Source organism: Hyla sarda, chromosome 4, assembly GCF_029499605.1.
Source record: "Hyla sarda isolate aHylSar1 chromosome 4, aHylSar1.hap1, whole genome shotgun sequence".
Classification (NCBI taxonomy): domain Eukaryota; kingdom Metazoa; phylum Chordata; class Amphibia; order Anura; family Hylidae; genus Hyla; species Hyla sarda.
In genome coordinates, this window is record NC_079192.1 from 238,037,873 (window position 1) to 238,151,248 (window position 113,376).

Here is a 113,376-nt window from a genome sequence, read left to right on the forward strand (position 1 = left end):
AAAAACTATGGTAATTTGTAAATTTCCCATTGTCATTTTTCATAGTGGAGCTTTTCAAACCTAATGAATGTTTTTCTTAGGCAATGCTCCAGCCCCTTCAGAGATGCCACATACAGTATTATTGCACATTATTGTTCAGAGAAATGACATTCAAACAGAAATATATCATAGTTTTTATTGCATATTCATAAAAAATACAAGCCAAAGAAAGGAAATGTTTTAGTGCAAAACACAAGGCTTGTGACCATTTCCAACATAAATAGAGGTTTATTCTACATTACACAAAAGAAAATATAAAAAAAAATATTATTTACATGAATTTTTTTTCAGTCAGTTAAAAGGTTAAAATGCTAGAGATGCACAATGCATTTTGAAAGTCTCTAGGACCCTTTCACTTTTTTGTTAAGTTGAAATTTTGTGCTAAAATTCAAATGCACTTCATACCCCATAAGGAGAATGTGAAAATAGAATTTTGAAATTTTTTGTAAAGAGGACATAATATTCACTTTGCTATGACACTTGACATTTAGCTTTGAGATGTTTTCTACACCTTGATTGGTCAACTGTCATAAATAAAGGTGATTGGACATAATTTGGTAAGACACACTTCTTGTCTATATATTGTCTTGGAGCTGACAATGCATATCAGAGCAAAAACCAAGCCATGAGGTGGAAAGAACTGCCTGTATAGCTCACATGCAGGGTTGTGTGGAGGCACACATCTAAAGAAGGGTACAAAACATTTCTGCTGCACTAAAACTTCCCAAGAGCACAGTGGCCTCCACTTAGAGTTTACAAACAAGCACCTAAAGGACTCTTAATTAGACTGTGAGAAACAAGATTCTCTGATTTGATGAAACCAAGATTGTCTAGATGAAACCAGGCACTGATCATCACCTGTCCAATACCATCCCCAAACTGAAGCATGGCAGTGCAAGCATCATGCTTTCAGGTTGTTGTTTTTTTCAGTTACTGGGACAGGAAGAAAGTATAGGACTGAGGAAAAGCCGAATGGAGCAAGGTACATGAAAATCTGATCAAGTGGTCTGGATGGAAGGGACGGAAGTTCACCTTCAAATGACATTGGGGGACATTTATCAAAACGTCCAGAGAAAAGTTGCTTAGTTGACCATAGTAAGCAATCAGATCCCTTATTTCATTTTTCACAGGCCTTTTCAAAAATGAAAGAAGCAATCTAATTGGTTGCTATGGGCAACTCAACAACTTTTTCTCTGGAAAGGCTTTGATAAATCTCTCCCCCCCCCCCATTGATTGTAAGCAAAAATTGAAGAAAACACAGAAGTGTCGCAGGGACAACTCTGCGAATGTCTTTTAGCGGCCCTGACTAGAACCTAATCAAACATCTCTAGAGGGGCCTGAAAATGACTTTCCATGCCCGATCTAAACTGACAAAGCTTGAGAGGATCTGCATAGAAAAATGGCAGAAAATCCTTACATCCAGTTGTGCAAACCTTGTGACATCATACCCAAGACCACTGGAGGCTGGAATCTCTGCCAAAGGCGCTTGAACTAAGTACTGAGTAAAGGGTCTAAAACATTATGGCTGGCATTTATCATTGTAGGTGTAAGTGAAGCATTTATCATTGTAGGTGTAAGTGAAGCATTTTTCTACACCTTTTCTTTTTGTGTGCTGGTAATGTGTAGGAGAACCACATTTATGAAATGATCACAGACCATTTGATATATTTTGTGCAGGTCACATTTTCTGAAATTTCTCTCTTCACATACACCAAAAAGCTAAGCTAAGTCTGGGGTGGTGTAGTTTTCAAGACTTTTCAGTGACTTTGTACCTTTTTTGCGCCTTTTCACAAAAAACGCACAGTTCATAAAACCCTTCTATATCCTGTGCATTGCCAAAATCAGTGGATTGCAATTCAAAATCAGCAGAAATGTGTTAACCAAAAGGCGCAAAAAACTGTCTAAAGACAATGATAAATGTCGGCCTATATCACTGCAATATTTTAGTTTATCCTTTTCAATAAAATTAGCAAAGATTTCTAACATTTTGTTCTCACTTTATAATTATGGGGTATTGAGGGCAGAATGATAGGGGAATTCTTTTAGGTCAAGGTTGCAACATAATAATTTGAAAAAGGGAAAGGGTCTGAAAAGTTCCTAAATGTATTGGATGTTTTAGCAGTAAGAGTGCACTTTGCTAAATCAGGGATACATTTGAAAGCCGCAGATAACTCAGCAAAGCTTTTTTTTGTTGTTTGTCAACTCTTCTACAGTCAATATTATCGAAGTGACTTTGGGACTTCCACCTGCAAAAAAACAAAGCTGTTGTTACAATGTATTAAGGAAATGTTATGTCAGCAAACTAGTATCCTATTGAAGCTAGGGCTGTATATGTTCACTATGTTGTTATACAAACTAGTATCCTATGGAAGCTAGAGCTGTATATGTTCACCATGTTGTTATACAAACTACAGGGTGGGCCATTTACATGGATACACCTTAATAAAATGCGAATGGGTGGTGACCATTTCGGCCATTTTGAATCCAACTTTTGTTTTTTCAATAGGAAGATGGTCATGTGACACATCAAACTTACTGAGAATTTCACAAGAAAAACAATGATGTGCTTGGTTTTTAACGTAACTTTATTCTTTCATGAGTTATTTATAAGTTTCTCTTTGTTTACAGCCATGGACATGTCGTCGAGGTTAACACATGAGGAGCAGATAGAAATTGTGTTGATGTCTGGTGAACGCAGTAACCGGGTCATTGCAGCAGATTTCAATGCAAAACACCCTACGAGACCACCCATCTCCCATGCTACATTTAGCAAACTGCTTGCTTAGTTTCGTGAAACTGGTTCAGTGTTGGATTTGCCAAAATGTGGACGCATGAAATCTGTCACTAATGAAGAAACATCAGTGGCTGTCCTAGCTTCATTCAGCAAGAGCCCACAGCGTAGCACTCGCCGCATGTCACTGGAGAGTGGCATTAGTCGAACATCCCTTCAGCGGATATTAGCTACTCACAAATGGTACCCTTACAAACTCCAGATACTGCAGCATCTCAACGAGGATGACCCTGATCGGTGCACTGAATTTGCAGAGTGGGCAAAGCAAAACTTGGAACAGGACCCTCAGTTTACGCAGAAGATTTTGTTCAGTCATGAGGCAAACTTTTGTGTGAATGGTGAAGTTAACAAACAAAACCACCGCTATTGGTCTGACACTAACCCACATTGGATAGATCCCTCCAAGACTGTTGGAATACAAACATTTATGGTATGGTGTGGTATATGGGGTACAAAGATAGTGGGGCCATTCTTCATCAATGGAAACCTCAAGGCCACTGGATATGCGAAATTGCTACATGATGATGTGTTTCCCTCTTCTTGCACTGAAGCTGGCACGTTCCCTGAGTTTTTCCAGCAAGATGGTGCACCACCACATCAGGTCCGAGCATTCCTAGATGAACAGTTTCCTGGAAAGTGGATTGGTCATCAAGGGCCAGTTGAATGGCCCCCTAGGTCTCCCGATCTGACCCCCTTAGACTTTTATCTTTGGAGTCATCTGAAGGCAATTGTCTATGCTGTGAAGATACGAGATGTGCAGCACCTGAAACTACGGATACTGGAAGCCTGTGCTAGCATTTCTCCTGCGGTGTTGCTATCAGTGTGTGAAGAGTGGGAGAAGAGGGTTGCATTGACAATCCAACACAATGGGCAGCACATTGAACACATTTTATAAGTGGTCAACAACTTGTAAATAACTCATGAAAGAATAAAGTTATGTTAAAACCAAGCACATTATTGTTTTCTTGTGAAATTCCCAATAAGTTTGATGTGTCACATGACCCTCTTCCTATTGAAAAAAACAACCCAAAAGTTGGATTCAAAATGTCCGACTTCAAAATGGCTGCCATGGTCACCACCCATCTTGAAAAGTTTCCCCCCTCACATATACTAATGTGCCACAAACAGAAAGTTAATATCACCAACCATTCCCATTTTATTAAGGTGTATCCATATAAATGGCCCACCCTGTAGTATCCTATTGAAGCTAGGGCTGTATATGTTCACCATGTTGTTATACAAACTAGCATACTATTGCTCAGCGTATTGCTCAGCGTATACTCATACTATTTACAGCGTATATGGGATTATTTTGCCACTGGAGCCTAAACCATTCTTGTTGGGTCTTATAGGATGTGGGACAGAGCCCTCTAGTATCAAATTGGGTGTTTTGCGTATATTATATCAGGCCAGAAAACTCATAGCTTAGTACTGGATAAGAGCCAGTCCTTCTACTGTGAACAATCTCACTGCTTGGGTTTCACTCATCATGGGCTTGGAGAAGGGTATATATGAGAAGCGTAACATAACTATAACTCTTGATTTACCAACTACCACCAGAACAAGCTACCAGCAGATGTGGTTGGTAAATCTACATTAAGTGAATTTAGGCATTCCTGTAATAAACATATATCTATGTTTACATTGTATGAACATAGCCTTAATGTGTATGCTATATGATAAAACGGGGAAATATTATTTGCATGTAAAAGAGTGAAGTCTAATGACAGCTGGAGTGTGGCTTACAGTACCTTATTTTAGTGGCTGTAGGCTTGGAAGGTTTCAATGCCTAACATTCTTTCCAAAACCACAGAATGGTTATCATAGTGTGGGGTTCAAGCTATTGTACAAATGTATAATGCTTGATCATAATAACCTTCTACTTTACCTCATGACACACTGCACATGCGCATTGTGGAATAGATCCCTTATATACCAACCACTGTCTGCTATCAGCCTATACTGGACCACCATGTGTTTTTTTTCCCTCACAGATTCCATATGAATACATTCCTTATTGGGCTATGTTCATATGGCAGAATTAGCAAATATGCTAAACTTCACACAGGTATCTCATTATCCCAATATTGCCCTGAACATGTATTTACACAAAGAAAAGCAAAAATGTTACTCTCCTATCTCTGTTTACCCTGTCCCATCACAGTGATCAGGAGAAGCGGATAAAGGATGTTTATATTTGACGAGGTCCAAATATTCCAACCATATCGTATATAAATCATCAGTAAATAGCAGGTTTAAAAATAAACTTATTCTATACAGGTATTTTTGGCTCAAAAATAAATGGAAACATTTATTTTTTATTTTTTTTTTGCTATTTTTGGTTTTCATAATAAACACCAGCGTCCAGATGTAGTATAGCAAAGTGTTATATATTATTGGGTGCAAGGCAGATACAGCAATGCCGAGCACCGCCAGTGTAACGTAGCAGATTTCCTCCAGTGCTGCACTCAATTCAGACCACAAACACGGTAAATGTTATATATTATTTACCACTGTTTATACAGGCAGCTATTTCTCTAACCTATTAATGGGATCGGCCATCTGCACCCTTTATTAGTCTATATTTGTCTTGTAATTAAAATTGCATATTTGCGGATGTAAAACAACTCATATGAAGAATAATTAATGCACAATAAATTATAATTACATTAAAATATATATTTAGGGGTAATCAAAATGATATACACATATCAATGTCATGAATAGTAGTCGTCCAATACAATATAGTTTAGTAATAATTTGGTAATGCTCTGCGGGGCTGGAAGGAATTAAAGATCCCATCATGAGTGCCATGCCAGTCCAACTCTACACAGACTATTTTAGAGCAGTTCTGTTGATCTACCCTCCCCATCCAGCTATTATCTGTCTTTGTAGTTCTATTGCTGTATGCACTGACTGTGACCTACACTGGGAAGTGAACAAAATTAGACAAAATACAGCATAGAATTAATTTGAAAAAATATTCTTATTAGTTGTATGCTTATATAACTTCCTAATATATTATGTAATGCTGCTTCAAAGGGGCCAGTTGTGCATCTTCCAGATACAGATTTTCAGCTTGAGGGACTAAAGCTAAGATTATTTTTTATAGGTTGAATATGTGAAATGGGATTCATCTCTTTACAGCTAATTTATCATAATTACTTACCAATGAGGGCACATAAACACAAAGCTATAACTATCTCATAAGTAATGCTTAAAGGGGAACTACTGGTAGATAAAACGTATTCCCCAAGGGGTCTGAATGCTGGGGCCCTCCATGATCTTTGGTAACAGGACCCAGCTTCTCACCTCTCCTCTGAGCAGAGCGGCCCTCACCCTTGGAGATGTGCGGTAGTGACATCGTGTTTAGCCATTTAGTCACAAACGGGGATTGGCTATGCTGACTATCACTCCTGCTCTGCTCTGAGCCTGTTCCAGAGATTTTGGGAGGCTCCAGTGGTCAGTCCTCGCACGATCAGACACTTATCCCTATGCTATGGATAGGGGATAAGTTTTAGTTACACAGAGTACCCCTTTAGTAAAGCATATGATAACCAAATGGCACCATATTGCATTAATAGTTTCCCCTACAAGTAATGCTCCTAGTGTTTCTTTCTGATTCATTTTGAACCGAATTTTGAAATTGCTAGTTATATGGTGGTGCAGTACAGACCTATATAAAGCCCTATGTATGGCATATAATTTCAACTAGTAATAGCCTCACATGCGCTGGATTTATTAAGAGGCCTGCACCTTTTGATAAATCCAGTGAACTCCTGCAATGGTGGGGGATGGATTTAGACAGATTCCGGTCTTAATAACCCCCCCTTCCCCTTTTCTTCTGAAATTTGTAAAAATATTCATGTAGACATCATACCCACCTTCCGAAGCTGCCTTATACTGCTGCCTCTTATAGATTCCATGAGATCATCACGTGCAGATCTTTGTGGTGTTGATGGTCTTGAACCTTCTTCACTTTTCTTGTCTGAAATTGACCTTAATGAATCCTTAATTTCTTTAAAAAAATTATTTTGTACTCTTTTGCCTTTTTTCCCCTTTGTTTTACTCTGTCCATTTTGAATTTTTTTGGCTGATCTTTCATGTTGCTTTATAACTGCAGCTATATTTCTAGTTGGAATATTTTTTTCTTGAATTATTGGAAGTAGTGGTGGAGCAGGAGGTGGTGGTGGTGGTGGAGGTGGTGGTGGAGGTATAGTAACAGAAGACTGAACCTTTCTAGTGACATTCGGAGATGATCTTGGAGAGCTTTTAGATGGAGGTATAGTAACAGTAGAATAAACCTTTCTAGTGACTTTTGGAGATGACCATGGTGAGCTTTTAGGTGAAGGGTATGGTGAGGACCCTGGAGTCCCTCTCTGCAAATGCTTAGGTGTAGGATCGTAACCGGATTCCTTTTGTTCTTGCATTCTTTTTTGTCTCTGTTTGTCCATATTTCGTGTTAGGATTCCTGTCATAGACATGCGAGGACCTGGAAGCTCAAAATGATAACCCAGCTTCACAATACTTGTATTGTCTCTTAACAATTTTACGATTTCCATTTCTACCTGACTTCCCATGATGTGTCTCTGATTGTGAAACCGCAGTTCTGTCAGCACATTGTTTGCATATTGAAGAGCTCGCATGATGGCTAATATTCCCTTTCCTGTTACAAAATTTGATTCAATGTTTAGGCAAGTAATACTTTTATTAACCCTCAGCATATTAGCAATACCTATTGCAACATTGTCATCAGCATGAGTGTTTGCTAAGCTTAATGTTTTAACATTCGTGTTGTCTTTCAGAGCTTCTGCAAATGCCACCAATGTATCAGCTTTTGCGTTCTCCATATTATTTAGGTTGATTTCTAAAGTCTCAGGATCATTGTTTTTAATGCTTTCCAAAACGTCCTCAATAACAGTTGGGTTTGACAGCACAAGACTTGTAGATGTCTTATTATTCATTGTTTCATCAGATTGTCTGTTATATTTGCCATGATTTGCATTGAATCCATTGCAGGTAGGTTTTTCAACAGCAACTCCATTGCACTTTATTACTGGGATCTGTATAGGAATTTTTATGGCTTGGTCAGCTTTTTCTACACAATCATCCTTTTCTGCGGTATCTTCCTTTTCACTATCCTCTATCTCGCTCTCTTCTTCTTCCTGCTCCTCTTCTTCAGTGACTTCTTCCTCCTCTCCCACTTCTTCTTCTTCTCCTTCTTTTTCTTCTTCTACTTCTTCATCTTCCTCTCCTTCTTTTTCTTCTTCTTTTTCTTCTTCTACTTCTTCTTCTTCTTCATCTTCCTCTGTATAAACCTCTTCAGAAATCTCACTGTTGCTCCCTATAAAGTCATCTTCTTCACTTCCATCTTCTTCTTCCTCCTCCTCCTTGTAATTCTGAAAGGCAAAAATAATTTGTGTTAAAGTATTACATTTTAGTTTTGTGTTGTTGCTTTATAATGCTACCAAAGTCTTAATATATCTCACTTTACATGTACAATGCAAGCCTAGCTTAAATTTGTAATGAGATCTGGAACTCCTGCAATAGCTTATGAGAATTTCTGCTACCCATTACTAAGAATAAGCAAACTTTCTATGGATTTCCATGTTTCCCATCAAAACTCCAGTGTTAGCTGCAGAATTGGAGCATTCTCATTGGGGGACATGTATCAAAGATTTTACCCCTGTTTTGTGTTAAAAATTTTGCGTAAGCTGTTTTTTGCGTAAATTCTGGTGGAGCATTTCCTCCAGATGTGTAGGTTTTGGTGCACCTTGGTGTGACATATTTAGTGCACACGAATTTATTAACTGCGTACATTTCATTTACCTGCAGAAATCTTGCGCAATGACCATATTTTTAACGCAAATATAAGCCATCTTGACTGCTGGTAGCAAGATGCTCTAAATCATCGGTTCCATTTTTCAAAGAGTGGAGGTATGAGGAGATTACTATATTTGCCCGCAATTTATGAAACTAATTGCACTTGATTGATAAATTTAGCGCATCTGCGCTTAATTTAGAATTGGGCAAAAAAGTTTGGTTCCTCTACAGCAGTCACGAAAGGAATATGCATTAAAAATATTTTAAACCTACCTAGGATGTATTTACACCAGTAATTTAAAAAACTATTGTGGGAGAAACATTGGGGGAGATTTATCAAAACCTGTCCAGAGGAAAAGTTGCTGAGTTGCCCATAGCAACCAATCAGATCGCTTCTTTCATTTTTAAAGAGGCCTGTGTAAAAGGAAAGAAGCGATCTGATTGGTTGCTATGGGCAACTCAGCAACTTTTCCTATGCACAGGTTTTGGTAAATCTCCCCCTCTGTAACTAACCCACTAGGGGCATTTTATGAAACTATAAGTTACACTACACAGAAGTATATATTTACATGATCATCGATATCATCCTGAGCCATCTCATCACAATTGAATTACATTTTTCTTGTATATGTCGGCATCCTGTCAAAAAGAACAGGTACAGGCCTTTTTGGCTTTAATAGACAGAACTGACAGTCTGAGAGAGACTATGGTCCAGGTTTATCAAAGAATGTCTACGGTAGAGCTATTTTCCCACATCTTTGAGTGGTGGGTTTGACTAGCATCTTATTTATCAAGAAGGTGCAGCAGGATGATGAATTTTGCGCAGCTCTGCTGTGGAGGGAAAAGCTCTACCACATAGACTTTTTCTAGACACTTGTGAGGAAGGGAAGTAGACACTTTCCTGGGTCCTGAATTTGGCAGGTTAGGTGTTTTACTTACTTTCACAGAGCTGCCGTGACATTTTTACTTGCATTTTAGACGCTACAATCAAATTTGATTGCGGTGTCTAAGGGGTTAAAGCCAGGCATCACCGTGATCGGTGATGTCTGGCATTAGAGATGGGTCTAGTAGCAGATAGCCGCCAGGACCACCCAGCTATGACCTGAGCTCAGCTCCTGAGCATGTGTCATAGAAGGGGAGTGGGACACTGTCGTCCACAAGAGGTTAAAGGTTGAATTGCAGGTAGAAGTGATTCTCATGCCTACTGATAGGTGGTGTAGCTTTGTGCCTAAAAAAGTACTTTTGCGCACAAAATAGCGACTTTTGACAAATGTCGCAAATTATAAATATGTGACCACTGCATGGTCAAAAAGAAAAAGTTCTACGGGTAGGCAAAAAGAGTGAAACTGTCTATATCAAAAGGCGCATAAAGTCTCAAAATATGCTGCTTGCGCCTGAACTGCGCCAAAGCATAGACAAAAAAAAATGCTCTAAAAGCAATGATAAATCTCCCCCTAAGTTTTCACTCTAACCCTAAAGTGTGGCAGACAATGAGATGCCGCCATTTAGCAGGAATGTGTTTTGTGAACGGTCTTACACTGCTGCCTATTATAACTTTATTTCCTAACTTCTTTTTCTGTCAGTATTAGGATAAGTTTACACTTGGTTTTTTTTCTGACAGTTTTTGGATATCTGCCACAGCAGTTTTTGAGCCAAAGTAAGAAGTGGATCCATAAGAGAGGAGAAGTCCTTCCTTTATATGTCCTATTCCTTTTGAATACACTTCTGGCTTTAGCTCAAGAACTGCAGTGGCATTATTCCAAAAACTGCCAGAAAAAAAACCAAGTGGAAACTTAGCCTTATAGATTCTTTTAAACATGCAGATAATTGGGCATTACAGGGGTGATTGCCGATGTCACAGCTTGCAATATGTTTACATGGGGAGATGTCGTGTCGACCAACAAGTATTTTCACCCCCACAATACAATCTGATCAGCCAGCAAACAGGTTTGCTTGCTTGTTGGCTGATCAGGGGCATATTTAAAGCAATGGTCAACTGTGAATGGATTTCCAATGTTCCCCTTAAATCAGCTGCTTTGTCTTTCAGCTGCAGAATAAAAAACATACCAATGTATATTCAATTTTCTCCTGCTGCATCAGTCACAAAATTCTCAGTCAAAGTAACTCTACAGCTGACAATAAGAACTATACAGTGAAATACTTTTATAGTAATTATGGATGCTTTTTAGCCATAATTTTAACATATTAATGGTCTATTACACGTACAGTACTCTGCGCAGATTTGATGCGCAGGATTTTCTGCTGCAGATTTCAATGTAAACTGAACACAGCTTGAACAGACATGTGAACAGACCCTAAATATATATTTTAAAGAGTCATTGTGCAAAAGAATTATAGTAAAAACGGACCCTAGGGACTTTTAAAGAAACAGCAATTTCTACTACAAAGAATACTGACAAAATAGCTTTTCAGGGAACACACGACACCACGTAAGTTAAATACCTCTAGTGGGTAATCTTTATTATGTACGCTATGTAGCTTTAGAAGTCTTGTTTGCACAATATTAATAAGTTAATGGCCCTGATTTACTATGAGTGGAGTTTTCTTTGTGGGTTTTAATTCCCTACAATTTTTTTCCACAGTATTTACTAAGGTTTCCCTACATTTTGCACTTTTCCCTACATTTCGCTTTTTTTTTTTACACATGTTCTGATCTGTCGGGTTTTTCTCAGCTCAAATCCACCACATTTTCTGTGGAAACCTTAGTAAATATTTTGGGTTTTTGGGAAAATATCAGGACACGACCCCTTTTCCCCAGTGACCATGCCCATTTTTCAGGTTTTCTCAGTAAAATGGAGAGTTATTCGGATTTTTTCAATTCTGGCGCAGACCGAATTTCTGGCGCACAACCCGACAAAGCATGTTAGGTTTACAATAGTAAATCAGGGCCAATATGTATAATCATATGCACATTTTGGTATAGCAACTACCAAACTACTTGTTATAGAAAAAATGTGCAGTGCAATAGAAACTAAAGTGAGAAGGTTCCCAGGATTTGTATTAAAGGGGTACTCCGCTGCTCAGCGTTTGGAGCAAAACGCTTGTGATGTCATAACCCCACCCTCTCATGACATCACGCCCCACCCCCTCCATGCAAGTCTATGGGAGGGGGCGTGATGGCCCCCTCCCATAGACTTGCATTGAGGGGGCAGGGCGTGACGTCATGACGGGGAAGGGCTATTACGTCACGAGCTCCCGGCGCCAGCTCTAAGTGTTCGGAACATTTTGTTCCAAACGCTGAGCAGCGGAGTACCCCTTTAAGGTGCATCACAACATACAACCAGCAGTAAGAGATTTCCAATCTGTTGAGTTGTTAAAATTCTATTCAGCCAATGCTTACTTTTCAGATTTTTCCCTTGTTTTTTTTTTTTTGTTTTTTTTTTTTAAATGGCTTCCATTGCATCTCCTAAGAAAGCCAAGGTTTTAAAAACTGCTGCATGAAACATCTACCTAGCAATACCATTAGATTGTGTGATCCCCAATGAGGACAGAGACCAATGTGAGTAACAACAAGCTCTGTACAGCGCTGTAGAATATGTTGGTGCTATATAAATAAAGGAAAGTTTGAAAAAGTTCAGTGATTCTTTGGGGGCTATAAAAGTGGTTACTTTTTCCCCCCTAAAATGTGGAGGAAAATAGTTGCTTATATAGTAGTATTTACTTTTTTCATTTAATCTTTTTTTGGATTAGAAATAAATATTTGTAATAATATTTCTAATATTTCTAGAACACCCTATATCTGATGACTAGTAATGTAAGGCTTATCCAACACACTGTCATTCTCCTGAGGGAGAAACAGAAGCAAGATTATATGGTGGTTATATTTAGAAGCAATATAATAGCCCCTGATAACTACCATGTTTGGAAAACAATCAGATACCCAAGACAAGTGAAGAGCTTTGACTAAGCACAGGGGAATCCAACAGAGACAACTGGAAGCCTTTTACAAATCATGTTCGTTCTCACACAATATACATTAAGTAATTATATTTTGTCATTCTATAGCATTATTTTTACATTATTGTTCACATAAAAGTAAAAGAATAGCGTGTCTTTCTATCAATGCTGTTTATATTGATAAATACAACTATATTAACAATACTAGTGTACATAATTGAATGTAAATAAGTAATAAGTAATATTTACAGTATATCTGAATTTATCAATTAACTCTATATATATTTCTTAGCAGATATAAGGCTAATCTATCTAAGCAATATATTAACTCACCTCAGAACTTGAACCAATTTCTTTCTCCATTAACTTTTGGGTTTCTTTCTCCCAATATGCCATCAGCGCTTCTCTGCTAAAGTTAACTGTTGGAGATTTCTCGGTTAAACTTTTTTGCCTCATTCCAACCGGAAGATTGTGGTCTGGTTCAATGTCCTCCAATTCTCTTTCCAGCTCTTTGAGCTCCTCTGGTGACAGTGAAGCAAGTAGCTCATCTTCATCAATGTCTTCATACTTGCTTATTTCTCTCCTGTATCCAAAGGCAGACATGGTCCCCTCGGGTTTTGCAGAGAATGCTATAGAACTAGTCAATGCAGGCAACTAAAAAAGTACCAAGGGGGAAGATGAAAATAGTTGAGCTGTCTGCTCTGTCCTTTGTGAGCATCAACTGACAAGTTACGTGAGATGAGCCAGCCTTATAAGAAAAGCTCAATGGGTGTTCCCTTATAACAAAAAGGGATGAAGGCATATTCTATTTAAGCCTCAAACGTCAGCTGGATAGAGGGACAGTGACATAGTGACATCACATGTGAATTACAGCCCCTCAGACTGTAGGACTACTGACACTCTAAATGTTACCTTATAAAGGGTACACTGACCATTTAAAATTCTTCTGTTGTCAAATATAAAATACTTAATTGTAAAGCATATTGATATTTTCTTAATAAGATGCAATTTTAGGGGCCTTTAAAGCATTGTGATAATGTATCAGCATCATCACCCTACTGTAATATGCCATATATTGGAGAGCTGCCTTCCGTTAAAAGAAGATATCACTTTGATGCTAATGCATCCTGAAATAAGGTTTTTTTCAAAACGAATTTTGTCAAAAGTTTTTTGTTTTTTTTTAACAATCCTACTTTACAATATGTGCATGTATATTAGGTAAATCTGTATTCTTTTTACATACTCTACATGGACAATAGTATTGGGACATACCTGTCATTTGGGAGAACATTTGAAGTGTCAGACAAGTTTTGATTGCTTGGGGTCTGATTGCTTGGGGTCAGATCTCAACTGATCTCTAGGCCTCTTTTTTTCCTAAAAGTATACCTATTGTGTGGGGTATAGCAAAATAAACCTTTACTTACCTCCAGCGCTCCTGTGGTGCCTGCGGTGTCCCAGTCCGGTCCCCATAGCTGTGTCATACTGGCCGCAGCAATTCGCTGAGTAGCAGTATGACAAAATGGGCAGAGCACCTACTGGGCCAGAGAGTCACATTATAGCTCAAGAAGAAAATTGCAGGACACAGAAGGCACTGTGGGAACACTGGTAAGTAAAGGTTTATTTTGTTACACCCCACGCAATGGGTATACTTTTAAATCTCTCTCCCCCCCCCCCCCCCCCCCCCCTCAGCCGCTGGATTGCCACTTTCACCCTTAAGGTCACAGCCAATTTTGGCCTTGAGAACACAGCCAGATAAAATTTTTGTGTTTCTGTTAGTTTCTCCTCCTTGCTTATCGACTTTTATTATTCCATCTGCGGAGCCATGGAGGGCTGTTTTTTTATTTATTTTTTTATGTACGTCGCAATGACATTCATTTGACTTATATTTTACCATAAAATGTACAGTGAAGCAAAAATAAATAATAATTCCGGTGGGCTTGACATGTTTTGTTTATTCTGTGGTTCAATGGTTGAATGCAATTAAAACAATACCCATGTTTACATGCTTGTCTAAAACAGTCAAACTTTTTTGACACAATAAATATGTTAAACATTGCCCTATTCTATACAGGGCAGTATGCAGGCTTATTTTTTGAGCCATGATTTGTAGGGGGGTGATTTATATTTTTTAATATTTCATTTTATACATTATACTTTTAAGTCCATATAGGGGACTATTAAAGTACAACTGTAGTGGAACACTTTTATATATGCCCGTGCCTAAAAAATAAACAAAATAAACTCATACATACCTTCCTATGAGCCTCGTTGGTCCGGCACAGGCCTAACGGTTCGGCAGTGCTGACCTCATTCCACTTCCTGGGGACGTGGACGCCGCAGAGTCGTCGGCGTATCACCGGCCGCAGAGATGTCCCGCCCCGGCTGGTGATAGGCTGAGCCCACTGTCATGTACGGAGCTCTGGCCGGTTTCATACATGACAGTGGGCTCAGCCTATCACCAGCCGGGGCGGGACATCGCTGCGGCTGGTGATACGCTGACTGCTCTGCGGCGTCCACGTCCCCAGGAAGTGGAATGAGGTCAGCACTGCCGGACCAACGGGGTTTTGTAGGAATGTATGTATGAGTTTATTTTGCTTATTTTTGAGGCCCGGGCACAGGCATATATAAAAGTGTTCCACTACAGTTGTCCTTTAATGGCAATCATTAGATTGCAGTTTACTGTTTAGTACTATGTTATAACATAGCACTAATCAGTACTGTTAGCGATCTTGTACGGCCTGGCTCTGCAGACTTCACAAGGAGATCAGTCATCCTGCATGTCGAAGGCTGGTAAGAGACCTCCAGCAGCCATTTGCACTCATTGGACCCCTCTGATTGTGGGGGTCAGATAAGCCCGCCCATCCATTTTTCATATAGATGCTGAGATCAGCATTGATAACAGCATCTATGGGTTAATGGCAGATGTCGGCATGATCACTGATCTACACCATTATTTGTGATCCCTGGCAGCCAAAACTCAGCTACTATGAAGTGAGTGCAGGCCCTGCAGGTGGTAAATGTACAGCACTGTGCGCAAAGTTACTCACTGAAGTTCCAAACATTTATGGCATGTGTCCCAAGGGGTTAAAGTCCTACGCATGCTTAGCACACGCAGACAGAAAATCAAGTTTTATCTTCCATGTTACTGTACATTTCAAGGACACAATGATCTCAAATAGCTTAAAGTGGTTTAATAATGCATTAAGGCAACTGGCTGTTCTGGAAAAGTTTCTCATTTCTGGAAACGAATTTAACAATTTATAGAGCCTTTCTGATATGATCACAATGGTGTCTTTTACACAGAAGCAGACCAAGGAATACAGAAAAGCTTACAAATACCAGAGCCCTTAATGAATTAGAATTCATTCCACTGTTTTGTACGCAGCAGTCTGGTATGTTTCGTCCATTTACTTACAACAATTGCTGAACCCATCCTATCTCTACATTCCTGAGGTGATCTGGCGGTATCAATTGCTTTACTAGTGAAAGGGTGGTGCAACCAGTCCTTACTAACACCATCTACATACACTGGTTTCTGCATGACTAAAAAATCTATTACATTTTATGAAGGGTAGGACTATTTTAACAATTCTTACATACAGTTATGTTCAAAAGTTTGCATACCCTTGGGGAATTGGTAATACTATATATTTAGAATTTTTAAAGAAAACATGAGTGAGTAGGCAAAACACATTTATTTTGTTTTTTATGGGATTCATATTCAACTATAGGTCATAACAGAATGCCACAATCCTAAAACCAAACAAAAAGCACACATAAAAAAAATTAAATAAGACCTGTTCAAGTCTGCATGCCCTTAGTTTGTAATACTGAGTATTGCCCTTTTTAGCATCTATAGCCAGTGTGCAGACTTTTGTAATAGTTGTCTAAGAAATTAGTCAAATTCTTGCTAATTGTATAGCTGCCTATTAGTCTTGGCCAAATCCTTTAAGGTCATGCAAAGTCTTTGATCGTCTGGCATAAACCGCACATTTGAGATCTCTGAGTGGCTTGATGATATTAAGATCAGGAGACAGTTTCGGCAACTTTAGAACCTTCACCTTATTCTGCTGCAACCACTGGAGGGTCAACTTGACCATGTGCCTGGGGTCACTGTCGTGCTGAAAAGTCCAAAAGCGTCCCATATGCAGCTTTCATGCAGAAGAATGCAAATTGTCTGTAAATATTTTCTGATAAAATGCTGCATTTATCTTGCTATCATTTTTTGCAAGATTCCCTGTGCCTTTTGGAGCTGGTCTCCCATGTCGACCATGCTTTACAGTGGGAATGGTATTCTTTTCACTATGCGCCCTGTTGACCCCTCTCCAAACAAAGCTGTTATGGTAGTGACCATGAAGCTCTGTCCTCGTCACTAAAGCTGAAGCTCAATGAAATTGGATAGAGACTGTCTTTGAACAGCAACTTTTATGTCTTTCCGTAGATTATTAATTAGATTCAGGTCTGGGCTTTGACTGGGCCATTTTAGGACATTAGAATGCTTTGATCTTATCCATTCCATTGTAGCTCTGGTTGTATTTATTAGGCCATTGCCCTGTTAAAATATAAACCTCTCTGTTCCATTCTTAAGTCTTTTGCAGACTGCATCAGATATTCTCTGTATTTGACTCCATCTTTCTATTGGTTCTGACCAGTTTCCCTGTAAATGTTAAAGAGGAAAATGCCCACAGCATGATTCTGCCACCACTACCATGTTTCACTGTGGAGATGGTGTGCTCAGGGTGATGGCCAGTGTTAGATTTCTACCACAAATAGCATTTCGCACTAAGGCCAAAAAGTTACCTGACCAGAGCACCTTCTTCTACATGTTTTCCATGTCTCCAACATGAATTTTGGCAAACTCCAAACTTAATTTCTTTTGGCTCACTTTCAACAATGGTTTTCTTCTCTTCCATAAAGGTCAGAATTGTTGAGTACACAACTAAAAGTTGTCCTATGGGCAGCTTCTCTCACTTCACCTGTTGATCTCTGATTAGTTTTAGTCTTGCCTGGCTTGTCAGTTTGGGTGGATGATGTAGATGATGGTATTAACAGCTCTGTTTCTATCTTTGCAGATGACACCAAGCTTTGTAGCACGGTACAGTCTATAGAGGATGTGCATAAGTTACAAGATGACTTGGATAGACTAAGTGTCTGGGCATCCACTTGGCAAATGAGGTTCAATGTGGATAAATGTAAAGTTATGCATCTGGGTACTAATAACCTGCATGCATCGTATGTCTTAGGGGGGATTAAACTGGCAGAGTCACTGGTAGAGAAGGATCTGGGTGTACTTGTAGATCACAGACTACAGAATAGCATGCAATGTCAGGCTGCTGCTTCCAAAGCCGGCAGGATATTGTCATGTATCAAAAGAGGCATGGACTCAAGGGACAGGGACATAATACTCCCCCTTTATAAAGCATTGGTACGGCCTCACCTGGAATATGCTGTTCAGTTTTGGTCACCTGTCCATAAAAGGGACACTGCGGAGTTGGAAAGGGTGCAGAGACGCGCGACTAAACTAATATGGGGCATGGAACATCTTAGCTATGAGGAGCGATTAAAGGAGTTACAATTGTTTAGTCTTGAGAAGAGACGTTTAAGGGGGGATATGATAAACGTATATAAGTATATTAATGGCCCATACAAAAAATATGGAGAAAAACTGTTCCAGGTTAAACCCCCCCAAAGGACGAGGGGGCACTCCCTCCGTCTGGAGAAAAAAAAGTTTAGTCTCAAGGGGCGACACGCCTTCTTTACCGTGAGGACTGTGAATTTATGGAACGGTCTACCTCAGGAACTGGTCACAGCAGGAACAATTAACAGCTTTAAAACAGGATTAGATACATTCCTGGAACAAAATAAGATTAATGCTTATGAAGAAATATAAAATCTCATCCCTTCCCCAATATCGCGCCACACCCCTACCCCTTAATTCCCTGGTTGAACTTGATGGACATATGTCTTTTTTCGACCGTACTAACTATGTAACTATGTAACTATGTAACTATGTTGTCTTGGTAGGTTTGCATATTCTTTCCATTTTCTGATGATGAATTTGGATGTTCAGAGCTTGAGATATTTTTTTTATAACCTATCCCTACTTTATACTTCACAATTTTAATCCCTGTCCTGTTTTGTGAGCTATTTGGTCTTTATGCTGCTGTTTGTTCAGTAATACTCTCTAACAAACTCTGAGGCCTTCACAGAACAGGTGTATTCATACCAAGATTAAATTGCAGACAGGTGGACCTGATTTACTAATTATGTGATTTGTAACTGTGACTTGTGAAGACAATTAATCACTCCAGATCTTTTGGGGGATTTCACAGAAAATGGGGTGAATACATAAGCACTCAGCACTTTATATACTGAAATATATAGAAAAATGTCCGTCCCCCCCCACACACACACTTCCAAATGATGAACTATTTTGCTTTGGTCCATCATATAAAATTGCAATACAATTTTTATCTGTGGGGGGTGAATACTTATGCAAGACACTGTACAATGAAATACTATTAGAGGCATCCATATGGTTCAGGGTTCACTAGAAAAAATGTAGTCAGCTTTTGAGTACACTTTTATGTCCAGCACATAAAAGGATTAAATAAATCTACTAAGAAACACCCCCACCCCAAATACTTTTGCCCATGGAACAAATGCAAGATATAAAATGCTTTAAGAGACCTCCAAAAAAGGCATAAAGTGTAATATAAAATTCAGTAAAATTTTCAAGGAGCTATCAAGCAATAATTTGTGATATAATTTCTCAACATGAATGTCCATTATGTTTCAAAATGTAAGCCCTTTCCGTATAAATCATATTCTTTGTACATTAAATAGGACTTCAGAAGAGGAGGCAGAGGATCTTTCTTCATAGACGATAGGTTTTGTAATCTCTCCAAACCAAAAAGTTTACGTAGTTTAAGCCGGCACAAATGCTTCAGTGGACGGGGATTTCCTAAAAATAAATGACATCTATAAGCAGGAAAATTTATTAAACAGTCTATATAATTAGCAGATTCTCCAGGCACTTAGGTGTTACTTCAGGAGAGGCCATCAAGTGACCGATGCAGCCAATCAGCAGCCTAGGTGGTCACTCTGTATTACTTGCATCATCACTCAGTGATGGGAGCCATGATGCCAGGAGTATTGCACGCAACCGCAGAGGCCCCTGGTTGGGGTGGTCTTAAGTCTGCTTCTATAGTAACAGCAGAGTGCCCACCGGAAGCTGTATGGGGGATCAGTGGGGGAATGATTGGGGAGGTAAGTAACAGTTTGTTGTTTTACTTCATTTGATATCTTTAAAGGTAGGGTCACACATGCTGTATATCATTTTCCTCAAAAAATAATTGACCAAGTCTGATATGTTTTACTCAAATTTTTCATGTGGTTCTTCTACTTTTTTTTTCAATTTTATGCATAAATATAGAAAATTCTTAAAGGTTTAAAAACTCTCAAGCACCACAATACACACATACAGGGAAGACCAGGACTATGTGCCTGAAATTCATATAAATTACAGCTTTAACATTTATGTTGCATACACTATGGGTGGTACAAGCCCTAGTCTGTGTTGTCTTTAGGCCATGTTCCTGTGACAGACTGGCTCTGTTGAGAAATGGAACTGGTATTGTTAAAAAGCAATGTAATTGGTTCTGTTATGGGGTTAATGTGGCTGATGCTTTTAAGAAGACAATGTACCAAGGCATGCATAATTTGTAATATCAGTGGGCCACTTTTCTAGCCTACGACTATTTAGTAAAATTTTTTTTACTTGGGATACTTAGAAACATTTAGAAACACTAACATACAGTCATGGCCGTAAATGTTGGCACCCCTGAAATTTTTCAAGAAAATGAAGTATTTTACACAGAAAAGGATTGCAGTAACACATGTTTTGCTATACACATGTTTATTTCCTTTGTGTGTATTCGAACTAAACCAAAAAAGGGAGGGAAAAAAAGCAAATTGGACATAATGCTACACCAAACTCCAAAAATGGGCTGGACAAAATTACCGTATTTATCGGCGTATAACACACACTTTTTAGGCTAAAATTTTTAGCCTAAAGTCTATCTGCGTGTTATACGCCGATAAGCCGCTGCAGTTCAATTATTTAAAGTGGGCGCTTTAAATCAATGAACTGCAGCGGCTTTGCTGGTGCAGAGACCTGCTGTCGCTGCCGGCTTCTCTGCCCCTGCCTGTCCTGGGGTCTAGAGCCCTGCTGCCAGCCCTTCTCTCCCCCTGGCTATCGGTGCCGCTGCCCGTTCTCTCCCCCTAATTATCGGTGCCGGCGCCCCATTGCCGGCGCCGATAGCCAGGGGGAGAGAAGCGGCGCCGATAGCCAGGGGGAGAGAAGGGGCAGTGGCACCCATTGCCGACGCCGCTGCCCCGTTGCCTCCCCCATCCCCGGTTGTATAATTACCTGTTGCCGGGGTCGGGTCCGCTCTGCTTCAGGCCTCCGGTGTGCATCCCCTGCGTCGTTGCTATGCACTGCACGGCGCGGCGCACTGACGTCACTCGACCCCGGCAACAGGTAATTATACAACCGGGGATGGGGGAGGCAACAGGGCAGTGGCGCCTGCAATGGGTGCCGCTGCCCCTTCTCTCCCCCTGGCTATCGGCGCCGCTGCCCCATTGCCGGCGCCGCTTCTCTCCCCCTGGCTATCCGCGCCGGCAATGGGGCGCCGGCACCGATAGTCAGGGGGAGAGAACGGGCAGCAGCACCGAAAGCCAGGGGGAGAGAAGCGGCGGCAGCATGGCTCTAGACCCCAGGAAAGGCAGGGGGAGAGAAGCGGGCAGCAACGGCCTCTCTCCCCTTGCCTTTCCTGGGGGTGTATCTGGGTATACACATGCACACACACGCACCCTCATTTTACCAAGGATATTTGGGTAAAAAACTTTTTTTACCCAAATATCCTTGGTAAAATGAGGGTGCGTGTTATAGGCCGGTGCGTGGTATACCCCGATAAATATGGTATTGGCACCCTTAACGTAATATATGGTTGCACACCCGTTGGAAAAAATAACTGAAATCAGTCGCTTCCTATAACCATCAATAAGCTTCTTACACCTCTCAGCCAGAATGTTGGACCATTCTTTCTTTGCAAACTGCTCCAGGTCTCTCTTATTGGAAGGACGCCTTTTCCCAACAGCAATTTTAAGATCTCTCCACATGTGTTCAATGGGATTTATATCTAGACTCATTGCTGGCCACTTCAGAACTCTCCAGCACTTTGTTGCCATCCATTTCTGGGTGCTTTTTGATGTATGTTTGGGGTCATTGTCCTGCTGGAAAACCCAAGATCTCAGACACAAACCCAGCTTTCTGACACTGGGCTGTACAGTGCAACCCAAAATCCTTTGGTACTCCTCAGATTTCATGATGCCTTGCACACATTCAAGGCACCCAGTGCCAGAGGCAGCAAAACAACCCCAAAACATCATTGAACCTCCACCATATTTTACTGTAGGTACTCTGTTCTTTTCATTTTAGGCCTCATTCTGTTTTCAGTAAATAGTAGAATGATGTGCTTTACCAAAAAGCTCTATCGTGGTCTCATCTGTCCACAAGACGTTTTCCCAGAAGGATTTTGGCTTACTCAAGTTAATTTTGGCAAAATGTAGTCTTGCTTTTTTATGTCTCTGTGTCAGCAGTGGGGTCCTCCTGGGTCTCCTGCCATAGCGTTTCATTTCATTTAAATGTTGACAGATAGTTTGCGCTGACACTGATGCTACTAAGTCTGCAGGACAGCTTGAATATCTTTGGTACTTGGGTTTGGGGCTGCCTATCCACCATCCGGACTATACTGCGTTCACTCCTTACATCAAATGTTCTCTTCTTTCCACGCCCAGGGAGATTATCTACAGTGCCATGGGTTGCAAACTTCTTGATAATGTTGTGCACTGTGTAAAAAGCAAATCTACAGGGTGGGCCATTTATATAGATACAACTTAATAAAATTGGAATAGTTGGTGATATTAACTTCCTGTTTGTGGCACATTAGTATATGTGAGGGGGGAAACTTTTTAAGATGGGTGGTGACCATGGCGGCCATTTTGAAGTTGGACATTTTTAATCCAACTTTTGTTTTTTCAATAGGAAGAGGGTCATGTGACATCAAACTTATTGGGAATTTCACAAGAAAAACAATGATGTGCTTGGTTTTAATATAACTTTATTCTTTCAAGAGTTATTTACAAGTTTCTGACCACTTATAAAATGTGTTCAATGTGCTGCCCATTGTGTTGGATTGTCAATGCAACCCTCTTCTCCCACTCTTCACACACTGATAGCAACACCACAGGAGAAATGCTAGCACAGGCTTCCAGTATCCGTAGTTTCAGGTGCTGCAGAATAGGCAAAACAAAAATTGGAACAGGACCCTCAGTTTACGCAGAAGATTTTGTTCAGTGATGAGGCAAACTTTTATGTGAATGGTAAAGTTAACAAACAAAACCACCGCTATTGGTCTGACACTAACCCACATTGGATAGATCCCTCCAAGACTGCTGGAACACAAAAATGTATGGTATGGTGTGGTATATGGGGTACAAAGATAGTGCGGCCATTCTTTATCAATGGAAACCTCAAGGCCACTGGATATGCGAAATTGCTACATAATGATGTGTTTCCCTCTTTATGCACTGAAGCTGGCACGTTCCCTGAGTTTTTCCAGCAAGATGGTGCACCACCACATTATGGGTGTCAGGTCCGAGCATTCCTAGATGAACAGTTTCCTGGAAAGTGGATTGGTCATCGTGGGCCAGTTGAATGGCACCCAAGGTCTCCCGATCTGACCCCCTTAGACTTTAATCTTTGGGGTCATCTGAAGGCAATTGTCTATGCTGTGAAGATACGAGATGTGCAGCAACTGAAACTATGGATACTGGAAGCCTGTGCTGGCATTTCTCCTGCGGTGTTGCTATTAGTGTGTGAAGAGTGGTAGAAGAGGGTTGCATTGACAATCCAACACAATGGGCAGCACATTGAACACATTTTATAAGTGGTCAGAAACTTGTAAATAAATCATGAAAGAATAAAGTTACATTAAAACCAAGCACATCATTGTTTTTCTTGTGAAATTCCCAATAAGTTTGATGTGTCATATGACCCTCTTTCTATTGAAAAAACAAAAGTTGGATTCAAAATGGCCGACTTCAAAATGGCCGCCATGGTCACCACCCATCTTGAAAAATGTCCCCCCTCACATATACTAATGTGCCACAAACAGGAAGTTAATATCACCAACCATTCCCATGTTATTAAGGTGTATCCATATTAATGGCCCACCCTGTAGATCTCTGGAGATGGACTTGTAACCTTGAGATTGTTGATATTTTTCCACAATTTTGGTTTTCAAGTCCTCAAACAGTTCTCTTCTCCTCTTTCTGTTGTCCATGCTTAGTATGACACACACAAACGCACAATGCAAAGAATAAGTGAACTTCTCTCCTTTGTATCTGCTTTCAGGTGTGATTTTTATATTGCCCACACCTATTACTTGCCCCAGGTGAGTTTAAAGGAGCATCACATGCTTGAAACAATCTTATTTTTCCACAATTTTGAAAGGGTGCCAATAATTTTGTCAAGCCCATTTTTGGAGTTTGGTGTGTCATTATGTCCAATTTGCTTTTTTCCTCCCTTTATTGGTTTAGTTCCAATACACACAAAGGGAATAAACATGTGTAGAGCAAAACATGTGTTACTGCAATCCTTTTATGTGAGAAATACTTCATTTTCTTGAAAAATGTCAGGGGTGCCAACATTTACGGCTATGTCTGTAGATAATATATGTAAGTTACCTATAATCTCCAGAATCTCTGTCCATTCATTTTGCACTTCAAGAATTGATTTCAGTTTTGCACAAATTGGAACATAATCCATATAATCTACTAACACTCTAATAACTTTTCCAACCAAATGCCTCATCCACGACACCGTGATGAAATCACAAAACTACAGGAAAGAAAAAACAGAAAATTCCTTTAAGATTTAAACAGTATTACCTATCCACAAACTGTATTATTACACTGAAGGATAATAAAGTATCTCATTATTCTTTTAATTAAAGGGGTATTCCAGGCAAAAACTTTTTTTTTTTTTATATTTTATATTATCAACTGGCTCCGGAAAGTTAAACAGATTTGTAAATTACTTCTATTAAAAAATCTTAATCCTTCCAATAGTTATTAGCTTATGAAGTTGAGTTGCTGTTTTCGGTCTAACTGCTTTCTGATGACTCACGTCCTGGGAGCTGTCCAGCTCCTATGGGGATATTTTCCCATCATGCAAGGGATATTCTCCCATCATGCACAGCTCCCGGGACGTGACATCATCATTGAGCAGTTAGACAGAAAACTTCAGAAGCTAATAACTATTGGAAGGATTAAGATTTTTTAATAGAAGTAATTTACAAATCTGTTTAACTTTCCGGAGCCAGTTGATATATATAAAAAAAAGTTTTTGCCTGGAATACCCTAAGGACCGGAGGTTTTTCCGTTTTTGCATTTTCGTTTTTTGCTCCTTGCCTTTAAAAAATCATAACTCTTTCAAATTTACACCTAAAAATCCATATGATGGCTTATTTTTTGCGCCACCAATTCTACTTTGTAATGACGTCAGTCATTTTGCCCAAAAATCTATGGTGAAGCGGGAAAAAAAATCATTGTGCGACAAAATTGAAAAAAAAAAACGCTGTTTTGTAACTTTTGGGGGCTTCCGTTTCTACGTAGTACATTTTTCGGTAAAAATGACACCTGATATGTATTCTGTAGGTCCATACGATTAAAATGATACCCTACTTATATAGGTTTGATTTTGTCGGACTTCTGGAAAAAATCATAACTACATGCAGGAAAATTAATACGTTTAAAATTGTCATCTTCTGACCCCTATAACTTTTTTATTTTTCCGTGTATGGGGCGGTATGAGGGCTCATTTTTTGCGCCATGATCTGAAGTTTTTAACGGTACCATTTTTGCATTGATAGGACTTATTGATCACTTTTTATTCATTTTTAAATGATATAAAAAGTGACCAAAAATGCACTATTTTGGACTTTGGAATTTTTTTGCGCGCACGCCATTGACCGAGCGGTTTAATTAATGATATATTTTTATAATTCGGACATTTCCGCACGCGGTGATACCACATATGTTTATTTTTATTTTTATTTACACTGTGTTTTTTTTTTTATTGGAAAAGGGGGGTGATTCAAACTTTTAATAGGGGAGGAGTTAAATGATCTTTATTCACTTTTTTTTTTCACTTTTTTTTTGCAGTGTTATAGGTCCCATAGGGACCTATAACACTGCACACACTGATCTTCTATGTTGATCACTGGTTTCTCATAAGAAACCAGTGATCAACGATTCTGCCGGATGACTGCTCATGCCTGGACTGAGCAGTCATTCGGCGATCGGACAGCGAGGAGGCAGGAAGGGGCCCTCCCCCTGTCCTGTCAGCTGTTCGGGATGCCGCGATTTCACCGCGGCTATCCCGAACAGCCCACTGAGCTAGCCGGCATGCTTTCGGTTTCACTTTAGACGCGGCGTTCAACTTTGAACGCCGCGTCTAAAGGGTTAATAGCGCGCGGCACAGCGATCAATGCCGCGCGCTATTAGCCACGGGTCCCGGCCGTTGTTAGAGGCCGGGCCCGAACCGCTATGACGCGGGGCCACGTCGTGGCCCCGCGTTATAGATTGGGAGTGGACACATGACGTTCCAGTACGTCATGTGTCCTTAAGGGGTTAAAACATATCAGCCAATTCTAGCATATAAAATACAACTAATTATAAGCTAATGCTCACCCTATAGACAGTATAGACAGACAGAAGACAGAATGCACTGATGGAGTACAAAACTACAGACAGATATTAGTGCCAAAGGCAAAAATTTACTGTTATAAATACACCAGAATTCTGGCATAATTTGCTGCATAAAGGCCTTGCACTACATTTGTTATGTGTTTTTAGAGCCGTTTATGTTCCTTGTTCAGCAAGAGTCCTGGCTTAGCAATAAAGGATGTGGCTTATGAAAGAGGTGTGGATCTAAATGTGTAACAGTCATATAAAAACTGTGCCACTTTGGATAAGAAAACTGGATAAAATAAACTGTTCTAAATATAGAGAACAAGTGTTTAAAGATGTCTAAGCCAATTAGGTATCTCCTTTTTGCTTCTCTCTTTCAATGTCTCATACAGTTTTACTAAAATACTTTAGCTTTAGCTATATTTCCCTCCTCACTGGATAATTATGATAGGTACAATTTATTTAACCATACATTTTTATCTTATAGATCCATCTAAATAGATTCTAACACCAAGCAAGTAGGGTAGTAAATTAGTACATGCCATTAAGGTAGGTAAATTTATATATATATAAAAAAAAGTTTCACCCAGTAAGGCTACTCACAAAGCTGTCCTTTATGACACATGATGTCCAACCAGGAAGCACTTCTTCAGAAGTTGTCCATACAAACGATCCACCATACATGTCTCCATGCAGGCAGTCAAAGCACTTCTCAACCTGGTATCCATTATTTAACAACATCCGTAGCATATATTCATCATTGAGTGCATACTGTACTGCACTTGGAAAATGAGTATCATTCACAAGCATGAAGTAGCAGTTGACATTGGCATTATGCATTAGGAGGAGTCTAACAATTTCATGGCTTCCAGATCGTACAGCCACTAAGAGACAGTTCAGGGGGTCTAAATTTGGATTAGCACCAGCTTTTAATAGAATCTCTGTGCATAAAACATCTTTATTAGATACTGCAAAAAACAATGCAGTCATTCGTTTATCACCATAATTTTCCGATAAATGTTCAGCTAAGAGGTCGTTGACATCAAAGCCATTCTCGATGAGTAATTCTAGGCACTGCACACTTTGTCCATCCACGGCAGAATGGATAGGACTTAATCCGCTTTTTTGAATTGCATGACGTGATGTCACTGGAATAAAATACTTTAGTGCACTAAAAGGAAACATAAAACATTAAATACTCACTGCCTAATTTTGTGCTTTGCGTACTTTCTCAAAATCCAAGTGGGAATACTATAGTGACATGGAACCCTTGCAGCAATATAGCTGCAGGAATTTCACTTTATTGGGGTCTGTTGTTATAAAGACCCCTTTAAGACAGGGCATCTATTAGATATGTTTTAAAGCATATACCAACAAATGCGCAATGTTATAATCTGCAATCTGATTTGCATTTACAGCCACTGTTGTGAAGTAGGAGGGCAATACATAATCCTAATACATAATTCTTTCATGGAAGAAATTTTTTGCCTGAAATGTGCTTCACTGATTCGCACCCCATTGGGCTCCACTGGTGAAAATATTCACCAGGTATGTGATTCACTTTTAGCTAATTTCTGTAAAAAAAAATTGGTGAATCAATTATCCAATTGATTCTATAGACCAGCAATGCAAAAAAATGCAAAATGGGCAAATCTATTAATACACATTGAATTCAAGCCAGATCTTAGCACAAGACTCTATTTTAGGATTCACATGCCATACAGAATCCCCCTCACAGTTTGTTTTCCCAAGAAAAGAAGAAAAACAGAGATCTCTCTCAGCTAAAGTGTAAGTAAAACCTGTTTTTCTGTAATACCGAGGAAAATCATCAGATTTTTATGTATTTGAAAAATGTCTTACAATTTAATCTCATTTACAGCATTTTTCCAAAACTGATAGATCCTCTAAAGGATCTGCTAACTTCTTGGTGCCAGATGCCAGAGGATATCTTCAGAAGTCATATGGAGTCTATGCTCCAATGGTTTAAAATTGTTTTGGTGGCATGAAGGGCACCTATATAATATTGCGGCTGATCAGTATATATATATTTATATATTTATCAATTTAATGCCCTTATAATAAATACTCACAGATAATGTCCTCCATAGGCTGCTTTGTGAATGGGAAGATAACCTTCTTTATCTGGTATATTTCCACTAGCACCATATTCCAAAAGGAGTGCAATGCAATCTGGATTTCCTCCGGCAGCTGCATCGGAGAGTACAGTGGAACCATCATCTGCTTCTATGTTGATATCTCCACCTAGAAGATTTGTATGAAACTTTGTTGATGACTGAAAACTGGCAGTAGAAGGAAACTGCCAGAAATAAAACTATTTTTTAAAGGGTACCTAATGATATATAAAATTTGCTGACATGTCATAGCAACAGATCAACTTTACCTTCACGCATGTCCTGTTCGTTTAAAAGGTAGCGGGGTTGGGAACAAGGCCAACCTAAACCTGGTGGCTGCTGTCAATAACTGGCATAAAGAAATCTCCAAATCCAGCTATTTAACTGTTGAGATGCCTCTGTCAAAACTGACAATGTTATCGGTTCATAGGGTTGGCCTCCATGGCGCCATCACTGATCTGCTGTTAGCAGATTGATGATTATACAGATCAATCTAAAATATATATATATTGCATTGATCTGTACAAGCAATCAAATGATTGCTCATGTAAGTCCCCTAGAGAGACTACAAAAGTGTGTGTAAGTGTGTGTGTGTGTGTGGGGGGGGGGGGGCTCTTAAAAAATCTGTCTAAAGCTATGTTCACACATGATTGCGGGTGAAAATGCATGCAGTAAAATAAAATATGCCACAAAATACATTTCTGAAATTGCTCTTAAATGCTTTTGATTCTGCATGGTGAAAACTCTTAATAGAAAAAATACCAAATGCCAAAATTGCCAGTTTTCTTTCATTGCACACAAAATAAGCCCTTATATGGCTCTGTCAATTAAAAATAACCTTCTGGCTTTTGAAGGGCATCGGAGGAAAAATGAAAGGCAGAAGTGTCAGTAGTGTCATTTTAGTAAATTGCAAGTCAAACCAAATAAAACGAATATAAATAAATAATGCCATTTACATAACATGTTACAAGGGTTTTTACTTACCATTATGGATAAGTTGTTCCAATACATCACAGTGACCAAATTCAGCTGCAACTCCCAAGGGGGTCACACCAAAACCATCTCTAAGGTTGATATTTCCACCATTTTTCAAGAGTATAGAGATAATATCTCTGAGTCCATGTTTGGCAGCTTCATGCATTGCTGACCATCTTTTTACACAGGGCTGGTTAATGGTACAATTATAACTGATCAAAAGAGAAACCATTTCAGAACTTTCCATCCTAATGGCTGAAAATAAGAAGAATTAGACATTGTCTTATAATATAAACAAGTCAGAAACTGATTCATTGCTCACACAGAGCTGACACATCAGGACATCTCCTCTACCATCACCAACATCAGGACAGCTCTCTCCACTGCCATCATTTTGGTGACTGCATTTTAGGCAGATCAGCTCTAAAGAATCTATATATATTCCGGTAAGGTAAGGTTGGGGGGGTCATAATTCTTCTTGTAAAGTACATAATAGGATGTTGTCAATGGAATGGCATAATATACAAATGAACAAATCAACAACTGGTGAACTATGTAAAAAATGAAAGCAAGTGTAATAAGACATACCAATAAGAAGAGGAGATTCTCCTCTGCTATTCTTGGTGTTTGGCCAGACTCCCTTCTCTAGAAGTACTTTCACATTTTCAACTGACCGAGACTTTGCAGCAAGGGTCAGTGGGGTTTCCCCATCATTTGTCTTCTGTTCACATTGTGTTTTATGTAGAGCTGTATGAATATAATTTAATAGCAAAAATTAGTTGAAAGCTATCAATGACAGTGACAAAGAAAGAGCCTAATGTGGGGGGAACTATACTGCCAACCTAATGTGGGAAGAACTACAACCTAATGTGGGGGAACTATACTGCCAGACTAATGTGGGGGAACTATACTGCCAACCTAATGTGGGGGAACTATGCTGCCAACCTAATGTGGGGGGAACTATACTGCCAACCTAATGTGGGGGAAATACAACCTAATGTGGGGGAGCTAAACTGCCAACCTAATGTCGGGGAACTATACTGCCAACCTAATGTGGGGGAAATACAACCCAATGTGGGGGAGCTAAACTGCCAACCTAATGTGGGGGAACTATGCTGACAACCTAATGTGGGGGGAACTATGCTGATAACCTAATGTGTAGGAACTATGCTGACAAGCTAATGTAGGGGAACTATGCAAACAACCTAGTGTGGGGGAACAATGGTAAGGTACTGTATTGCGATAGAGGGGTAGGCTTATATGGCGAGTATATCCCAAACTTTATATTTTAACTGTAAAAGTTGGGGGTCATCTTATACGCCCAGTCGTCTTATATGCCGGAAAATATGGTATATACAAATCATTCTAACCTATTAAAGTTGTTTTGAATTATTTTAAAACATTTTTACAGCCTATTATTGGAATAATATGAAAAAAACTGTACTCGCTTGTTTTTGCTTTGCCATGTCCAGAGTCACCACTTTAATCCTCCCTGTCTGCCTTGTTTATGTTCCTTCTGCAATGACATTCCTGTATACCATGCAGTCGATCACGTGACTGACTGTAAAAATGATTTGGGTAAATGGATAGGTCATAGCAGAAGCCATTCAGGCAAAGTTGGTAGGGAGGACCTGATAATGTGGCAACATTATTGTTATCACAATAACAAGCCTTTTAACATTGTCTAAATAATTTTGACAATCACTCTAAGGGATAATATAAATTACATTTTACGTCACACTTTGGAGGTATATATTGAAATACCTTCAAAAGAGTTTTTTGCCATAAACTGTGGCAGGTTGACTTTTATGGACAAAATGTAACCTAATAGTGACAGTGTTCAGTTTGTTGAACTTTAGAGTCCTGCACAGAAACAGTATATGTTCTCCAAATGGACTGAACGTAGTTGCTAGTAGACTTTGTTCAGTCCATTATATTCAACCGACCTGCCATGGTATACATCAGAATACCTTTTGGAAGATATTTTGATGTGTACAGTGGGGATCAAAAGTTTGGGCACCCCAGGTAAAAATTTGTATTATTGTGCATAAAGAAGCCATGGAAAGATGGAAAAATCTCCAAAAAGGCATCAAATTACAGATTAGACATTCTTATAATATGTCAACAAAAGTTAGATTTTATTTCCATCATTTACACTTTCAAAATAACAGAAAACAAAAAAAAATGGCATCTGCAAAAGTTTGGGCACCCTGCAGAGTTAATATCTTGTATTGCCCCTTTGGCAAGTATCACAGCTTGTAAACGGAGACTCTTTCAATTCTTGTTTGAGGTATCTTTGCCCATTTTTCCTTACAAAAGTCTTCCAGTTCTTTGAGATTTCTGGGCTGTCTGTCACGCACTGCTCTTTTAAGGTCTATCCATAGATTTTCAATTATGTTGAGGTCAGGAGATTGTGAAGGCCATGGCAAAACATTCAGTTTATGCCTCTTGAAGTAATCCCCCGTGGATTTCAAGGTGTGTTTAGGATCATTATCCATTTTTAGAAGCCATCCTCTCTTTAACTTCAGCTTTTTCACAGATGGCATCAAGTTAGCATCCAAAATTTGCTGAAATTTTATTGAATCCATTTTTCCTTCTACTTGTGAGATGTTCCCTGTGCCACTGGCTGCACTACAACCCTAAAGCATGATTGATCCACCCCCATGCTTAACAGTTGGACAGAGGCTCTTTTAATTAAATTCTGTTCCCCTTCTTCTCCAAACGTACCTTTGCTCATTCCGGCCAAAAAGTTCAATTTTAACCTCATCGGTCCACAGAACATGTTCCCAAAATGCATCAGGCTTGTCTATATGTTCATTTGCAAAGTTCAAATGCTGATTTTTGTGGTGAGGATGTACAAGAGGTTTTCTTCTGATGACTCTTCCATGAAGACCATATTTGTACAAGTATCTCTTTATGGTGGAATAGTGTACCACAACTCCAGTGTCTGCCAGATCTTTCTGGAGGGATTGTGCAGTCAAACGTGGGGTTTGAATTGTTTTTCTCACAATCCTGCGAGCTGTTCTGTCTGATATTTTTCTTGGTCTTCCAGATCTTGCTTTAACTTCCACTGTTCCTGATGACTGCCATTTCTTAATTACATTCCGAACAGAGGATATTGACATCTGAAAATGTTTTGCTATCTTCTTATAGCCTTCTTCAGCTTTGTGAGCGTCAACTATTTTCAGTTTCAGATTTCTAGACAACTGCTTAGAAGAACCCATGGTGCTGATTGTTGAGGCAAGGTCAAATGAGTCTGAGCATTTAAAACCTTTGAGATTGACATCACCTGGTCTTCCCAGATGATGGAGAACAATCCATGACACTGGCAGGTCTCAGCTTTGCAAAGGGGGCAGTGCATGCTATAAATTCTGCAGGGTGCCCAAACTTTTGCAGACGCCATTTTTTTGTTTTCTGTTATTTTGAAAGTGTAAATGATGGAAATAAAATCTTACTTTTGTTGACATATTATAATAATGTCTCATCTGTAATTTGATGCCTTTTGGAGATTTTTCCATCTTTCCTTGACTTCTTTATGCACATTAATACAAATTTTTACCTGGGGTGGCCAAACTTTTGATCCCCACTTTACCTCCATGTGACAGAAAACATGATATAAAAGGACCCTAAGATTGTGCTAGCTTATTAAAGGGAAACAGACAGGCTGTTCACCTGCACTTATTCCAATACACTGTGTTATAGTGCGGGTGAACAGGGGTAGTTTGAGGTATAACTTACAAAGGTTGGTTGAGTAGTTTTGCTTTAATGCAAATCAAGTATGCTGCACAATGGTGGCGGGAGTCAGCTTGCCTAGCTTCACTGTCTTCGGCCCAGTATTCAGCACAATGCCCGCCTATTTTATGACTATTCATTATTATTCGCACTTACATCCTAATGATTTGAGAGCCTACGGTCCCATGAGCGCTCTGCTATTGTAGCAGAAGGGCAGAATTCTCACATGACCGCTGGCTCTTACGTCACTAGGACGTAAGAGTGAATAATAATAATAATCAAATGATGGGCTGGCATTACATTGCATACAGGGCTGGAGACAGGGAAACTAGGCAAGCTGATTCCTGCCTTCATTGCACAGCAAACCTGATCTGTATTCCAGCAATGGGGAGCCACATCTTCAAAACTACTGGACCAATTTCTGTTATACCTCATTCTACTCCTTTTTACTGGCACTATAAGGCGAAGTTTCCACTTGTTTTTTTTCCTGGCAGTTTTTGGAAAATTGCCACTGCAGGTTGAGCCAAAGCCAGAAGTGTATTCAAAAGGTATGGGACATATAAAGGAAGGATTTGCACTTCTCCTCCCTTATGGATCCACTTCTGACTTTGGCTCAAAAACTGGAGTGGCAGTTCTCCAAAAACTGCCAGAAAAAAAACCAAGTGGAAACTTAGCCTAACCCAGCATATGAGGTTTAGTGCGGCTGAACAGCTTGCCAGTTTCTCTTTAAGAGATGTCTAATGGATAGCTTGATCTCATATACAAAAGAAAGTATTTTCAATGCCTAAAGTAATCATGAAAAGTATCATAAAAATCGGAAGAATAACAGAAGGAGAGGCTACAAATATAATACTAGAATTCTTTCTCTCTTTACTTATGTATTAAATAGCATCATGGTCATTTATGTCAATCTGTATTTTATAGAAACTTACCATCAACAATGATTTCTGTTATTTGACGGACTGGTTGGACAACTGCTTCATGTAGAGGAAACCAGCCTTTCTCATCCGCTTCATCAAGTGCATATTTATACTGCATATATGTCTGCAGTTCAGTGATTTCTCCTATAAAGGACACATTTTCACTCTTTTTCTACTAATATATAATTTCACTACAATAACCAATATGCACTAACAATGAGTGTTTGGAACTTACCTTGTTTTATAGCAGCCACAATTTTTTTGTTTATATCACTTGGCGGTACAAATCTGCCAAAATATTTAAGCGGCAAAACTTTAATTCTAGTACCATGGAGCTCTGTTAACTAAAAATAGTTTTCTAAAACACTTTGTAAAGAAAAGAAAATACTTTTAGAAGTAGGCAAATAGTCCAGAAACCCTTTTTTTTTTATAGTTATATAAACAGATATCATTTAAGGGATGGGCTTATTACATACATAATACCTAGATATTCCACCAATGCTTAATTAGCAGGGGCCTAATTGTTGATCACTAAAATGTAACTAGTAAAGTGAACATTGGTGGTTAAGTTTAAAGGTGTATTCTGAAGAAATATTATTTTATTAAACAGAACTGTTCATTTGAAGAGCCTGACATCTCCATGTTGGTCCAACACTGCACATTTTTGTGTGTGTGTCACTCAAGAACCTTCTTGCTCACCCAATGAGTGACCACAGTGGTGTACTTTTTTTTTTTTTTTTTTTTTCACGGGCCCTATCAGTAGGGCTTTTAAAAAATGTAAGAAGTTTTGGTAATTTTTTTATTTCCACAACATTTTTTATATTAAAGAAATCCTAATATCTGGCAGTTTTCACTCTGGCCATAAAGCCTTATAATAGACTGACACTCCCTGTTTTGTATACTTGTACATTACTGTCTATTATCCACTTTTCCATACTTTTAGATGCACTATGTTCCCCAAAATGAAACACATAAAAAGAATGATCTACTATGCAAACAAATATTCCACTAACCCATAACAACCTCTAAAATAACTGAATTCACGTTGGTGTTTTGTTTGTATAACAATAAGCTTAAACCTGGATGTTCTTCTTCTAATTTTATCTTGACAAAACAATTCCAGTCATTTGGCACATACAAATCAGCTGCTTCTAAACCTGAGACAATTCTGTGTAAACCATTTGGTCATCAGACATTATTGGTCTATGACACAGCATTCCTATCAGGCTTGCATTTTCTATTGAGCTCCAGAAGCTTAAGTGCTTGGCTATGTAAAAAAAAATGCTGGTGCAATTGCTTGTTCCGTTAGGTTACTGCAAAGTTACATTTATTAAAATGTTTGGAAGAAAAAGTAGAAAAGTATAAAGGAGTAAGCAAATCATTATCAGTGGTACAAAAAGGTAGTATAGCCCCAGCAAGACAAAAATATGGACCTGCTCTAGGCCTCACTAGATCAATAAGGAGACACTAAGGCCTATTATATAATCTGATTAACTGCTTAAGGAGTACCCATCATATGTTTGTAGTATACAAAAAAAAAACAAAAAACATCTTGACTTATTCTATTGTTATAAAAGCATTGTAACCAAAGAAAGAGAACGGAGCACTCACCCTGTAGTTGTGGCTTAAAACTTCATTCTTTATTTCAGATATACATCAGATCACCGGAGCGATACGGGAGAGCGGACAGGTGCTGTAGCGTGGGGGGTAGGGCTACCCCCACGCTACAGCACCTGTTCGCTCTCCCGTATCGCTCCGGTGATCTGATGTATATCTGAAATAAAGAATGAAGTTTTAAGCCACAACTACAGGGTGAGTGCTCCGTTCTCTTTCTTTGGTTACAATACAGACTGTCTTACATTCCACGTGCAGCACCACCCATTTGCTAGGCACCTGCATCAGGATCACGATATACCGCAAGACAATAGTGGGACATTGAGTAAGAGGCTGCAGCAGTGCCAAGGATTTTTTGTTTCTTTTTGTTTATTCTCAATTGTTATAAAAGCAATATCAAATTAGTAAAGATATGGCATAGTGATTAAGAGTGAGCATCATCAAATTTCTCAATGTTGGAGCTCTATTATACTAAATACATGCAAATATTAAAGAACATTCATCACATCAGTATTCTTTTTATTAGGGATATGAGCTGTACAGTGTAAGTTTATAAATGATGAAAATCTTCTTTGCATCCTTCTCAAGGAAATTGCAAGCTCATCTTACCTAAAATGACCTATTTGCTTTGATACTATATCCAATATTCTACCAGGACATGTGTTACTCTTGAGTCTTGTGCACTTTTTCTTACTTACGCCTACTCATTGGAGTGAATCTGATGTGAAATGTACATGCCAGCCTTTAATCCTACAGCTCATATTCAGGGACAGATCTCCAACTGACCCCTATCCTGGCCAACTTATCACTTTTAGGTATACTAAAATAGAGCTTTGCCTTCTCATATTCTTCACCAAACAGGATCAATCATTCATTTTCACAAGTTAAAGGGGTACTCCAGTGAAAACCTTTTTTCTTTTAAATCGACTGGTGCCAGAAAGTTAAACATATTTGTAAATTACTTCTATTAAAAAATCTTAATCCTTCCAGTACTTATTAGCTGCTGAATGCTACAGAGGAAATTCCTTTCTTTTTGGAACACTGATGACATCACGAGCACAGTGCTCTCTGCTGACATCTCTGTCCATTTTAGCAACCATGCTTAGCAGATGTATGCTAAGGGCAGCATGGTGGCTTAGTGGTTAGCACTGCTGCCTTCCAGTGCTGGGGCCTTGGGTTCAAATCCCACTAAGGACAACAATAAATAAATAAAGACTTATTATTATAATAACATCAGCAGAGAGCACTGTGCTCGTGATGTCATCAGAGAGCATTCCAAAAAGAAAAGAATTTCCTCTGTAGTATTCAGCAGCTAATAAGTACAGGAAGGATTAAGATTTTTTGATAGAAGTAATTTACAAATCTGTTTAACTTTCCAGAGCCAGTGTTACGCCTAGCGCTCCGGGTCCCCGCTCCTCCCCGGAGCGCTCACGGCGCCTTTCTCCCTGCAGCTCCCCGGTCAGCGCTGACCGGGAGCGCTGCCCTGTCATGGCCGTTGGGGATGCGATTCGCACAGCGGGACGCGCCCGCTCGCGAATCGCATCCCAGGTCACTTACCCGTTCCCGTCTCCTGCGGTCATGTGCTGGCGCGCGCGGCTCCGCTCTCTAGGGCGCGCGCGCGCCAGCTCCCTGAGACTTAAAGGGCCAGTGCACCAATGATTGGTGCCTGGCCCAATTAGCTTAATTGGTTCCCATCTGTTTCCTGGCTATATCTAGTCTCCTCCCTTGCACTTCCTTGCCGGATCTTGTTGCCCTAGAGCCTAGTGAAAGCGTTTTTGTGTGTTTATACCCTGTGTACCAGAACTTTGCTATCTCCCCTGACTACGAACCTTGCCGCCTGCCCCCGACCTTCTGCTACGTCCGACTTTGCTTCTGCCTACTCCCTTGTACCGCGCCTATCTTCAGCAGCCAGAGAGGTGAGCCGTTGCTAGTGGATACGACCTGGTCACTACCGCCGCAGCAAGACCATCCCGCTTTGCGGCGGGCTCTGGTGAAAACCTGTAGTGTCTTAGAACCGGTCCACTAGCACGGTCCTCGCTATCCCTCTCTGGCACAGAGGATCCACCTCCTGCCAGCCGGCATCGTGACAGTAGATCCGGCCATGGATCCCGCTGAAGTTCCTCTGCCTGTTGTCGCCGACCTCCCCACACTGGTCGCCCAGCAAGCCCGACAGATTGCCCAACAAGATCACCAGCTGTCGTACTTGACCACCATGACTCAGCAACTCCAGTCGCAGCTACAGCAGATTCAGTCTCAGCTACAGCAGCAGCAACCATCTCCTCCGCCAGCTCCTGCACCTCTTCCGCAGCGAGTGGCCACTCCTAGCCTCCGCCTGTCTTTGCCGGACAAATTTAATGGGGACTCTAAGTTTTGCCGTGGCTTTCTTTCCCAATGTTCTCTGCACTTGGAGATGATGTCGGATCAGTTTCCTACTGAAAGGTCTAAGGTGGCTTTCGTAGTCAGCCTTCTGTCTGGAAAAGCCCTGTCATGGGCCACACCGCTCTGGGACCGTGATGACCCCGTCACTGCCTCTGTACACTCCTTCTTCTCGGAAATTCGAAGTGTCTTTGAGGAACCTGCCCGAGCCTCTTCTGCTGAGACTGCCCTGCTGAACCTGGTCCAGGGTAATTCCTCCGTTGGCGAGTACGCCATACAATTCCGTACACTTGCTTCTGAACTTTCCTGGAATAATGAGGCTCTCTGCGCGACCTTTAAAAAAGGCCTATCCAGCAACATTAAAGATGTTCTGGCCGCACGAGAGACTCCTGCTAGCCTGCATGAACTCATTCATCTAGCCACTCGCATTGACATGCGTTTTTCTGAGAGGCATCAAGAGCTCCGCCAGGAAAAAGACTTAGATCTCTGGCCACCTCTCCCACAGTCTCCACTGCAATCTGCGCCTAGGCCTCCCGCCGAGGAGGCCATGCAAGTGGATCGGTCTCGCCTGACCCTGGAAGAGAGGAATCGCCGTAAGGAAGAGAATCTTTGTTTGTACTGTGCCAGTACTGAACATTTTCTGGTGGATTGCCCAATCCGTCCTCCACGTCTGGGAAACGCACGCTCACACTCAGCTCTCGTGGGTGTGGCGTCTCTTGATGCCAAGTCGGCTTCTCCACGTCTCACGGTACCTGTTCGGATTTCCACTTCAGCCAGCTCTCCCCTCTCAGCCGTGGCCTGTCTGGACTCTGGAGCTTCTGGGAATTTTATTCGGGAGTCCTTTGTGAATAAATTCCATATTCCGGTGACCCGTCTTGTCAAGCCACTCCGCATCTCCGCGGTCAACGGAGCCAGGTTGGACTGTACCATACGTTTCCGCACGGAGCCCCTTCTTATGAGCATCGGATCTCATCACGAGAGGATTGAACTTTTGGTCCTCCCCAATTGCACCTCGGAAATTCTCCTTGGACTTCCCTGGCTTCAACTTCATTCCCCAACCCTGGATTGGTCCACTGGGGAGATCAAGAGTTGGGGGTCCTCTTGTGCCAAGAACTGTCTAAAACCGGTTCCCAGTAACCCTTGCCGTAACTCTGTGGTTCCTCCTGTATCCGGTCCCCCTAAGGTCATTAAGGACTCTGCCTGCCACAGGAAATGCCCCTCCCCCCCTCCCAGGCAAGCTTCTGTGTCCCCTCATGGCCCTCGTCCTGGTGTCACACTGCCCCGTGCCAGGTCTCGCCCTCTGCCCTCTCTCCCCATTCCTACTCCTGCGGTTCTGCCTGCCGTTGAGGAATCCCTCCTTCCTTTCCCGGTGTCCTCATCCCAGGGGAGGCAGTTACCCGATAAAGAGAAGGGGAGACCTAAGGGGGGGGGTACTGTTACGCCTAGCGCTCCGGGTCCCCGCTCCTCCCCGGAGCGCTCACGGCGCCTTTCTCCCTGCAGCTCCCCGGTCAGCGCTGACCGGGAGCGCTGCCCTGTCATGGCCGTTGGGGATGCGATTCGCACAGCGGGACGCGCCCGCTCGCGAATCGCATCCCAGGTCACTTACCCGTTCCCGTCTCCTGCGGTCATGTGCTGGCGCGCGCGGCTCCGCTCTCTAGGGCGCGCGCGCGCCAGCTCCCTGAGACTTAAAGGGCCAGTGCACCAATGATTGGTGCCTGGCCCAATTAGCTTAATTGGTTCCCATCTGTTTCCTGGCTATATCTAGTCTCCTCCCTTGCACTTCCTTGCCGGATCTTGTTGCCCTAGAGCCTAGTGAAAGCGTTTTTGTGTGTTTATACCCTGTGTACCAGAACTTTGCTATCTCCCCTGACTACGAACCTTGCCGCCTGCCCCCGACCTTCTGCTACGTCCGACTTTGCTTCTGCCTACTCCCTTGTACCGCGCCTATCTTCAGCAGCCAGAGAGGTGAGCCGTTGCTAGTGGATACGACCTGGTCACTACCGCCGCAGCAAGACCATCCCGCTTTGCGGCGGGCTCTGGTGAAAACCTGTAGTGTCTTAGAACCGGTCCACTAGCACGGTCCTCGCTATCCCTCTCTGGCACAGAGGATCCACCTCCTGCCAGCCGGCATCGTGACAGCCAGTTGATTTAAAAGAAAAAAGGTTTTCACCGGAGTACCCCTTTAAATTACATAGAAGCTGCTTTTATCTTTTTGACCAAGCAAGCAATCTACATGCTAGTATTCGGCACACTAAGGCACACTTTTTGACCCAGCAAGCGATCTACTTGCTAGTATTCGACACACCAAGGCTTATGTTTACCAATGTATTTGCATCTTTGTCCAGGATGCATTTATTAACCACTTGCATCAGAAATTAGAGATCTTTGCAATAACCACCTAAGTTTCTTTAAGTGGAGTCTTGCTTTGCTGGAATTAAACCTTTTTGAAATGCACACAAAAATTTGCACAATACCATTTTTGTTTTGATGCCACTTTTTTAACAAATGTTTCACAATTTTTGCAGTCCTCATAGCGGACTATTACATGCAGTCTTTTGATTGCAGACACTAAACACTGCTACACAGCATTGATCAATGTTATCAGTGCTCCATTAGTGAGGCTGCCTACATTATTGGAGCGCTAATCAGAAGCACTGATCGGGGCCCCTTGATTTTGTTGTGGGTGTCCTGATCAGCTCCACTGAGCTACTGGCACTTGTATTTCAGCAATCAACATGTAATGCAGCGTCTAAAGGGTTAATTCCGATCATTGGCCTGATCGGTGATGTCTAGCATGAGCGATCTCAGGTTCTCAGCAAGCTTCATAGACCTGCTGTACTGCTGCACTGTATATATACGGTGGCCAGCAGCCAGTTGTTAGGGGTTAACATGTAAGCTTTCTGGTGCATTCAATATAAGTATTGGTTCAGTCATAAAGGGGGTAACTGTCCCTGTCTAGAATTGGTTAGGGGAAAGTAATTGTTAGCATGGTAAGGCAAGCCTGTAGGCCCCTGGGGCCTTAAGGATGTCCAGTTGCAACTGAAACTATAGCTACTCCTACTGGTATAAGTTGGTATTAGTCAGTGTGCTTTTACACATAACACAGAGCTGCATTAAGCATGGTTTGTAGTTTATTACAGGGAAACTCACAGCAGGGTCACCCACACTAAATATAGGTAGTGCGGGTGACCCTGCTTCTAACACTTCTTACCAGGTGAAAATAGGTGAAGACCTTCAGGAGATTTTTGTCTTGTTGCTTATATGGTATTTTCTTCTTAACCGCCCTGGAGGCGGGCTGCTGCTGTATGTATAATGCTTTATCCCCCCCCCCCCCACTTTGGGGATAACTCCACCACCTTTGATCAATAACTCCGCCCTCTTAATTGTCCTGCTGAAGGAGAGGGATCAATATTTATGTATGGGGTGGAGTTATAGGCTAAAGGGGGCAGGGTTATCAGCCAGAGGGTCTTTTCAACCCGTTTTTATTTCTTCTTATTTTACCCCTAAGTACCCCCTCCACCCTTTTTTTCTTTTCATCTGAATGTCTGTAACAGTCAGATATGTCAGTAGGAAACATAGACTTAAAGGGGTACTCCGGTGAAAACCTTTTTGCTTTTAAATCAACTGGCTCCGGAAAGTTAAACAGATTTGTAAAAGGCTAAATATACTAGTGTATCGGTGCACATAAAAGGAACACCCATATGGGAATACACTTACTTAATATGGTTGATTTATTACTTTCTGCATGAAATAGACAAATTCTGAAAATGTGCTGATAGTAGTTCCGTTCACTGGGCAAAAAGCCCATTAACATATAGGATATATACATTTCCTCCTTTACCCCTTTTTAGAAATTTGTAAGTGCATGTTCACATAATGCGTTTTTGCACCTGCGTTATTGGTGCGTTTTTTACAGTAAAGATTCTAAAGCACTGCATATATGAAAGTGTAAATATCTAAATTAGGGTTTGAGACATGGGTGGACTAATGAAGTAACAAAAAGAGACTACTATAGGAAATATGTCCTATTGAAACCTGGATAATATGGCCGGTCGGGATGTGATTAGGAGTGCCGGGACCATTCCGGATTAACAACTGCTAGTTTGCATAAATATCAGGAGCCACCAGTGATACTCTATCTCTGACGAAGGTCAGCGTACTGACCGAAACGCGTTAGATGAAGTGTGTCCCCTGTGCCTTGCTGTAGCTGTAATCGTGACGTCACGTTCAGTAATCAGACCTCCGTGTGAACTACTACAGTGTGGCTGCACCGGTGAGACTCTCACGGCCGGAGCAGATCTCCCGGGGCATACACCCACTGTATATACGGACTCTCTCCCTTACTATCTTCCTGGGAGCCCCTGGAGGAACTCGATCATTACCCACCACATTCCAGGACGAACACCATTCCATGGACCACAGTGTGAAAACCAATATACAAACTTCAGATACCGTTAACACCCGCGGCGATCAGCGCATAGCGCAACACAGCCGCACACCCTGCCGCTTCTTTGTTCATGCACATTAGAGTGTAAGCACGTTCTATTTGGCTAAATCAAACAGCATAATATATGTAATTATTGGTCTATTTTATATATATATATATATATATATATATATATATAGTGACAAATACAGGAGTATATCGGGAACGCTGTCCAGTGTGCGGTGGGAAGTCGGCATCCAGTTTCACTATTGATTACTTCCAACAGAGGCACCTGAGTATAGTCTCTCTGTAACAGTACAAAGCCGATACATGTTGCATAAATATATCACAATATAGATACAGTATCTGGATCAGTTATTTAAAAAAAAAAATCAATTTTTTTCTTCTGCTTTTTGCCCAGTGAACGGAACTACTATCAGCACATTTTCAGAATTTGTCTATTTCATGTAGAAAGTAATAAATCAACCATATTAAGTAAGTGTATTCCCATATGGGTGTTCCTTTTATGTGCGCCGATACACTAGTATATTTTGCTTTTTAGTTTATTCATTTTTGGGCCCCAGCCAGGACCCATATAGTTGTATCTTGGCTGCCTAAAAGGGAACCATCCTGCGCCAGTGATTATATATCCCCTCTTTCCAGATTTGTAAATTACTTCTACTAAAAAATCTTAATCCTTCCTGTACTTATTAGCTGCTGAATACTACAGAGGAAATTCTTTTTTTTATTTTTTTAAACTTTAAGTTTTTCAGATAATAACATGCAATCTCCAACTTGGAGATAAAATGTAACAAGAAAAGAGAAAAAACACAACAAGGTCTGTCTGGTATATGGCGTACATACACGGAGCATTCCAGAATAAGGCACACAGGTGTAGGAAAAAAGGCCTAAATCAGAAAAATCTTAAAGAGCATCAATCCAGAAAGTCCACAGGTCAATGCGTGGTTTAGGTAGTCCCATCCGTTTAGTTATCAGTCTTTCAAGGGTGAGGTTGTGCCGCACCATTGTTGTAATAACAGTCAGGTCCGGAATTTCAGGAGTCTTCCAGAGTTTGGCAATAGAGGTACGGACAACAGTAAGAATATGAAACATCATAGTAATCGCATTGTACGGGAGCATTTCCAATTGCAATGACAACAGAGCAACCCCTGGACCCCAACTAAACGGGACATTAAAGAAAAAATATCTAGAAGATCCTTCATTTTAGACTAAAGGGGCTTGATGTACGGACACTCCCACCAGACGTGTAACAAGGATCCCTCAGGAGCGCCACAGCGCCAGTAGCCAGAAGAGGTACCAGGGTATATTTTAGAAAGCCGAACTGGTGTATAGTACCCCTTATATAACAGTTTGCCAGACGCCTCAAAGTGGTTAGCACATCTAGAGAATCTTTTCGGTAGCGAGAAGGCAAACTCCCACTGCTCGTCCGTAAAGGTGTGCGCCAAATCTTCCTCCCATCTACTCTGGAAGGGATATAGGTCAGGCCTTCCAATATCCAGAATCTCGGAGTATCCTACAGTTATGCCCCTTTTAAACGATTTATCATTATGGAAATGGGCCTCGTACGGGGTTCGAGATTCAGGGGTAAGCCACTTAAGGGAGGTTACAAAGTGTCTAATTCTCAGGTATTTATAGAAGTCCGTTTGGGGGATTCCATAAGTGGATCTCAAGGAGGCAAACGGGACCACACCCTCAACGTCCATGACATCAGCAACGGTTCTAATTCCCTGATCAATCCAGAACTTAAGGTCCAAATCCACTAAGTGCGATTCAATCGCCCCCAGCGGAATATCTCGCTTACGGACAGGGATCAATTTGTGACTGATGTGGGATTTACTCCACATTCTAACCACCGCTGCTATAGTAGAGTAAGTAGAGAAAGGAGAGGAAGTAGGATTGAAACGTAGGGACCACAAGAAATGACAAAGGGACGGGGAAGAAAGCACCTCCGCCTCTATATCAACCCAGTGAGGCGAGTCACACTGCCACCATCTCTTGAGTTAGTCAAGTATGACTGCTTGGTAATAAGCTTTCAGATTCGGCACACCCATTCCCCCTCTAGATGTGGGTTGATACATTACGGATGCACTAACTCTTGCACGTTTCCCTGCCCATACGAAATTCAACAGCAGTTTCTGCAGTTGCGATATGTAAGAAGCAGGGAGGACAACAGGTAGGTTTCTAAAGAAGTAAAGGATTTTAGGGAGTAACATCATTTTGGACACGGCAACACGACCCACCCAAGAAACTGGCAGAGAAGAATACTCCGCTAAATCCCTGCTGAGCTGTGACTTGAGGACAGCAAAATTAACGGGCACTAGTCTATCAGGACTAGATGTCAGGGTAATGCCCAAGTAGGGCATCTGCTCCTACGCCCACACAAAAGGGAATCTGGCCTTTAAGCTTATTTCTAATTGGGTCGGAATATTATGCGCCAGAATGCTAGACTTAGATGCATTCAGTTTATAGTAGCTAACTTCGCTAAATTCAGTTATGATGGCCATAATCCCAGGAAAGGATTTGTCTGGGTTGGAGGTACATATAACGACATCGTCGGCAAACAAGCCTAACCGGTGTTCCATAGATCCCACACGGATACCTTCAATGGCCGACGACATCCTTATACGCTGGGCAAAGGGCTCCATGATTAAAGTGAAAATGACCGGGGACAGCCCTGCCTAGTGCCGTTACTAAGGGAGAAAAGTTGAGATAGGGCCCCCGAAGAAAAAATCCTCGCTGTGGGGATAGTGTAGAGGGCCATTATCGCGGTTGCAAACCTATGGGGAATCCAGAACTTGTTCAGGACTGCATTTAAATATCCCCAATGAATCCGATCGAACGCCTTCTCCATGTCCAAGGAGAGGAGCAGAGAAGGCGTCCGATCAGAGTGGGCCTTGACAATCAGGTCAAGAAGACGTCTCATGCCGTCCAAAGCCTGATGGCCCCTAACAAATCCCACCTGATCCTTAGCAATGAGCATAGGCAAGAAGTCATTTAAATGCCTAGCAAGCAGCATAGCATATCATTTGAAGTCACTATTTAGCAGTGAGATGGGTCTATAGTTTGCTGTGTTGTCCCGAGGATTACCCGGCTTGGGAAGAGTAACCACGAGTGTCTCCAGCATCTCTGCCGGGGGGGACCCGGACAAAGCTATAGAGTTGAAAATCCTCGTTAAAACCGGGGCAACCTCCGAACAAAACTTTTTGTAAAAATCATTAGTCATACCATCAGGACCCGGCGATTTAGACAATTTAAGAGAGCGTATACAAGCTACAACTTCCTCTTCAGTGAATTCCCTTTCTAGTTCTTCAGCCTGCTCAGGGGACAGAGAGGGAAGGGACACAGAAGAGAGGAAAGAAGAGATAGCGGCAGCAGACGGTTGATGAGTAGCAGAATCATCCCGCAAATTGTACAACTTTTAATAGTAGGAGGCGAAACTGTCAGCAATCCCCTGGGGGTCAGTCACCTTGGCACCCATGGGATTGGTTAGATATGCAATCCTAGACCTAGCCACTCTCCTCTTTAGTTGCTTAGCAAGCAGAGAAGAGGATTTATTGCCTTGCCAATAGAATGACATTTTCAGCTTTCTAAGGGCCAGTTCATATATGTGGAGTGATAAGGAGTGGAGTTTAGCATTCAATTGGGAGATTTCTGCAGCCACATCCGGGGAGAAGGAGGCCATATTTTGTCTATGAAGCTCCGCTAATTTACGTTGCAATTCTAACGTTTGAGATGACCTAACTTTCCTATCATGGGCCGTTTGACTGATAAAGTGTCCTCTGTTGGTGGCCTTAAAGGCGCACCAGAGAGTAGGGTCGGACACCTCACCAGTGTCATTTATTCTAAAGTATGTCGATATAACTGCTGAAGTAGCCTCTGCATATTCTGCGTTATGTAAGACCAGAGGGTTAAGTCTCCAAACCGAAGCTGGGTGCTGGAGGTACTTCTCTCTCAATGTGACAGTAATTGGGGAGTGGTCTGACCACTCGAGCGGAAGGATTTTAGTATCCACTTTCAAGGGCAGCAAGGATTTAGAGGTAAGGGCATAATCAATACGCGAGTATGTACGGTGTGCCGAGGAAAAAAAGGTAAAGTCCTTTTCAGTAGGATGAGCTATCCTCCACACATCGTACAATCCAAATTTAGAAACTAAAGAGAAGAAGCCCGAGGGCCCCTCTCTCGTATGCGGGGCCGTGGAGTCAACACGTGGCCACATGACCATGTTGAAGTCACCTAAAGCTATAATGTGGTCCTGTGCTAAACCTTCCATTCTAGACAGCACAGGTTTGAGAACGGCACACTGTCTACGATTGGGGGCATAAACTACAACCAGAGTGTATTGCACATTATTTATCTGACACACCAGAATAATGTATCGCCCACCCTCATCTATCTCGGAATGCTGCACAGAAAGAGCTAAGGAATCCCTAATCGCTATACACACCCCACCCTTTTTGTTTCTAGCGTGAGCTTGGAATATATGTGGGAACCGTTTATGGGTAAGACGCCCAGCGTCTTCTACATTAAGGTGGGACTCTTGAATACACACTTTGTCAGCCTGCAACCTCCTCGCTTCCCTCCAAAGCTGAGAGCGTTTGTACGGGGAATTCAATCCCCTAACATTAATAGAGAGCAGTTTAACAGTCATTATAACACATAAAGAAGTGCACCAACCTTAGCGATTCACTTTGGCAGGAAATCACGGACATGGGGACATACCAGCCGAACAGAAGCAAACGAGGAGTGCTCAGTAGTGAGAGCACGCGTGCCAACCATGGAGCATACCAGACAGGACAACAGTGAGAGAAAAACTCAAACAGAAACAAGGTAAAGACAGAACATTCAAAGAACAAGGAGGAAAAAAGCATCATATTAAAGGCCATGTGGTAAGCCTTAGTGGGGGACAGGAACATATCATATCCGCAGCTAGGCATACAAGTGTCACATATGGAAAGAACTACCCAGAAGGCAGGACCTTCAACAATAATACCAGCAGAAGTACTATCTAGCGGTAAAGGTGAGTAGCTAATATACATGGCAGGGAACAGTAACATGAATCACAAATATACAGAAACCCTTTTTAAAGTCACTTAGTAACTTTGCGTTTATGACCTGTCACCAAGTGCCACTCCGCTTCCACTGTATGGATCGGAGAGGCTCCCGCATCCCCGGGTGAAGAGGCCGAGGCAAACAGATTCCACTCCACGCATAGCTGCTCCAACTCCTCGGGTGAAGATGCCACAATTTTACTGCCATTGCGTGTAATAACCAACTTGACAGGGAACCCCCACTTGTAGGGGATTCCGTGATCTCGCAGAAGCTTGGCTCCATTACTAAATTCACGCCTCCTGGCCAAGGTGGCCGCCGAGAGGTCGATGTAGAGTTGTAAACCCCCATACTTGTCAGGTAGCGGGGTAGAAGAGTGTGCAGCAGACATCAGCTGGTCCTTGATATGGAAAAAATGCATGCGGAGGATAACGTCTCTCGGCACCGTTGCAGGGAGAGATTTAGACTTCGGCAGCCTGTGGACTCTGTCCATAAGAAGATCCATAGACGAGGCCCGGGGCAGCAGAATAGCAAAAAAAATCAGTCAGAAAATCGTTCAGCTCCTCCGTTTTAACAGACTCCGGGACCCCCCGCACCCGCAAGTTATTGCGGCGCGAACGGTCTTCCATGTCCGCTATCTTCAATCGCAGAGCTGCCACCTCATCCTCCAGGTTGTTAGCCAGGTCAACAACTGTATTGTGGGATGCCGTGAGTTCCGACATCTTGTTTTCTATATACGAAGTGCGATTCCCCAGGGAAGCAATTTCGTTGTGGATACTGGAAACAGCATGCTGTAAGTCCACCTGGAGGGAACATTTCAGGTCAGCTAGGAGATGTCTCATCACCTGTTCCATTACAGGCAGTTGGGAGGCCGCCCTGAGGTCCCCTCTGGACTGACTGCCGGGGCCCTGCAGGGTCGAGGCACCAGAAGGAGAGCGTACCTGCTGAGATCCTTGCGCAGCGGAATTTCGTCTGGAAGAAGCAGGGGCCGTGACCACCGGGGACTGGGAAAGTCCGCTGCCAGATTTGGAGGAGGGGGATGCCGGCGACAGACTTCCAGCAGCCGGAGAAGCAAGTCCACTCAGAGGTGTCGACCGCACCATCTTGTGAGGCCTCCATAGCAGGGAAGAAGGCTGTTAATTTCACCGGGCTCTACTTCTTCAATCCACGTCTTCGGGTCATCACCATGAGGACCGGGTGTTCCCCAACAGGTACCGATCTATCTCCGGTTTGCAGTGCGCGTTGAAACGCGATGTAGCCGCTTATAGGCCCAGGGTACAGCGGAGCACAAGCACTATGCGACCGCCGCCATGCGCTGCCAGACAAGCCCCCAAAAATCTTTTCTTTTTGGAATGCTCTCTGATGACATCACGAGCACAGTGCTCTCTGCTGACGTTATAATAATAATAATAATAATAAGTCTTTATTTATTGTTGTCCTTAGTGGGATTTGAACCCAAGGCCCCAGCACTGCAAGGCAGCAGTGCTAACCACTAAGCCACCATGCTGTCCTTAGCATACATCTGCTATGCACGGTTGCTAAAATGGACAGAGATGTCAGCAGAGAGCACTGTGCTCGTGATGTCATCAGTGTTCCAAAAAGAAAGGAATTTCCTCTGTAGCATTCAGCAGCTAATAAGTAGTGGAAGGATTAAGATTTTTAATAGAAGTAATTTACAAATATGTTTAACTTTCTGGCACCAGTTGATTTAAAAGAAAAAAGGTTTTCACCGGAGTACCCCTTTAAAATGCTCTCATGAGCCTTGAGGGATACATTTTCCAAAATGGGGCACTTTAGGGGGATATCTCATGTTTTAGCCCCCTAAAATCTCTGAAAACTCTCACGATAATTGCAATAATTGCAAAGAAAACAGAGTTTTTAGACTTTTCTTTTCCACTTTGCTGTTATTACTGTAAAACACTTAACCCCTTAAAGGGCTAGTCCAGTGGTGAAAAACGTATCCCCTATTCTAAGGATAGGGGATAAGTTTGAGATCGCGGGGGGTCCGACCGCTGGGGCCCCCTGCGATCTCTCTGTACAGGGCCCCGGCTCTCCGGCCAGATAGCGGGTGTCGACCCCCGCACGAAGCGGCGGTCGACACGCCCCTTCAATACATCTCTATGGCAGAGCCGGAGATTGCCGAAGGCAGCGCTTCGGCTCTGCCATAGAGTTGTATTGAGGGGGCGTGTCGGCCGCCACTTCGTGCGGAGGTCAACACGTCCCCTTCCCACGGGCTGTCGGGGCTCCGTACAGGAGATCGCAGGGGGCCCCAGCAGTCGGACCCCCGCGATCTGCATGCAACTTATCCCCTATCCTTAAGATAGGGGATATGTTGTTCACCACTGAGTAACCACTGGACTACTCCTTTAAGGACGCAGGGTTTTTCCATTTTCAATTTTTCCTCATCCTCTTCTAAAAATCATAACACTTTAAATTTTGCATCTAAAATTCCATATTATGGCTTATTTTTTGCGCCACCAATTCTACAGGGTGGGCCATTTATATGGATACACCTTAATAACATGGGAATGGTTGGTGATATTAACTTCCTGTTTGTGCCACATTAGTATATGTGAGGGGGGAAAGTTTTCAAGATGGGTGGTGACCATGGCGGCCATTTTGAAGTCGGCCATTTTGAATCCAACTTTTGTTTTTTCAATAGGAAGAGGGTCATGTGACACATCAAACTTATTGGGAATTTCATAAGAAAAACAATGATGTGCTTGGTTTTAACATAACTTTATTCTTTCATGAGTTATTTACAAGTTGTTGACCACTTATAAAATGTGTTCAATGTGCTGCCTATTGTGTTGGATTGTCAATGCAACCATCTTCACACACTGATAGCAACACCGCAGGAGAAATGCTAGCACAGGCTTCCAGTATCCGTAGTTTCAGGTGCTGCACATCTCGTATCTTCAAAGCATAGACAATTGCCTTCAGATGACCCCAAAGATGAAAGGCTAAGGTCAGATCAGGAGCCCTTGGGGGCCATTCAACTGGACCACAACGACCAATCCACTTTCCAGGAAACTGTTCATCTAGGAATGCTCAGACCAGACAACCATAATGTGGCGGTGCACCATCTTGCTGGAAAAACTCAGGGAACGTGCCAGCTTCAGTGCATAAAGAGGGAAACACATCATCATGTAGCAATTTCGCATATCCAGTGGCCTTGAGGTTTCCTTTGATGAAGAATGGCCCCACTATCTTTGTACCCCATATACCACATCATACCATCAATTTTTGTGTTCCAACAGTCTTGGAGGGATCTATCCATTGTGGGTTAGTGTCAGACCAATAGCGGTGGTTTTGTTTGTTAACTTCACCATTCACATAAAAGTTTGCCTCATCACTGAACAAAATCTTCTGCGTAAACTGAGGGTCCTGTTCCAATTTTTGTTTTGCCCATTCTGCAGCACCTGAAACTATGGATACTGGAAGCCTGTGCTAGCATTTCTCCTGCGGTGTTGCTATCAGTGTGTGAAGAGTGGGAGAAGAGGGTTGTATTGACAATCCAACACAATGGGCAGCACATTGAAAACATTTTATGAGTGGTCAGAAACTTGTAAATAACTCATGAAATAATAAAGTTACGTTAAAACCAAGCACATCATTGATTATCTTGTGAAATTCCCAATAGGTTTGATGTGTCACATGACCCTCTTCCTATTGAAAAAACAAAAGTTGGATTCAAAATGGCCGACTTCAAAATGGCCGCCATGGTCACCACCCATCTTGAAAATCATCTTCTGACCTATAACTTTTTAATTTTGCCGCTTACGGGCCGGTAGGAGGGCTCATTTTTTTGCGCCGTGATCTGAAATTTTTATTGGTACCATTTTTATATTGATCGGACTTTTTGATCGCTTTTTCTTCATTTTTTCATGATATAAATAGTGACCAAAAATATGCTATTTTGGACTTTTGCACGTACACCATTGACCGTTTGGTGTAATTAACTATATATTTTTATAATTCAGACATTTCGCGACGCGGCGTTACCACATATGTTTATTTTTATTTTTTATTACACAGTTTTTTTCTTAAATGGGAAAAGGGGGGTGATTCTTATTTTTATTAGGGAAGGTGTTAAATGATCTTTATTCACTTTTTTTTTGCAGGGCTATAGCCCCCCTGCTGGCTACTTCACTGCACATATCGATCTCATACACAGATCATTGACACGGCAAATATCAGTGTAATTGGCGGTGGATTGCTCAAGCCTGGATTTCGCCCTGCGTCCTTAAGAGGTTAGAGGATTAAAGGGGTTGTGCGCTGCCCTGCCTTTCGGAGCTCTACTCGCAGCGTCCAGAAGTTCATTACTCTGAACGCTGTGTGTGGGCTTCCATGTTCGCGGCCGCCCCCTTGTGACTTCACGCCCTGCCCCTCGGGACGTCACGCCCGCCCCCTCAACCAAAGTCTATGGGAAGGGGGCACGACTGCTGTCACGCCCCCTTCCCATAGACTTTGGTTGAGGGGGCGGGCGTGACGTCACGAGGGGGCAGCCGCGAACATGGAAGCCCGCACAGAGCGTTCGGAGTAATGAACTTCCGGACGCTGCGAGCGGAGCTTTGAAAGGCAGCGCACAACCACTTTAACAAACTTTTTTTAATGTCCTTTTGAATACTTGAGTGGTGCAATTTTATGTATAATGGGGTAATTTATGGGGGATTTCTAACATAAAAGCCCCTCAAATCCACTTTAAACGGAACTGGTACCTCAAAAATTTGGATTTTTAAATTTTCATAAAAATTGCTACTAAACTTTTAAGCCCTCTGATGTAAATTACTTGGCATTGCCTTACATGCAGAGAATTTTAAATTTAGAGTTTTTAAGAAATGTACCACTATTATAAAATAGAATATTCCACAAAAAAAGGATCAGAATCAGTAAAGTAGGTAAAAGGATTCCAGAGTTAATAATGCATAAAGTGGCACAGGTCAGATTTGGAAAAATTGACTTTGAGGCTGAAACGGGCTGCTCCCCTAAAGGGTTAAAAGAGTACTGTGGTCAAAATGTACTTATTGCCTATCCACAGGATCGGGGATAAGTAGATCATCACAGGGGGTCTGACTGCTGGGGCCCCCTGTGGTCTCCTGAACAAGACCCTGTCCCGCTCAGTCAATAGCGCGTGTCCTCTACCTATGGATGGCAAGTGCTCCATTCATTTCAATGGATCACGTGCCATCTAGGAGGTAGACAACACATGCTCCTGACTGAGTGGGACAGAGTCCCATTTAGGAGATCGCGGGGGACCCCAGTAGTCGGACTACCCCGTGATGAGCTACTTATCCCCTATCCTATAGGGGATAAGTAAATTTTGACTACAGGACTCCTTTAACCCCTTAACGACGCAGGACGTAAATGTACGTCCTGGTGATGTGGTACTTAACGCACCAGGACGTACCAGGACGTCCTGAGCATAACCGCGGGCATCGGAGCGATGCCGGCATCATGCGTGGCAGGTCCCGGCTGTGGATCGCAGCCAGGGACCCACCGGTAATGGCGGACACCCGCGATCCCGCGGATGTCCGCCATTAACCCCTCAGATGCCGTGATCAATACAGATCACGGCATCTGCAGCATCGCGATCACTTAACAGGATGATCGGGTTGCCCACAGCGCTGCCGCGGCGATCCGATCATCCTGCACGGCAGACGGAGGTCCCCTCACCTGGCTCCGCTGTCTTCCGGGAGTCTTCTGCTCTGATCTGCCTTCCCGCAGACCAGAGCAGAAGATCACCGATAACCCTGATCAGTGCTATGTTCTATACATAGCACTGAACAGGATTAGCAATCGAATGGTTGCTATAAATAGTCCCCTAAGGGGACTATAAGAGTGTAAAAATAAAAGTAAAAAAAATGAAGTAAAAAAAATGTGAAAACCCCCCTCCCCCAATAAAAACGTAAATTGTCCCATTTTCCCTATTTTACCCCCAAAAAGTGTAAACATTTTTTTGTATATACATATTTGGTATCGACGCGTGGGTAAACATCCGTACTATTAAAATAAAATGTAAATGATCCCGTACGGTGAACGGCGTGAATGTAAAAAAAAAAAAAAAAAAAGGCCAAAATAGCTGCTTTTTTCTAACATTTTATTCCCAAAAAAATTAATAAAAAATGTAATAAAAGTTTTGTATACGCAAATATGGTATTAATAAAAAGTACAGATCACGGCACAAAAAAATTAGCCCTCATACCACCGCTTATACGGAAAAATGAAAAAGTTATAGGTCTTCAAAATAGGGGGATTGTAAACGTACTAATTTGGTTAAAAAGTTAGCGATTTTTTTTAAGCACAACAGTAATAGAAAAGTGTATAATCATGGGTATCATTTTAATCGTATTGACCCAGAGAATAAAAAACAAATTTTTACCATAAATTGTACGGTGTGAAAACAAAACCTTCCAAAATTAGCAAAATTGCGGTTTTCTTTTTAATTTCCCCACACAAATAGTATTTTTTTGGTTGCGCCATACATTTTATGGTAAAGTGAGTGATGGCATTATAACGGACAACTGGTCGCGCAAAAAACAAGCCCTCATACTAGTCTGTGGATGAAAATATAAAAAAGAGTTATGATTTTTTGAAGGGGCGGAGGAAAAAACGAAAGCGTAAAAAATAAAATTGTCTGAGTCCTTAAGGTCCAAATGGGCTGAGTCCTTAAGGGGTTAAAGGGGTACTCCGGTGAAAACCTTTTTTCTTTTAAATCAACTGGCTCCGGAAAGGTAAACAGATTTGTAAATTACTTCTATTAAAAAATCTTAATCCTTCCTGTACTTATTAGCTGCTGAATACTACAGAGGAAATTCTTTTCTTTTTGGAATGCTCTCTGATGACATCACAAGCACAGTGCTCTCTGCTGATGTTATTATAATAATAAGTCTTTATTTATTTATTGTTGTCCTTAGTGGGATTTTAACCCAAGGCTCCAGCACTGCAAGACAGCAGTGCTAACCACTAAGCCACCATGCTGCTCTTAACATACATCTGCTATGCACGGTTGCTAAAATGGACAGAGATGTCAGCAGAGACTACTGTGCTCGTGATGTCATCAGTGTATCGAAAAGAAAGGAATTTACTCTGTAGCATTCAGCAGCTAATAAGTACTGGAAGGATTAAGATTTTTTAATAGAAGTAATTTACAAATATGTTTAACTTTCTGGCACCAGTTGATTTAAAAGAAAAAAGGTTTTCACCCGAGTACCCCTTTAAGACCATAAACAGCAAAAATATTTTGAGTCCTTTTTTTGAAAAGGATACTTACCCATCTTGACGAGTAGAAAGTGCTATAGATTGTAAGGATTCTTGAATACCCAACTGGATTTCATAACTGTCTAAATTGTCTTCAATGGTTTCCTCCATATCTTTGGGCAATTTGAGATTATAATTGCATCTGCATGAAAACAGAATTATAATTAATTTGATTTGTCAGGATCGTTTTATTACAACACTAGCTGAGTACCCGGCGTTGCCCGGTTTTCCTTCCTAATCCTTGTTGGGGAGGAAAATAAACAAAGGAGGAAACTTTTGACTTCATATCCCGACCTCCTATCCCGACCTCCTATCCTGTCATCATATCCCATCCTCCTATCACGTCCTACTATCCCGACCTCCTATCCCGTCCTCCTATCTCGACCTCCTATCCCGTCCTCCTATCTCGACCTCCTGTCCCGACCTCCTATACCGTCCTCCTATCCCGTCCTCCTATCCCGACCTCCTATCCCGATCTCCTATCCCGCCCTCCTATCCCGCCCTCCTATCCCGCCCTCCTATCGCGACCTCCTATCCCGACCTCCTATCCCGACCTCCTATCCCGACCTCCTATCCCGTCCTGCTTTCTCGACCTCCTATCTCGACCTCCTATCCCGACCTCCTATCCCGTCCTCCTATCCCATCCTTCTTTCCCGTCCTCATATCTCGACCTCCTATCCAGACCTCCTATCCCATCCTCATATCCTGTCCTCCTATCCTGTACTCCTATCCCGACCTCCTAACTGACCTCCTATCCCAACCTCCCATCCCGACCTCCCATCCCATCCTCATATTCCGACCCGTACCTCCTATCCCGTCCTCCTATCTCGACCTCCTATCCCGTCCTCCTATCTCAACCTCCTATCCCGTCCTCCTATCCCCACCTCCTATCCTGTCCTCCAATATCGAGCTCCTATCCCGACCTCCAATCCCGTCATGCTTTCTCGACCTCCTATCTCAACCCCCTATCCCGACCTCCTATGCCGTCCTCCTTTCCCATCCTCCTTTCCCGTCCTCATATCTCGACCTCCTATCCAGACCTCCTATCTGATCTCCTATCCCGACCTCCCATCCCGTCCTCGTATCCCGACCTGTAATATGTGTACCAGGTATTGAAATATCTCCAGCCGTACGGAAATTATATAGGAACATACATTTCCCATTGATTTGCATTAGACTTTAAAAAAAAAAAACGACCTTACTCATGGGGGTAGTTAAGGGTTAAATTAACTACCCTATATTTTAAGTGGACATATAAGTAACAAGTGACCAAGTATTATCGAAATATCTCCAGCCGTTTGGAAGTTATGCAGTAACTTATATTTCCCATTGACTTGCATGGGACTTTAAACATAAGTCCCGCCCCTGGCAAATGGGGGTGAGTAAGGGTTAAATCACCTATCCTATGTTTGTTGTTGACATATTAGTAACGTGTGTGCCAAGTTTCATGTTAATATCTTTAGCCGTTTGGACGTGATGCTGAAACATACACACATACATACACACACACATTGGGGGAGATTTATCAAAGTTGTCTATGTCCCGCATCAATATAGACCAAACTACAGAGGGTTAGTCTGGTCTATTGTGCACCTAATCTATCAAATGGTGCACGGCTCTTGATAAATTCTGTGCACAGACTGCATGATCTATGCTTTAGTCTATATTTAAACCTGCTCCAACATGGTCTGACATTTCGGCATACTTTCAGCCTATGCGACTTGTCGCTGAAAAGTCGCACTTGATAAATTCAGCACCAATGCATTTTCCAATGCATTTCCGTCTAAAATAGACTAGCATGCATCATGTTCTAAAAATCCTCTAGAGCAAAAGTCGCAGAAAAATCGCACATATTTAGACTGCGACTTTCTGTGCGACAAATTTAGACAGGAAAAACCAGTCTAAATCCTTTGATAAATCTCCCCCACTGTGTTATATATAAATATATATATATATATATATATATATATATATATATATATATATATATATATATATATAACTCAATGGGGGAGAATTATCAAAACCTGTGCAGAGGAAAACTTGCCCAGTTGCCCATAGCAACCAATCAGATTGCTTCTTTCATTTTTCACAGGCCTTTCCTTGCACAGGTTTTGATAAATCTCCCCCATTGAGTTTTATATATATATATATATATATATATATATATATATATATATATATATATATATATATAAAACTCAACGTGTGTGTGTGTGTGTATGTGTGTGTGTATGTTCCAGCATCACGTCCAAACGGTTAAAGATATTAACATGAAACTTGGCACACGTGTTACTTATATGTCAACAACAAACATAGGATAGGTGCTTTAACCCTTACCCACCCCCATTTGCCAGGGGCGGGGTTTATATTTAAAGTCCCATACAAGTCTATGGGAAATATATGTTACTGCATAACTTCCAAACGGCTGGAGATATTTCGATAAAACTTGGTCACATGTTACTTATATGTCCACTTAAAATATAGGATAGTTAATTTAACCCTTAACTACCCCCATTTGTGAGGGTCAGGGTTTTTGTTTAAAGTCCCATGCAAATCAATGGGAAATGTATGTTCCCACATAACTTCCATACGGCTTGAGATATTTAATTAACTGGTACACATATTACAGGACGGGATAGGAGGTCGGGATAGGAGAACGGGATAGGAGGACGCGATAGGAGGACGGGGATAGGAGGTCGGGATAGGAGGTCTGGATAGGAGGTCGGGATAGGAGGTCGGGATAGGAGGTCGGGATAGGAGGTCGAGATAGGAGGTCGGGATAGGAGGTCGGGATAGGAGGTCGGGATAGGAGGTCGGATAGGAAGACGGGATAGAAGGTCGGGATAGGAGGACGGGATAGATGGTCGGGATAGGTGGACGGGATAGGAGGACGGGATAGGAGGACGGGATAGGAGGACGGGATAGGAGGACGGGAAAGGAGGACGGGAAAGGAGGTCGAGATAGGAGGACGGAAAAGGAGGTCGAGATAGGAGGATGGGAAAGGAGGTCGAGATTTGAGGACGAGATAGGAGGACGGGATAGGAGGACGGGATATGATGACGGGATAGGAGGTCGGGATATGACAACAATATATGAGGACGGGATATGAAGTCAAAAGCTTCTTCCTTTGTTTATTTTTCTCCCCAACAAGGATTAGGAAGGAAAAACCGGGCAACGCCGGGTACTCATCTAGTATATATATAAAACTCAACGTGTGTGTGTATGTATGTATGTGTGTATGTTCCACAAAAACTTTCAAACAGCTAAAGATATTAACATGAAACTTGGCACACATGTTACTTATATGTCAACAACAAACAAAGGATAGGTGATTTAACCCTTACTCACCCCCATTTGCCAGGGGCGGGGCATATGTTTAAAGTCCCATGCAAGTCAATGGGAAATATATGTTACTGCATAACTTCCAAACGGCTGGAGATATTTCGATAATACTTGGTCACATGTTACTTATATTTCCACTTAAAATATAGGATAGTTAATTTAACCCTTAATTACCCCCATTTGTGTGGGTCAGTGTTTTTGTTTAAAGTCCCATGCAAATCAATGGGAAATGTATGTTCCCATATAATTTCCGTATGGCTGGAGCTATTTCAATACCTGGTACACATATTACGGGTCGGGATATGAGGACAGGATGGGAAGTCGAGATAGGAGTTCGGGAAAGGAGTTTGGGATAGGAGTTTGGGATAGGAGTTTGGGATAGGAGGACGGGATAGGAGGTCAAGATAGGAGGTCGAGATATGAGGACGGGAAAGGAGGACGGGAAAGGTGGACGGGATAGGAGGACGGGATAGGAGGACGGGATAGGAGGATGGGATGGGAGGACGGGCTAGGATGTTGAGATAGGAGGACAGGATAGGAGGTCGGGATAGGAGGTCGGGATAGGAGGTCGAGATAGGAGGTCGAGATAGGAGCACGGGATAGATGGTCAAGATAGGAGGGCGAGATAGGAGGTCGAGATAGGAGGATGGGATAGGAGGCCGAGATAGGAGGTCGAGATATGAGGACGGGAAAGGAGGACGGGAAAGGAGGACGGGATAGGAGGTTGAGATAGGAGGACGGGATAGGAGGTCGGGATAGGAGGTCGGGATAGGATGTCGGGATAGGAGGTCGACATAGGAGGACGGGATAGGAGGTCGAGATAGGAGGACGGGATAGGAGGACGGGATTGGAGGTCGGGACAGGAGGTCAAGATAGGAGGACGGGATAGGAGGTCGGGATATGGGGTTGGGATATGGGGTTGGGATATGACAACAATATATGAGGACTGCATATGAAATCAAAAGCTTCCTCGTTTGTTTATTTTCCTCTCCAACAAGGATTAGGAAGGAAAAACCGGGCAACGCCGGGTACTCAGCTAGTATATAGATAAATATTTGGATGCAGTTTCATTTAGTTTCACCATTTCAGGTGCAGGTTTACAAAGTGTCATTGTGGTGACCCACGCTGTATGGCGGGACCACGGGGTGTAGCGGTGTAGGTGGTGGGGCCAGATGGTATTAACCCCTGGGGCAAGATATTAACCCCTAGTGTTCGTGACACCAGGATGTGGTTGATTGGTGTAGGACACCGCCGACAAGTAACCCAAAAATGGCATATATTAAATGAGAGTCCAAAGCAGGTTTTGATGCAACTGGAACTTTACTGAAGAAGGAAGTATAACGTTTCTTACCTCTCAGGCTTGCTTGGACTTGTAGTGGTAATAATGATGATGCAGGCCACTGTGCTACTGTTATGACTTTGGAAGGGACAGTAGAGACTTGACTTGCAAACATAGATGAGACTTACAGATTAGATGTGGCTGCAGCCTTGTAGGCATTGGCCTTGCTGTATTGGACTGAACTTGTACAGGACTTGTGCTTGCTTTACTATCCAGGTAGTAAAAAGAGAAGAGAAGAGAGCTAGTGTGAAGACTACAGCCCTTTATATATCAGGGGGCTGGACTAAAGCCCATTGGTAGCTGGTTGCCAGTGATTACCTGTGCTTCTGGAACTCTGGGTATCAGGTAATCACATTATCACATGACTTTAGGAAGGATCTATACAGTTTAAATATCCTAATAACCTTTGCACATAGCTTATATTCACTGTACAATACCTATAATAAACATACAGAATCGAATGTACAGTAGAAACCATAATAATGACCTAGGGGGATCCTGCAGGAAAGCCTTGTGGACTTGAGGGGACTTTAGGAAACTCTACAGAACCATGTTCTGTATGGGGACACGACATCATAATAATGTAACAACAAAACTGGCTTTCCAATATGACTAAATAATACTGGCAGTCACGTCCATAGTATAAATGGCAAGCAGTCAATGATACAATTGCCAGTTGTAAGTCCTCTCATAATTGGCATATCCAAAGCATATGCTGTCCTATCAAATTATCCCCTCCATTCCCTAGTGCTTGTAGTACCACAAAAGGCTTAGTTCACACGTTGCATTTGAGCTTTTTTTTTTGTCAAACACACAAATGGAAATATTATACTATTTTTTCTATGTGTTCACAGTTTTGTGTCAGAAAGCTTCAAAGTCTCAGCAAATTTAGAAAATGTTAACCCCTAGTGACCAGTCACATATGTTTTACAGAAGTAACTCTCTATCAGCAGATGAAATAAATGGTAGCTGTCTCTTATCAGATGGCTGTATGGAAAGTTACATAAATATGTGTTTCTTCTAATGGCTATTCTGTACATCAATCAATAAATGGCACTAGCAAAAGTAACTAAATGCAAATAGAAGCAAGGCATCAGTTTACAGCTTTATCCTAAACTTCTCTGTCCAGTTTGTTACATAATGTATAACAGCCCTAAACTGATAATCTGCCCTACTGAATTGATACCTGACCACTTTAACTTCTTTAATTTATTTCTTACTACACGTACCTAGCCCTGGCTGCTGGCATAGTGCTCACAGAGTCCTTTTGCCCTAGACATTTGGCTGTCTCCCTTTAGCTGTTCTACCAGAAACCACAGTACCTTTTTTGTAGGCAATTTGACTAAACAGAGCAACAAAAACTTACATTACTTTTGCAAGCGACTGAGCCTGAGCCTGCGGTTTTTGCACTAGTGTCTAATATGACCAAGCATTATATGACTTCTGTAGGGGCTGATCATCAACCTCTACAGAAGTCATGTCAGGCCTGATCATATCTGCCCCTACAGAGGTAATATCAGCCCTACATTGCACACATCAACCACTCCAGAAGTCATAACAACCTCTACAAAGGTGAAATCAGCCCTTAAAGAGGCACTGTCATTGTTAAAAACTTTTCATATACTGCAGGACTCATTATAATATGACATTTCACAATATACACCTGTTAAAAAAAAAAAAAAAATTTCACCTGAAATTCAAGCTCAAAATAGCATTCACTAGGGGTCACCTGTCTTTTAGCCAGACAGACAAGTCTAGATTTTACAGCATACTGGATACCGGCCGTAAAGCATACCGGTATCCAGTATAGGACATTTCTATTGTGTATGCAAAACTACAGATAAAGGATGTGTGGATATGCTGGGAGCTGTAGTTTGAAAACAGCTGGAGGCAACACTGCTCTAACACAGTTATTTACAAACATTGCAGCTTCAGTTGTTACTAAACTACAATTCCCAGCATGCTGAAATAGTCAAAGCTTTCTCGGACTCCTGAATGACAAAGAAGTTGATCAGACATTCAGGAGTCTGTGAAAGATGAATGACACACATAGTGACAGCTATGCTGATTAGCATCCAGCTTTACTAGGAGAAGATAGAACATGTATTCATAAAAATGCTGTACTTTTATCTAAAAAATTCTTGCACTAATTTTATAAAGATCTATTCTTAAATTTATACATTTTATCCTGTTATTCTGTTATGTTTATCCTGTAATTCTGATTACTGCAGGCAAGCTCCAAGTATCTTCCTCTGACACATGACACAGCATAAAACCAGAGAGGAAAGGGTTACAGAGTAGAGAGTACTGATTGGCTGACTGCACAGGCTTGCTCCTGTGAGGGAGACAGACTGACACGCCCCCTCCAGCCTGCACAATGAAAAAGTAACTCACCAGCAGATAAATGCTTATATCTCAGGATATATAGGTCCGAGACACATAAAAATTATATGCACATGATCAGGATTGGGTCCTGAGTAACATATCACTTTTTTTCTTTTTTTTGCACTATGACAGGTACGCTTTAAAGCTCATATAAGCTACTCCTATCCATCACTGATATGGGTTCAACATTGTGTGCAACCAAGGCTGCCAATCAAACATAAGTCCACACTTGACACCTTGGCCCCTCTTCACTGCAGCATGATGTGTGAGGTCACATATGGGTAGGGATAAAACCAGACTTTTCTGTAGGAGAAATGGAGGTGGGATTTTAGGATCCACCATTATTATTCAGCAGAAATCAGGAGCAGTGGCAGTTTTCTGAGTATACCTACATTCCCATCTGTTTTTTTACATACAGTTGCCGTATCATTTTCCTAAATGGGAAACAAAAAACTCACATAGCCGTATGTATTTTAACCCTCAATGCGTTTTGCATTGAGTGCAATGTTTCAAAAAAACGTATATGGTTTTTATAGCATCAACAGGACCGACTTGTGCCCAAAACTGTGCTTGGGGAAAAAAAAGTACAAGAACAAAACCGTACACAACTGGATACATCGAGTTGTGTACGGTTTTGTATGGGATGTCATGTAATAAGTTTTTTTTTATACGGTTGCACACGGTTTTCGCATTGAAAACTGAATACAGCAACCATATATAAAAAAATAATAATTTGAATGCACCCTCAGAACTGAGTCTGTGTGAGCCCGCTGAGCTAGCTGCATTAGTGGAATATTTTTTTCTATGTAGTTCTCTACTGACCCCCCTCTCTCTCAGGGCCCATGTCAAGTTGGTTAACTATAACCCCTAGACAGAGCTACTTCTACCTACTCTTTACCACCTACCCTCCCCCACAGAAATTATGTCTGTTTCCTTATTTCATCTGCTATCTATAGAGCCCACCATCCACAAAGAACATATTAAGGGGTGCGATCTGAAATCCTTTTAGAGTCTGATTTGCTGCATTTTGTGGCTGATAGTATATGTAGTACCATTGTTCGTGTTTTTTTGCCACCTATCCATCCCTCTGAACCCCCTCTTTCCTGAGGTTGTATTTCTGTGAGCAGCATGATGCTTTAGAGGGGTGTATGAAGAGAAGAGTATGCTAGAGTGGACAGCAAACTATGTATATTGATTGATTTGGCTAACGTGCCATGGCTGCTTTTTAGTCACAGTCAGGCCTCGCTGTATATCTCCTTTCAAATACAGCATTACACACCTGAAGTTGCTCCCAAATTTATAAGGTGGCTTTATAATGTCTCATACTAGTCACTTGAGTCACAGATTTGCTCTATATCAGTCAAGCAATGGAATAAGTGCATCACTGAAATCTCATCCTCAAACAATTGCTGCTCCATTAAAGAAGCACTATGCTCACCTGATACAATGTACCATGGAGTAAAAGAAAGTCAAACATATTTACATTGGTATAAACAGTATTGATACTTCCTGCACATTGATGGCAATGTCACTGCAACTTTACCAAGTGAAATCATAGCCCTAAATGGGCCCTGTCAGATTCAAAAACATTTTACATACTGTACTGAACATCCTGGCAAAACATTAACCTTTCTAATATTCTTCATATTTTATTTTATTTTTATTTTTTAAATCATGGCTTATAAAAAAAAACACTGGGGGTCCCCATGCCATCCAGAACACAATCCTGTCCGGTTGCAGCATCATCTTTGTCCCAGCTGAAGCACAGGCTGGGACAAAGTACAGGAAGTGAGGGAGAGACTAGCACTTCTCTGTGCTCACTCCTGTTTGTCAGACTCTTGTCTGAAAACAGAAAGGAGGGGATTACAGAGCAGCCTGCAATGATTGAATGAAGAGACCCCAGCACTGCACAGCAGACTCAGGGAGGAATGAAAATGCATGGTAAGTGAGGGTAGGCTCAGTGCTTGCCTTAGACACACCCTTTACTGAGCAATGAATGTCAAATGAGTGATCAGCAAAATAGAGGGATTTGTGAGACAAATACTGAAGCTAGAAGACATGTAAAGCATCTGCATGACCTAGTAAGTAACATATATAAACATAGTTTTTTTTCTGTGATATTACAGGTACACATTAATGGGGTTCCCAAGCACTAACAAAACTAAGACAGTACACAAAGTATTGATTTGGTTCCTAAGTGCAGATATCAATGACCTGGCTACTGCCACTATACAAAAAGCTTGCAAAAGATGAGGAAATTATATCTAGATAATGCTGGAGACCAGTTTGGTATAGAATACATAACAAAGTGTAAGCCTATACTACGATGACTTCAGAAGCCTATTAAACAGTCCCTAAGAACACCATAAATAGCTCTGCATATGATTAGTTATTCACCCACAACCAGCAGTTTGCTTATTTGCTTTTGAGTGTTAAACAAGTATCTTTTAGGTCAACAGATAAAGCCTTTCTCACCTTTCCCCATCCTCAATAGAACGTGACTAAACAGAGGCCTTTACACAAGAAGCCTGCAGAACACAAGTCCTACATGTTTGCTAAAATTAACCATGAAGTGCTGAGCTATATATATATCTATGACCTTGTGAAGCAGCAATCCAAGTACATGCAACTTCATAGAAAAGAACTACATGTGGACCACAACAAACTCTTTGGAACACTTGATATTCATAACTAAGCAAGGATTGTTTCACCAAAATAGTTTTAATTAAACATTAAATCTGCACAGAATACTGTACATGTGAATAGACTCTAAAGGGGTTTTCCAGTGAGGATTTTTTTTTAAATAATTATTTTTAGGTCGGGTATTCGCTGTTCACTGCTTCTTCCCTTCAGCACATATCACTGCATGTATATCTAACACAATAATTAGGAATAAAAAGCACTTCAGCAATATCATGTAGATGCCAGCCATCAGGATTAAAGCATGCAGAAAAAGAAACCCCAGCACTCCACAGTAAGGTGAAAAAAAAAACCTGACATTAAATGGGCACTGTCAGATCCAACAACGTTTTATATGTTGTTACTGATGAAAATTAAAGACCTTTTGTAATATGGTTGTTTACATTTTTTTTATATTTAATAAAGAAAATTGCTTTTGAAAATCCCACCACTAGGGGTCCCCATAGCTACTGGAACACTAGCCAGTCATGACTCCTGGACAAGGAGATGACTCCTGGACAAAGCTGCATGAGCAGACACACCAATCACCTCCCACCACCACAAGGGAGGGACATGCCCCCTTCCCCATAGAGGATTTCTAACACTGTGAGCTAATGAAAAGAGGAATTTTTTAATAATAAATATAAGTGACAAAGGCATAAAAATGTACATGGTCAGGATTAGGTACTGAGTAACATATTTTTTTTAGGTAGGATCTGACAGGTAAGCTTTAAGGGAAAGCCACTTGGAAAAAGTGGTGTGAGAGCAATTGTCCAATCTTTTCTTACCCTTTAAAATATTGAGTAACAGCTGCAGTCCACAAGATTGCATACAACATTATGTATTGCTTTAGACTATAGCTGCAGCTTTATAGTTACTGTCAATTAATAGTGTTACAAAAAGTCAGAGTGTAGCCAAGGCAGCACTGTGCACAATAGTATTTTTTTAAAATATGTACATATTGGTCCATCAAGTTACAATATTAACTGGTTCCAGGATGACCATTGTATGTAGAAACTATAACTCTATAGAAAAAATGAGGATTAACCCCTTACGGAGCAGGGTTTTTCCCATTTTTGCACTTTCCTTTTTTCCTCCTTGCCTTAAAAAAATCCTAACTCTTTCAATTTTGCACCAAAAAATCCATATGATGGCTTATTTTTTGCGCCACCAATTCTACTTTGTAATGACATCAGTCATTGTACCCAAAAATCTACGGCGAAACGGAAACAAAAATCATTGTGAGACAAAATTGAAAAAAAAAACGCCATTTTGTAACTTTTGGAGGTGTATACGCAGTAAATTTTTTGGTAAAAATGACATTCTCTTTATTCTATAGGTCCATATGGTTAAAATGATACCCTGCTTATATAGGAAGAAGAGAAGCAGTCAGCTACACCTGTTCCAAGCAGCCGGCAATCTCCACCAATGGCATGCAGAAGAAGAAAGCATAAGCCAGCGCTAAGTCTTCAGGTTTATTGGACAGGTACCTATCCGGTGTTCCGGTATGTGTATTCATGTTTGTCCTCCTGCTTACCTCCAATAAACCTGAAGACTTAGCGCTGGCTCTTGCTTTCTTCTTCTGCCTACTTATATAGGTTTGATTTTGTCGTACTTCTGAAAAAAAATCATAACTACATGCAGGAAAATGTATATGTTTAAAATTGTCATCTTCTGACCCCTATAACTTTTTTATTTTTCTGCGTATGGGGTATGAGGGCTCATTTTATACACCGTGATCTGAAGTTTTTAGTGGTACCATTTTTGTATTGATCGGACTTGTTGATCGCTTTTTATTAATTTTTTCATTATATAAAAAGTGACCAAAAATACACTATTCTGGACTTTGGATTTTTTTTGCGCGTACGTCATTGACCGTGTGGTTTAATTAATTATATATTTTTATAATTCGGACATTTCCGCACTCAGCGATACCACATTTTATTTTTGTTTTTGTTTATTTTTATTTGCACTGTTTTTTTTTTTTTTTTTTTTAATGTGAAAAGGGTGGTGATTCAAACTTTTATTAGGGAAGGGGTTAAATGATCTTTATTCACTTTTTTTTTTTTGCAATATCATAGCTCCCATAGGGACTTATAACACTGCACACACTGATCTTTTACATTGATCACTGGTTTCTCATAGGAAACCACTGATCAATGATTCTGCCGCTTGACTGCTCATGCCTGGATCTCAGGCACTGAGCAGTCATTCGGCGATCGGTAGGCAAGGTAGGAGACCCTTCTTGGGTCTAATAGCTGTTCAGGATGCCCGATTTCGCCGCGGACATTCCGAACAGCCCCCTGAGCTAACCGGCAGTGATTTACTTTCACTTTAGACGTGGCGTTCAACTTTGAACACCGCTTCTAAAGGGTTAATAGTGCGCGGCACCACGATCATTGCCGCACGCTATTAGCCACGGGCCCGACCTGCTATGACGTGGGGCCACGTCGTGGCCCCGCGTTATAGAAAGGGAAAGGACTCAGTTCGTACCGGTACGTCCTTGGTGCTTAAGGGGTTAAAGAAAAATAAGTAGATAACTAATATAGATAAAGTAAGTCCTTACATATAAAAGTAAGAAAGAGCTGCTGGGAGCTGTAAATCACTGTCTATGTAGAGGACAGGAGCTTCTTCAGGGTCTTGTACAGAACACACAGCTTCTTAAAAAAGTAACATGGAGCTGCCCTTACCTGGTGTCCAAAAGAGCAGCTAACCCTGGCACAGGTAAAGAGTAGTACAGAACATGTAGGGAGGCACTACCAGACAGTCAGTGCATGCACTTCAGTGATACAGGTGTTTTACCAGTGAAATGTCCATTCTGATTGGTCAGTTCTTCCAGCAATTGACATGTTCCATAGATCTGGACTGTCTGTAGTATTGTATGTTGAGTATAGATTTAAGTTACAATGGTCCAGAAAAGACTATTGTATGTTGAAAATATTGTATGTTGGGGCAATTGTAAGTTGAGGGATGACTGTATTTTAAATACAGCGCCTAAACCTCTGCTCATGGTGTCATTGTCCCTGCAATAACTATGCTTTATTTCCACACCACTCATCTCCAGAACGAGACCCAGTGTAATGTGATGCTATGGCAATCTTGGGCTGGAAACAGCTGATGTGGAAACAGCAAAAAGCTCTGACTCACAATGCATAAGAATATACACCAGTGAGCATTGAGCAGGGAGAATAGCACCTCACTTAAGTATTAAGGCGCCAAATTTGAAATACGTCATATTAGATAAATGACTATCATACACAGTGCTGCATGATAGTAATTTGTTGGAAAAAGCATTAGAGATACCCTTATTTCTGTATACATTTTTGTTTCAGTTTTAACTAATGTTTGGAAGATTAGTAAAGAGTTACGTTTGCCATTCTTTTGTGGATATTAATCTTTTAGTATAGTAATGTAACAACATAAAGGCTTATTAAATTTTGTTTGTATAAAGTAAATATTTTATAGAAGGATTATTCCAAACTAAAAGTGCTTTTATGTGCACAGAGCCAAACAGCTCCATGGGGCGTGGGTGGCAGATCAGAACCATGGCACTATTTTTAGGAGTAGATTAGCCTTAATGCAAGTAACCCCTGCAGAAAAGCTTCAGATCATGAAGGAAAAATAAACTCATTATTAACCAGATGCTAACTGAAAAACATTTCACATTTACTAGTATCCATGCAGCATAGTCACTGAAACATTTAGGAAGTAATTTTTAATAATAAACTTCAGCTATAACACTGTGCACAGCTTCCAAACTACCACACTGCTAGGTAAAATAGGCTTTTAGCTCAACACTCTAATATTGAAAAGCAAAGCCGCCTGCTCTTAGCTATATGTTTCAGTCAAACAACACATTTACAATATTCTTACAGTCAAAAGAAGTTGGTTAGGGAATCTGTCAGCAGCATCACCCACACTAACCTGTTTATAAGGGGTAATAGTGCAGGTGATCCTGGTTCTGATGAAGTTTACCTTTTCTAAATCTGTTTAGCCATTCCGCAGGAAAATAGATTAATCTGAATATGCAAATTATGATATTGGAGCACTGGGGGTGTTCGAAGACCCTTGCTGCACCCTTCCCTTCTGACTGCCAGCTAGTCCCTGTTGTGTTTGTTATGTTATGCCCCCTTCCTAAATATTAATCTTCTTCGGTTTATATAATGTAGATAACATTATATGTATACATTGGTTAAAAATGTATATAATTTTGGGTGAAAAAAAGGTTTTCTTGTTCTTGTAGCTACCTGTCTGTGTGGGTGGACAAGCAGAGCTCTGTGCACTGAGGACAAGCAGGGCTCTGTACACTGAGGACAAGCAGGGCTCTGTACACTGAGGACAAGCAGGGCTCTGTGCACTGAGGACAAGCAGGGCTCTGTGCACTGAGGACAAGCAGGGCTCTGTATACTGAGGACAAGCAGGGCTCTGTATACTGAGGACAAGCAGGGCTCTGTGCACTGAGGACAAGCAGGGCTCTGTATACTGAGGACAAGCAGGGCACTGTGCACTGAGGACAAGCAGGGCTCTGTGCACTGAGGACAAGCAGGGCTCTGTACACTGAGGACAAGCAGGGCTCTGTGGAATGAGGACAAGCAGGGCTCTGTGCACTGAGAACATGCAGGGCTCTGTACACTGAGGTCAAGCAGGGCTCTGTGCACTGACGACAAGCAGGGCTCTGTACACTGAGGACAAGCAGGGCTCTGTACACTGAGGACAAGCAGGGCTCTGTACACCAAAGACAAGCAGGGCTCTGTGCACCGAGGACAAGCAGGGCTCTGTGCAGTGAGGACAAGCAGGGTTTTGTACACTGAGAACATGCAGGGCTCTGTACACTGAGGACAAGCAGGGCTCTGTACACCGGGAACATGCAGGGCTCTGTGCACCGAGGACAAGCAGGGCTCTTTGCACCGAGGACAAGCAGTTCTCTGTGCACCGAGGACAAGCAGGGCTCTGTGCACCGGGGACAAGCAGGGCTCTGTGCACTGAGGACAAGCAGGGCTCTGTGCACCGGGGACAAGCAGGGCTCTCTGCACCGAGGACAAGCAGGGCACTGTGCACCGAGGAAAAGCAGGGCTCTGTGCACCGTGGACAAGCAGGACTCTGGGCACCGAGGACAAGCAGGGCACTCTGCACCGAGGAAAAGCGGGGCTCTGTGCACCGAGGACAAGCAGGGCTCTGTGCACCGAGGACTAGCAGGGCTCTATACACTGTGGACAAGTAGGACTCTGTGCACCGAGGACCAGCAGGGCTCTGTACAGTGAGGACAGGCAGAGCTCTGTGACACCCACCGGGCTTACACAGCAGGATGATTGACAAGCCAAGAGCCTGCACAGAGCCCTGCTTGTCCTGCCCTCACTTCCTGTATTTGGACTCCTTATAGAGACACACAGGCAATAGCTGCAGGAAAAGCATATTTTCACCCAAAAATATACACATTTTAACCAATGTTACAAATATAAATTACAAATATAAATATTACATTATTTTCTGAGTTATTATATGAAACATTTTTGCAAATGACAAGCACATATTAATGACATGTTTTTCTATATCAGGTAGAGAAAGAAAGCATGGAATCATCATTAAAAAAAATCACAGTTTTACCTGTGTTGCTCCTCCTTCGACTTTAATTATTGTCTGAACTGGTAAAAAATTGACTTAATTTATGATAAACAATATTCTATTTAACCCCTTAACATCATATCGCGTGGGTCCCGGCGCTAATCAACGGCCGGGACCCGCGGCTAATACCACACATCGCCGATCGCGGCGATGTGCGGTATTAACCCTTTAGAAGCGGCGGTCAAAGCTGACCGCCGCTTCTAAAGTGAAACTGAAAGTATCCCGGCTGCTCAGTCGGGCTGTTCGGGACCGCCGCGGTGAAATCGCGGCGTCCCGAACAGCTGATCGGACACCGGGAGGGCTCTTACCTGCCTCCTCGGTGTCTGATCGACGAATGACTGCTCCGTGCCTGAGATCCAGGCAGGAGCAGTCAAGCGTCAATAATGCTGATCACAGGCGTGTTAATACACGCCTGTGATCAGGATGAGAGATCAGTGTGTGCAGTGTTATAAGTCCCTATGGGACCTATAACACTGCAAAAAAAAAGTTAAAAAAAAGTGTTAATAAAGGTCATTTAACCCCTTCCCTAATAAAAGTTTGAATCACCCCCCTTTTCCCATAAAAAAAATAAAACAGTGTAAAAAAAAATAAAAATAAACATATGTGGTATCGCCGCGTGCGTAAATGTCCGAACTATAAAAATATATAATTAATTAAGCCGTACGGTCAATGGCGTACGCGCAAAAAAATTCCAAAGTCCAAAAAAGCGTATTTTGGTAACTTTTTATAACATTAAAAAATGAATAAAAAGTGATCAAAAAGTCAGATCAAAACAAAATTCATACCAATAAAAACTTCAGATCACGGCGCAAAAAATGAGTCCTCATACCGCCCCGTACGTGGAAAAATAAAAAAGTTATAGGGGTCAGAAGATGACATTTTTTAAACGTATAAATTTTCCTGCATGTAGTTATGATTTTTTCCAGAAGTGCGACAAAATCAAACCTATATAAGTAGGGTATCATTTTAACCGTATGGACCTACAGAATAATGATAAGGTGTAATTTTTACCGAAAAATATGCACTGCGTAGAAACGGAAGCCCCCAAAAGTTACAAAATGGCGTTTTTTTTTCGATTTTGTCGCACAATGATTTTTTTTTCCATTTCGCCGTGCATTTTTGGGTAAAATGACTAATGTCACTGCAAAGTAGAATTGGCGACGCAAAAAATAAGCCATAATATGGATTTTTAGGTGGAAAATTGAAAGGGTTATGATTTTTAAAAGGTAAGGAGGAAAAAACGAAAGTGCAAAAATGGAAAAACCCTGAGTCCTTAAGGGGTTAAAGTTTGTTTCAACCTCTTTAAGTGTGGTGATAGATCCATTTTTCAGTACAGAGCCTTGTTATGAGATTATTATTTTTTTTCAACTGTAATTTTTATTGAAAAGTTTTGTTTAAGGTAATACAGAAAATAAAAGTACAATGGCATCACTGAAATTATGCACAAGAGCAAATGTAAAAAAATAAGATACAAGTCGACACAGCAATAAAACAGCGAGACAATCAGTAAAAAAAAAATTGCCCCGATACAAGCAGAGCAAAATGCCAGGGCCAAAGGCCAACCAGTGCTCGAAAACCAGCAGGCAAACACCCAGCAAATATTAAACCTAAGACATTAAGGACACAAGTAGCACCCAAAAAAATGAACACTAACAGTCAGCAGGAACACAAAGAGCCAAGAAAGGGAACAACCAGAGAGACACACTCAAGGACATCCACATCGACAACAGAGGGAAACACAAAGGGGAAAGGAAAAAGGACAGCTCAGGGAGGTTGTTGTTCCATAAAGTGGTCCCACGGCTCCCACATGGACAAGAACAGCAGCACTGTATTATTCGATGAGGGCTAAGAGGTCATTCTCAGAAGGTGGTACAGATTTCTTCCATTATTTCACTATGAGTCTTGGCAGCAAGGACAATATGCAGAAACAGTTTAAAAGGATGTTTAAATAGGGCCCTATGAGAAAGGTGAAGAATATGGATCAAAGGTTTGAGAGCTACAGAAACACCAAAAACCCGGTTGACCAAACGCCGAACCATACACCAATAGCCCACAATCGAGGGGCAAGGCCAAAATATATGGAAGGTAGTCCCCATCCCTACCCTATAGCATCTGCACTGTGGAGGGACAGTTGGATTCAACCTTTTAAGCAGCACCAGAGTATAGTACCAACCCATAAGCATTTAAAACGGAGTCTTCTTATACTCAGTACAAATAGAGGCCTTAGAGGCCCGGTCCCAAATCACCCTCCACTGAGGTAGAGTAATAGGAGCGTTCAAGTCCTCCTCCCAGCGACTCATTTAGAGATGCAACGGGGCAGCCTCACCCTGGGGAGAGTTAACAATAGAATAAATGTCAGAAAGGAGGCCTTTTGCCAGTGGTCCCTGACGGCATAGTTGCTTAAAGCCAGTAGGCAATGAAATGTTCCTGGACCCCAATGCGGAAGACATATAGTGACTCAGATTGAGATAATGGAGCCGCACGGAGGAAAGAAGGCGATTCCAGGACATCAGGTGATCGAAGGGCAGAAAAGAGTGAGAGCAGGGATCCACTATATCAGCCCAGCAAAAAAGACCCTGTGACCCCCATTCCCTCACCATAACCGAGGTCATACCTGTAGGAAGGCTAGGGTGATAGAGAAAAGACAGCAAGGGAGAAGAGGAGGGGAAAAAACTTAAATGTCCTAGAACAATAGCCCCAGACATAGCGAGAAAAGGACATAGGGCCCAAGAGGGGGGCTAGAGGACAAGGAAAAGGAGAGGCACTCCACAGGAGGGAATTCGAATGAACAGGTACTAGCCATAGCTTCTCCAGTTCCATCCAGCTACTGTATGCAGGGTACGTAGACCAAGCAGTTACATGTTGCAAGTGAGCCACCCAATAGTATTTAACTACATCCGGTACCGCCAATCCAACCGAGAACCTACCTGCCATCATAACAGACATCAGGAGATGATGCCTCTTAGCATCCCAGATAAAGCGAAAGATAGCAGATTGTAGGGAGCAAGCGGGACACTGACAGGAAGAGTTTCACAGAAATAGAGCAATTTTGGGAGGACCGTCATCTCAATTGCTAACAAAAAATGAAATATACTGTAAGTCACAAAAAAGGGAAGGAAAATAAGAGGCATAAAGAGAAGCATAACGCGTAGTCAAAAGGACACCAAGGTACTTGAGAGCAGTAGGAGACCATTTAAAGGAATAATTAGCAAGAAGAAGAGCAGAGAGACACACAGGGAGATTCAAAGGCATCACCTCCGTTTTAGAAAGGTTCACCTTGTAGCCCAAGACCAACCCATATAAATGAAGGACCTTATAAAGATTAGGAAGAGAAAGCAGAAGACAAGTCAAAAGAACATCATCAGCAAACAAACAGATCTTGAATTCCCTGTCATGCTCCCGTACCCCAGAGATGTCCGCGTCCCCCTGGCTCAAAGCCGCCAAAGGCTTAATACAAAGAGCAAAGACCAGGGGGAACAACGGACATCCCTGCCTAGTGGCATTAAGCAAAGGGAAAGCAGAAGAAGTAGGAGAGGAATAGAGACCCCGCAGTGCAGTGAGAAAATCCCTGCCGATTCCAAATTTCTGAAGTGTGGCAAAGAGAAACGGCCATCCCAGCCTATCAAAGGCCTTTTCTGCATCAAGACTGAGAACAAGGGCCTGTTCGGATCTTCTGCTGACCAAGTCAATAAGATCCACAACTCGCCTGGTGTTGTCACCCCCCTGGCGACAGGGGATAAAGCCAACCTGGTCCTTATGGATAAGGGATGGGACAGAGACGGGCCACCAGGACCTTAGAAAACAACTTCAGATCTGAGTTGAGGAGGGCAATGGGCCTATAACTAGAACATTCATGGGGATCCTTGCCCGCTTAGGGATAAGAGTTATCAGAGAATGCAAGAAGGACTGCGGGATCTCCTCATCCCCCATAAAAGAGTTAAAAAGAGGAACAAGTTTAGGGAGAAGGAGAAAAGAAAAAGTCTTATAATACAAATAGGTAAAGTCGTCCAGCCCAGGAAAGACCTCCTCCAACTCCTCAGACGTAACAGGAGCATTCAGAGCAGCTCGGTCCGAGGCTGAAAGGATCGGAAGAGAGCACTGAGATAAGAATGAGCCCAAGGCAGTGGCTGGCTCCCCAGGGTCAGACGGAAGCTGGGAGGGCAAGGAATAAAGCTTAGAATAATAGTCCAGAAAAAGTCGTGAGACAGTATCAGGATGATAGAGGAGCGTGCCTGAGGCGTCTTTCAGAGCCGAGGGAGACTGAGCAGCATCCGGATCACGCAACCGCCTGGCAAGCATAGTATGAGCTTTATTACCCTTCTTATAAAACCTTTGTTTAGTGGAGGGAAGTAGGCACTCAACGTTACGGAGGGCCTGGTTCCCCAGTTCAGCTGCCACCTTAGGACCGAAAGAGAAGTAACATTTAACAGAAGAGCCTCAAGCTTAGTAATCTCAGCACGGAGCTCCAGGGACTGAGACAAGGCACCCTTCTTCAAGCGAGTGCCCAGGGCAATACAATGCCCACAAACTACAGATTTCTGAGCTTCCCATAGGACAGCCCGACAGGAGACAGAGCCCTCATTAACCCCTTGGGGATGGAGGGTTTTTCCGTTTTTGCACTTTCGTTTTTTCCTCCTTACCTTTTAAAAATCATAACCCTTTCAATTTTGCACCTAAAAATCCATATGATGGCTTATTTTTTGCACCACCAATTCTACTTTGTAATGACATCAGTCATTTTACCCAAAAATCTACGGCGAAACAGAAAAAACAAAATCATTGTGCGACAAAATTGAAGAAAAAATTCCATCTTGTAACTTTTGGGGGCTTCCGTTTCTACGCAGTACATTATTCTGTAGGTCCATACAATTAAAATGATACCCTACTTATATAGGTTGGATTTTGTTCTACTTCTGGAAAAAATCATAACTCCATGTAGGAAAATGTATACGTTTAAAATTGTCATCTTCTGACCCCTATAATTTTTTTATTTTTCTGCGTATAGGGTGGTATCAGGGCTCATTTTTTGCGCTGTGATCTGAAGTTTTTAGCAGTACCATTTATGTATTGATCGGACTTTTTGATCACTTTTTATTCATTTTTTCATGATTTAAAAAGTGACCAAAATTACGCCATTTTGGACTTTGGAATTTTTCTGCGCGCACGCCATTGACCGTGCGGTTTAATTAATGATATGTTTTTATAATTCAGAAATTAACGCACATGGCGATACCACATATGTTTATTTTTATTTACACTGTTTTGTTTTTTTTTAATGGGAAAAGGGGGGTGATTCAAACTTTTATTAGGGAAGGGGTTAAATGATCTTTATTAGCTTTTTATTTCACTTTTTTTTGCAATGTCATAGCTCCCATAGGGGGCTATAACACTGCACACACTGATCTTTTACATTGATCAAAGGTTTCTCATAGGATCCCGGACAGCCCCCTGAGCTAACCGGCAATGGTTTACTTTCACTTTAGACGAGGCGTACAACTTTGAACGCCGCCTCTAAAGGGTTAATAGCGCACAGCACCACGATCAGTGCCGCGCGCTATTAGCCATGGGTCCCGGCGGTTGCTAGGTGCCGGGCCCGACCGGTGCGGCCCGCGTTATAGACAGGGAGCGGGCTGAGGGCATACAGGTACGCCCTCTGACCCCAACAGGTTAAGAGCAAAATATTCGGAAATGCAAGCTCAGATCGAATATCGGGAGGCCGGAGACATAATCAGCAAATCATTAAGGCGCCAGTGGCAACGCCGAGGGGAGGAGGACAGCGGAGAGAAATTAAGAAGAACCAGGCTATGGTCTGACTAAGAAATTGGCTCCAGCGACACAGCAGAGAGCATGCGCAGCATTGGGAGGTTACCAAAAAAATAGTCAATACGCATGTGGAGGCGATGAGGGTGGGAATAAAAAGTAAAAGACAGATCCGTCAGATGGTTAACCCGCCAAAAGGTCATACAGGGAAGAAGAGCGGATCAGACGAAGGAAAACACATACAAGGCACAACTGAGCAGGAGGAAGAGGGGCATCGGCAAGAAAAAGGCAAACAAATCTGATTAAAGTCCCCACCAAGCAGCCAAGTGAAAAGAGGATATTTATGAAGCCTGGCCAGAACCCTACGCAAGAAGGGAACTTGGGAAGTGTTGGGAGAAGAGATATTACAGAAAAGGACAATTCGACCCCCCCCCCCCAGAGAACCCTCCACAATAACAAAATGCCCCCTGGGATCAGCATGGGAAGAGGCCACCTGCACAGGGCACGACCTAGAAATTAGGATGGCAACACCCACAACTTTCTGCTCAGAAGTAGCAGAGAAGACCTGAGGATAAAGATGGTGTAGAAACTGGAAAGTGCCAGAACGGTCAAAAAAGGTATGCAATATCGGCCCACAGTATAACCAACTCCCGCTGCAACAGGTACCATTTAGGGGGGAAGTTGAGGCCCTTCACATTCAAGGAGACGCACTTAACCATGGCGAAAAGCGAAAATGAAGGAAAGCCAATGAAAAACAAGGCACTTACCAAGACTCAGGAGACGACCAGCCAGAGCGAGAAGAGAGAACCATCCCAAAGAAGATCCGATCCCTGCGAGCCTAGGGAAAAACAAAGAGGAAGGGAGGACAAAGACAAAAACAGGAAGGGGGTGACAGACAGGACCAGACGGAACAAAACACAAACCACAAGCCAAAAACAAAGAAAGCAAAGTAAACAGCAATGCCATAGAAAAACCAAAGACCCGTGGGTCAGGAAAAAACATGCAGTCAGGAGACAGCCTCAAAGGGGAGTTGAGAGGACATCGTACAAAGAAGAAGAAACCAACATGGGTCTGCCCCACCCCCTAAGGCCATGCTGGAGAAAACACCTAAGGAAGTGACCTACAATCTTAAAAACAGGTGAGCCAAAAAACATAAATAAATAAATAAATAAATAAATAAAGCAAAACAACACTATAATAAAACACATAGCAGGTAAATAGAACAACTCAGGAGAGAACCAAAGGGGCGATCGCAGCGGGCCCCGCTGACCAGGAGAATCAAGCTGCTGCCATGCACCAGAGTGTTGGTTACGAACTGTTTGCCACAGTTACCCGGATTACTGTCCGATGCACAGTAATGTCTAGCTTAAATCTTCATAGGAAACGCTTCCTTCCCTGTGCCGAGCCTCCTATGGAGCTCCACTCTGCAGCTACACCCCTCTCCTCCGCTGTGAAAGAGAGCAGAGAGATTTAAATTCATGTCTCCTGTGGCCGGCTGAGCATGTCCAGGAGATGGGTGTAGCTGCAGAGTGGAGCTCCATAGGAGGCTCGGCACAGGGAAGGAAGCGTTTCCTATGAAGATTTAAGCAGACATTACTGTGCATCCGGATCAAAGGAACACCCCTGAGCACTAAGATACCTAATTAACATATGAAAAAAGGAATAAGCCTGGAATGGAGAGGGACGGCTATAGGAAATGTTAAATGGGCCCTCTCATTAAAACAAATTTTTGCTATTGCACTCCTTATGGTAAATTAAAAATATTTCTAATATACTTTGTTTAAAAAAATAAAAATGAAGTTTTCTATGTTTTATTTGTTCTTAAAAAAAGCTCAAGAGCACATTTCCCCCGATCTCATACACAGACTTTGGACCAAAGTCCAAACACAGAAAGTGCAGCCTGGACTGCTGAGGGGGGGGTGTCCAACCAACAGCATATGGCAGTTAAGTGTGAGAGGAGCTATGATTGGATGAGGCTGGACACCCCCCCCCCCTCTCAGCACTCCAGGCTGCACTTCCTGTGTTTGGGCTTTGGTCCAAAGTCTGTGTATAAGATGGGGAAAATGTGCTCTTGAGCTTTTTTTAAGAACAAATAAAACATAGAAAACTATTCTTTTTAAAGTATATTAGAAATATTTTACCATAAGGAGTGCAGTAGCAAAAATTAGTTTTAATGTATGCAGGTAGTACCCTCAGATTACCCTCCCCCCCACCTGTAGGAAGGTAGTACCCCTAGATTAACGCCCCTCCCAGTAGGCAGGTAGGGCCCCCAGTACCCGAGGAGGGGGTTAATCTAGGAGTACTACTACCTGCCTACTGGGTCAGGGGGGGGGGGTTAATCTGGGGGTACTACCTTCCTACTGGGGGGGAGGTGGTTAATTTGGGGGTACTACCTGCCTACTTGGGGGGGGGGTAATCTGGGGGTACTACCTTCCTGCTGGGGGGGGGGGGGTTCATTTGGGGACACTACCTGCCTACTGGGGGGGGGGTTAATCTGGGGGCCCCAGATTACCCCCCAGTAGGCAGGTATTACCCCCAAATTACTCCCCCCCCAAAAGGAAGGTAGTACCCCAGATTAACCCCCCCAGTAGGCAGGTAGTATCCCCAGATTAACCCCCTCCCCTCAGACCCAGTAGGCAGGTAGTAGTACCCCTAGATTATCATTAGACACCCCCACTTGCACCTTGCTTGCACTATTGCTGCGCTGCGTAGCGCACCGCACACGTCACGCTCTAGGGCCAGCGTCAGGACGTAGTGACGCAGGCCCTTGACTTCTGGGAGAGTGACATGACGTGAGCGACACCGCGTAGCTGTATGGCACTGGGGACGGGGACATCCTCCTGAGTTCACTTCCCGGCAACTACAGGTGAGCCAGAGCGGGCACAAAAATAGGAGTCGGAGGCCGAGCGGCTTTAGTCTCGGCCTCCAGCTCCAGGCTCTCGCACTGCTGGCCTGGCTGGCCGGCCGACAGGGCGCGCTGCCGAACGGAACCGGGATAGGGGCAGGAGGACGGCAAGCACCGTCTCTGCTCGGGGCCCTAAGCAATTGCTTGGTTTGCTTGTCCTGTAGCAACAGGCCTGAGCTTTGTGTTTGGTATGGATCTGAATTGGCTCCCATAAAATTCTGTGAGCCCATTCTCTATTATCGTGCTAACTTAGGCTTCATTCAGATCTCAGATTTCAGGGTCTTTTTTTCAAGCTGGCAATGACCTGTTAAACCCATCTGTTAATACACTTTCCTGCAGGTTCCATTGCTGCATCTGTTTTTTCTTTTTACAGGATGCAGCGTTTTTTTTTTCTTTTTTTTCTTTCCTTTCCTTTACTTTCCTGTTACCTGATGCACCCTTTCTCCATAGGGTATTATAGGAAATGTGCCTTCCCCAAAATTCCCCTATTTTGGCATCCATTTGCAGTGTAGAGGCTGGGCTACCTAGTTCAGCCTCTAAAAGGAAAGCCAATCTGCTTGTCCGGCAGCAAAACCTCCCCTATGTTTGATCCTCTTCCTGCTCACCCTCAGCCCAAACAAAATAAATATCAAGAAATGGGCATGCATAGAATAAAATACATCCAATAAATGTAATAGCATGCATAATATATGTGTATTTTGAGGGTGAACATATATGTTAGGTGGATTAGGTTTATGGGCGGCAGTATGTAGTGAGGTATGGGGTTCGTGATGGCTATATGCGCTTTATGTAGGACAGTAGTATCTAATAGCAAAAGGATAGACAGTTAGAATAGTATATTTTGTCATTTGAAAGGGTTAAAATGAAGGGTATCTGTCCCTATAGCTGGCAGTAGGCGGGATGCAGGAACCATTCATTGAGCACAGGCCGGTGGTTTGATGTCCTTCCTGTTACAATTTAGAATAAACATATTAGTTAAGTGATCACTGTAAGAGCAAAGTGACCTCTGGGATATCTGATTGATTGTATATACATGCCGATGTGGTGACATGCAAATTTCATATATAGGGTGACAAGGGTATGGATGTGAAGCATCAGGGGGTGTTCAGTAAGTTTTTGTTTGTTCCTTTATTTTAATTTTCACTTTACGTTTATTTAAATACATATTTATACATAGTTTGTATTGCGGTGTGTGCAGTAAGAAGAAGAGATGCTGGGCCAGTGTACAGGCAATTAGAACATTCAGAGGGCATGCAGTAGCTGGAGAGAGTCAGTAGGTGGCAGTGTTGTTATAGAGAAATATACAGACTCTTTCCAGCTCTTACATGCCCTCCCAATTAATAATGTAACTCAGTGTTCTAATTGAGCCTGTCAATCATCATTACCTCTATACACAGCTTCTAGGAGGTTTAACCCCATTCTCACTGGCCCTGCATCTCTCCCATTTGCTGCACACACCACAATACAAACTATATATACATCTAAATTCAAATAAAGTTAAAATTAAAATGAAGGTACAAACAAAATCTTACTAAACATCCCCTGCTGATTCACATCCACCCTATATATCCATGTCACCACAAATGCCAATGCATCAGATATGTTATCCCACATGCTTTTACTGTGATCATTAAACTAATTATGTTTAGGCTAAATTATTACCTATTATTATTATTTATTAATTATTATTAGAAATCTAGTTAAATAATGTAATTCCCTGCCTTTTCTAAAGGAATGGCCGCTGCATCCCGCCTTCTGCCTGCTATAGGGACATATATCATTCATTTTAACCCCTTCTACGGAAAGGAGTTTGCTTAAAATTGTCCTCTTCTGACCCATATAATGTTTCCGTATACAGGGCTGAATGAAGGCTCATCTTTTGCGTCCTGATATCAGTATTTTTGTTTGATGGGACTTTGTGATTGCTTTTCATAAATATTTTATGGTATATGAAGTGACCAAAAAGAAAAAATTCAGGATTTTGGTATTTTTGGATAAAAGTTTATGTCATTGACCATGCGGTTTAAATACTATTATATTTTAATAGTATGGAAATTGATGCATGTGGCGAGACTACATATTTCTTAGTTTTTGTTTACATTATTTAATTTAGAAATGGAAAAGGGGGTTGATAACTTTTATTAGGGAAGGGGTTAATTCATCCTTATAATACATCATTTTTTTGAGTCCCCATAGGGTAATACTACATGTAATCTTGCGGTGGCATACACTGAACAATGCTGAACTATAGCACAGCACAATCCACGGCTCCAGGTCACAATGGCCAACCAGAATTTGTCCTAGGTCCCATGGGCCCCCTCTCTACACAGAAGGAAGAAAATACACAGAAGGAAGCATTTCAGCACCTTTCTGTAGAACAGTGAAGAACAAAGGACAACCCACTGAACCGCCCACCCAATGTCACCGCCCATCTATTTATCAAGTTGAACAAAAACTGATATGTTTAACCCCTAAATCCCTTAATAACCAAGCCCATTTTCACCTTAAGGACCAGGCCAATTTTATTTTTGCGTTTTTTCCTCCTCGCCTTCTAAAATCCATAACTCCTTTATATTTCCATCTACAGACCCATATAAGGGCTTGTTTTTTTGTGTGACCAATTGTACTTTGTAATGAAACCTCTAATTTTACCATAAAATGTAAAATATTTTTTTAGGGAGGAAATTTAAATGAAAACCACAATTTTGCACATTTTGGAGGGTTTTGTTTTCACACTGTACACTTTACGGTAAAAATGACATGTGTTCTTTATTCTGTGGGTCAATACGATTAAAATGATACCCATGGCTAGATACTTTTATATTTTTGTACCGCTTAACCCCTTGAGGACTGAGCCCTTTTTCACCTAAAAGACTGTGCCCTTTTTTGCAATTCTAACCACTGTCACTTTATGCATTAATAAATCTGGGATGTTTTTACCGATTATTCTGATTCCAAGACAGTTTTCTCATGACATATTCTACTTTAACATAGCGGTAAATTTTTGTCATTACTTGCATCCTTTCTTGGTGAAAAATCACAAAATTTCATGGACATTTTTGCATTTTTCTAACTTTGAAACTCTGCTTGTAAGGAAAATGGATATTCCAAATAAATTTTATATTGATTCACAAATACAATATGTCTACTTTATGTTGGCATCATAAAATTGACCTATTTTTACTTTTTGAAGACATTAGAGGGCTTCAAAGTATAGCAGCAATTCTAAATTTTTCTTGAAAATTTCAAAATCTAAATGTTTCAGGGACCAGTTAAGTTTGAAGTGGATTTGAGGGGCCTTTCTGTGAGAAATACCCCATAAATGACCCCATTATACAAACTACACCCCTCAAAGTTTTCAAAATGACATTCAAAAAGTGTGTTAACCCTTTAGGAGTTTCACAAGAATTGCAGCAAAGTGGAGAAGAAAAATCTAAAGCTGTGTTTTTTACACTAACATGTGCTTGTAGCCCCATTTTTTTTCCATTTTTATAAGTGGTAAAAAGAGAAAAAGACCCCCAAAATTTGTAGCCCAATTTCTCTCGAGTACGTAAATACCTCATATGTTGACATAGAGTGCTCTGTGGGCTCACAACATGGCTCAAGAGGGAAAGAGCAACTGTAGGATTTTTGAAAACAAATTTTGCTGTCATGGTTTTTGGGGGCCACGTTGCATTTAGGAAGCCCCCCTGGAGCCAGAACAGCAAAAAAAAGAAAAAAAAAACACATGGCATACTATTTTGGAAACTACACCCCTCAATTAACGGAACAAGGGGGATAGTGAGCCTTAACCTCTTCAGGACGCCGGGTGTATGCATACGCCCTGAATCCAGAGTCCTTAAAGGAGTAGTCCAGTGGTGATTCAGTGGTGAGCAACTTATCCCCTATCCTAAGGATAGGGGATAAGTTGCAGATCGCGGGGGGTCCGACCCCTGGGGCCCCCCGCGATCTCCTGTACGGAGCCCCGACAGCCCGCTGGAAGGGGGCGTGTCGACCTCCGCACGAGGCGGCGGCCGACACGCCCCCTCAATACAACTCTATGGCAGAGCCGAAGCGCTGCCTTCGGCAATCTCCGGCTCTGTCATTGAGATGTATTGAGGGGGCGTGTCGGCCGCCGCCTTGTGCGGGGGTCGACACCCGCTATCTCGGCGGAGAGCCGGGGCCCCGTACAGAGAGATCGCAGGGGGCCCCAGCGGTCGGACCCCCCGCGATCTCAAACTTATCCCCTATCCTTAGGATAGGGGATAAGTTTTTCACCACTGGACTACCCCTTTAAGGACGTGGGGCGTATGCATACGCCTGTGGGAATTCCGGTCCCCGCCGCTAGCCGGCTGGGGACCGGACCGCAATGCCTGCTGAAATCATTCAGCAGGCATCCCGGCACAGCCCCGATCATCCTGAGGGCTAGGAGCGAGGTCGCAGTGCTGCGATCTCCTCCTATCCCCTGCCATTGGTCAGAACAGATTCTGAACAATGGCAGCGCAGGACAGTGTGTTGCCATGGCAACCCGCCGTTCTGCCCACCCCTGGATGTCGTGGGGAACGCGGGGAGAAGATGGAGGTTGGCACCTGGAGGAGAAGATGCCTGGGGGGGGGGTCATGGGGTGGTAAATGAAAGTGAAAGTAAAGTGATCTTTACTGTGGCAACCGAGGCCAAACTGCAACTCCCAGCATGCCCAGACAGCCAAAGGCGGTCTGGGCATGCTGGGAGTTGTAGTTTTGCAACATCTGGAGGGTCACAGTTTGGAGACCACTGTTACAGTGGTGCCCAAACGGTAGCCCTCCAGATGTTGCCAAACTACAACTCTCAGCATGCCTAGACTGCCCAGGCATGCTGGGAGTTGTAGTTCTGTAACATCTGTCCCTTCAGATTTAGCAATTTTCATGACATTTTTGAAAATTGCTGCTCTACTATGAAGCCCTCTAATTTTTTCAAAAAGCAAAAATATGTCCATTTTATGATGCCAACATAAAGTGGACATATTGTATTTGTGAAGAAAAATTAAATTTATTGGGAATATCCATTTTCCTTACAAGTAAAGAGCTTCAAAGTTAGAAAAATGCTAAATTTTCAAAGTTTTCATGACATTTTGGGATTCTTCACCAAAAAAGGATGCAAGTAACGCCGAAAATTTACCACCAAAATAAAGTAGAATATGTCACGAAAAAACAATCTCAGAATCAGAGTATTCGGAAAAAGCATTTTCGAGTTATTAATTCGTAAAGCGACGGTGGTCAGAATTGCGAAAAAGGGCTCAGTCCTTAAGGTGAAAAAGGGCTCAGTCCTTAAGGGGTTAAAGGGGTATTCCAGGCCATAACTTTTTTTATATATCAACTGGCTCCGGAAAGTTAAACAGATTTGTAAATTACTTTTATTTAAAAATCTTAATCCTTCCAATAGTTATTAGCTTCTGAAGTTGAGTTGCTGTTTTCTGTCTAACTGCTTTCTGATGACTCACGTCCCAGGAGCTGTGCAGCTCCGAGGGGGATATTTTCCCATCATGCACAGCTCCCGGGACGTGACATCATCATTGAGCAGTTAGACAGAAAACTTCAGAAGCTAATAACTATTGGAAGTATTAAGATTTTTTAATAGAAGTAATTTACAAATCTGTTTAACTTTCCGGAGCCAGTTGATATATAAAACATTTTTTTGCCTGGAATACCCCTTTAACACCCCACAGGTGTTTGACGACTTTGCGTTGAAGTTGGACATGAAAATGGAAAATTTTATTTTTAACACTAAAATGACGGTGTTACCCCAAATTTTTATTTTTCACAAGGGATAATAGGAGAAAATGGACCCCAAAATTTGAAGCCCAATTTCTCCTGATTAAGAAAACGCCCCATATGTGGATGTTAAGTGCTCTGCTGGCGCACTACAGTGCTCAGAAGAGACGAAGCAAAATTTGGCTTTTTGAAATTGAATTTAGCTGAAATGGTTTTTGGGGGGCATGTTGCATTTAGGAAGCCCCTATGGTGCCAGAACAGCAAAAAAAAACAACACATGGCATACTATTTTGGAAACTACACCCCTCAAGGAACGTAACAAGGGGTATAGTGAACCTTAACACCTCATAGGTGTTTGACGACTTTGTGTTGAAGTTGGACGTGAAAATGAAAAATTAGATTTTTAACACTAAAATTATGGTTGTCACGATGCCGGCTGGCAGGAGGTGGATCCTCTGTGCCAGAGAGGGATTGGCGTGGACCGTGCTAGTGGACCGGTTCTAAGTTACTACTGGTGTTCACCAGAGCCCGCCGCAAAGCGGGATGGTCTTGCTGCGGCGGTAGTAACCAGGTCGTATCCACTAGCAACGGCTCAACCTCTCTGACTGCTGAAGATAGGCGCGGTACAAGGGAGTAGACAAAAGCAAGGTCGGACGTAGCAGAAGGTCGGGGCAGGCAGCAAGGATCGTAGTCAGGGGCAACGGCAGGAGGTCTGGAACACAGGCTAGGAACACACAAGGGAACGCTTTCACAAGGCACAAGGGCAACAAGATCCGGCGAGGGAGTGCAGGGGAAGTGAGGTATACATAGGGAGTGCACAGGTGAAGACACTAATTGGAACCACTGCGCCAATCAGTGGCGCAGTGGCCCTTTAAATCGCAGAGACCCGGCGCGCGCGCCGGGACAGGACCGAGGGAGAGCGAGTCAGGTACGGAAGCCGGGGTGCGCATCGCGAGCGGGAGCCACCCGCATCGCGAATCGCATCCCGGCTGGAGGCGGTATCGCAGCGCACCCGGTCAGTGGATCTGACCGGGGCGCTGCCGTAGCGAGGATGTTGCGAGCGCTCCGGGGAGGAGCGGGGACCCGGAGCGCTCGGCGTAACAGTACCCCCCCCCCTTGGGTCTCCCCCTCTTCTTAGAGCCTGAGAACCTGAGGACCAGACTTTTATCTAGGATATTGTCCTCAGGTTCCCAGGATCTCTCTTCAGGGCCACAGCCCTCCCAGTCCACTAAAAAAAAATGTTTTCCTCTGACCTTTTTGGAGGCCAGTATCTCCTTTACGGGGAAGATGTCTGAAGAACCGGAGACAGGAGTAGGAGAAATAAGTTTGGGAGAGAAACGGTTGATGACGAGTGGTTTAAGAAGAGAGACATGAAAGGCATTAGGAATACGAAGAGAAGGAGGAAGAAGAAGTTTGTAAGAGACAGGATTAATTTGGCACAAGATCTTGAAAGGACCAAGATAGCGTGGTCCCAATTTGTAGCTGGGAACACGGAAGCGGACATATTTAGCGGAGAGCCATACCTTGTCTCCGGGAGAAAAAATGGGGGGAGCTCTTCTTTTCTTATCAGCAAACTTCTTCATGCGTGATGAAGCCTGTAAGAGAGAATTTTGGGTCTCTTTCCATATGGTGGAAAGATCACGAGTTATTTCATCCACAGCGGGCAAACCAGAGGGCAAGGGAGTAGGGAGGGGGGGAAGAGGGTGACGGCCGTACACCACGAAAAATGGGGATTTGGAAGAAGATTCAGAGACTCTGAAGTTGTACGAGAATTCGGCCCATGGAAGAAGATCTGCCCAGTCATCCTGGCGGGAGGAAACAAAATGCCGTAAATAATCACCCAGGACCTGGTTAATTCTTTCTACTTGCCCATTGGATTGAGGATGATAAGCAGAAGAAAAGTTTAATTTAATCTTGAGTTGTTTACAGAGAGCCCTCCAGAATTTTGACACGAATTGGACGCCTCTATCCGAGACGATCTGCGTGGGCAACCCGTGAAGACGAAAAATGTGTACAAAAATTGTTTTGCCAACTGAGGCGCTGAAGGAAGACCAGGAAGAGGAATAAAATGTGCCATCTTGGAAAATCGATCAACGACCACCCAAACAACAGTGTTGCCACGGGATGGGGGTAAGTCTGTAATAAAGTCCATACCAATCAGAGACCAAGGCTGTTCGGGGACAGGCAGAGGATGAAGAAGACCAGCAGGCTTCTGGCGAGGAGTCTTATCCCGGGCACAGACAGTACAGGCCCTCACAAAATCAACAACATCCGTTTCCAGAGTCGGCCACCAATAGAAACGAGAGATGAGTTGCAAGGATTTCTTGATGCCCGCATGGCCTGCGAGATGGGAGGAGTGACCCCATTTGAGGATTCCGAGGCGTTGGCGTGGAGAAACGAAGGTTTTCCCAGGAGGAATTTGCCTGATGGAGGCTGGAGAAGTGGAGATCAGGCAGTCAGGAGGAATGATGTGTTGCGGAGAGAGCTCTACTTCCGAGGCATCCGAGGAACGAGAGAGAGCATCGGCCCTAATGTTCTTATCGGCAGGGCGAAAGTGAATTTCAAAATTAAACCGGGCAAAGAACAGAGACCACTTGGCCTGGCGAGGGTTCAGCCGTTGGGCAGACTGAAGATAGGAGAGATTCTTGTGATCGGTGTAAATAATAACTGGAAATTTTGATCCCTCCAGCAGATGCCTCCATTCCTCAAGTGCTAATTTAATGGCCAGTAGCTCTCGATCCCCGATGGAGTAGTTCCTCTCCGCCGGAGAGAAGGTCCTAGAAAAAAAACCACAAGTAACAGCATGCCCAGAAGAATTTTTTTGTAGAAGAACCGCTCCAGCTCCTACTGAGGAGGCATCAACCTCCAATAGGAAGGGTTTAGATGGGTCAGGTCTGGAGAGCACGGGAGCAGAAGAAAAGGCAGACTTGAGCTGTTTAAAGGCGTCTTCCGCTTGAGGAGGCCATGACTTAGGATTGGCGTTCTTCTTGGTTAAAGCCACGATAGGAGCCACAATGGTGGAAAAATGTGGAATAAATTGTCTGTAATAATTGGCGAACCCCAAAAAACCTTGGATAGCACGGAGTCCGGAGGGGCGTGGCCAATCTAAGACGGCAGAGAGTTTGTCTGGGTCCATTTGTAGTCCCTGGGCAGAGACCAAGTATCCTAGGAAAGGAAGAGATTGACATTCAAACAGACATTTCTCCATTTTGGCATAAAGTTGATTGTCTCGAAGTCTCTGAAGAACCATGCGGACATGCTGGCGGTGTTCTTCTAGGTTGGCAGAAAAAATCAGAATATCGTCCAGATAAACAACAACACAGGAATATAAGAGATCACGAAAAATTTCATTAACAAAGTCTTGGAAGACGGCAGGGGCGTTGCACAGGCCAAAGGGCATGACCAGATACTCAAAGTGTCCATCTCTAGTGTTAAATGCCGTTTTCCATTCGTCCCCCTCCCTGATGCGGATGAGATTATAAGCACCTCTTAAGTCCAGTTTGGTAAAGATGTGGGCACCTTGGAGGCGATCAAAGAGTTCAGAGATAAGAGGTAGAGGGTAGCGGTTCTTTACCGTGATTTTATTAAGTCCGCGGTAGTCAATGCAAGGACGTAGGGAGCCATCTTTTTTGGACACAAAGAAAAATCCAGCTCCGGCAGGAGAGGAGGATTTGCGGATAAACCCCTTCTTTAAATTTTCCTGGATGTACTCAGACATAGCAAGAGTCTCTGGGGCGGACAGAGGATAAATTCTGCCCCGGGGTGGAGTAGTGCCCGGGAGGAGGTCAATAGGACAGTCATAAGGCCTGTGAGGAGGTAGAGTCTCAGCTTGTTTCTTGCAAAATACGTCAGCATAGTCCATATAGGCCTTAGGGAGACCGGTTACAGGGGGAACCACAGGGTCACGGCAGGGAGTACTGGGAACCGGTTTAAGGCAGTCCTTGAAACAAGAGGTACCCCAGCTCTTGATCTCCCCTGTGGACCAATCCAGGGTTGGGGAATGGCGTTGAAGCCACGGTAGTCCAAGGAGAATTTCGGAAGTGCAATTGGGGAGGACCAAAAACTCAATTTTTTCATGATGAGGTCCGATGCACATTAGGAGGGGCTCCGTGCGGTAACGTATGGTACAGTCCAATCTTTCATTGTTAACACAATTGATGTAGAGGGGTCTGGCGAGACTGGTTACCGGGATGTTGAACCTGTTGATGAGAGAGGCCAAAATAAAGTTTCCTGCAGATCCGGAATCCAAGAAGGCCATAGTAGAGAAGGAGAAGGTAGATGCAGATATCCGCACAGGCACAGTAAGACGTGGAGAAGCAAAGTTGACATCAAGGACTGTCTCACCATTGTGCGGAGTCAGCGTGCGTCTTTCCAGGTGGGGAGGACGGATAGGACAATCCTTCAGGAAGTGTTCGGTACCGGCACAGTACAGGCAGAGATTCTCCATGCGGCGTCGTGTCCTCTCTTGAGGTGTCAGGCGAGACCGGTCAATTTGCATAGCCTCCACGGCGGGAGGCACAGCAACGGATTGCAGAGGACCAGAGGAGAGAGGAGCCGGGGAGAAAAAACGCCTTGTGCGAACAAAGTCCATATCCTGGCGGAGCTCCTGACGCCTTTCGGAAAAACGCATGTCAATGCGAGTGGCAAGATGAATGAGTTCATGTAGATTAGCAGGAATTTCTCGTGCGGCCAGAACATCTTTAATGTTGCTGGATAGGCCTTTTTTAAAGGTCGCGCAGAGGGCCTCATTATTCCAGGATAGTTCAGAAGCAAGAGTACGGAATTGTATGGCGTACTCGCCAACGGAAGAATTACCCTGGACCAGGTTCAGCAGGGCAGTCTCAGCAGAAGAGGCTCGGGCAGGTTCCTCAAAGACACTACGAATTTCCGAGAAGAAGGAGTGTACAGAGGCAGTGACGGGGTCATTGCGGTCCCAGAGCGGTGTGGCCCATGACAGAGCTTTTCCAGACAGAAGGCTGACTACGAAAGCCACCTTAGACCTTTCAGTAGGAAACTGGTCCGACATCATCTCCAAGTGCAGGGAACATTGTAAAAGAAAGCCACGGCAAAACTTAGAGTCCCCATCAAATTTATCCGGCAAGGATAGTCGTAGGCCTGAAGCGGCCACTCGCTGCGGAGGAGATGCAGGAGCTGGCGGAGGAGATGATTGCTGAAGCTGTGGTAGTAGCTGCTGTAGCATCACGGTCAGTTGAGACAGCTGGTGGCCTTGTTGCGCTATCTGTTGTGACTGCTGGGCGTCCACCGTGGTGAGGTCGGCGACAACTGGCAGAGGTACTTCAGCGGGATCCATGGCCGGATCTACTGTCACGATGCCGGCTGGCAGGAGGTGGATCCTCTGTGCCAGAGAGGGATTGGCGTGGACCGTGCTAGTGGACCGGTTCTAAGTTACTACTGGTGTTCACCAGAGCCTGCCGCAAAGCGGGATGGTCTTGCTGCGGCGGTAGTAACCAGGTCGTATCCACTAGCAACGGCTCAACCTCTCTGACTGCTGAAGATAGGCGCGGTTCAAGGGAGTAGACAAAAGCAAGGTCGGACGTAGCAGAAGGTCGGGGCAGGCAGCAAGGATCGTAGTCAGGGGCAACGGCAGGAGGTCTGGAACACAGGCTAGGAACACACAAGGGAACGCTTTCACAAGGCACAAGGGCAACAAGATCCGGCGAGGGAGTGCAGGGGAAGTGAGGTATACATAGGGAGTGCACAGGTGAAGACACTAATTGGAACCACTGCGCCAATCAGTGGCGCAGTGGCCCTTTAAATCGCAGAGACCCGGCGCGCGCGCGCCCTAGGGAGCGGGGCCGCGCGCGCCGGGACAGGACCGAGGGAGAGCGAGTCAGGTACGGAAGCCGGGGTGCGCATCGCGAGCGGGCGCCACCCGCATCGCGAATCGCATCCCGGCTGGAGGCGGTATCGCAGCGCACCCGGTCAGTGGATCTGACCGGGGCGCTGCCGTAGCGAGGATGTTGCGAGTGCTCCGGGGAGGAGCGGGGACCCGGAGCGCTCGGCGTAACAATGGTGTTACCCCAAATTTTTCATTTTCACATGGTGTAATAGGAGAAAATGGACCCCACAATTTGAAGCCCAATTTCTCCCGGTTAAGAAAACACCCCATATGTGGATGTTACAGTACTACAACTCCCAGCATGCCTGGACAGTCTCAGCATGCTGGGAGTTGTAGTTTTGCAACATCAGGAGGTCTATAGCTTAGAGACCACCGTATAGTGGTCTCCAAACTGTGCTCTTCCACATGTTGCAAAACTACAACTCCCAGCATGCTGAGACTCTCCAGGCATGCTGGGAGTTGTAGTACTGCAACATCTGAAGGGACAGATGTTACAGAACTACCACTCCTAGCATGCCTGGGCATGCTTGGAGTTGTAGTTTAGCAACATCTGGAGCGATACCGTTTGGGCGCCACTGTATAGTGGTCTCCAAACTGTGGCCCTACAGATGTTGCAAATCTACAACCCCTAGAAGGCAGCAGTAAAGATCGCTTTACTGCTACCTTCATTGCTGCTCTGCGCCGTCGCCTCCCTACCTCCGCCGCTGATGCCACCGATGAACGCCGGTCCCCGACGGAAGTCCCCAGGTACCGGTAGCCATCTCCACCCCCCCACCCCCACCTCAAAACAAAAATGGTACCTACAGAATAAAGAGAAGGTGTCATTTTTACCAAAAAAATCACTGTGTAGAAACGGAAGCCCCCAAAAGGTACAAAATGGCTTTTTTTTTTCAATTTTGTTGTACAATGATTTTTTTTTTTTTGTTTCGCCGAAGCATCTGTTAACCACTTAAGGACCCAGGGCGTACCTGTACGCCCTGAGTCTGCTCCCTTTCTATAACGCGGGGTCACGGTGTGGCCCTGCGTCATAGTGGGTTGGGCCCGGCAGTTGTTAGCAACTGTAAGATCACGGCGCAAAAAATGAGCCCTCATACCGCCCCATACGCGGAAAAATAAAAAAGTTATAGGGGTCAGAATATGACAATTTAAACGTATACATTTTCCTGCATGTAGTTATGATTTTTTCCAGAAGTACGACAAAATCAAACCTATATAAGTAGGGTATCATTTTAACTATATGGACCTACAGAATAAAGATAAGGTGTCATTTTTACCCAAATATGCACTGCGTAGAAACGGAAGCCCCCAAAATGTTTTCTTCAATTTTGTTGCACAATGATTTTGTTTCCTGTTTCGCTGTAGATTTTTGGGTAATATGACTGACGTCATTACAAAGTAGAATTGGTGGCGCAAAAAAAAAAGCCATCATATGGAATTTTAGGTGCCAAATTGAAAGGGTTATGATTTTTAAAAGGTAAGGAGGAAAAAACGAAAGTGCAAAAAACTGGAAAATCCTCCGTCTCCAAGGGGTTAATGGATCTTCTTTCGGCCACAAAGCTAAGTAGTCTCTGGGCACCATGTATACATGTGCATTAGAGATGAGCGAACTTACAGTAAATTCGATTCGTCACGAACTTCTCGGCTCGGCAGTTGATGACTTTTCCTGCATTAATTAGTTCCGCTTTCCGATGCTCCGGTGGGCTGGAAAAGGTGGATACAGTCCTAGGAGACTCTTTCCTAGGAATGTATCCACCTTTTCCAGCCCACCGGAGCACCTGAAGGCTGAACTAATTTACGCAGGATAAGTCATCAACTGCCGAGCCGAGAAGTTCGTGACGAATCAAATTTACTGTAAGTTCGCTCATCTCTAATGTGCATTATCCAGCACTTTGGGGGAGATTTATCAAAACCTGTCCCTAGGAAAAGTAGCTGAGTTGCCCATAGCAACCAATCAGATCTCTTCTTTCATTTTTGAAAAGGCCTCTGAGAAATGAAAGAAGCGATCTGATTGGTTGCTATGGGCAACTCAGCAACTTTTCCTCTGGACAGGCTTTAATACCTGTACATGATGAAGTGTATGTTACACTATAAGACGCTGTTCAAACAGTGATTGCTGAGGGAATCCTAACTATAAGAAGCAAACAACATTCATAACAACCAGGATAACACACGGCCAACGCGATGACGTAAAACGCAGAACTCTGACGTACACGGAACTGTTCCTATACACGACCGCTCTCTATCACTCGGGGATCGCTTGCTCACGTCTAGAGCGGTGTAAGCCCTTTATTACCCAGCGTGCAGTGCGAAGCAGCTATGGCCGGCGTCCTGAAGAAGGTGAGACCGGGGAGGTCAAAGGGACCGGAGCCTTGTTGTGTCGGTGCACGGCGTGACCTTGTAAATGCAGCAGCACGTCAATATGTCACGTGTTAATGATATTCACGGATTGAGCAAAACGGGAATTCTCTTCATCTCCCTGCAGACAGCGCTGTACCGATAACTCATATGGACCCAGCCTGTCATTATCTGTTACATTGGTGTTTCCCAACCAGGGTGCCTCTAACTGTTGCAAAACTACAACTCCCAGCATGCCCGGACAGCCTTTGGCTGTCCGGGCATGCTGGGAGTTGTAGTTTTGCAACAGCTGGAGGCACCCCGGTTGGGAAACACTGTTACATAGTGACAGCCAGCGATGAGTGATAGGGATGTCACCCAGCTTTCCTAGTGTCCAAGGATAAGTGACACGGATGTCCTCCAGCTTTCCTAGAGTACTGAAATGAGGGCTAGGATGTCACCCAGCTTTTCTAACGTTCAGGGATGAGTGAAACAGATGTCTTCCAGCTCTCCCAGAGTCCAGTGCTGAGTGGTATCATACAGGTGTCCCCCCATATTCAGGGATGAGTGATAACGTATGTCACCCAGCTTTTCCAGACTCCAGTTTCACAATGTTTTTATTGCATTTTATGAACATAAGAAATGTCACATATTATGACATCAGATGTGTCAGAGTTTGCATATGATTGATACAGGTGTTACCCAGCTTTCCTAGAGTCCAGAGATGATTCTTCATTACCATTCAGGAGCCTGTGAATGCTGGGTGGGTAATGCAGTACCAGAAGTGACAAGGAGCTTATCTGCTATGAGAAGGAATTGTAGTGCCCCATGGGGTAAATGGAAATTACTTGCAGCATCCATATTATCATAGATGGCAGATGTGTGGAGAAGGCTTCCTAAATGGGATAAAGGGCATGAGGTGACTGGTGGACAATCTGCGCTGATTCTTCTTGGCAAATGCCATTCTACAAAACATTCCTCACAGATATATATATATGGAGTAGGGCTGCACGATTTATCTAGAAAACACACAAAACCCAATCCACTGGTTTCTAGTGAGAGTGAACAGGAGTCAGATGAGGGGGTCACTGACTAAAGTACATACCTTAGGTCTGGAGATATCTCCCTCCGAATATCCGCTTCCATATTCTCTGAATTGCGCAATAGAAGTTGGCCCGGCGGCTCCATTTGCATATTCATGGTCTGTGACTCCTAGTGACATGGGTCATGTGAGCACTCAGTTGGCGCATGCGCTCACGAGACCAGCAACTCTACGTCACTAGGACGTGGAGTCACAGGCAATTAATATGCAAATTGAGCCGCCGGGGCCCACCTCTATTGCGCAATTCAGAGAATATAGCAGCGGATCTTTGGTGGGACATATCTCCAGACCTAATGTATTTTAGTCAGCGACCCCTCATTGAACTCCTGTTCACTCTCCCAATAACTCAGTGTATTGGGTCTTGTGTGGGTGAACAGGCTGACCGTTTTCCTTTAGGGTGCGTTCACACTCTGTTACTAGCAGCGGGTTTCATGCTGCGGGAAACGCGCTGTGAGTTACGCTACCATTCATTTGAATGGGTCCACGGACAGTCCACAAATCTGACACTATTGCGGACTGTCTGTGGACCCATTTAAATCAACGGTAGCGTAACTCACAGCTGGATTCCCACAGCGTGAAACCCACTGCTAGTAATAGCGTGTGAACGCACCCTAAAGCGGTTAAAGGGTACTCACGTGGAAAAATTTTTTTTTTTTTAGGACTAAGACAATTTTATTTTTAAGTTTTCCTTTTTTCCTCTTCCCCTTCAAAAAATCATAACTCTTTATATTTTCATCCACAGACTAGTATGAGGGCTTGTTTTTTTGCGCGACCAGTTGTCCGTTGTAATGCCATCACTCACTTTACTATAAAATGTATGGCGCCACCAAAAAAATACTATTTGTGACGGCAAATTTTGGAAGATTTTGTTTTCACGCGGTACAATTTATGGTAAAAATGATGTGTTCTTTATTCTCTGGGTCAATACGATTAAAATGATACCCATGATAACATAGTTTTCTATTACTGTTGCGCTTAAAAAAAAATCGCAAACTGTATTAAAATCCCCCTATTTTGAAGGCCTATAACTTTTTCATTTTTCCGTATAAGCGGTGGTATGAGGGCTCATTTTTTGCGCTGTGATCTGTACTTTTTATTAATACCATATTTGCTTATACAAAACTTTTATTACATTTTTTTAATTTTTTTTGGAATAAAATTTTATAAAAAAGCAGCTATTTTGGACTTTTTTTTTTCTTTTACGTTCACGCCGTTCACCGTACGGCATCATTTGCATTTTATTTTAATAGTTCGGATATTTACGCACGCGGCGATACCAAATATGTATATAAAATAATTGTTTTACACTTTTTGGGGGTAAAATAGGGATAATGGGACAATTTACGTTTTTATTGGGGGAGGGGGTTTTTCAAATTTTTTTTAACTTTTACTTTTATTTTTACACTTTTATAGTCCCCATAGGGGACTATTTAAAGCAATCATTCGATTGCCAATCCTGTTCAGTGCTATGTATAGGACACAGCAATGATCAGCATTATTGGTCATCTTCTGCTCTGGTCTGCGGGAAGGCAGATCAGAGCAGAAGACAGCGGAGCCAGGTGAGGGGACCTCTGTCTGCCGTGCAGGATGATCGGATTGCCGCGGCAGCGCTGCGGGCGATCCGATCATTCTGTTAAGTGATCGCGATGCTGCAGATGCCGTGATCTGTATTGATCATGGCATCTGAGGGGTTAATGGCGGATATCCGCGGGATCGCGGGTGTTCGCCATTACCAGCGGGCCCCTGGCTGCGATCCACAGCCGGGACCTGCCGCGCATGATGCTAGCATCGCTCCGATGCCCGCGGTTATGCTCAGGACGTAAGTGTACGTCCTGGAGCGTTAAGTACCACATCACCAGGATGTACATTTACGTCCTGCGTCGTTAAGGGGTTAAAGGGACTAGGAAGTGCTCCATGCTTTCCTCCTGGGAACAACCACTTTCATCAGGATTCCTGCATTCAGGTTGTCCCCCCCCCCCCCCCCCAAAGAGTTTCTCATAGAAGCAGGGTCGAGCCAAGTCCCAAATCTTTAAGGATTTGTTCACACGGCAGAATGTAATTGCCCATTCACTTTAAAGGAATTCTGCTGTGTGAATGGGACAGCGGACACCCACTGAAGTGTATTGACTATAAATTCATGCAGAATTTTCATACTGAATTCCATAAATTCTGGTGTATAAACATAGCCTAAGGGATCCTTATAGAATTCCAAAGGTCCAAACCAACCTTCAGATCCCGACTTAAGCGATCATTGTGCGTCTCTGGCCTCTTGAAATGCGTTGACAGGGCCCTCTGAGTCTTGTTGCCTACATCAGGAAAGGGTTCACGCGTGGAACTCGCTCGACGTCCTATGATTCAATCAGCAACTGTACTGCATTGTATGGAACATTCTTTCCCAAAGTGGACGACACTCGCAACGTACTAACTTGTCACTTTCTATGAAAAGTCTTTGCTGACACTTGTGCTTTTCTATTTCAGACCACTGGCTTAGTGGGACTGGCTGTTGCGCAAAATCCACATGAAGTAAGTTCATTTTGAAAGTGTTGCTTCATATTAGAGATGAGCGAACTTACAGTAAATTCGATTCGTCACAAACTGCTCGGCAGTTGATGACTTATCCTGCATAAATTAGTTCAGCTTTCAGGTGCTCCCGTGGGCTGGAAAAGGTGGATACAGTCCTAGGAGACTCTTTCCTAGGACTGTATCCACCTTTTCCAGCCCACCGGAGCACCTGAAAGCTGAACTAATTTATGCAGGATAAGTCATCAACTGCCGAGCCGAGAAGTTCGTGACAAATCGAATTTACTGTAAGTTTGCTCATCTCTACTTCATATATGTCAGGAATTGCAATTTTTTTTTTTTTTTTTTTTTTTTGCGTGAAACTGAAGGACTTTTTGATTTAAAAAGAACCTGTGACCTATAAAATATATATATATATATATATATATATATATATATATATTTATATTTATATAATTTTTTTTTTTTTCTATCCTTTAAAAGCCCTGGGTGCCTTCATTCCAATCATGTTTTTACTTTCCTGTTCGGCTTAAGGGGTCTGATTAGGAGCTTCATGATCGCACCCGCCTGAACATGATTCATCCCCCCTCAGCAACCTATTCACAACTACCACCCCCCACTGAACATGCTACACTCCACCTCAGCCTCCTAATCACAACTACCACCCCCCCCCCCCCCTCACTGGACATGCTACACTCCACCTCAGCCTCCTATTCACAACTACCACCCCCCACTGAACAGGCTACACTCCACCTCAGCCTCCTAATCACGACTACCACCCCCCACTGAACAGGCTACACTCCACCTCAGCCTCCTAATCACGACTACCACCCCCCACTGAACATGCTACACTCCACCTCAGCCTCCTAATCACGACTACCACCCCCACTGAACATGCTACACTCCACCTCAGCCTCCTAATCACGACTACCACCCCCCACTGAACAGGCTACACTCCACCTCAGCCTCCTAATCACGACTACCACCCCCCACTGAACAGGCTACACTCCACCTCAGCCTCCTAATCACGACTACCACCCCCCACTGAACATGCTACACTCCACCTCAGCCTCCTAATCACAACTACCACCCCCCCCCCCCCACTGGACATGCTACACTCCACCTCAGCCTCCTATTCACAACTACCACCCCCCACTGAACATGCTACACTCCACCTCAGCCTCCTAATCACAACTACCACCCCCCCCCCCCCCCCACTGGACATGCTACACTCCACCTCAGCCTCCTATTCACAACTACCCCCCCCCCACTGAACATGCTACACTCCACCTCAGCCTCCTAATCACGACTACCACCCCCCACTGAACATGCTACACTCCACCTCAGCCTCCTAATCTCTGACCCCATAAACATGATACAAGCCCCCTTCACTTAATAATAATACACACCCCCTGAACATGATACATTCCCCCTCAGCCTCCAAATAGCTCACTTTACAGAGTTCTGTTGGTAATCTGGCCAGAACAATGGGAGTTTAGCGGAGTAAAAAATAGTGCAAGCTCTATTTTTATTTTTTTTCTCCGCTAAATTCCTGTAAAATTACTGGATCACTGACGGACTCCATGCAAGTGAATGGGGCCAGTCAGGACCTGGTAGTAGCCGTTTGCATCCAACCCGTTTCAGGGTCACATCGGCTCAAAAAAAAAAAAAAGCTGGGTCGGATGCAAACGGCAATGTGAGCCTAGCCAATTAGGGCACACAAGGCTATTTAGTGATATGAAAAGCTCTCCCCCTTGACTATTTGCAGGTATCATTTGAATGGATGTTATGTTTATGTTTTATATTCATAGCTATATTTCTATTGGAAATGTTTTATTGTGTGGTAACATGTTCTTTTCCATTAACAGCGCTTGAGAATATTATATACAAAAATTCTTGCTACACTGCAGGCCGTTCCAAAGGATGCAGCATACCGGAAATACACAGAGCAAATCATAAATGACAGATTTACTGCTGTAAAAACTGTAAGTAGTTTCAGAAGTTGTGTACAGAAGAATAATCTGCAGGTTACAGAGAAAGAGGAGCTGAGCAGACTGATAAAACTTGTCATTTATTAATGCAAATCTCTGCTTATTCTGGGATATGTCGGGAGGTCTTACTCGGGGATTGCCAGCAACCTGTGTATAGGTGTGCATATGGAAAGAACTGTCCATCACTGAATAGGACCACCCACATGACTGCTTAACTCAGAATAAACAGAGATACATAAATGTCAAGTTATCCTGGAACTTTTCCCTCAAGACTATCCCTCTGTTTAGCTCCTCCTGCTCTATAACATGAGACTTGCAGGACTGCGTTTTCAGTATGACAGGTTCCCTTTGTTAAAAGATGTTTTCACATTTCTATTGCTGAATTCTACACATTAACATCATTCACTCTCTAAGGGAAGGGTCACACATAACGGATTTTACTCTGCAGAACTTCTGGTGATCCGACTCATTTTGTGCTTCCAGCTGTTGCTGCCCCCCCTCACCGGGCCCCTGGCCTACTCTCAGCGGCAATCCGCTGCTACCAGCAGCCACACAGGGGGCCTGCAAGTCGCCAAGTCCACTCAGACATAGTGGAGCAGCTGCTATGTCTGAGTACACTGCACATGAGTGGACTTGGCGACTCCCAGGCCCGTGTGGCTGGTCGTAGCGGCGCATTGCCACTGCGAGTAGGCAAGGGTCATGGCGAGGGGGGGCGGCGGGATTGTCAACAGCTGGAGGCACAAAATGGGTCAGGTCACCGGTGGATCGGCTGCTTAGAATACGCTACGGATCCGTTAGATGTTCCAGGGGGTGTAAAGTTAGTGTAGTTCATAAAATAGTGTCTGTACCTGTGTGTGATGGTTTTCGCACAATTCTTCTGGGATTTTCACCCCAATATTTATTTTTAACAGCCTACAAAATTATTCATGTCTCGGGATTTCCCAGGTTGCAGTGTGTAGAGACCTGACATCTCTAGTCAGGTGATCAGAGGGAGTCTGTCCTGCTTCAATGGGTGGAGCGACCACTGGGTGGGAGAGAGTTAATTTTGCAACAGCTGTAGGCACCCTGATTAGAAAACACTGGTATATTGCATTGAAGGGATTACAGTTGTGTTTCAATGGGTGGGGTAGCTGATGTGTATGAGGTCACTCCCACTTACAAACTATGGAACTATGGGATGTGTAGTTTAGAGAATTAAATTCAACAGGAAATGCCCAGTTCTGGCAGGTACGTACTAAAATCACCTTATGGTGGATAACCCATTTAAATTGTCACTATTGTTTCAACATGCTTTGCATAAACCAATAGTACAAGTGAATATGAAAAAACTTTGTAATATATTTAACCAATTATTAGGCTCCTTTCCTCACAACCCCCTGAACTTATCATTCACTATTAGATTACATCTGCTGATACAAGTCTATGGAGAAGGAAGGGATGGGGATGAGAAATGGCTGAGAGAGACAGGCGCAGAAAGAGGAGAGACACTGGGATTATCTAGTAAATTATTATTTAAAAAAAAACTTTAGTCCGGTTTACCTTACTCAATACTATTCTACACTGCTCAAAAAAATAAAGGGAACACTTAAACAACACAATATAAATCGAGATTTTCCTAGCTTCCGCGACGGAAAATATTAGTTATATGAAGACAGGAGGCGAGTATCTTGCATTAATCTTTATTTATTAATGCCCATAGCAGAAAATTAAACTTTCAGGTTAATGTATTGAAAGAAAAATGTTTTGCAAACTACATCTCCCAGCAGCCCCTTTGAGGACTAGTAGCCAATCATAGGCCGATTACTTCTATAAAGGGGACTGCTGTGCCATAACTCCTCCTCTTTCTTGACCTGACGTCATAGCCGACACAGGAAAGCCGAACATAGACCCCAACTTGACTCCACATCCTGACGACGGACCTCTGGAACCGGAGCGCCGTTGCAAGAGCAGCCACGGGGTTGCCGTCCTCCGAAGAACCGAACAGAAGAAACAACGTCTCAACGGGGACAACAGGAACATCTCATCCGCCGACACCTAAAGACAGGCGCTCTTCAGTATCCTGAAACCAGAAAAGAGAAAAAGAACACCATAATAGGGTTGGGTTGGGAGGGAAGATACTCGCCTCCTGTCTTCACATAACTAATATTTTCCGTCGCGGAAGCTAGGAAAATCTCGATTTATATATCAGACAGGAGGCCCGTATCTTGCAAGTTTAAAGCTAAACAGTAAACATTACAAATAACATGTCTTCAGCAGAGGGACCTGGTTCTGACTCAGCGAGATGGGACAGCTGAGGGTCCAATCGCATGAGAATGGATCTCCGTCTTTCGACCGAACAAGTCGTATTTGCGGCTCCTAACATACAAATGGCCCTCTGGGCCCAACCTCTAAGTTGGGTGAGATCCACAGGCTGGCTGGATGCAGCGGCCTGCTCAGAAAGATTTAGGATCTTCGTCAAAGGGCCTAGAAGATCCAGGATACGGTCCTGTATTGATCTAAAGGACCGTTCAATGCCCTTTTTAGGAAATTTACCATTTTTGGTAAGGTATTTAACGAGGATGGGATCTACCGTTGGGGTATCGGTTACTTTCCTCGGAATCGAGGGTCTAGGGCATTCTGCCTTAAGTTTACTTCTATTTGATCTCCCCAGGGACCTACGGGTCCAGTGTTCTATAAAAGTAGAGACCTGTGGGAGAGGTGCCCAATCTCCGGAGCGAGGGTGGGAAATCGCATCCGGGTCAAAAAATGGCTCTCCGAGAGAGTCAAGAATTATTTCGCCCTGGGTTTCAGGGGTAGCGTTGTTGGGAAACGCAGTAGTCCCACTTTCCTCATCATATGCGTCAGACTCTGCAGAGGATTCAGATTCTCCGGACGTATCCTCCTCAGAGGTGTCCACATAAGAATCTGGCTTTGCCCGCCTGGCGGATCTATGCCTCTTAGTTCTCTCCTCGAGGCCCGAGGGTCGGAGAGAGTCTGAAGGTAAAGTGGGTTGGCTAACCGTGATAGAGGTTGCCCGGAGCATGGAAGTATCTTCCCCTGCCGGGGAGTCGTGAGCGGGCACTGTGTGCTTACGCTTGTGCGAGGCTTTGCCTTTCTTAATAATCGGGTGATTTGCGATCGGCAGTGATATTGGTGGTAAGGGTTGATGAGACCCTGACGGTAAAGCGGCAGATGCAAGGGCCGCCTGAACTGACTTGCTAATCGGTTCCTGAATTTGTGCAGCATTCATGAACTGCGCTGCTTCAGATTGGGAGCTCATCCCAGGAAGGGAGCTGGTATTGGCCTCCTCAGACATATCAGAAGATATATAAGGTAATATATATAATTTATTTATTATATATATAATATAAATATATATATATTATTATATATGGTACTGAGAGGGAGGTCAAGGGGTAGATCTGCCAGGGGAAGGAGCCTATAGGGCAACAGTAGCACAGGAGGACAGGAAAAACCTGTTACTGTGACAATAAACCTGGTAGTAACTGCACAGATGCTCCGTAACGCTCAGGCTCTGACTCTCCTCACCGGCAGCGCTGAACTGAGGGCTGTGGTGAGGGGTACAGCGGAGCTAGAGAGCCCAGGGTCGAAAGCTCGCGAGATTACGCCACTCCGGGTCTCTGGTCGCTGGTTGCCGCCCCTAGAGCGGACCGCCCCTCCGAGCGTGTCAGGCGCGCGGGAAGGCCGAGAGCGGCGGGAACAGTGAACTGAGGGAGAAGGAGAAAATGGCGCCGCAATATGGCGCCGGGAGAAAGGTATGAATGAACAAAGGGGATAAAGAACGGAGCGCAGGGTCGTCAGTGGGGCGACCTGCGCCGGAAAAAATAGAGGGTGCCGTGTCAGTGAGGAAAATAGAATTTTATACCACCCGGCCGATGAATGCAAACGCAGTCACCAGCAGGGATAAGGTCAGGGGTATACAGATAGAGTACCCCCGAATGATAGGAAGGTATAAAACTTATATTTATGAATACAGTGAGAAGAGAAATACTTATCTGTCGCTATGAGCAGAAAGAAAGAGGAGGAGTTATGGCACAGCAGTCCCCTTTATAGAAGTCATCGGCCTGTGATTGGCTACTAGTCCTCAAAGGGGCTGCTGGGAGATGTAGTTTGCAAAACGTTTTTCTTTCAATACATTAACCTGAAAGTTTAATTTTCTGCTATGGGCATTAATAAAGAAAGATTAATGCAAGATACTCGCCTCCTGTCTGATATATAACTCCAAGTCAATCACACTTCTGTGAAATCACACTGTCCACTCAGGAAGCAACACTGATTGACAAATGGAACAGACAACAAATGGAACAGACAACAGGTGGAAATTATAGGCAACTAGTAAGACACTTCCAATAAAGGAGTGGATCTGCAGGTGGTGACCACAGACCTCTTCTCAGTTCCTATGCTTCCTGGCTGATGTTTTGGTCAATTTTGACTGCTGGCGGTGTTTTCACTCTAGTGGTAGCATGAGACGGAGTCTACAACCCACACAAGTAGCTCAGGTAGTGCCGCTCTTCCAGGATGACACATCAATGAGAGCTGTAGCAGGAAGGTTTTCTGTGTCTGTCAGCGTAGTGACCAGAGCATGGAGGCGCTACCAGGAGACATGGAGGAGGCCAGAGGAGGCCAACAACCCAGCAGCAGGACCGCTACCTTCGCCTTTGTGCATGGAGGAGCACTGCCAGAGCCCTGCAAAATGACCTCTAGCCGGCCAAAAATGTGCGTGGGTCCAATCAAACAGTCAGAAACAGACTCCATGAGGGTGGTATGAGGGCCGGACGTCCACAGGGGGGGTTGTGCTTACAGCCCAACACCATGCAGGACGTTTGGCATTTGCCAGAGAACACCAAGATTGGCAAATTCGCCACTGGCGCCCTTTGCTCTTCACAGATGAAAGCAGGTTCACACTGAGCACATGTGACAGAGTCTGGAGACGCTGTGGAGAACCTTCTGCTGCCTGAAACATCCTCCAGCATGACCGGTTTGGCGGTGGGTCAGTAATGGTGTGGGGTGGCATTTCTTTGGGGGGCTGCACAGCCCTCCATGTACTTGCCAGAGGTAGCCTGACTGCTATTAGGTACGGAGATGAGATCCTCAGACCCCTTGTGAGACCATATGCTTGTGCGGTTGGCCCTGGGTTCCTCCTAATGCAAGACAATGCTAGACCTCATGTGGCTGGAGTGTGTCAGCAGTTCTTGCAAGAGGAAGGCATTGATGTTATGGACTGGCCTGTCCGTTCCCCAGACATGAATCTGATTGAGCACATCTGGGACATCATGTCTCGCTCCATCTACCAACGCCACGTTGCACCACAGACTGTCCAGGAGTTGGCAGATGCTATAGTCCAAGTCAGGAGCATGCCCAGGCATTGTAGGGAGGTCATGCAGGCACATGGAGGCCACACACACACTACTGAGCCTCATTTTGACTTGTTAATAAGGACATTACATCAAAGTTGGATCAGCCTGTAGTGTGGTTTTCCACTTTGGTTTTGAGAGTGACTCCATATCCAGACCTCCATGGGTTGATAAATTAGATTTCCTGCGCTGCCATTTGCTGACCATAAAGTTGCATTGGACTGATGACGTGTGCTGCAGACGCTATATTTCTCAAGTTTGCCATATTATATATTTGACTGCAGCCACAAATAATGACTTTAAATTAAAACAATGCATATTAGAATGGAAAAGTGGTGGAAAAATGTCCGGTTCAGTAATATAGTGCTTAACAGAAATGCCATAATTTTAATCAGTTATGGTAGACAGTAATGTATAGGTAAATCTGCCTTTTCCATGTGATGCCTTATGGGAAGGTACACAACTCCTTATGCACTAGGCACTCTACATACGTTTTTCTGTCCTCTGTATTGCCATGGGTGTGACTTCTAAGGTTACTTCCATTCTGGTGCAGATTTATTTCAGACAATTCCCCAGAATATATTCAGCATATTTGTATTGCTCCTTACAGGGTTGAGATCCAGCCTGTTCTCCCAGCTTTGGATAAACCAGTTGTCGAAGTCACCGCCAGTTCGCCAACCTAGGAAAAAATCGTATCCTAACAGAGTACTGTGTTGCAAACGGGATGTAACCTACTTTGTAAAGTGTCTTCGGTGTTTTTTCTTTTTAATTTCCTCCTCCCCTCCGGCTACTATACTGCCCGGTTAGAAAGCTGCTTCCTCCTCTTATTGCCACCAGTGCCATTGGTTGTGGTCAGTGTAGGAGGTATGGGGGAACCAGTAGCTGGAAATGTCATTCCCACCTTGTTCTTTCCTAATGTTAGTGGAATATTAGGATAAATAGCTATAACGCAGTTATGGAACCTACATTTGTTTTACTACAATCTGCAGCACAGACACATGTTGACCTGTTTTTGGGGTTTTGCTTTCAAATATTCTGACTTTTTTTTATTTTATTTCATGTAGGTAAGCAATGTTGAAACACTAGAGGAGAAGATTAATTGTGGCCATATAGAGGAAGTAATCGTACAGGTAAAAAATTGACCTTTTTGTTTACATGGTATTAACCATTCTGTTAGTATGTTAGCAGTCAACATTACATTGGTTGTTTACTGCTCATTTACAGCAGTTCTCTAGTTTGGACAACCCCGTTACAAAATAATGGGTCCTCTGTTATTGTTGGGGAATGCCAGTAGAAAAATAAGCATTATATATAGCATATATAGGACAGTTTCCATTCCTTTTGTCAACATTTGAGCAAAGCTAGACTAAGTCACATCACTCTGTTGTAGAACAGTACATTTCATCTTTATAGAAAGTTTATAGGCAGAGCTGAAAAAGCGCATGCGTGCAAGGAGGCTGACAAACCTGTCAATGTTAGGCATTGTTCACACAGAGAAATGTCCGCATGGGAATCTCTTTGCGGATTTTCCCCTGAATGCGGAGCGCCGGCATAACATGACAGCGCTAGGATTGCTCGGAAATGCACAGTCTCATACACCGCAATGCATTTCGTGCAGAATGCACAGAAAAAATAGATATGTCTATTCTTTTTGCGGACACCATAATTTGGATTTCCGCATCGGAAACATCTATTATATGAACAGCGCAGCAGAATCCCATTGAAATCAATGGAACTCTGCTGCTGCACTAAATATTTCAGATGCGTATGTAAACTTCTGAGCCACTGAAAAGCCGAAAGAATGAATAGTCTTCAGTATCGTTCTGACATTTTACGTTATTAAAATATCGTTTTAAAATATAGATTTTTCACCTGACCAAAGAATGTGTACTTGGGAGTTTTAAGTGTGTAAGATGAGCAAACGTGTCTGAGAAAACAAAGCAGAGCCTCTCATGGGATAGTAGTCTGGATAGGGAGATCACGCTCATCCATACAATCAAAGGATAGGGGCAATTTTGCTCACCTTTTGTGGTTGTGTGCCAGACACAACCACCAGTAATAGCGTAAAAATGTCAGTGCAGCCACCCGGGTTTCGGCAGTCAGGGGTCCTCAGCCGAACGTAGAGACATCAAGTGGAGAAGTAAAAGATTCCACGGGTTTTCGGCGCAAACCGTCTTAAGTAGTCAGTGGTAGACGTGTAAAAAAGGAAGTCCATTTATTGAATCGCCATTACAAACGCGTTTCGAGGCCTTCACTAGCCTCTTTCTCAATGTTAAAATTAGCATGTACAGACAGTGGGGTTTATAAAGGAGAAAAGTTCGCAAAGCAGGGATGTGGAATTCCTATCGCCCGACGCTGGGACATGAAGTTTAGAGCGCCGGGCAGGTGAATTTTTCCGGCCCTTAGCCCGGCTTCGGGCAAGCAGGGCCGGACCTGACAAGCGCTGCTGCGCTCTGCAGTCTGTATGGAGGGGGCTCCCGACTCATGCCCGCTCCATGCTCTGCAGCCTCTGGCTGTGGAAACTTGCGTCATCCGAATGCAGAGCAGGGGGAGGGGAGATGAGAAGCTCTGTACGTCCTTATCTCCCCTGCTCTGCCTTCCCCTGCTCTGAGCTTCGGAGAGATGAGGGGAGGAGCGGACGCAAGTCTGCACGGGGCGCAAGTTTCCACCTCACACCGCCGCTAATAGCCAGCAGTCTGTATGGAGCGGATTCCGGACTCCTGTCCGCTCCATACTCTGCAGCCCCTGGCTGTTTTCAGTAGCCGGGGGCCGCCGCTAATAGCAAGCATGCGGCGAACGCCACGGCTGGCTATTAACCCTTTAGATCGCCGCTGTCAAAGCTGACAGCGGCGTCTAAAGGTACATTTGTATGCTCCCTGGTGGGCTAGTGGTGTGGATCGCCCCCCCCCCCGCAGAGTGATCGCAGGTTGGCGATCCACTATAGTGGTAGCCGGTAGTGCTGGGCGGTATACCTGTATGAACCGGATACCGTTTTTTTTTTTCTCCCACGGTATGGATTTTTGCCCATACCGCTATACCGGTCGGGCCCCTCCCCCACCCTCCGAATGAATTATAAAGCCCAGCGCGGCGCCCTCACTTGTCCCGGTGTGCTTCCCCGCGAGCACCATCAATCCCCACCGCTAGCGGGATCCATGTGCCCACTAGCAGTGTCACAAGAAGGCCTCCAGCGAGCGCTGCCATCACCGCTAGCGGGGTCCCTGTGCCCACTAGCGGTGTCACAAGGATGCCGAGCGCGGCTCTGTTCCCCTTCCCTGTCAGCTGTCGGGGTACAGGAACAGATTTAAAAGCCTCGCGCGCGGCTAACGTAGTACTGCACAGGCGCAGCACTACGCAGATAGCGTAGGGCTAACGTAGGCAGCGCTAGGAGCCTAGCGTTAGCCCTACGCTATTTGCGTAGTACTGCGCGCGAAGCTTTTAAATCTGTTCCCGTATCCTGAGAGCTGACAAATACGGGGAACAGAGCCGCGCTCGGCATCCTTGTGACACCGCTAGTGGGCACAGGGACCCCGCTAGCAGTGATGGTAGTTCTCGCGGGGGGCACATTTGACACCGCTAGTGGGCATAGGGACCCCGCTCGCGGGGTGGGGGGGGACAGGCGGTAATACCGTGATACCGCGATATAAAAAAAAAATACTGTGATATTAATTTTAGGCCATACCGCCCAGCACTAGTAGCCGGAGGGCTTACCTCTGTTCCCTGCTGTCCCGTGGCTCTGTCATTGATAGATCCTGGCTGGACTAGGCTCTATCAATGGATCACAGAGCACACAGATCAATGAGTTCAATAGAATAGAATAAAAAGTTTTAATAAAAGTTTAAAAGACACACATTAAGCCCTTTTATGTTAAAAGTTCAAATCGCCCCCTTTTCCTATATAAAAACATGCATACATAATAAAAATAAACATATTTGGTATCGCTTCGTACGTAAATGTACGACCTATTAAAATATAACATTATGTATCCCGTACGGTAAATGGGGGAAAAAAATACCAAACCACTGAATTGCAATTTTTATAATATCCCCAGAAAAAAAGTTAAAAAGCTATTTAAAAAGTCAGATCAATACCAAAATGGTACCGATAAAAAAAACAGATTGCGTCGCAAAAAATTAGCCCTCATACAGCCTGGTATGCGGGGAAAAAAAAGCTACAGGGGTCAAAAAACGGAAATTAAAAACCATTCAAAAAAAGTTCTGAATTTCTTTTAAATTAGTAAAACATAACGAAACGATACAAATCTGGTATTGCTGTAATCAGGCGGCCTAAAGTATCAAAATAACATGTTAGCTCAACCACAAGGTAAATGGCGTAGAAAAGAAAACCACCAAATCTGCAAAATTATCTTTTACTATTTCAATTTCACTTCACCTAATATATATTTTTTGGTCCAGAGAATATGTTATTGAAAAATTAAAAAGGTATCATTATAGTAGGTAGTTATGGCTATTATAGGGCAAGGAGGAAAAACGAGAGTAAAAGCGAAAATTGACCCGGACAAGTGGGTCGTCATGAGGGACAAGTAGATTTTGCTCCATTTTAGTCCAAGTAGTTTTTTATAAAATTTCCTCACCCCTGACGCAAAGAGATAATTAGATGGCGCAGGTCTAACGTCAGAGCTACTGACAGGGGCGCAGAGCACTGGCAGACAGTGTAGACGATGATCCACGTGTTTCATTCATTGATGCTACAACTGTAAAGGAATCGTGTGACAGTTGATAAGCCTATCTCCTGCTTCAGCGACATAAAGTGTTGTGCAGGGGATTGTAGTAGAAGGCTTCTTTATGTCCTGTATGCGCTGCACTGTCAGTGCGGATGACAGCAAGCGGGGATCGCAGCAGCGCGTATGTAAGCGCTGATTCGCTACGGACATTGTTTACTAGGGACACTAAGTCGCGCATGCGTGCGTTCAGAATAAATATATGATCGTGTACATGCGAGTATTTTGTCTGCAAGGGGCACAGCAATACACTCACAGCGGGGTGTAAATATAATTACTATGGCTTGCAGTTAGAATAAGTGAATAATCATAGACAAGTGAGTGTTCATCTGCCGGGGGCACAGCAGTACACTCGTAGCGATGTGTAAGTATAGTTGCTACAACTTGCACATCAGCGCGGAATGGGAAGATGATTGGTTCTAGCTATGTAAAAGTATTAATAATTATGTGTGAATGTATAATAATAGTTGTAGTTTAAAACCAATGAATTGGGGACACTAATAAGAACAAGTAATATTCCATGAATGTATACATAATGGTTACCTCCTAATGGTGTGCAGAAATACAAAATGTGTAGTATAATTACACATATTATTATTATCCAGAACTGGATGTAAAATAAATACTGGATATAAAATACACTGGATACAATATTCTGGATACAGAATACATACATACACGTTCTATTTAATAAAAAGAGGGGAGGGAGGGGTAAAATTGATTTAAAAGGAAAGTGAATATAACATGTATCTAGGCATATTATATAGATGCAATAAGAACAGTGTGTGTAACATAAGAGATTAATAAAAGATATCAGGTATAAATGACAGAAAGAAAGAAAGGAAACATTTGATTATGCAATAATGGAATGATGTATATGCATCGCCTCATATTGTGCTATTCATGAATAGTAAGACATGACTAGATTTGGAACCGCAGTTTCTATGAGTAGATTTAGTATATATTAAAGAGTACCTCCCACCATCTTTTTTTAATTTATTTTATTTTTTTCCCTGTCCCTGCCTATTGCCCATCTATCCCTAACCCCCCTTCCTGCCTTTTAAATTTTAATTTTTTTACTTTATTAAAAATGCCTTTTTGTATGCCTGGCAGTGTGCTCACTTACCAGGCAGACTTCCCCAGCACGCGTGACGTCACTGATGCCTGCTGGGGGTCCGACTTCCGCCCTTAGTTCATCTATACAGGGTGCCTCCAGCTGTTTCACCACTACAACTCCCAGATTGCCCTGACATCTATTGGCTCCTGCACATCCCGCTCCCCCAAACCCTGCCGCGCACACCCGCTCCATCCGTCTGCCCCCCCCCCCAACCCGCAAAAGACTAAAGTGGAGGGTGAAATTCTACCTCACACCGAGAGCTGGGGCCGGCGTGCGAGGCCAGGGAGCCTGCGCTCATCCTCATAGTTCATATCGCTCGCTCCCACCTGTCTGATTGACAGGCAGGGAGAGAGCACAGCCTGACTGAATTCGGACCGATACCCGGCCAAGATCGGTCCGAATTCATCTGTGACGTCACAGCAGGCTGCAGCTGTGAGGGGTCTCCCTCCTAGTGGTTGGATTTCAACATTAAAATTAAAGTATTTTAATTGCAAAAAAAAAATTATTAAAGTATATTAGAAATATGTTGTAGTACATCAGTACTACAACATATAAAAAATAAAAAAGTTCATGACAGTGCCTATTTAAGTACACATCACTGAGTGTATTGCTGTGCCCCCGGCAGATGAACACTTGTCTATGATTATTCACTTATTCTAACTGCAAGCCATAGCTATTATACTTACACCCCGCTGTGAGTGTATTGCTGTGCCCCTTGCAGACAAAATACTCACATGTACACGATCATACATTTATTCTGAATGCGCGCATGCGCGACTTGTAGCGTCCCTAGTATCCAATGTCCGTAGCGAATCAGCGCTTACATACGCGCTGCTGCGATCCCCGCTTGCTGTCATCCGCGCTGACAGTGCAGCGCATACAGGACATAAAAAAGCCTTCTTCTACAATCCCCTGCACAACACTTTATGTCGCTGAAGCAGGAGATAGGCTTATCAACTGTCACACGATTCTTTCACAGTTGTAGCATCCGATCAATGAAACAGGTGGATCATTGTTTACACTGTACATCAGTGCTCTGTGCCCCTCTCAGTAGCTCTGACGTTAGACCTGCCCCATCTAATTATCTCTTTGCGCCCTTTTCTCCTTTATGAACCCCACTGTCTGCACTGTCTGTACATGCTAATTTTAACATTGAGAAAGAGGCTAGTGAAGGCCTCGAAACACGTTTGTTTGTAATGGCGATTCAATAAAAGGACTTCCTTTTTACACATCTGCCACTGTTATTACTTGAGACGGTTTGCGCCGAAAACCTGTGGGATCTTTTACTTCTCCACTGTGTGTAAGATAAAACTATGTCTTCAGTAGTTTGTGTAATAATACTAAAGTATTGCAATGTGCTGCCTTCACAAGGCCGCTGGCTACCATGACAGCTGATCTATATCCGCAGTTGTGTTGCAGATGATCAGACGCAAGAAGAGGCCAATATGTTTGATCTGACTGCCGATGCCAAGGTCGTTGTTAAATGGCTGGGATGTAGATTTCTCAACTCCCAGCCACTGTCAGCTTCTGATGGCAGCCAACACCCTCCTTGCATGCAGGGGGCTCAGCTCCGTAGCCCGCTGAATAAATCTTTAAAGGGGTACTCCACCCCTAGACATAAGATGTCTGATTTGGGGGGTGGGTTCTAAACATAAGCATGTTCAGAGCAGTGGCTGTGCTAGGCCTTAGGCGGCCGTGGTTGTCACGCCCCCCCTCCCCCATCCATAAATGTCTGACAGCTGTGGTTGCTCGTAATCCAGCACGGAGCAGAGTTCGCTCTGTGCTGTGGTTTACTGGAGTGGATAGGGGATAAGATTTCTAGGGGGGAGTACCCCTTTAATGCTGCTATGGTGCATGTTATGGGCTTTTATGTGGTTAATGAATTTATTTAATAAAAAAAATAAAAAAAACTATTTTTAATCCATGACAGGCAGAAAATGAACTGCAGCTGGCACGAAAAATGTTGGAGTGGAAGCCATGGGAGCCCCTTATTGAAGAACCTCCTGCAAATCAGTGGAAATGGCCGATCTAATAAGTCTGCTAACTGTACATATTTGTGTATACATTGGGAACATGGAGCACCAACTTAATGCAATTAAAAAAATACGTTCTTCTTCTTGTTCAGTTTTGTTTTGTCTAGAAGTACTATTTATTTTTATTTTTTGTTAAAATGCTAAGGCATCTGCTATGTCTAGGTGCAGCAATAACCCCATGCAGCCCATAGAAGACTTGTGTAGCTTACAATGACCAGCATTCTCAAGGGGAATGTCATGTGAATAAGAAATAATAAAAGTAATAAAATAAAAGTTAAAATAACTCACTGATAGCAGCTGGGATCCAGAGTCTATGAAGTGAGCAGCGCTTTGGCATTCACTTCATAAACAGTAAACCCTCTGCAATGTAAATCACTGTGTGCAAAGTACCAGGGCACAGCAACATACATGTATGTCGCATGTTAAACGTTGGGGGTTAAAGAAGACCCCAAGATATATAATTTACTAGTTTTAGTGTTAAAGGATACCTCCGGGATGTACACCATATCCCGTATCCTAAGCATAGGGGACAAGCGTTAGATCGAGGGGGTGGTCCAACCGCTGACCCCCCCCCCCCCCCCCCCAAATCTCCCGTATGGAGATCCTGCATGGAACGGGCATTTTTCACCACCAACAAACCCCCTCCATGCAGTTCTATGGCAGAGCCGGAGCTCTGCTTTGGGCAAATTGGCTCTGCCATAGAACTGCATGGAGGGGGGGGGGGGGGGGGGTGTCGGCCGCAGCTTCATGCTATGCTGTGGTTGAAAATGCTCTTCGTTCAGGGAGCCGGGGCTCAATTTGGGAGATCACGGGGGGGCCCCAGCGGTCGGAACCCCCCCCCGAGCCCCGCCCCGCCCCCGCGCGCGCGACCGAACACTTATTCCCTATCCTTATTATAGGAGATAAGTTGGACATCCCGGAGTTATCCTTTAACCAAAATTGGACTGGGTTCTGTTTTTGCTTTTGTGTGATTTACCGTGACAGGAAATTGTGTATGTTCCTTTATATTGTGGTGTGGTGCAGCAGCTCTAGGTGGGGAACTGGCAGGAGTGCTGTTGGTGGACTTTATGGCTAGGTTTACACGGCAGAATATTTGAGGAATGTCTGCCACATGGGTAAACAGTCTGCAAATAGCAGACGCCAGAAAATAATTTGAACTAGGACCGCTCAGAATTGTGTTGTCTTCTTTGTTTTTCGATTCCTGGATAACCCCGTCAACATGCCAATTATTTCGGCGGAAGCCCGTACTGGAATATTCACAGCAGATGTTTCTGCTATGGAAATTTCACTGTATGCAAGGTGCGGCAGAATCCCATTCAGAACAATAGGGGATAAGATGTTAGAACGCGGGGGTCCCGCCGCTGGGGACCCCCGCGATCTCCGGGTCGGCAGCTGTGGTGTCTGGAACACGGAAGATTGCAGTTTCTGCTTTCGTGATGCCACACCCCCTCCATTCATGTCTATGGGAGGGGGCATGCGTCCTGATTCGCCAGTCATCGAGCACAGTGACTTGAATGACAGGAGTGCCATGCCGGAGATCGTAGGGGTCCCCAGCGGCGGGACCCTCGCAATCTAACATCGTATCCCTATCCTTTGGATAGGGTATAAGATGTGTGCAGCAGAGTACCGCTTTACCCTTATCCAGCTCCGAAATTCCGTTGTGTGAGCATGG

The 113,376-nt window shown here is 43.3% G+C and overlaps 3 protein-coding genes across 3 annotated transcripts; 1 reads left to right on the forward strand and 2 right to left on the reverse strand.

The window, feature by feature from the left end:
* Positions 1-2,236: 2,236 nt before the first annotated feature.
* Positions 2,237-13,405, reverse strand: LMOD2 (leiomodin 2). The gene is made up of 3 exons (XM_056573780.1): positions 12,905-13,405; positions 6,715-8,220; positions 2,237-2,285 (listed from the first exon to the last, which is right to left on the reverse strand). Exons 1-3 carry the CDS (start codon positions 13,172-13,174, stop codon positions 2,259-2,261), a joined length of 1,803 nt encoding a protein of 600 aa, XP_056429755.1. The 5' UTR covers positions 13,175-13,405; the 3' UTR covers positions 2,237-2,258.
* Positions 13,406-18,586: 5,181 nt separating this feature from the next.
* ASB15 (ankyrin repeat and SOCS box containing 15) lies at positions 18,587-60,258 on the reverse strand. The gene is made up of 11 exons (XM_056573779.1): positions 59,894-60,258; positions 59,588-59,783; positions 54,905-55,033; positions 34,384-34,436; positions 34,161-34,292; positions 30,085-30,243; positions 29,506-29,751; positions 28,480-28,651; positions 26,993-27,560; positions 24,383-24,536; positions 18,587-19,535 (listed from the first exon to the last, which is right to left on the reverse strand). The coding sequence occupies exons 3-11, from the start codon at positions 55,000-55,002 to the stop codon at positions 19,360-19,362; spliced, it is 1,758 nt and encodes a 585-aa protein (XP_056429754.1). The 5' UTR covers positions 55,003-55,033; positions 59,588-59,783; positions 59,894-60,258; the 3' UTR covers positions 18,587-19,359.
* Positions 60,259-92,563: 32,305 nt separating this feature from the next.
* Positions 92,564-111,795, forward strand: NDUFA5 (NADH:ubiquinone oxidoreductase subunit A5). The gene is made up of 5 exons (XM_056573781.1): positions 92,564-92,852; positions 96,430-96,474; positions 98,340-98,456; positions 104,881-104,946; positions 111,602-111,795. Exons 1-5 carry the CDS (start codon positions 92,832-92,834, stop codon positions 111,701-111,703), a joined length of 351 nt encoding a protein of 116 aa, XP_056429756.1. The 5' UTR covers positions 92,564-92,831; the 3' UTR covers positions 111,704-111,795.
* Positions 111,796-113,376: the final 1,581 nt, after the last annotated feature.

What these genes read in the sequence shown, in the direction of transcription:
- NDUFA5 (XM_056573781.1), top strand. Translation starts at nt 92,832, where the DNA reads ATGGCCGGCGTCCTGAAGAAG. An exon ending in TGGCCGGCGTCCTGAAGAAG is followed by an intron (nt 92,853 to 96,429) that starts GTGAGACCGGGG and finishes TTTCTATTTCAG; the next exon opens with ACCACTGGCTTAGTGGGACT. An exon ending in TAGAGGAAGTAATCGTACAG is followed by an intron (nt 104,947 to 111,601) that starts GTAAAAAATTGA and finishes AATCCATGACAG; the next exon opens with GCAGAAAATGAACTGCAGCT.
- ASB15 (XM_056573779.1), bottom strand. Translation starts at nt 55,002, where the DNA reads ATGGAGGAAACCATTGAAGACAATTTAGACAGTTATGAAATCCAGTTG. An exon ending in CTTTCTACTCGTCAAGATGG is followed by an intron (nt 34,437 to 54,904) that starts GTAAGTATCCTT and finishes ATATTTTGGCAG; the next exon opens with ATTTGTACCGCCAAGTGATA. An exon ending in GCCTATGGAGGACATTATCT is followed by an intron (nt 27,561 to 28,479) that starts GTGAGTATTTAT and finishes GTTTCCTTTTAG; the next exon opens with TGCACTAAAGTATTTTATTC.
- LMOD2 (XM_056573780.1), bottom strand. Translation starts at nt 13,174, where the DNA reads ATGTCTGCCTTTGGATACAGGAGAGAAATAAGCAAGTATGAAGACATT. An exon ending in AAATTGGTTCAAGTTCTGAG is followed by an intron (nt 8,221 to 12,904) that starts GTGAGTTAATAT and finishes CAGAATTACAAG; the next exon opens with GAGGAGGAGGAAGAAGAAGA. An exon ending in GTATAAGGCAGCTTCGGAAG is followed by an intron (nt 2,286 to 6,714) that starts GTGGGTATGATG and finishes GTTTTTTTGCAG; the next exon opens with GTGGAAGTCCCAAAGTCACT.